General features: G+C 41.3%; 5 protein-coding genes across 6 annotated transcripts; 3 read left to right on the plus strand and 2 right to left on the minus strand.

Annotated features, from left to right (window-relative positions):
* Positions 1-4,068: 4,068 nt before the first annotated feature.
* Positions 4,069-41,734, plus strand: nhsl3 (NHS like 3). Its single transcript, XM_062436011.1, has 10 exons — positions 4,069-4,090; positions 4,888-5,291; positions 35,086-35,244; positions 35,534-35,577; positions 35,733-35,871; positions 36,398-36,505; positions 36,593-36,759; positions 36,874-37,068; positions 37,199-40,688; positions 41,153-41,734. Exons 2-10 carry the CDS (start codon positions 5,057-5,059, stop codon positions 41,191-41,193), a joined length of 4,578 nt encoding a protein of 1,525 aa, XP_062291995.1. The 5' UTR covers positions 4,069-4,090; positions 4,888-5,056; the 3' UTR covers positions 41,194-41,734.
* Positions 41,735-42,570: 836 nt separating this feature from the next.
* On the minus strand, positions 42,571-49,065 carry yars1 (tyrosyl-tRNA synthetase 1). Its single transcript, XM_062436289.1, has 14 exons — positions 49,002-49,065; positions 47,638-47,711; positions 47,276-47,422; positions 46,970-47,145; positions 45,712-45,841; positions 45,304-45,384; positions 45,057-45,149; positions 44,798-44,933; positions 44,601-44,686; positions 44,335-44,470; positions 44,118-44,239; positions 43,742-43,935; positions 43,500-43,641; positions 42,571-43,382 (listed from the first exon to the last, which is right to left on the minus strand). Exons 2-14 carry the CDS (start codon positions 47,692-47,694, stop codon positions 43,272-43,274), a joined length of 1,611 nt encoding a protein of 536 aa, XP_062292273.1. The 5' UTR covers positions 47,695-47,711; positions 49,002-49,065; the 3' UTR covers positions 42,571-43,271.
* Positions 49,066-51,101: 2,036 nt separating this feature from the next.
* mfsd2ab (MFSD2 lysolipid transporter A, lysophospholipid b) lies at positions 51,102-67,501 on the minus strand. Its single transcript, XM_062436290.1, has 14 exons — positions 67,283-67,501; positions 64,076-64,201; positions 62,859-62,983; positions 58,162-58,285; positions 57,725-57,803; positions 57,459-57,628; positions 57,251-57,341; positions 56,595-56,713; positions 56,325-56,408; positions 54,352-54,435; positions 54,044-54,156; positions 53,808-53,951; positions 53,257-53,433; positions 51,102-53,165 (listed from the first exon to the last, which is right to left on the minus strand). The coding sequence occupies exons 1-14, from the start codon at positions 67,370-67,372 to the stop codon at positions 53,111-53,113; spliced, it is 1,581 nt and encodes a 526-aa protein (XP_062292274.1). The 5' UTR covers positions 67,373-67,501; the 3' UTR covers positions 51,102-53,110.
* Positions 67,502-98,267: 30,766 nt separating this feature from the next.
* Positions 98,268-104,572, plus strand: myclb (MYCL proto-oncogene, bHLH transcription factor b). Its single transcript, XM_062435897.1, has 3 exons — positions 98,268-98,482; positions 99,390-100,082; positions 101,920-104,572. The coding sequence occupies exons 2-3, from the start codon at positions 99,428-99,430 to the stop codon at positions 102,720-102,722; spliced, it is 1,458 nt and encodes a 485-aa protein (XP_062291881.1). The 5' UTR covers positions 98,268-98,482; positions 99,390-99,427; the 3' UTR covers positions 102,723-104,572.
* Positions 104,573-106,496: 1,924 nt separating this feature from the next.
* trit1 (tRNA isopentenyltransferase 1) lies at positions 106,497-142,829 on the plus strand. Of its 2 annotated transcripts, none has more exons than XM_062435565.1 (11): positions 106,497-106,655; positions 122,194-122,334; positions 125,050-125,148; positions 125,619-125,773; positions 127,583-127,725; positions 127,823-127,937; positions 132,596-132,708; positions 132,850-132,927; positions 140,592-140,701; positions 141,406-141,523; positions 142,032-142,829. In XM_062435565.1, exons 1-11 carry the CDS (start codon positions 106,497-106,499, stop codon positions 142,238-142,240), a joined length of 1,440 nt encoding a protein of 479 aa, XP_062291549.1. In that variant the 3' UTR covers positions 142,241-142,829. The 2 variants fall into 2 exon arrangements, with proteins under 2 accessions (XP_062291549.1, XP_062291550.1); XM_062435566.1 differs by having other exon boundaries at positions 140,598-140,701.
* The last annotated feature ends 1,350 nt before the right edge of the window (positions 142,830-144,179 follow it).

Genomic DNA, 144,179 nt, shown 5'->3' on the forward strand with positions numbered 1-144,179 from the left:
CTCTTTCTGTCCTTATTTCTCTTGCTCTGTCTCACCTCCCTTTCCACCCCTCCCATGCTCCCGGTTGGTGGATGTTAAAAATAGTGGGCTGTGGAATGCAATTTCGAGAGTTTTTGTCCTTTTTCAGTGTTTTCGATTACTCATTGCTTCTTAGAAAAATGCATTTCTAAAGGGCAAGCATGCACATAGCACATGTTAATGAGGTGGTGGAACAAAATAACAGTTAAGTATGTTTTGGTGGTTTCTAGTGTAGTTTCTGCATTGTGTGCTTTTGTTGGAGAAATGACCAGAGTGAAGCAGTTGGTGCAGAAAGAATGCGTCTGTCGCAGGACAAAGGCAGGTCGGGAATGATAATGCGGGTCCGAGAAAGCTGGGCTTATCCCAACCGGCAGTATGGATTTCCTGCCTGCAGCTTCCTTTCAGTCACATCTAACACACACACATAGACACACACACAGGTCATTGATAGACAGTTCATTGGTATAAATGCTGTCTGTTTATGAGACTATCATTTGACAGTCTGCAGGCCTCATATGTTTTTGAGCAAGGTGCTTATCCTTAACTACTCCAGTAGATCGCTTGATCTGTGGATCTTGCTTAATTTCTCATATCAGCTGTCATCATATTGGTGCAGATATTATAATATTACATAATGTCATTATAACAATGTCCAGTAGTCACAAAATCTGCAAAAACAGTCTGCTTTCAGGTCTGACATGGACATTATTTTACAAATATGCATTCTTTTTCACTCTTGTCGGGTTGTACTTTGGTTGCATACCATGATACAAATGTGTCCACCAGATTTGTTTTGCCAGACTGTTTATATGACGGTTGAAATTCCTTCAACTTTGGTTGCATTAGACCCTGCAAGCAATGTTGTAAATAATTCAATGAATAAGCCTGAGTTTTTCATTAATATGATGACTTTTGTTGATGTTTGAAGTACTTTATTTAACGGATCAGGCAAAATTAGATATTTCTCTATGAAGAAAAAAAAGAAAAACACTCTAAAGTTATGTTACTTCTAAACGGTTCCTAGTGTGAATTTCCATGAATTTCCAGAAACTTTGAACTCATCTTGGGGAGCGACTATGATGTTTTAAATGCACAAAGTTTTCCAGATACATTTTCTACAATATTTATTATATGTGCATAACAACGTCCTTCATATCTCTATAATCATGTGTCTATGAATAAACAGAAGTCCTGCATGACTGTGTTCCTACACTAATGATATAGAATTAAATTTGTTGCAGCTACACAGGAAAATGCTGGATCAAAAATTTGCCTGGTAGTATTCGGTTATTCCACAACTACTTCAAGTTGTTTGCATGACCATCTGCTTTCCAAGCAAAAGTGTTAACATTTTAATGATAGATGCAAATTATCTTTTCTAGCAGGAAGGCTTGGAGAAGGATATACGTCTGCATGTCAACATAGCAAGGAACAAGTTGAGCTAGAAAAGTAGAGATGAAGAAAGAGAGAAACAGAGTAGAGGAGGATTGGTGATACATTCCCCAGTAGGCTCATAGTGTTCTGGCGGTTAATCATTTTGTACCTCTTACAGCACACACACATACACATACACATACATACACACACACACACACACACATACACACTGTAGCTCCCTTGCAGACATACCGTGAGGGTGGCTGTTTTTTATTGTATCACCATGGAAACGTTAAAACATTTCAATCTGTTAGGCATGAGCAAACTAAACTATGACTCATTTTAACCCCTCCCAGAACACCAGTACGTGTATACAGTATGGATCCCCCCACCACACACACACACACACACACACACACACCACTAGACAAAACCTCATCACATAGAGAAATCATGAATCATCTCACATCCATGCTGTAACTATGCAACAGGTCACATTTCTAGGGAAAAACAATACAGTTTTTTTAATGGAGACAATTAGACTCTGATCTTAATTTTACACAGTATTTAGTGTATTAAACAAATTCTCTCTGGATGTATGAATTCACTCTTAAAGATTATTATCTTACGTTTGCACATGAGATATCTTTAAAGGCTGCCGACTATCACCGACAGTAAATTACCGGCTTGAGGAATGAAGGCCATTAAAGTTGCTGCATATGAGTACCTCATGTTGTAAGACTTTTTTTTCTAACCCTTGACTGACAGTGATATCTGCAGGTCCTGTGCCGGAATTAGCCCAGGAATCCCAACAGACAGGTAATTTATCTGCCTCATCACAGGAGTTAAATGGAGAAAGAGTCCTAGAGCTCAGTCGCTGCAGATGAAGCACACCTCGTACATAGTGACAGTACAGGAGTTAGATAACACAGGCACATATGATTTTATTCTCTCATAGACTATGGTGTGGATTACATGAATTATCAATAAGCAATACTGGCAGTGAAATGATGGTGAGGTATTTATTGATTTGAATCTCTAGACCAGCAAGAAAACAAATGTGACTGTGTAACATTCTCATCTCCCTAAACAGCTACTAAGATAAGACTATCATTGTTTTTGGTTGCAGCTATGAAAGCTAAAAATGCCAAGATCTTGAGCTAGAGGTCTTAATAACAAAACTTCTTTATCAGACCTTTATTTTGCATGGGGATGTGTTACCTTTTCAACATGTATCTACCAGATCCCTGCTCTAATTAATAAGCTTACTCCTTTGATGGTAGTTTGTGTCGGTTGCAGGCTACTGTTAGCAGAAATGTGTTATTAAAGTTCTTAGTTGTTGCTAAAACAGGTTATTAACAGCCATATGTCAGACCTTTTTAATGCTCCTTTAACCCCTGAGGAATATGTTCATCCAGGTGACTCTGAAGCAGGGCATTGCTTGAGAAGCGCATGTGTGCTTTGTCTACTTTCCTTACATATTGCAGTATTACAAGGAAATGTAGTGCTGCCTGTAGGTTAGCCTGTGATGACCCATCAGTTCCTTGAAAGCTCTTGTTGCTATTGACAAATGATATTATAGACTGTACTCACAGGTGTGTCTGAGACTGTTCCCCCAAGGCCACCACACCTCCCCCTCCTAATCCCCCTTCCTTACCCTAGTGGGTCTTCTCCACATTCAAACCAGATGATCCAGCCCCAAGATATGCACTCCCTCCACCCATTTCTGACAAGTGTCCCCCCCACCCACACACCCACACACGTTCAGTGATGTCAGCTTGTCTGCCGCAGCGCAATTTGAAACTCGCCTCAGAGATTTTAGTGACAGAGGTTTTGTATGTTGAAGTTGAGTGCAACAGGACAGGGCTTAAAGGTAACTGGCCCCTTGTGACTCAGCCCACCTGTCTGTCTAATTGTGTGTGTGTGTGTGTGTGTGTGTGTGTGTTTGTGTGTCACATTTAACAAGGAGGATCAGGTTTCGAACTGGCTGCACAGTGACAGGAAAGAGACACTCCCTCTTATCTGCAGAACATAACCTCTTCACCTTTACCAAGCCAGCATCCATCGCAGGACTGTTCAGTGTTATTTCTCAGGAAACATTGTTATCAGACTTCCAGCTTAATATCTTTTTTCTCTTGTCTGTCAAAGCTAATTTAGAGATTTCAGATTGTATTCCTGCTAAAAATGTAATTTATAAATACACTGGTCCAAGGTGTGTATTTTTTTTTTTCTTAGCTGCCATGATGCTGTGTCACCCTGGGGTTTCCCACCTGAGGGAGACTAGGATGACTGCACCTGATCCCCGCAAAGGAGGCTAGGAGCAAAGAGAAAAAGGAAAGCAGAACAAAAGAGTTGGAGGCAGATATACTGAATGCTAGAAAAAGAAGAAACTAGCAGTGACCCGTGCAGCTCTAGTGAGTCTACACTGAAGTTAAACTGCTAAATCCCAGCTGTTTGGAACGTGTGGGGAAGCGACTGGAGCTGGAATGGTGTGGCTAACTCCTAACAGCACTGTGAGAGGTGGGAGGAGAGGCTGGCCCTTCTACAGAGGGAGGGACTGACTGTTCAGAGAGCGTGATGGAGCTTCATTCACACTGCTAAACACACACACGCACACACACGCACACACACTCCGAAAGGCTGTTCACAGGCTGAGAGAAGAGAGGGAGCTGAGGAGAGGAGACATGCACGCTGAGTAAGTTGTACACGGTTACGTCCTGTCTGATTATTTTATAACTATGATTTTGCATTGCTTTGAGTTTTTGCAGCATGTACAGGATGTGTGTGTGTTTGTGTGTGTGTGTGTGTCTGCTCATCTGCATTCTTTGAAAGTGTGTTTTTATAAAGTAGAAAGTACAACACATTCCACTTCTAGTTTTATTGAATCAGGCGTCTTTCTTTGCTCTAACCCACCCATACACACATTCAGTACAACACACTCACTTTTCTGCTGATGTGAACCACATGTCACACATGCACGCACACACACACACACACACACACACACACACACACACACACACACACACACACACACACACACACACACACACACACACACACACTCATACACACACTCATACATAGACGCTGCAGAGGTCCAGCTCTCCTCCCTGGGGCTTCTCTTCTACATACACAAAAATGAGAGAATAGAAAAAGGGGAGAGTGGGGGCGGACAAATGACGAGAAAACTTTAGAAGAACAGTGTGGGAATGTTCTTGATACAATGTTAACAGTCGGGCTGGTAAATGTTCTCTTTTCATCCTCTGTTCTGCTTTAATTTTCACCATTTTTTTCCCTTTTCATTTTGTTTCAGTTTGTCTTATTCCAAAATCCTTGTTCTAATTACTAATTAGTGTGCTCTTTTTCTTCATCTTGTAATTGCTCTCTCATCTCTCTCCGCCCTCTCGCAGGCTTTTATTCTCAGCCTATTTTTCCATGTTGCCCTCTCTCTCTCTCTCTCTCATCCTGCTGATCTCATTGTTGTCCCAGGTGGTGACAGACAGGAAAAACAGAGACGCTGAGCGAGGCCTAAGAGGGACAGAGGGGTTTGTCGAACCCTGGGAAGCAGGGTGGTTTTGGATTCTGTAACCCATTCCCGACAGAAGACAACACTGATCCGGGTGGAAGTAACGGACCTTAGCTCCAAGGACCAACCTCCATGATGTCCCGGAGGAGGTCTACAGGTGATCTGGTGCCCAGGGACATCACTGAGATCTTAGCCCGGGAGGCGAGGGCTCAGCGTGGGCAGAGGAAGCCAGGAAGCTCCCTGGGACAGGCCTTCAGTTGGTTAAAGGGCAGCCGGAAGAAGAAGAGCATTGGAAATGGACTGAACCGAACTGGTACCAGTGTGACAGATGCCAAACTGGGACATCAGAACTATGACCCTGCAAAAGGTGAGTAGGTCATCTCTTTGTACTTCAGTGACAATAGGTACGATTAGATGTGGCTTTTATATCAGCAAAAACAATTCAGGCAAATATAAAGAAATATAAAAACTAAAGGCATGAGAGAGCAGCAAAATAGCTGCTAATGAGAGAAATTTAAAGCAGCTAGAATCCATATTTTTTTATAATAACAATCTATCAAATGAGTGTATTGTCAGAGGCTGGTAGTGATGAAGATGATTATCACCCCACTCTGCAGCTCTCCTTAGTTTTATGGAACTCTAGAGCAAGTTTCAGCTCATTAGTTAGCTGGCTGGCTGCAACTTTACTGTTTTGGTTCACTCACACCACTCTCATTGTGGTCTTTTTGGTCACAGCAGACAGTTTTTGGTGTCTTTGAGCTCATTGTTTTGGTTTTACGGTTTTGGCTTAGTCTCATCGCTCCCATCAACATCATAGCTGGTGAACATTTTCAAGAATTTTAGCTTCTAAAGATTCAGATAGTTCTCTTAGGTTGGTGGAGATGTACACAGAGCTAAGAGGTGAGTGAATATTGGACTTATATTCATCAGGTGGCCAGAGACACAACTCCAAATCAATGCTAACTGCACAGACACAGTTGCACCCCCCAATGTTTGAAATCAACAGGAAAATAAGGTACTATCAGTGACGGGATGTGTACATAAAAGTTGCATATAGATAAGAGCAGCACATCCAGGCGATTTGCATCATGCCCACACTTCTTTGTGGGTGAAAACTAATTTGCAGTAAATGCAAATTCTAAGGTATATGCCAGTTTAATAACATAAACTAAGAAAACCATATTGCTTCTTAGCCATTAGGAGCCTACATCCTATGGCCAGTCAGGCAAACAGTTATGTTATTTCAGTTAAAAGGTTAAAGAAACAGGCTTTGATGAGCGTCAATGCTAACTGCAAAACTAAAGTCACCACCAGATCTGAACAGCATGTTAGCTATCTGTAATTAAGCCACTGTAAGTCACTGTAATTAAGAATATAGCTCAATTTAACAGGGTTGAGATGCCAAAACACAACCAGTTACACAGAAGCTCCGGCAACTGGAAAGGAGACAATACACTTCCCGCAGCACGTTACGTCACCACTTGGGCAAAGGGTAATGCGGCATTTAGACACACTTTGGGTTTAGATTACCATAATCATAATCATGACCTAAAATCACATCAGGGAACAGGCAGGTGAAACCGTTTTACTTGGTACATATGCTTGAATTGATCAGGAGAAAAGCCAGCTTGATGCCGGCAGTGATAGCAAGCTAGCTGGTAATGGCGTTCAATTTGGATTTCCTTTGCTTTTCAGTATTTTCTATGTACTGACCTTTCATTGCAGCATCAACATTGACTACTTCGACTTTTAACAACTGTTTTTTGACTTTAACATCATCATATAAGCTGTGATTAAGTGTTTGCCACAGAGATATCCCACAATTTACCATTTTCATCATCTCTTAGGATGGCCTGAAGCCACAAATCTCTTCTTTTACTGTCCTTTGGAATTGTATAGTTTTGTCCAGTTTGGCGCCGGCGGTTTACATCAATTGTTTTCACTGAAAGGGGGGTGTGGTGGCTCTGATGACAGGGAGGTGACATGTGCCTGCTCTCACATGTAGGAGTTCTGTCAGCGTGTATATTCCTCGTCGAGGTACATGTGAGTTGAGCATCAGAGTTTTGAGGTCGTGCTGTGCTCGTTTGGCAGTCCGACTGTATAATCCTGTTTTGTGTTGTCTGTCATGATCTTAGACTGTACGGTCAACGATGTTTCTGAGTGAGAAATGTGTTGACTTTTGGATTTAGATGGAAAGTTAAGAGAGATATCGTTATCGTAAGGACATCAGTCTGTACATTTATAACCTCATCTGGTGACACGCACATACACACACGCACACGTAGACTGACACAGTGGTCTAATCCCTTTTTCTGTTTACTGATGCGTTTGCTTGGTCGGCAGCTCAGAGATTACCCACAGTCCCCACTTCCTGTTTTTGTTCAACCTCTAAAGCCATCTCTTTCTCTTCTGTCATTGACTATGTGTGTGTGAGTGTGTGCGTACATGTGTGTGTGTGTGTGTGTGTGTGTGTGTGTGTGTGTGTGTGTGTGTGTGTGTGTGTGTGTGTGTGTGTGTGTGTGTGTGTGTCACTGTAGTAACCATCCAACAACTCTTGGAAATCCAAATTCATTGTCTTTTCAGTTCTTCTTTGGTTGGGTGCCTTTGTGGTTTTTGTGCTCGTTCCGCCTAAAGGGACTTCCATGATCCCTTATTATGCCTTACATTGTGGTCTTGTAGGGTCTATGGGAACTATGAATACTGGATGGGTAACAGACAGTGACTCCATTTGAAACCAAAGATTAACTCGTAGTAGGGCTAATAATTCCCCAAAAGGGGATATGGTCTGGGCTGATGTGTGGGAACCATATTTTTCCTTTTTTGTAGTTTTGTGCCATTTCCATGGGATTTTCCTGATTTTAAAGACAGAGGAGAACCACTGTTAAGCATGTCCAAGAAGCAGATTGCAGATAGTCATGCACTCTCAACCAGGACAAAAATCGTTGCTTCAAAAGTGACCTAGACATAAAGCAAGTGTGACTCAAGTTTTTGCTCATTACTGCATTTCCTGCATCGTTTGGGTATTTTCCAGTAGATAGGTAACAGAAGATGAGGTAGGATGTTTCATTTGAAAGAGGAAAAAGTGTGAAATCAGAGAAGAGAAAGGTAGAAAGGGTGCCCTCACCTGTTCCGTTGTGGATTCTACAATGGCCAATCATGTGAATAATTGTCTGAAACTTGTCCAAATGAACCTGCTGTCAACAAACAGAGGACATCTGTAGTCTGAGCCCCACATTATTCGAACAAAAGGCACATTGATTCTGTTTGACAGAAAGATTTGTTCTTTTTTTCAATAACATGCTCATCGTGTTGCTTTCTGGCTCACCTGTGTGTGTGAGCTAATTGTTAAGTTTGGTCTGTCCTGTTTTCTTTGGCACTTTGTCTCATACAGAGAAGGTGAGAGACCTTTTTTCTCACCGGTAAATAACTGGTGTACTGTTTTTCTTTTTACTGCTGAGGTTCATTCTTCCTGAACTTGCTGGGTGACTTCACCAACCTGACAAAGACAAAGACATTAGTCTATGCAAAGATGACACAAACACATGCGCACAAATACATACAAACACACATTTTCATGCCTCACTTCTATTGCACTACTATTACTGTTATTAACATGTGTGCATTTGTGTGTGTAAGGTATCACACAAGCCGCTTTATGTTATTACCCATTTAAAAAGCAAAAGAATACATTTCTTATGTAGTGTCATATTTCATCTTACATATTCCAAAGTGAGTCACTTATAAACTATTTAATTTCATTGAAGAACTGAACAAGAACTTATTTCAGCTGCTGTTGCCTCTTTCAACAAAATTAAAATATGAAATGGAAACAAGTGGAATTACCTCCATTAACTGACATAAGCTTTGTCTAAAATCACACTATATTTAGTTTCCACCATTAGATCTAAATGTCTAGATTATCAGTGTAAAATGTTGTGTGTGTAAAAATTATCCAAAAGACACAAAAAGACTGCAAATGGTCCCATAAATCATTTCTACATATTCTAGATTAGTGATAGCCAAATTTAAGATGTTTATTTGTTGTATTGGACATTTGACACATAAGAACAATCTTGTTGAGGCTTAGAAAACAGAAATAAGTGAGCGGAAATGGTTAATTTCAGTTATTTAACCTTGTAGTCCATCTGTCCACCCATTATATAGATAACAATAAATATAAAGTGAATCCGTCCTGTTTTCATCTGTATGTATTCCCCCTGATGGTTTACATCCATGCAGCTCTCAGTGTAATCTGTCTTTGTTGGTAGATTTACATTGGCCGTATCATCCGTGCATGACTGGCTCAGATCTGCTGGTTTTTGATCCAGAGCTCTGCAGTCCATCTCTGTCTGCCGGCTATAATTTACAGAGATTCCTCTTCTATAAAAAAAATAAAAAAAATCTTTGATGTGCTGAATTCCTGGGAGCCTTGTATCAGAGCGGCGTGTAAGTGTGTGCGTTAAGGTCTGTTAGCGTGCATGTGCGCGTGCTTGGCAGCCTGGTTGCTGGATTGGGCCTAGAGTTATGCGATGGAGAGGAGAGATTACAACAAATCACAAAGCCCCATTCAGCCTTGAGAGGACTCTCAGGGAACACTCTCTCAATGCTTTTTTAATTAGAGCAACCTCTCAGCACACACACACACACACAGACACACACAAACACATATCTGTCTTTCTCTCTCAGGTTTTTTGCAGTTTCTACTCATTACTTTATATAACAGTTTTTGATTTGCTTGTCAGATTGCTTCACAGCCCCTCTTCTGCACCACTGTTGATCTTCACTGCTTATTATTGTGTAACCAGTGTGCGCGGACGTCTGCAGCGCCGTGTGTGAGGTTGTGCGACCGAGTGCAACCCTGTATCAGAGAGTATCTCTGTGTTTGTGTGTCAGCGGCATATTGCTAGGCTTAGGGCGGCGCCAACCCAGCGCCAGCACTCATTACATCACCTCCAAACACACACACACACACACACACACACACACACACACACACACACACACAAGAACGCACAGAGCCCCACGCAACTACCTGCTTTGTCCAACGTTGCCCATCTTCAGCTGCTGGCTGTTTGAGCGGTGAGGTCATTCTGCACAATCCCTGGGATTCCACGTGTGTGTCCGCCCATGTGTGTAATCATTGTTTGTCTACATGTGTGAAGCCTTGTGTGTGTGTGTGTGTGTGTGTATGTGTGTATGTGTGTGTGTGTGTGTGTGTGTGTGTGTGTGTGTGTGTGTGTGTGTGTGTGTGTGTGTGTGTGTGTGACTACTTTTTATTGTGTCACAAACACAGGCTTTGTTAATCTGTTTGTAATTAATCCCAATCTCTGCTTGATTTTTTTCTTTATCAGGGTGTTAGAAAGTGTGGATATGTTTTTGCGTGTGTGTGTGTGTGTGTGTGTGTGTGTGTGTGGCTGCCACATCACAAAACACTCAGGGTGTGTAGTTTCACAAACTATAATGCAGATTACAGACCTAGCAGAGTAATTGAAGAGCAAACATCTCATTACATGTAGAACATTGCCTTAGCTCTATTACAGGCCACAACTCAGGTCTGCTTTAATACAGTTCGACAGGCCGGAGGGAGTGGAGGGCAGAGAAAGGCGTGCGGCACAGAGGAAGGAGTGTGAAAGTTTAATGCAGCCCCACAATGTCCCCCTGCAAACATCTTTCACCGCTCACTCTCACACACACACACAGTCTTTGATGAGAGAGGTAATTTTACCTGGGTAAGCAGATACACCTCCAAACCTCATCCATCACTGCAGACCTAAAGCTACAGCAGTGAGGTAAACGTCTCCCAGGCAACGGCATTGTGAGACGTGCGTTGCTGTGGCAGCAATAGTGTAAGGGCAATAATAGGGTCCGACTGTGATGTTGGAGAGAGACATTAATCGTCTTTTCGGGGTCACGTTTAATGCGAGGATGTGCAGTATAGCGGGATGCAGAGAAGCGTAGCAGAGGAAAGAAGAGGGGATGCAGATAACATTGAAGGAATGGCAAATTACAGCAAGAATTGAGGTCCCAACTCTCCCACTCCCCGCTAATGACAACTCTGTTAATCAAGTTCCATTTCACATTGTACACTCTTCAGAAAATTACTGTGTCCTTATCAACATTTACGATAATAACATATCTTTTAATAGATTTTATATGGTTATATTAGGGTCATGCACACATTCTTTTTATGTACACTGCAGTACTGTAGACACACTGACATATACATATGTAGGAAGGGGTTACTAAAATGAGGTATTTGTTTATGGAATAAGAGCTAATGGCTTGTTTTATATGACATGGGGTGTGTTTGATGTGGTGGGGAAGCAGCTGGAAGACATCAGCGTGGGACTAAGGGAGTGGGAGTCTGATACACAAGGATATACAACTGATTTACCCTCTAGACTTTGTGTGCGTGTGTGTTTCACTATGTGTGCGTGTGTGTGGCTCCTGTTATGTAACCTGTAGTAATGGATACACCTGTTGAACACTGTTTACCTGATCCAGATGCCTACTCTCTCTTTCTAGTTTTTTCCCCCCCCTTTGCAAAGAGAAGAATAGACCAGACGATGACAGAGCAGCTGAGGAATTCAGGAAGTCTTGAGCAAAGTGATATTTAGAGCCATACATGTTGATGTTTTGAGCTGGGTAAAACATTTCGGAACATTGACCAATGTCACTTAATTTCTTCTTTGCCTCTGATTTAAGCTGAAATGCTACACTGTGATTGATCATCACAGTTTTAAAGTCACGTATTTATACTTAGCAGATTACTCACCAGAACTGTTCTGCAATTTCATCCACATGCCATCACTAAAAGGAAATTATAGAGAAGCACTGAGACTTGCCGTTGTCGCCACCTACAAACAAAGATTGTAATACCTGTTTCAGTTAAATATTTGCCCCACCTGCAGGCAATGAGTGTTATAGCTGCATTAATGTATTTAGTTTATTTGTAGTAGTCATTTGTAGTAACTTTTACTTATTATATATAAATTAATTTCTGCTACATTCAAACCCTTTCCAAACAAGTTCACACAATGCTGATTAAGCGTATCACCACCAGATAAATATCTCTGTATTTGACAGTATAACAGTTTTTAATCTGGTGTCAGGTTTGACTTTCCCACGCTGGTCTGATGAATGCACACCTCTGCCGGCAGACTTGGCTAACTTCTGGTTATCTCTCTGCTAACTTGAAGAGAGGCAAAATAATTTAATCGGCCAGACTTTCCAAATGTTATCAGACCGAACAGATCAAATTCTGAAAGTGAAACGAATAATTTTGTTAGGGTTGTGTGAAGCTCAAAACAACTAAGCCACTGTTTTACAGCCGCAATGGTGGCCACGGAGTAGACTATGGCTGAGCCTATGATACATTTGTAATTACTCTCACTGCCAGAAAGCGCGTAACAAAATGGTTAAATATTTTAGGACATACACTTGCTAGCTTTCTTGCTAAGAGTTAGATGAGAACATTGACACCACTCTCATCTTTGTGCTGTAAATGTAAGATAGCAGCCAGCAAGTGGTTAGCTTAGCTTAGCATAAAGAAACAGCATATCGGTATACAGCTAGCCTAGCTCTGTCTAAAGGTAATACAATCTATCTACTAGCATCTCTAAAGCTCACTAATTAATACAATAACATTTGGACCAAGTGGGCAGAGGACACATTCAAGGAAGTGTGTGGTTTCCCAGAATTCAGTAGAAATTACACTGCAGTCAACATACACACTAAGAGAGAAAGACATTTTTAAAAACTGCATTTGTGACATGCATTGGCAGGTAATGGCAGCCTGTAGTTGACGCACATAGCGTGTCAACATGTGGCGCTAAAATGCTGCTGCTGTTTCTTTGATCTCTGATGGGCTGATGCAGGTCAAACTGGAAGTGCAGGGTCATATTTTAAATCGCTTGTGAAGTAGCTTTGCAACTAGATGATATTGGGTTGACCTAGTTTTGCTTTACATTAACGCTACTGTGTGTCTTATGTGGGGGTTTTTTTTTTGATAGCATTACCTTGCCACAAGATGGGAGTGCTGGGCTGATGTGGGCTGATTTATTGGATGTGGAGATACAGCTGTAAAGACTTCTACCAAGGAGAGTAGATCAAGGTCATATTGGCCAATCTACAATGACTGCTAGGCTTCTTCTTTTTTTCTCTCTTATTAATTCAGACCACTGTCAGCAATTTCTCAAGTCTTGGGCGCACACACACTTACACTGTGATACACACAAAAACATTCAGAAAGGTAAATTCACTAATTCTATCTCACTGCCCTGGCAATGGTCACCCTGACAACCACCTCCCCTGACGACTACTCCCTGACAACAGCATTCCTCCACACAAATGTCCTTTAATGTACAAACGTACATGCAACACACACTGTCTCACTTTGCTCTCCTTTGAGTTCCCTGCAGCTGTCAATTTCCAAAAGCTCTCTTGACAATGACACAACCTTTGATCACGCTCATATTTAAATGTATCTAGGGCATGTTTGGCATGTTGTATTGCGGCTCATAGGTGAAGGCAGAGTACAGAGCGCGCATACACTCAGACACACGCGCTAAGTGCACTCTCATTGCTGTATGACAGATGAGATAGTGAGCTCGGAGTACTCTTACCAGCACAAATGTACTGGGTGTGGTTGTGGTGGGGTTGCATTAAGAGGCAACATTTCTCTCTGAGCATTTTATTGCAGATCCTTTTACACCCTGCAATGAGGAGCTCGAGTGATGTCATACGCTGACATCTCCTGCTTTCTCTCATACATATACAGTTATACAAATACAGCACACTGTGAATGTTTATATTCATATTTGGGAAATCACAGCGACTCCTGAAGCTCTTTAGGCACCAAATTGATTCCTCCTCTTGAAAAAATTAGGGATTATAAATTCTTAAGCAGTCCAACAGCTTCTCCCCTTATTTCTCCCCCCCCCCCACACTCCGTAAATCTGCTTTTTATTGGTGGCTTTTTTATCTTCCAGCACTCCTCCACACATAAGATGGAAGGAGCGGGAGAAAACGTGATCAGGGTGACTTATGACGAGAAGTGTGTGAGGTTTAATTTTCTTGCTCTCCCTCTCTCTTCCCCTTTCCCCTCCCACTTTCTACCATTTTGCTCCTATGAAGAACCTCAGTTTCACGTGATGCGAGCAGCGTGCTTCATGCTGATATTGTTAATGTCATTTCTCTTCTTCCACGTCTCTCTCTCTGTGACCTCGTTCTGGAGGAGTTGTATTGATCTGCAGGCTCTGAGAGCAGCGTCGCATGCATCAAGTTGATGGCAAAGGTCTTCACATCATCAACGTGGGACAGACCCCCGATTAACCACAGCAACATTGCTAAGTTAACATGGTACACTTTCAGACACTATTATGCTGCATGCAAACCACCTTAAAGCGAGTACACATCTGGATGCACTGGACCACTAAACATCCAGCTGGTGGGCGGTGCTGTTTCCTCAATGGTCATGATGGAGCGCTTTCTTCTATCCAAATAAAAGACGTTGCTCACCATGGAAAAGCTGCAGCTGAATAGATAAACATCCTGCGAGTTGGGTGCTGCTTCGTTTTGGGTCGTCCATTTTCAAGCAGGAAAAATGGCAGTCTGGATAAAAACTTTCACATTTTACAGCTAAACAGTAACTAAAATATGTTTCTGAAAACATTTGTGGTGAGAAATAGGCAATACAGTGTATATATATAATCATAATTGATCAGCACTTCCTAGTTTGACAGATTGATATGAGTATCATGAGCCAAGAGCGTTGTGCCAGCCAGATTCATTTGCATAAAGTTTAGGTTGAGGCGTGTTTATGCAAATACAGATACAACCAATGGTCCGTCAACTCGCAGTGCAGAACATTAGCAATGAGGAAGATGAGAAGTTACAGTAAAGACTTGAGGAGGTGTCTTTTGCTTGCTGAACGTTGGCTCGCATCACCGTGCTCTGGTTAGTGTAAGAAATGCTGCCTCTCTGGAACTCCCCATCATTTCTGTTTCTGTAACTCACCCATCTGGATCAGCATCTGTATTTCCTCTAAGCATAGCAGGAATGTTCTCATCTCAAAACAAGCTTTGATCTCTGTGACCAGTTGACTGGCACGTACTTTGCTCTTTTTACTTTTTATGTGGGTTGGCATGTGCATGTGTATGTTACTGTGTGTGCGTTTGTGTGTATTTTGTGAGGAATTTCAAAAGGTGCCAGAGGGAGGAGCTGCACTGGTGAAGATCAACTGAATTATTGAACATCTAGTTTGCCTTTATCTTAGCATGTATTCCCTTTTTGTTAGTCATTTTGAGCCAGTAGTGTGTGTGCGTGTGTGTTTCCTCTATCACCATTGTGTTGACAGGATCTGTCAGCTATGCTCATAAAGCTTTACATTAATGACAACTGTTCACCCCTCTCTAAAGAGGGAATTAGGAGAGCTACACAGCTGAAGTGTGTCCATTATCCCACTAGAGAAAGGTGTGTGAATCATGTAATCGGCTATATGATGGAGATAAGCGTGTGTGTGTGTGTGTGTGTGTGTGTGTGTGTGTGTGTGTGTGTGTGTGTGTGTGTGTGTGTGTGTGTGTGTGTGTGTGTGTGTGTGTGTGTGTGTGTGTGTGTGTGTGTGTGACTGTATATCTGTGCATTTGTGTTGTCACTCCACTCCAGCACTGAAATTGCTCAGCTGTGTGAATGCTCAGCTTTGGGAGCACAGCGATCACAGAGGCAGAGAGTGGGAGGGGCACTTGCGCACACACACAGTCCTTCCACACATGCATGCATACACACACTTTGTAGTGAGCTTGTCAGTGTGTTGGATGCTGCCGTTGCTTCCGTGGGAATGGAAGTGTGTCAGCTCGGAGAACAGGACTGATTTGAGTGTTGTGCTTTTTTCTTCTGGATCTGTTTGTGCGCTAGTCTCAGAGCCGGAGTGTGTTTGTCTTATAGGAATGGTGTCAGTGGGTCTTTAGCACACATACTGCGGTGTGTGTGTGTGTGTGTGTGTGTGTCAGCAGGAATGATTTGACCACATGGATACAGGAGCTCTTGAGAGAAGGAATATAGATGTGATGTTACAAGACGACGAGATGGTAGACCCTCTTTAGGGGCTTGAGGACTGCCCCAAAATGGGGAATAGCATCCAGAAGAAGAAGAAGGTCCAGAGAGACTGCAACTTCTCAGCGCCTCCGTCACCATCCCTAACTCCCAGCCGGGAAAAACCGAAAGGCTTCTGGCTGTTTGGACGTCCGGACAAGACGAAAACAGGTAGGAGAAGAGCAGAATGCCAAGATGTGAGTCGTCATCACTGTTCATTTACAGTCCTGTGTTTGAAAGACTGACAGCTGGCAAAGGAGTGCTTCATTATTATTTGTAAAACCTGACTTGTTTTGAATGTTGGAAAAGGGGTGAAACTGTGTGTTTTTGTGTGGAAATGTGTGTGCGTGTGAATTAGCTCCTACAGTAAGCTTTTTAGGTGCAGGGTGACCATATTCCCATGCTGACTTCACCTTAGTCAGCTTCAAGCCTTCCTGCTTATTGCACAAGTGTGCAGAAAAGGTTGTGTGTATGTGTATGTGGGCAAGAGTTGATGAATAGGTTAACAGATGGCTTTAGATTTAAGTTTGAATACACATTTTCTTGCTGTTTTCCACACCACTACCACTGCCTGTGTGTGGGTGTGATCTTGGGGTTACGGAAGTTTATTGTTTTATGCTTCTGTGACTTATTATTGCCGGACCACTATACCTGCAGTGGAAAACTGAGTTTTGCCTGTCCCACGCTGATCATTGTCCTTGTTAACAGTCCCTGAAGCAAGAAAATGCACCAGACAAACAGGTTTTATACGAGCTCACACTGACACAGGCAGATTGTCGGATAATACTCGGCCTCTGAGATTTGTCTCTCACAAGGCCGCTGTGGATATTTTCCGTTTCTCAAGTGTTTACTGTTTTCTGTCCTCATCCAGGATAATTTTTTATTCAACTTTGTGTTAGTGTTTATCCCATCTTTCTTCTGCTAGCCTGGACACAGAACCAACTTTAGATTTTAAAAAGTACTCAAATTTTACCCATATCTAACTTTCTCTTTCACTTCTGCTGTTGTTTGACTTGTTTTGGCAAGATGGTCGTCAGTATCAAGTTTTGTAGATTCTAACCTTTATTTTAGTAGAATTTGATGACTGTATTTTTTAACATGTAACAGGTTTGACAGGATTTCCAAGTAAAAGCTGTTAAAAAGTGAGGTGCCACCCCAGTGATGACAGCCTGTTTACTCCTATATACAACCCATATTCCTCTATAAACCCATAAGAAATCTCTAAGGCTGAACTGAATCTGATGAATGTAAGCCTACACATGGTTTCATTTTGTCTTCCATCATTTTACTGGCTTGGACTCTTTTTTAATACTTCAGGCAAACAATAATGTACCAAATCTAAAAGGTTGAGTCAGCATGGCAAATATTTACTCTTCTTTTTACATCTAAAGACGTGTACCTGCAAGATCTTTGCAGCGGCTTCGTTAGACATCTGTCACGGTTATATGGCCATTAGTTGGTTAGTTGATGCATTTAGACTCTTACCAAATGCATTTATCTGCTTGGGTTATTAGGCAGCATGAAATATGAGCAACATTAGCCGGAACCAAACAACAATAACAGTCAGGCCAAGACTCATCAATTCTCAAAAGACTTCCATTCTTTTTGGTGTGTTCTCATTCCCATTCTCTTCATGGTGTGTTTGCAGTTAGAAGATTTATTTTTATTTATTCGACAGGGATGATGCTCATTAATCAAAAGAAAAAACAACTGTAAATGAGCCAGAGTTTCATACTGAAGTCCAGATTTCATTTTGGTCTGGGTGGATCAATTCAGCCATCCCGAGCCTCTATCTGGACATGTGATATGTCTCTGTCATTGGACCCAGATGCTTCTGGTTTCCAAGGTAACAGCTGACCCTGCTGAACCCAGTTTGTTAATGGTCCGGAGGTATGCATCCAGCCACCAAGCTAAAACAAGACAGGGCACTTAAGGAAGCCTCCCTCATCAAAACATCAGCGTGGTGTGAGTGTGTGTAGAGAAGTGATGGACTGCTCTCGTACTAAGTAACAACTGTGTGCCCGAACACATCTTGGTCTCATTTTCTCTCAGGGTGGCCGATGTCTGTGTGGGCGGGTGATTGTGATTGTCGTCTTCTGTTCTCCTGCGTTCACCGCCTCATTCATGGGCAGTTTATTCAGAAAGTTGGGGTGTGAATGCATTCCAACATTCCAGACGATTTCCTTACGCATGGGCACCCATCCAGCACGCAAACACCCAACTTCTCAGAATATGTTGAAATGAGGCTCAATTCCTGTTTTTTTTAGGTGATTGCAACTGCTTCTTGCTGCCCTGAAAATAAACCACGATTGAGCAAGAGAAAGAGGAAAAGAGAGCATTGTATAACTCTTCGCACACATGTTTATATGCAGCCATGTTGATGCAATATTCCTGAAAGTTGTTTGCTTTATTTATATGCCAGTAAACCATATCTAATGGATTACAGCTACAGTAAAGGCAGCAACCGTGCAGTATATGGTGTCTCAGTGCTGCAGTAACACAGTTTTTCAGTGTAGCAGGATGATGAAACATGCAGGAGATGAACTCAGTGGCTACTGTAGATCCTCACTGTGTGCTCCTGAAATATGTGTCATCTCTGTGGTTTTGGCCATTTTCCAAACCAGAAACCCTACCTTGTGCCCTTCACAACACCTGACAGGTTGTTTATGTCGCCGACTGGATGTCACACACGGAGCGTCTGGCTATTTTTGTGTTTTTGGTCAAGGTCAACCATGGGTGTAATTTTTTTTTTTTCCATCACCTTTTGCTTCCCATTGGCTTCTGCCATTCTCTGAATCACTGATCACATCACTCTACAGGAGGATGTATGAATGTGACAGCAACAAGACTTCCCAGACCTGGGTCCTCCAAGCTGCACTAATCAATATGTCTATATTAAGAATGGATCAAATGGATCACTTGAAAGAGGAGAATGAAGAATTATCACCTGACTCTGCAGCTTTCTCAGTCCTATGAGCACTTTGATCTCTTTTGGATCATTGTTTTGTTTTTTGGGCCAGCAAACTGTTCTCAACCTTGTTTTCAAGGTTACTTCTTGAACTTGAACGTAGTGTATTAAGCAACTGAAGATCCAGATATTTCCCTCAGTAGTTAATGGACACCAAAAATAGAGCTTAAGAAGAGTCAATATTGGACTTATGTATGTCAGGAGGCCAGAAACATGATTCCCAATTAATTCTAAGCTCAATGTTACTCCCAGTGTGTTGGATTTGTGAATAGGCAACTGTTGGCTAACTTCTATACTAGATTCATTAATTAATAATAGATTCATTGTTTCAGTCCTTTTTCAGGTTCTAGATTCTGAATTATGAACATTTGCTTCTTGTTTTTATCTTATATGATAGTAAACTAAATATTTTTTGGTTTTTGGACTGTTGGGCCACCCAAAACAAGGTATTTACTTTGGGCTTGTCTGGCTCCTCTTGACGTTTCATAGACTGAACAACTAATTGATCAAATGAATCAAGATAAATCCAATTAATCGCTAAGGAGCCCTACTGGTTGCAGCCCTAAATGTGATAATATGTCAGTGTTGTGTTTACAGCTTCTTCAGATGCCTCAAAGTGGAAAAGGAATCACTTCATGTAGCTTTAAACTCAAATGCTATAAAACAGTTGGTGCTAATATTACAGCCAACACTTCCATAGATTAAGGGACATATACAGTACTAAAGGACACATCATATACATGTAGTCAAAGCTGATCTGAATTATAATCTTACAAGGTTATTTTACTGTAATCAAAGATTTTTTACTCAAAAGAGAGAACATTTTATAATTGGTGACAATAAAAATGAAAATAGACACATCAGAACTTTTTGATTTGAGTTCGAACACAAACAGTTTTTCTCTGTGGTGTGCACAGCTCAGATGTTGCCAGCTGAGCTCCCCGACCACAAAGATGCCTATTCATCCATTACTAAGACAGTGGCTACAGTGGGCAAGATTAGCTCACTATGAACTCACTTTGCTACATCCACAGGTGGTCACTGACGCAGAGGGAGCCGGGCAAACACACGCAAACTCTACACACACACACACACACACACACACACACACACACACACACACACACACACACACACACACATGCTGTCTCTGCTCTGTCATCCTTTCATTCTTGAGCCCTTTTGAAGTTTTATAAAATCATGTGATGCAGCTGATGGGTCTCCAGATGTTTCATATTACCTTCTCATAACTGTCCACTGTTCGGGTTGAACCTTCAGCTGGCTTTCATCACCAGATAGACCGGCACAGTAATTCTTAGCATTAAGCTGAGATGTCAAATGATCCATTTTATTAACTGGTAAACCCGAAATATCAGGGCATATCTTGAAAATCAAACTCCTCTTCTGGCTTTTCCCTTCATCTCCCTCCTCCACGCTCCTTTCTGCTCCCTCTCCTTTACGCTGCTATCTCCTTGACATTGGATCGCTGGGTAGTGATTCATCTTCCAACATTTCAAAAGGGAAGATATTTGCATGAAGATGTACACTGACTGTGAAAAATGGGCAAAAAAATTGTGACTTAAGCTACAACGGTGACAGAATTCGGGAGGGAGAGCGGAAAGAAGGTGATTGCAGTCTAGACAATATAATGGAAAGAGAAGAAGAGAGGAACATGTTGTACACGGCTGTGTATAATTTGAGAACAAGGCTGCCAGCAGATTTCCTTCCTGCCATTTTTATTACACACTGTCTTATGGGGGTGTGATATTCCATATTCCATTATCCTGCCGGGTAAGGCTTCCCTAAGCCTTTTGATTTCTGTAAGCAGGGCTAAGACGCTCTCTTCTTGGTCCTTCTTTGAAGATCCCATTTACTGGTTGCCACTGTCAAAGTCATGGACTCCCTGCAGAGAGCTTAGGCAACACACAGTTGGATAAAGAAGAGATGACTTTTCGTCTTCTGCGATCTATTCTTCCTATGCCTCGCCCCATTTCGTCATCCAGCCCTCATCTTTTCTGCTTTGTTGCTGTTTCTATCTGCACATCTCACTGCAGCAAGTGATACATGCACACACCGTCATATCTTTAAAGTATACAAAACCTCCATTCCACCTCTTTCAAATTCATTTGCGCTCTCTTTGAAGCAGCATTTCTTACCACGAGGAGCAACACAATGGAAAGAATGAGGGAGTTATTCTTAGATGAACCTCCATCATCTTACTTTCCTTCTCCTCTCTCTCCCTTTCTTTTCTACCTGCATCTTCCTAGTTTCTGTTTTGTCCGTGCTCTAGACTAAGTACAGAGCACCCGGATTTTTAAAGACAGTAAAAAAATCCATGTCATTCATCACTGCTCTCCTCTTTCTTGTGGTTCTCACGGGGCAGCGCTGCCTGTTTTAATTGCCATCATCAATTTCTCACCTGTTAAATCATGTGCTGGCATGTTGCACCAAAGTGTCGCCACAGTGTTCTTTCGGACACGAAGGGAGATCTTTACCGTCTCCCCCTATCCTGTCCTCCCATGCCCTGTAGCAAAAAGGAAAGAAACTTTTGTTTTCTGCCACTACATGAAAGGATATTTTTGGCAGTATGCAATTGTGGTTAGTCCACATATTCTTAGATGGGAATTTTTTTTTTCTTTTAGCCTTTGGATGGCATCTCTAGAACACTTTTAAGTACAGCGAATTCCTTCTAAATGATCCACAACCCATTCGCAAGTTTCATGCATGCAAAAAGAAACTTGTAAATTTGTATGTGGAGTATTTTTGTGAAATTGCTATTTAATGAATTTACCCACATTTAAAGGGTATGTATTTTAATCTTCGGCTCTGATTATCTTTGCATGATTTAAAGTTCAAAACTCCTTATTTAACTTGTATTGACTCTTTAGTCAACCCCTTAGTTCTGCCTCTGTTTGAAAAAGGGCTTGTTAGTTCTTCAGGTCCCCCAACCCGAGGAGTCCACTCTGTACTGATGGAATAGAAGTAAGATTTCACTACTTTTTCTCATTCTTTACCAGAAAAGTCAGCCTCTCAAATCTTACATGTTCGAGTCAAAATCCAATCTGAAATATGGGAGTGGACAACACGACCCATATTAAAACCTTAGCAACAACCATAGCAACCTCGGCTACACGACTGACGTTGGCTTGTTATCAAGATAGAAAACAATAGAAAATATGACTGACTATTTTAGCATCTTTCAGCTCATTCTTTTGGTTTTACAGCCTGTAACTTTAATGTTTTACTTCTCACTAATATTGTGCCAGTCATATTCCATATAACCCACTGTACACTACCAGCCCAGCAGTAAGAGTAGACAGAGTTAGTGACTAGCTATACTTGCATTTGCCAAGGAGCCAGAAACACATCATCAACATCTACTCACTTGGTGAATTAACATTTTTGCCATTTATGTAAGGTGTGAGTATTTTTTCACAGTTTCGTTGTAAATGTAGATAAGGCAGGAAAAGCAAAGACTGTATTTTCCTTTGTTACAGTAGTATATTAGAATTCATGTTTCGAGTACTGTACACCCCACAGCACTGGATTAGACCAAGTAGAAGCTGTGCTGCTGCTCATGTCCTGTAGCTTCAGTGTGGGTCTGTCTTCAGTATAAAAGGACTCATTGTTTAGACTGCTCTGTAACGGGGCTCAGTCAAGCAGCTTCCTGCATTGGCACCTAAATTGAATTATAGCATCAGACCATACTGTTAACAGCACACACACATACACACACACACAGACACAGACCTGCATGTGACCTTGCCAGTCAAAGGTCATTATTTCAACTTTGGACATGGCTTTGATATTATCTTTATCATTTTAAATGAGAAGAAAATCGTGTTTTATTACTGACGTTAGACTTCACTTTCTCATATAACTGTGTCCAATCTGTAATTTGAAACTTGTGATGTGGTAGCTAAGCATGTCCTGCCCAGCTGATGGAGAAGAAAGTGATGTTAAACTGAAAGCAATATCAAAAGATTAAACTCGACACTTAAATTAAGTTATTCATCAATCAGAAGGGCTTTCACTGCCTATTTAGAGCTTCTCTTCTGACGCTGATAAAACCAAATCTGGTTTGGTAAGTTTTTGATGTTCTGTAACAAAATTTGACCATTACTACACTCCAAAATACTTGCAATGATTATTGTATTTTTTTTATAAAGCTTCAGTTTGGTTATTCCCCAGAAATGTTACTTTTTTCAACACTAAAAAGCCTCAGAATCAACATTTTAGACCTTCATGGGACACTTAAAGTTTCCCTTAAATAGAAGCGTGAAATTGACTGCAGTGCATAGGCAGGGTGAGGCATGTTCAAGTGCAGCTTTTACAGACTCACACATGAAGTTGAATTCAATGTTCCTCCCACAACACCCTGGAAATATTGATCTAATTAGGCATCGGAAATAACAGTAACAGTAAAATACACTCATCAGTTGTGGTCAAATAGGAACTACTGTATGGGCTCAAATAAGGGTCAGTAAGATGGTGACCTTTTAAAATGACATTCAGGTTGCTTATCGTTCATTGTAAACAGGTGAAAAAACTCAAAGATGAGAATGTTGATCAAGTTTGTGCACACATAATTTAAGCTACAAGTATGAATTTTAGGCCTGGCTTTATAGCTAACAGCTGTTACTTCATGTGTAGCTTCACTGTCAAACACAATGTGGCAAATTACTGCTGAGTTACTGAGTTTTCTGCTTTGAATCTGCACACAGATGTCCACAAAAGCAGTACTCTGAGTCTTTGTGTAACCTCAACCCACACTGATATAATTTGTGTAATTTTATTCAGACGTCCTCAGATCTCAAACTACAAATCCTTTCTGTTCATTCACAGATTTTGATATTTTTCTAAACAACATTTAAAAAGCCCCAAATGTTATTAACCCTTATTTGAGCCTGTACAAAACCTCCTTCATGTGAGAGATAACACTTGATGTAAAGCTAGTTTTGTTTTGTCTGTCTTGAAGTGTTTGTATTTACCTATTTCCTTAAATGGAAAGTAGATACTAGTTAAATCTGCTCTCTACTATTATTTGAGATTGTAGTTTATATATATTTTCATTCCATTTGACACCAGCTGTCACAAACCTCAAAAACTATGATGTCATGCTACTAACAGTTATGTCATCTTACTGGTGTCAGGAGACCTTATATTCATGTGGGTGCAGAGGTTACACTGGGGAGCTGGATATCTATGCCAAGCAGATGGCAGAGCCGGTGCCAGCCTCGGCCCTTTTTGGCAGCAGGTTTACTCAAGCACGTCGTCGTCTTTTCACGCATATTTACAAGTGTTTTCAGACCGATTCAGTCAAAATGGTTTGGACTTGTTTACGAAAAGGGAGGCTTAGTTCATTGGCCGTGCATAATGGGATTTTCGCTGAGGAAGAGCGGTGAGGAGGAGTGTGTTTCTGCGACACTAATAAAGGCTCACAATTGGCAGAATGGGGGTGTTGTTTTCTTCGGGCGGAAGGCGCACCCATGAGTTACGCACACTCACACAACACTCATTCTCCGTGAATCTCGCACTCAAACATACACACACACACACACATTGTAGCACTCATATTGCTGATAAACACATTTGTATTTTCTCTGCCTGTGCACTAATGTGTGTGTTGTATGTGTGATGTATTGGACACAGGCTGCATCTGTTCAAACATAATGTGTTCGGTGTGATTCTCATGACACACGGCCAAATGAACTTAAAGTTGAGAAACCGCTTCCTCCTCTCTCACAGCTCAGCTCTCAGCATGTCAGCAGATGTTTTTGTTCATCTAAACTCTGCTCCTTCGCTTCTCATCACCTCATCATGAATACACAGTTTTTCTATTTTCCATTGTTAAAGAGATTTTGTGTCCACTCTCCTGTGTTACAGCAATTTTTAACGGCCGAATCACATGAGATGAGTCCACTGTAATGCGGACAGAGATTCCATGTAGAGAAAAGAACAAGGGTCGATTGTCTCGAGGAAAAGTCAATGTCTGGAAGTCTTTACGGTCTCTATAACTTCCAGAGGAGAATGAGTGCATACCATGATGTAGATGACATTTTGGTTAAAGGGAAAGTCAAATCGAGACATTCTGATTCGCTAATGACTCAAACCAGACCATGACATTTGGATTTTGTGTCGTTATCTCAATTTGAAAAGGTCAAGGAGGTTGGGAGCTTTTACAGCTGCTAAACGTGAAACAAATTTTCCATCTGAAATCTGAAATCTTTATCTCATTGTAAGTTTTATGGTGATAATCGGGGCCTGGCAGGTCTTGGTCTGTGACAGTGGTGAGATCAAGACCTCCTTTGGTTTGTTATCTATCAATGCAAGTCTTGTCCCATTCCAAGAAAAAAGTTTCTTTTGAAAGCTGGATAGGTAGTAGATAGATAAATCCATGAACTTACTGACTTGTACAGTAAGTACAAGTAAATACTTACAGCACTAGATAAGAGTGACATGGATGAACTCACTTCAAGAAAAAGTGTAGTTAAGTTTTAGTTTACTGACACTTTTTGGAGCTTTGAAATCTTTGTTTTGCCTGATTTAAGGGAACAGTGTGTAGGATTTCTGTAGGAGAACCAAGCTTGTTGGAGAACATTTGGTGGCTGAGAAAAACATGCAAAAGACCCTCTCTAGTACCAGTGTTTGGTTTGTCTGTTCTGGGCTTCTGTAGAAACATGGCGGAGCAACATGGCAGGTTCTGTGTAAGAGGACCAGCTCTCGATGTAGATATAAAGGGATCATTCTAAGTTAATGAAACCACAACAATTCTTATTTCCAGGTAATTATACACAAATTAAAACATACTTGGTAATATTATATTACATTTCTTCCAAGTCTGTTCTACTAGATGCCATTAAATTCTACACACTGCACCTTTAAGGGATCAGTCTGCCTGGGATCAGTTTGATAAAAAGTATCAATTCTGACTTAACTGAAACAGCTTTACAGAAATAGTGCAAAAATCCACGTCCCTTGACATGCCAAGAGTTAGTGGCTGTCATGCTAGCTGTTTCCCCCTGTTTCAAGTCTTTATGCTAAGCTACACTAAACTGCCCTCCTATTTCACAGACATATATGAGATTGGTATCCATCTTCTCAACTAATGTTCAACAAGAAAGCGAACAAGCCTGTTCTGTTAACTCCTTTAACTGTTAGCCCACGCTGTCATTCACTGGAAAAATGAAAATGAGAATGAATGAGACATTTTATAGTAAGAAATTATTCTAACATGTGTTGGGGGTTTTCTTTTTCCATTGACTGTTTTTTATGTTTGCTTCAGTTGTAACTGATCAGAGTGATTTTAGGTCCGACACAGGAGTCAGACTCGAGGGCGTCGGGCCCGTCCTGTCCTGTCCTGCTTGGAGATGAGTCTGTTCTCCTAACTGCTGCGGAAGCTGTAGGTCCCTCTTTACCTCATCAATCACACTAAATGAGACCATTCACCATTAGGGAGACATGGCCTCAAATAACCTGGCACACCTGCACCTTTTTTTCTATTTCCAGCTGTCGTCTGTTTTCCTCGTGGACTTCTCTTTAACTTACTTTTTTCTCTAGTGAATATATCTTGCAGCACTTGACAGTACTTGACTGAGTAAAAAAAAATAAGTTGAGACATTTTCTGCAGAGTAGTTATGTCTGGAGGCCTTTGCGTCTCTCCATACCCTCTAATTTTTCAGGGGTCACCCAGAGGCCTCCTTTACTCACTCCCACACGCCAAATTGGCAACAAATAGATTTATTGTGTTGTTTTGAGACTGTAGATGAATGTAGTGAACATTGGGTCAACTGTGTCTCCGTCTCGAGGCCTCCTATCTGTATCTGTGTTAACAGAGCTTTCATTTTGGCTCACAAAAAGCTTTTAAGTCGGAGCGACAGGCAAAAAACAGCTGAACCTCCTAGAGGAAAAATACCCACAATCCCCTTATCAAGAAGAGAGAGAGAGAAAGAGTGAACAGGGGGGAGCCAACGAGAAAGGGATAATTTAAAAAAAAAAGAGTGTGACTGTTTCTATTTTTAAGCCCAGTGGGTGCTGCGGCTGCTAAGTTTAGCTCACTGTTTGTGTTTCCTCGTAGAAGGTCCTGAAGTGCAATCAGTCACCTCAGCTCAGGTTTTCATCCTGCTGCAGGTCAGGATTAAGAAGTGCAGCAAACACAGAGTCGATCTCTGCTGAGAAAATGAGCCCTACTCTGGATTTGGTATCACTTTTATTTCCTAGGCCGACACTTATTGGCCAATAAGCAATCACCAGATCCTATGGTACTGGTTCAATTTGTGCCTTGCTCAAGGGCAGCTTATTAGCTTTAATCAATAATCACTGCATGACAAATATTATGTATATATTCATAACTATACAATGACTCTCAGCATTAACACCCAATAAAAACTGCATGTTTAGAGAACATTTTTTAATTAGTTTCACATCAAAATTGGGCAATTAACATGTTGCTATTCAACTTATCCTACATTACTCACAGAAAACTAGCAGGTGTAAATAGTTAACATGGAGTTGTCCATCTAGAACATCTTTCCTGGTTTTTATAGTAAGCCTACAGTGTCGTTTTGGACCACTGGCCACCATGACCGGCTGTAATGTGTTTCTCTGACTTTCTCCCTCCCAGTCGCTCTTCCGATGCCTACAAACAGAGGTAATGAAACTGCCAGTGTGCAGGAAGAGAGGGTTAAAATGTGACCAACAATAAACCTCCAATCACACGCACACACACACTCCTATCATTATTCAGCCCCTGATTTGTATTCTATGGCCGCTGTGGTGGACTTGAGTTATGAGCCCTCCTACTTTGAGTAGTGTAGTATTAACCAGGGGGACAGAGATGCAGTCTAACCTCCATCCTCCATGTGCACATATCCACTGTAATATTTCCATGTTTTTTTGTGTATCTTGTTATGATAATATCTCGTTCAGCTGGCTCGGTCAGAATGAAATATGAACTGTGAAATAAGGCTCATTCATCACCGCATTTATCTGATGAGCGCTAATGGTTGTGAAGGGAGCGTAAAAATGAAACATACAGAAATGTAAAACTTGGGCTATAGGCAGGCAGAGAGATGAGGAAGGAGACTGAAGGAATGCGAGGAAGGGCTGAGGGGAAAGGAGAGGAGGGTACGGGGGCAAAAGAAGGACATAAATCACTGAATACAGTAACTGTCACTACCCGTGAATCACCTGCATTTCTGATTTCCTCTGGGTGGGCCACAGAGGGGATTGCGATAAAGAGGGAACCATAAAGGAAGTGAGTTGCATAAAAATGGTAAAGGGTGCAAATAGGGCAACAACTGTTACATATATAGCTAAATACACCAATACATATTATATTCTCAAGTTGTTTGATAACCTTTTACTACATTTTGTCAGTGTTGGGACTCCATAATTAACCAAGTAATTGCAAGGTTATAGTAATTATGATATAAATACATTCCTGAAAATGTATTAATTTATTTAGAGAAACTGAAAAACAGTTTCATTATCATGTCCCTCTGTCCTCTCTCCTTCTTTCTTTCTCTCTCAATCCAACCGGTCGAGGCAGATGGCCGCCCACTTAGAGCCCGGTTCTGCTCCTGGTTTCATCCCGTTAAAGGGGAGGTTCTCCTTGCTTCCCTCGCCAAGTGCTGCTCATGGGGGGAATGATGGGCCACTGTAAATTAAACAGTACAGTCCAGACCTGCTCTATATGAAAAAGTGCCCTGAGATAACTTTTGTTGTGATTTGGCGCTGTATAAATACATTTTAATAAAATGTAATCTTTTGTTGCGTGGTAAACAGTGGAAATATGACACTCAGGTTACATAATTAAAAAAAACTAGCAATGTGTTTTCACTAGATATTACGTGAATCTCCTCACTATAATCTATTATAGAAAATAAAATGTATCCACAGAGTACATATTATTATTTGAAGACATTGTCGCTTTTGAAGATCTGATGGTCATGTTATATAATTTGTGATGTTGTGCTGAGCAATCCTAGCTCTACATTGCTCCTGGCTCAGACTTGATGCAAAAATTTGAACTTTTACTCATCTTTTTCCTTCTCATTTTTGACTTTACCCTCCAGCGTGTCCCTTCAAAAAAAGGCATCTTATGAATACACAAAGATCTTGTACGCGCTGAACCGCACACATTAATAAACATACACAGTGACAATTTTCAAGCCCAGAAAGGCATGAAGTGGAAGCCCTGTTACTTCTCATGGTCCAGTGACTTGCATCCTCACCTGATACTGATGTTGAAGTAATGAGAAAGACAGCAGAGCAGCTTGCCTCTCTGTTTACCTCCTTCCTCGTCTGCACAGCAAATCAAAGGGTGAGCTGAGGACATGAGATGAGCTAATACTCACCATGTGGTCACAGTATTACATTTTCTAATAAATGTGTGTGTGTGTGTGTGTGTGTATGTGTGTGTGTGTGTGTGTGTGTGTGTGTGTGTGTGTGTGTGTGTGTGTGTGTGTGTGTGTGTGTGTGTGTGTGTGTGTGTGTGTGTGTGTGTGTGTGTTCGCGTCAGGGTTTGGGCTTGGTCGGTCCACAGGGAGTCATATTTTACATTAGCTGCTTTTTGTCTGCCAGTGGTACAAATTGGTCTGTAGCTGGTCTGTAGCTGTACAGTAAACGTCTTCATCTAATGACCTGCTGTTTTTGCAGTCTAATGCGTGCACTCACGATTTGAACTTCTTAGCGCTCTCTAGTGGAGCAAGACGCTGTATGGGTGGATACCAGAAATTACAGTGTTGAGTCAGAGCAGCTTATCTATATGATTTGTCCTCAGAGAGATGAGGTCTATGTTTTCTCCAGTAAAACTGATATATTTGACTTTTATTAAATATTGCCTATCAGTCAGTCTTATCTGTTTATATTGGAAATTATCCAGCTACATTTTTTTCATTTTTCATATAAGAGATATTACAGCCCAGATCATTATCCCAGTGTTGAATAGGCGCGGTGGCGTTTGGGTTTAAACATTTCAGTTGGGTTTACTCATCACTAAGGAGTACACTCAGCCTGTGTAAACACTTACGTGATGTCTTGGTGGCTCTGGAGGAGTTGGGGTTGAAAGAATTACCCTGATGATGTCATTTTGTAATTTTGGCTTGACAGAAGTTCTGCATTAAAAACTTGATGTGTGGGGTTTGATAGAAGTGGACATTTAGGAGGCAGGGGGCTCAAACTGGAAGATGCTGTTGGGTGGCATTATAGGAATTGTAGGATTCTGTGTTTTTGCTTAGCTTTAGGGACTAACATTCAGGATACATCTGCCTCTGCTGCATACATTTTGACAACTATTGTGAGTCCCCAAACTTTGTGGAAGTAAATACTACATTATTCACTTTTAAACTCCTCGGCGATGTCTAGCTGGGATCCAGATTGTCGCACACACTAGCATATTCAACGGGAGGCATGAATAACCTTTTTAATATGAGTTTTATGACCTTTTAGATATTAACATGCTTCTTTAATTATGAGAGCGATGATAATTATTTAAATACTGTTCCTTACTTATTTATGCTGCTTTTATCTGTTTTTGGACTGATTTGCTTGTTTGGTTGCGTGCACTGGACTGGTACTCTTCACAAAACAAGTTCCTAATGGAAAAAATGAAGTTGTCTGATAATAATAGTGGGAGCACTTCTTTAAATGGAATTGAATGAAATTAAATGTGTGTATGATTTTTCGCAGGAAAGACACAAAAACACAAAATGATTTGCCATCTAGGGTAAAAATTAATAGAGAGACCAGTGTGTCAAATCATTATAGTTATTTTGAATGTGTTTATTTGAATGTGTTTTTTGGCTTCACATATTTTAACAAGCCTGTTTTAATGACTGGCCACTGATTGTCCTCCAACAGTCTGTCTGACCGGCTAACAAGGCTAGCACATATGATTTATGATATTATTTCACGAGATAAAAAGCTATAAACAAACTAACTAGCCCATAAAAAGGCACACTACTTGATTTAGAATTGTTGAAAGGAAGTGTTTGGCTGTCTAGTGTTGAATATTTGTCGTTATGACTCGTTTTGTGGTTAAAATGCAAGTACGTAGAGTGGACATTAGCATAAAGCTAGCATATGTTACTTACTCCATTGTAATGCACTGTGCTGTTTTGCTTATGCAGTGGAATGGTGTGTTGTGTGAGTTTAATCAAAGGCATTCGAAGCCCTGTCTCCCCTCTGCCCTCTCCCCCAGGACCAGATGGTGCCTCTTTAGGCCTTCTAATGAATATTGATATGAGGGGTCTTGGTTAACAACAGGGGGGTACACAGACTGGGCAAGAGACCCCCAAAAACTGGCACATAGTAAAGGTCTGCATTAAGGGGACCGGGTGTGTACTGGATTTATATTTTGAAGAAATGGAGCATTTGGACCTTAAAGGGCCACATCACTGTATAACAAAGTCACTTTCTAATGCGCATAAGCTCCAGCATGTCCCATATTGGTTAACTGACTCGTACAAATTAATATGGATTAAGAGCTAATGAGTGTAAATTAGGCGCCCAGTGATGTCATCCAGAAGATGCGTAAAGCTTTGATGTGAAGTGAGGAAATTGGATTAAAAAAAAAAGAAGAACATGAAATGAAAGAGACTTTGACGCAAAACACTGATGGACTGAGATGGGAAATGCTGATAGTGTGAAAACAAATTGTCAGGAGTGAAGGAGTGGAAGGTGAAGAGATGGACAGGTTAAGCTACCGGCACCATTAATCCATCCTCTGGCAACGCTCCCGAGTTGAAAGCTGCTCTCTTCAAGGCCTCAGCTTGTTCCCGCCCTCACTCGCCCTGAAGCTGAAGCTCCGCCAGCGCCCCGGGGCATAGCAGTCTGACCCTGGATACTGCGGTGAAGAGTTCCTCAGTGGAAAAGCCTAAACTCAGCATGCCCACCTTTAATTTGCTAGTTCCAGGAGCCCAGTGTTGGTGTGGGTGTGAGCGGGAATGGCGGGTGTATGGATGAAGGTAATTGTGTTAATACCCTCCACCGTGTCCCTCCAGCTGGTCTGGGTGTGCAGGCCAGCTGTAGCCCCCTGCTGTGCCACTTTACTGGGAATAAACATCTATTCAGAGGGCAAGTGGATCAAAGTGGTGAGGAAATAATCCCACACTGGTTGTTTGCTCAGTACAAAATCATCTTTTTTTAGTTTTTTTTCTTCCCAGAGCCGTGTTGTATTTTGTTCCCTCTGTAGTTTGTCAGGAAACATTAGTAGGCACACAGCAACTCATCCCCACACACACACACACACGCAGCACCATTAAAGCTGCAATGATGAACCGAGGCCGTGTCAGCTATTTATAACTCAAAACTAGACTTCTGTGGCTGTAAGGCTAAAGGGCAGACAGGCAGAGCAAGGCAGAGAAAAGAGAAAGATGTGACGGAGGAGAGACAGAAGGAAGGAAAGCGGACTCCGGAGAAGATGATGCAGTGTTACAGAGGAGGACACGCGGCTCACACAGCTGGTTGTCATTTAGCTTTTCACTGTGAGGACACAACCTTTACTGTCAAATATGGCCCCTGTAGCTCTTAGATAATGAGACAGAGCGTCAGACAGCTGCATGACGCTGAGGGCATCCATTAAGGAAGGGACAAAAATATATCAACGATGATAATAATAAAGTTTTAGCTTCTTTTACTGACGCTATTGGGATATCTGACAGTGGATACAAGGGGAAATGTTTAGTTATTACATTTCTGTTTTATTTTTACTCCTACAAATGTGGAAGTTTGATGTTTTGATGATCTAGATATGAAAGTTTATCATTTAATGTTTAGTTATTATTTCAGTAATAACCGAGGTGGTATTTCACACCAAGATAAACTTTAAGCCTTCAAAGGGTCATGAGATGATTAAAGGGATAAGACATTCCTCCTGCACAAAATTGTGTATTTTAGGTAGTGTTATCTTCTCATCATAATGAGTTAGACTGAACATGGGTGGTGTGTGGGCATACACACGTGTCTGTCTATATTGAGTGAATTGAGGGTGGATGCCTCCTGCCTCCTGAAAGCCTAACTTTGACAGGCGTTTAGCTGGCGGAAGGGGGTTACTTCATTTGACAATAGAAGAGGGCATCGCTGAGAAAAATAAAGAGAGAGGGAGAGAGAGAGAGAGAGAGAGAGAGATAGAGAGCAGAGGGGGAAGGGAGGAGGGAGAGCGGTATCAGACTCAGGGATAAGGCAGCTGGGACAGGCTGCTTGGCTGGAAGCAGGTTTTATTGTGCTATTTTCCTTCCCAAGCGAGTCAGAGACACTCTGCAAGTGGAGGAAAGAGCTTCTGACACACAGCATCTACACTCCATCTATTTGAGTTCATAATATCCGGATCTTGTACTTGTCTTTTTTTACCGGTGACAGAAAAGGGGACTTGTTGGTTTCAGTTTTGTTTTCCCGCAATATTTACGAATTCATTTTATATTTGCCATGGCGCTGGTGTAGGAATGGTGGTCTACTTGAAGAAAAGCATCCGCTCTCTGCTGTCTGTCTTCAAGAAGAAGGGTGAGTGCTGAGACACATGGAGGAATTTAGCTGGCTGTAGCTCTGACTTCAGACTGTTGACACAAATGGACACTGGTTTATATGACATTAATAATCCTGTCTTTACTTTGATGGAGTTTTCTGGAGTCTGGTTGACTTTTTTCCAATATTTCATGTGCCCTAAATGTTGAAGCTATGAAGACATTGATCTGTGGTTTTACTTGAGTGGAAAGATGATAATTGCTCATTTGTTGTGTACAGCTGTCTCTTAAAGCTCAGACGCATAACCACACACAAACTGGCACACTAGAATTAGTGTTAAAGGCAATTTAGGGGTGCTCTCTAATGAGATAAAGGGCTTAACTGACTTTTTTGGTCTTAATCAACCAAGAGACCTAAACCTCCTGGTGGGGTCCAATGAATCTCAGGGCGGGCTTTTCCTCCAATTAATCCCAACTGGTATTTACAGAAGCGTTTATGTGAGTAATGCATGTGAGGAAATGCTGAAAAACAATGTCTAATGGAGGTCTTTAGACTTCAGACAGTAGCAGGTTCACAATGAACAGAGATTTCCCACAGCGAAACACAGGGGAGGGCATTGTGTCTGGGCATGACTGGCTGCCTCACCTGTGTGAATGTTAGGAAGATAGGGGTGGTGTGAGTGGTGGTGTGACTTGCTGACACACACACAAACACACAGACATGTACAGTGTGTACATTCACACAAGCAGAGGATTACCTAGCCAGGTGAAACTGAGAGCCAGTGTTGGAAGTGACAAAAGGAGGGAAAACGGACACCTCACGCCGACTTTTGTTTGGCAGAGGGACATTTTACACGAGCCATTTACTGTGCGTCATGCTCAACATGATGACTGATAAATGATTGCACGGATGAGCATGAATTCATGACACTGTTTGTACTGTTTTGACAGTTTAATTGGACTAAAGCTTGAGACATCCTTTCTATTTCAGTAGTGTGGGTCACGGGGCCAGTACGACCTTCTAGCTTTCCCTATATTGATTACAATCAAACTAGCACCCAATTTTACCTTTTTAATCTGTCTCCTTCTGTTTAGTCTCATTGTCTTTTGGCTGTCCTTTGACATTGAGCAAAGCCGTCCTGAAGGAAGCGCCTGGTCCAGTTCCCACGCAGGAGGCCAAGCAGCAGGGAGGCCCGTGGCATCTTTGCATGTGGACAATCCAGATTATCTAATCCCTCTAGAGACTAGCAAGGAAGATAGATACTGCAAGGAGATTAGCCTGGCATTGGTTTAATGTTAAGGATTGAGTCAATCTGGGATGTCTGCCCAGCAAACCGCTCAAGTGATGAGATTTGAAGAGAGTGTGCTGTGTCAAAGGTGCACCGATAAACACACACACACGTACTCATGGCCAGGTGGAAGTGCGCAGGATTCACTTTAAAGCTGATAAATGTTTTGGCAGATGGACACCTGTTGAATCTGTTTCTATGTGCGTTAGTGTTTGTAAGAGGATAAGGAAGTACTAGTGGAAAGACTTGTGGTTTGAATGAAGCTGATGAATGACTAAATACAGCATTTGGTCACTACAATCTTTCATATAAATCAACTCTATTAATCTTCTTCCCTCTCCATCCTAATAGCTGGCCCCAAAGGGAATGAAGACCAGAAGAGGCTGACGGTGCACTTCACCACCTCGCAGCACTACCAGGAGAATGTATTCATAGAGGGCAGCAGGCCTCAGTACCTGGAGGACCTGCACACTGAGGCTCAAGAGGGACTCAAGATACTACAGCAGGAAGGTCAGACATATTCAGAGGGTCTTTACAAAACGCATCAGTTCATACCGTACAGAGACTCCCATATAATTAGTTACTATACACATGCCAAGTTAATGTACACCCACCTAAAATGAAGCTTAGCCACACTTACAAGCTAGCATAATATTTCATGACTGACCCTGCTAGTATAGTAAATAATAATGAAGACTATAAACTGATTTCAGAAAAAAGAACATATGAAATACAACAAATTTTGTGTTTTTGTTACTGTTTTCTGCATGAAGATAACTTCTCCTTTTGGTTCACGCAGAACACAAGAATGGAGTGAACTTTCTTGACAATGAGAGCATTGTTGTAAGTATCCCAAAAGCTCTGTGGATAATCTATTATTTTTCCTGCACTTGCTTCACATAAAGAATACCACCTAACTAAATTCTACTGTCATTGTGTGTGTGTGTGTGTGTGTGTGTGTGTGTGTGTGTGTGTTTGTGTGTGTGTATCACCTGCAGTCCACGGACACTCTGCGTCCGGAGCAGGATACCAGCTCCAAGGACGAAGGTGGCTCTCCGGACTCGAAATCCACCACTGGGAATACTGATAGCACAGTAACGTCTGCCGTGTCAACTAGGCCTGTGCTCACCCGCCAAGGTAAACGAAAACACTGTTTGTGTGTGTAGAAAGCGAGCTCTGAAAAGGAAGCATCTGTGTCTCATTCATCCTAGAGAAATAAGGGCTAATCATAGCACTTCTGCATGTGAAAGCGCTTCGGGTTTACTGCTTTATGACGACTCATAGGCATGCACTTATTTAGCATGCACGTCTCATTCCCAGCTGCTCGGTGCCTCTGCAGTCATGGTATGATATCAAAGGAAAATGAACTTGAAACACACACTCGCACACAGCTGAAGCTTCTTTTTCGGCTATTTAAAAGTTCTAAGCATATGAAGACAGTGCTGCGGCTACCTCTGCATATCACAGCTGGAAGGCAAAGCCTGCATTGCTGTGTGTGTGCATGAGTGGGTGTGAGTGCACTTTGTATTCTGCTCCCAATTTCAAGCAACACTTTTGAAACGTTACTGTATTTCAACACATTATAGTGTTTGTTCCCCGTTATTGTCAAAAATAACCCTCCTCAAATTCAGTTAAAAAGAGAGTTTTTCCCTCTGTCCCTCAGGTTCTACATTCAAGCCTCTGAATCCAGTCAAAAGGTTGGATAAGAGCAGGAAAAGGAGCAGGAGGACCACCATCATGGGTATTCCCAACCAGGTCCAGAAAGAACTCGGTATGTCCATTATCCTTGCTGACTGTGTGGTCATCATATATCACTGGTGGTATACATGTTATTGACAGTGATCCGCCCTCTTTCCAGCATTGCACAGAAGCTCCACCTTCCAGCAGCTTGTATCTACCCAGCTCCCTAATCACAACGGACAGGTCACTGACAGCCAATCAGGTGTTGTTATAATCCCTACGGTTGATGGAGAGACTCCAGTGGCGAATAAGGAGGGTGCGAGAGTACACCTTTCAGAGCTGGAGGTAAGGTGCTCCAGAAGGAATTCATTAATTCAGAATAGTTTTATCATACAGTACAGGTGTCATGTTTGTTTCTTATCACTTATAAATGGAGCATGTCTCTATTCTCCTGAACAGGCATCCGGAGATGAGCAGCGGCTGAGGAAGCACCTCCAGGCAGTCTACCAGGATGAGCAGCTTGTCAGCCACCAGGGCTTTGGCTCCTATCTCGGCCCTTCATCCGTCCTGAGACCCAAGTCTGTCGCTGTACCTGGAATGATCACTTCTTCCTCCTTCTCTCCTTCCATGTTTAGCTTCCTCCAGGAACCCCAGGTCAGAACAAAATCAGACTGTTCGTCTTCTGAAACTTTAAACTTATAAAGAATGTGTGAATGTAATAAAGTCTTGACCATCTTGACTGTTCACATATAGCTGTAAAATCCCTGTTTGTTTTTTTTTCTAGGGCCCAGTGATGTCCATCTCTCCTCAGGCCACCTACCTGTCAACAATCATCCCTAATGCAGTGTTGCCAGCCGCAATTGACGTCATTGAGATTGACCGCAGCAGCAGCCGCACACGTGGCAACAGTGTCAACCACAGCGGGAGTGTTCGCACAATAAGCAAGAACAGCCTGGCATCCTTGGACTCATCAGTCAGTCCTTTGTTGTCCAGAAGATCAGATGGTGACGGTTCCCAGACTGACAATTCCCACAGCAACTCCACGCCGATGCCCACCTCAGTTTCAGGGTCAAACTGGAGCGAGTCATCCAAGACTGTTATTTCAAACTCTTCCCCTATCTCCTCCAAAGGTAGCACACGCAGCTATAATTCACAAAAAATGGGTCTCAGTGTGGAGGAAAGTCAGGTTGAACAGTCTGGTGGGGACCAAGACCTTGTCAGTGTCAGCATAATTAGCTGCCCCAGCAGTAAACATGAAAATATAGTTACAGGAGAAGATTTGGAGTGTGGTGCATTAGGGTCTGCGGCTGCTGGGGAGGATGCAAAGAACAAACGGAACTGCACTCGTAGTCTTTCAGTTATGAAGACAAAGCAACCCCCAGCACCTCCACAAAGAACAAACTCTCTGCATGGGAATAAGATCAGGGGCAACTTAAAGTTTCAAGTGGAGAGTAAAGGTCTCAACGGTTCTGCATCTGGAGAGGTAGCAACTGCTACAGGAAATATTCTAACAAAGGATGAGATCAAATCTGTAACTGCAAATACTGGTAAGATCCTAAACCTTGTATCGAACTCTACTGGCACCAGCTCTCAAGGTGGAGGAACAGACCCTCAGCCAGAATCAAGCACCTCCTCCCCCCAGAAAACTCCCTCAGAAGGTGGGAAATTTGAACGGACCATGTCCCCTTCCAGTGGCTACTCCAGTCAGAGTGGCACCCCAACACTTTCCCCAAAAGGGATCTCCCCAACTTCCCCAGACAAACAGAAGAAGAAACCTGTTAAACCAGAGAGATCTATGTCGCGAGCCTCCTCCTCAGCAGCTTCTCCTTCCTCCTCGCTTACTTCTCTATCGTCTGGTACGTCTGAGCCTGTCAATCCAGATGTTTCCACAAGTAGCCCTAGCTTTCCTCCCCAGGGATCTCCGCCCACTGTTGCTGCAAAAGAACTTACACCAAATAAGTCTTCAGCTTTGAGTGCAGAAGTCAAAGAGCTGTTGGACATCCCACCACCTCCGAACGTCAAAGCACCATGTCCTCCTCCTCCAGAGACGTGGGTTCACAACAGACGCACCTTTGAACTCCTGTGTGGACCTTGCCCTAATGTTAGCAAAGTAGCTCAGAAACCAGCACAGGTACAGGACAGCACAGTTAAACAAGCAGGAACCCAGACTGAAGCCAGCAAGGAGTTGCAGGTTTTAGTTGAAAAAGAGACAACTACAAAAAAAGCTGTGTCAGAATTGTCACGAAGCAAAGAAAAGGCTGAGACATTGTTAGCAGCACTTCCTGAGGGTGTCCATAAGGATCTCGAGAGTAGGGAATGTCCAGGTCCAAAACAAGAGGCGTTGTTACTCCAGGACAGGGAAGAGGCAAATGCAGTTGTTCAGAGACAACAGCAGACTAGTAGTCCTGTCGTGATGGACAAAGAGAGGCAAGGGACAACTCCAAAGAAAGATCCCCCTCCTCTCATGAAGAAGCCTCAGACAGTACTGCACAGAGAACCAAGTGTATTGACAGAGCACTCAGTTGAGAAACAGCAAAAGGAAAGTTGTAGCATTGCCACAATAGAAGTTAATTTACCAGTTGAGAACCCTACAACCTCTTCACAGAGTGGGGTTACGGTTTTAGTTGATAAGTGCGAGGATGAGGTGGACATAAGTGAAGTCCCATCCATGCAGACACTTTCTGTAGATGCCCCTAAAATAAGTAAGACCTCGCCACCACCTACCCCTCCCCCTACCTACCAACCTACACCTCCTATGTCAAGAAGGACACCTCCCTCATCAGTATCTGCTTCACCTGATGAATTACAGAGGGTACAGGAGGAAATCCACGTCATAGAGTCTTGCTGGCCACCTCCTCCGCCTCCTTTAGAAGGGGACTCAGTCTTTGATGGGGGGGATGAGATAGACTTTCCTCCTCCACCTCCACCCTTCATTGCCGACAATGTGCCAGATGTGACGAACAGTTGTACCCCAGAGATGGTTGTTCCAAACACACCGACTGTGGTGCTAGAGGAAGTTAAAGAGGCAATTAAGGACTCAAGTGAAGCTGAGATACCTTTACATGGACAAGATTCAGACTTGCCTCCTTCTGTTACACAAACAGTAGTAAAAGAAAATAAACCAGACGTTGTCATGCAAGTTTCAAAAGCTAACGCTGATGGGAGTTCTTGCAGTCCATTGCAGACATCATCTGTTTCAGACAGTGTCCTCCCTCCACCAATGGAAGGGCCTCCTTTACCATCTACGACTAGAGCAGAGAGTCCATCACCAGTCTGTGCTTTAGCATCTCCTAGCAACTTCTTGAAGCCAGAATCTCTGAAAGTTGAAGCTCAATTTCCCTCTGAGCCTCCCGTCAGCGCCCAAGTTCCCCCTCCAATTACTGTCCCAGCAGCACCTCATCTACCAGTAGAGAACTTAACCCCTGGGGTTAATTTCAGAAGGCAGCCCAGTGTAGCAAACAGAGACAACAGGAGCAAGGAGCTTCTTGCCCGCAACAAAAGTACACCCATTCCTAAAGAGGATGCAAACATACCTCTTGTCACCCCCTCCTTACTTCAGATGGTTCGCCTCAGATCAGTCAACATGGCTGAAGATCAGGTGCAAGCTCCCTCAGAAGACAAGTCAACCAACGAGGGAGCTCCAGTTCAGGAACAATGCCCAGTGTCAAGCCCAGGACCTCACAACACCCCACAAAAGCCCATCCGCAAGTCCCTGTCTCTGAAATCTCCACCTCAGACAGTTAAAGCATCATCTGTGACACTTAACACCCCTTCCATGCGCCTACAAGAAGCCATACGGATGAAAACTGCAGCCATGTCTTCAAGAGATGGTTTCCCATCCCGACTTGGTATGAGATCATCCGCATACAGCTATGCCAGTGAACCAGGGGCTTTGCCCTTGAAATCACCAGAAGGATGTGACATGCACAAGTCCCCAGCCTCTACTGCCAGCTTTATCTTCTCCAGGAGCACAAAAAAGGTTGTCATAGAGACTGCGGTTGCCTCTTCTCCTGAAGCTCAGGCAAGTCTGAAGCAAAGTTTGGCGGCTGAGCTCATGCAGTTTTCTGACCAATCAAATACTGCTGCTTTCTCCAATGGCAGTGTGAAGTCTGACAAACTTCCTCCACCAGTAGCCAAGAAACCATCCCACAGCAGCATCACTCCCTCTCAGAGTCTTCCTGCTTGTTCAACAAAGATGGATTTGAGTGTGGACGGAAATGGAACGATCGGAGCAGTACAACATACAAGGGCAGTAACACCTCCTGAGACAACAAGTAAGAGCAGCAAAATTACTTGTATTCATGATTTTCTGTCATGGTCTTTGTGAAAGTCTTGAAGGACAGCGAGTTGCTTCATGTGTTTCAGTGTACTGCTGAATACACCGAAACTTGTAAAAGGCTGATTCAGTGCTGCCACCGATCAATAACATGCAGCTCTCACCATGAAATAGCAGAATGCAAATTCTATCATTACGTTGAACAGCTAAGCTGTTTAAAGGAGCTTTAATGAGCATATTTTTGGCTCTCTATACTCAAACACAATACAGATTCTGCTGGCTTCTCTAGAGATTTGTCCAGTCAAATGTGCAAGCATGTGCTTCAATCAGCCATAAGCTAAAGCTCATGATCATGTCTCAGGAAGTGAATTAGATCAGGACAGAATATTCATTACATGTGTTCCTGTAACTGTATTACGGTGATGCCATAATGTCTACCCTCCTCTTGTCTTCCCCTTCTAGCTACAAGAGTGACAGCGGACACAATTGAAACACTGTTTTGAAAGACTTTGTGGTAATTAACAAAGGAAAAGGCTCATGCCAGAAGAAAGAGACCACAAGCAAGAAAAAGGACAACTCACTGCAAAGACTGATATTGATTAATGAGACTGAACTCAACTGTCTGAGTGTTGTGTGTTATGTCTTCTCCAAAAGCCTTAGCCTGTAATGGCCTTCCTATATATTTATGCAAAAAAACAATGCGTAGCTCCCACTTTGTAATGATAGCTTTATTCTGGAGTATTTTTCTAAGCTATAGTTTCTCTCTTATTAAGGCCCCTCAGGATGAAATGGTGTACATCAGCTGAAATGTAAATATTTGGCTTGTAACAGATCGCCTTCCAGAGGCTGAATTAGGTAGTGGTCACTGCAGCTCAGAGAAAAAGGATACGTCTTAGCAAAGCATTTCTGTACAGAGATTTATTATCCGTTAGGTCTTTTTTTCTCCCTATTGTAATATAATGCATAATTCTCATGGGGACTAATAAAGCTGTCAGCAAATACTGACAATGACATCCACTACAGGACAAATCAGCATTTTATCACTTTCTTTGCTTAGAGATCTGAGTAAAAACAAATTGTCATACTCATTTTCAGTCCTGCTTTTCACTGTGTGGATAGATATACTGTATGTGGAGTAGTAATTGAAAAAAGGGATGTCAGTTTTGTCAGTTAGGACAGAGGCACTTTTGTAAAGCTACAGATGATAAATGACTTACGAAAAGATTGCAGAAACTGTTAACATGTCAATTAGATGCTTCTGGAGAATATCTGTTTCTTGGTATAGTAAAGCTCAACCAAACACATGCCGAGAGATATTTTTTAAAAACAAATAACACGAGTATCCTATTTATTTATGTGTGGTTGTTTCCACTAGTAGCACTGTCCAGTCACCTTTTCCTACCAAATATGAAATATTTAAGAATCTATTTCATCTAAAACCACTTTTAGGGCTGTGAAGATTGGCCCTGGATGATTGATACACTGGAGTAGACTTAGTGTGAGGTCAGTTTTTTTTATTAAATGTGAATTGATCTCTTTCTCCATATCTAAAATCTTTGGCCCAAGTGTGTTTGTTGGAAATTCCAGCTCATCACTATTTGCACAAAATGCTTTCCCCAGCAAAATCATTGGTGAATGAATTATACTGACTCTTCGTGGGTCAAAAATAGACATTTTTATGATTATATAGAATTATGTATGTACAGTTATTACTTCTATAAATAAAATTTAAGTGTATAAAAAACAGTGTTCTGCATTGATTATTTTCAGATGTAGTACAGATATCAATTGAATAGAATTGTCATATCTTGTTACTTAGACCAATTATTTTACATGCCTCTAACGACCAACACAAAAAGATTTAATTCCTGCAGACCACAGACTTTATCCAGCGTTTATTTCATATTAGAGATGATTATTTGATGAAGACAGTTAATGTCTGAATATTGATTTCTGTACAACACTACTTCCCAATGCAACCGTCCTATAGTACAAGGCTTGTTGATTTTCATACACATCAGATGTCTGTCCTGGAAACCATTGTTATTAGTGGAATTTGGCACAGTGGCTACTGACATTTACCATGAAGGCAAACAACACAGTGTCATTTTAACCAGGAAGAGTACTGAAACATTCATTCCCTTTTTAGACACCTGAGATATTCCTTATCAGCTACTTCCAGGAATGTGTCAACCAGTACAGCAACATTTAAGAATGCAGACATTGGTAGAGTTAAGTGTGTCAATAGCACAGTACTATGCCTGGTAAATAAACAGTAATGAATCATAGTGGGTCACATTTCTCTTTGCAAGTACAGTTTCAATATTGATATATTTGTTGTGAATGGCTCTTGATTTTAGGAATTATGCACTTTTTTCCTAATAATGCCAAAGGAGATAAACCAATTTGTCTAAGTCAGTCCAAAGCATCTGAGACTTTTTGCAGTAATGTCCCGTCATCTGCCAAGAAACATCCCAATGAAGTTTGACAGTCATTGCCATGTCAACTTGTTGATGAAAGTATTGTTGTTGTGATGTGGCCCGCAGGAGCAGCGTCAGTGGTGAAGGTCATGTCTGAGTATTTAACTGATGTTGCCTCCTTTCAGTGTCTTACATGTGATCTGTCCTATTTTGGTCATCAGCTGCTTGTCTTGCCACTGAGCTACACACTCGTCTGATATCTTCAGGTCGACCTGGGAGAGGACAGATCAAATCATCAGTTATTACTTTACAAGATTTACTCCAATATTCATTAAATTAGAGATCTGATTTCAACAGCAGCGTAAGAGTAAAACCTGGCTGAAACATACCTGTAGTTTCTCCCACACCTTCTTCTTTGGGTTGAGTTTGTCGTCTGGTTTGCCTGTCTCATACCCCTCCACAAAGACCCGTTCCCCTGGCGATGACCCCTCCGGAGGATCGAGAGGCTCCACCCTCCTGGGCTCCCCTTCACTAGAGACCAGCCAGAACACAAAGAACAGAAGGATTAACGGAGGAAACGGAGATGTGTCGGGTGTGTATTTGCTTGTGCTAAGCTGGGAATGAAACTCACATAGAGGCACATAGCAGCATTGCTTGAGATTCAATCCCACGCATCTTCTGGGGTTTCAGATTGCACAGCACCAGCACATTTCTGTCCTGCAAGTCCTCCTGTGAGATATAGGCCACCAGTCCGCTGACTACCGTCCTTGGCTCTGCCTCTCCTACGTCAATCTTCTCCAGGTACAGAGAATCGGCGTCTGGATGCTGGAAGATTGGGCAGCAAACAAAGACGTGAACAGAGAGAAAGAGCTAGAATACACATGGGTAACAACATTTTTCAGGAGATCACATTACATTTTTCTTTAAAGAGTTCATTTTAGGGACAAATTCTATTCTGATGCAAAGAACCTGCAGCTTTACAGGTGAGTGGTATATTGAAGTCCTACCTTCTCCACACTGACGATCTTGCCCACCCGGATGTCCAGTCTGGAGGGTGCCAGCTCATCATCCTGTGCTCCTCCACCTCCTCCTCCTCCTCCTCCAGCCTTGGCACCCTTTCCTGCTCCTTCTGATCTCAAACAAACACAAATGATGGTGAGTCTCACATGAAGCTAACTGTCATCCCATTAAATGCAAACCCTGTCACAGACAATGAGGACTGACTTGTCTTTGAGGGGTCGGGGTAGGCAGAGTTGGTGAGTTTGCGGAGCTCAGGTGTCTCAAACTTCTTTCTGATTGGATCCAGCAGTTGGTTGAGTGCTTCTTCCACTGAGGCCTTCAGGTCTCCTGGGTGAATCAGCTGACAAAGAGATTCAACAATCAGAGTAGAACATGAAAAGAAAAGGAGGCCAACTATATCTTAGAGGTGAAAGGGTGTAGTTAAGGTGGCGGTTTCAATCTTGAAATAAACCAGTGTTTATATAATTTACCTCTTCAGCAAAGTCCTTCTCCACCTCTTCAAACACAGAGTAGATTTTGTCTCCTCCCCACTTGGGGTCTCTTTTGATGGAGAAATCTAAGAGAAAGAAACCACACAGTCATCTCAAATATCACCTACTTTTGCATTCTGTTTACAAGTGGTGGGAAACAGAAGATAACAGAAGGAAAGTAAAGGGTGAGTTTTTACCTCCGCGTAGAGGGAAGACGACATATTTGACAAAGGAGAGGACTCCGTTGTTCTGGATGTTGCCTGGCTCACAGAAAGCCTTCTTCAGCTTCTTCTTCACGTCTGCTTTTGAGTCCAGTAGATCGATCTTTGACTCCTGCCGCCACAAACAGATAATAAAATGAAAACTGGGCACAAGCTGCAGAGATTACATGTTAATACAAATGCAGACTGGTTTATTTTTGATTTTCTCTGACAAATAATAAATGTGAAAGCATACTTCTTCTGAGGAACTCATCTTGGCACCTGTCAGTCCTGGTACCATTGGGTTCATCAGATGGGCGCGCTTAGCATAGCCAAGAGAGGGCAGGTACTGCAGACAAATGAAATGATACAGTCACAGTTGATATCCCATTACATACCATGCTGTGGTGTCTACACGTGTACAAAAAAGAGGGAGAGAGAGAGAGGGTGAAAATAAATAAATATTAAATATGTGTGAAGACAAAGAAACAGACTGATGGTACCTTCTCTGCCAGAGTGAAAATCTTTCTCTGGTCAACTCCTCCAAACTGAGCGTCCACCTTCAGGTACTCCTCATCCAGAGCCTGAGGATGAAGACAAACTATACTTACAACTCCAATCACACATAATGGCAAGGTTCAAATATATATATATATATATATATATATATATATATATATATATATATATATATATATATATATATATATATATATATATATAAATGTCAGGTTGAACTCTGTATCACATCCCATGACAACAACAGCTTTTACTATATTTAGAGTTTTTTCTATCACTACCAATGGACATTTAGTTGGAATCATATAATTAATTTTATGCTATTTAATGTAATTAATGTTTTAGTTTGGCAGGTTGTGCATCTGCTGTTGATACTACTATAGTTTTATTACCTGTAGTCCAGGGTACAGCAGACCACTCAGCAGAGGATGCTCCACCTGTTTGACCACCTCAGCTCCAGCCTTCTTGGCGTCGTGTTCTGTCACCATGGAGGACAGGCGGTACACATCCAGAGTGTACTCTCTGACACACATGAGAAGAGGAGATTAATGCAACACTGTGCAACTATTTGACCTAAAAAAAACAGCTTTAAAAATCATTATGATGGTGCAATGACTTGAAATGGGGAGAATGGCACCTCTTTCATTCCCACTCTGCACCCACAATGCCTGTTCTTACACTGTGTAACTTGAGCTGAGCTGATGTTAGCTACTGTGAGAAATAGTAGTTACCTGGATGTAACTCTAGTTCCTGCTACTGCTGCTTTATGTTAAAAACTTTCCCCTGACACACTGACAGAAGGCTTTAATGGTGAGGAACTTGAAATGGAAATGAAATGTGTTTATCGCCGAGTTCATGGAGCTTCGTTAGCACAGCTTTGTTTGTGGTGCTATTCTTCAATAAAGACATGTTGACACAACAAGACTTGGAGATATTTGGAGCTATTTTTTCAGTGGATCAGTTATAAACACTGCAGACAGGAAGAGATCAAGTACAAACAGGCTGATCTTATTTTTGTGATCATCAACATCTGCACCCATAGCAGCTGTGTGCTAAAATGTAGTTGCTAACAGCTAGCATTATACTGCCAGATTTACATTACGATCCGCATCATCTTCACACACTGCGGAAAATATAATGTGGTGGTTGCTATAATGTATTTTGTTACATTTTGTTGAGATAACAAGTTGTTGTAATTCACTGAAGGGAGTCAGCTCAGCAGTATTACTCACTTAGTAGCTGAAGAACCATCCACACACACTCATAGAAATGTTTTCATCAGCAGTAACTGAACACAGCTCTGATACAGCTGAAAGCGATCAGTAAACAGTAAATTAAGCTGATATCTGAAAGTACAAATAGGAACAGAGCAGAGAAACTTTAGGCGCACCAGTGAGACCAAACAAAATGTTTAGTCACACTTGACAGATTTTTAGCCTCTTTGTTATAAACAGAATTAAATGTGCCAGCATCCTGTAATTCTCACTTATGGCAGCAGAGGGTGCTGTGCTGCTGCTCAGCAGATTTTGGCTTTAAAGCTTCTTTTTAAAAAAATACCGTTTAGGTATTTTCTTCAGATTAATAGTTAACTACTGTATATTATAGAATACATAAATCTGACAGTGAAGTCAGCCCAGACATACAACTGACCTGCTGAGCTGGAAATTTGTTCCTTTGACAAACTTGAGCTTATCCAGCGGAACACCGAGGCTCTCCAACATGGCCTTGATGACCTGTTCATAGTACTTCACCCTGAGCTCCAGCAGCTCCCAGGGAGCCTTCATGTTGTCTAGGTAGGCGTGCAAGTCTGCAAACAGAATAGTGACCTGAGGAAAAAGGCAAAAAAAAAACCAACATATGAGCCACTCATAAGTACAGCTTTGAGTAAATGCGAAATACAGATTAAATCAAATGTCAAACTCAAACAAGGAAAACAGAGGAACAGACAAGACTCACCTCACATCCGGCCTTGAGGAAGTCTGCAATCTTGGACATGGGGACAAAGTAAGCAACGTGGGGTTTTCCAGTGGTTGCTGTGCCCCAGTACACCTTCAGCTCCCTCTCCTGAAGAACTTGCTTCAGCTTCTCCTCTCCAAGGACCTCCTGCAATACACACAACCAGGAATTCATGAGTCCAGCCTGCAGGAGGGTTTTAGTCATTGTGTGAAAGTGTGAGTGAGTGAGTGAGTGAGTGAGTGAGTGAGTGAGTGAGTGAGTGAGTGAGTGAGTGAGTGAGTGAGTGAGTGAGTGAGTGAGTGTGTGTGTGTGTGTGTGTGTGTGTGTGTGTGTGTGTGTGTGTGTGTGTGTGTGTGTCCCACCTGGAGGTTCCTTGTGATGAGGTGTAACTTTTCATCTGGGCATAGCTGATCTGCCATGGCGCAGGGCCTTCTGACTGAGAGGACAGAAGTAAAGTTTCAAGTATTAGTTAAGAATGATGGGCAGCGACAGATTCAAGAGATTCAAGAGAGCTTTATTTTAATAATCGATGACAACAAAATTGAGGATGTGTCCCCAACCACGACAATCAGAGATACAGTCACCGGCTACACCTGTGCAATTTAATGCAATCCAATACAACAGCTCTGCTTTTAATTCTCTCTTTTTTAAAGTTTATACATTTTCAGTTTTTGTTAACACTGTCAATAAAGTGACAATTCTACTTTATGCTTTACTGAGGTCGTATTAAGTGATGTAGGCATTCTGGAGTGCATTATATTGACTGGTGTTACTAATATATGGCCCCCCTCATGTATTTTAATAGAGTGGACAAATTATATGTAACACCATACAATACAATGCAGCCTAATACACCACCATCACTCAGTATGACCTCAATAATTATCACCTTTTTGACAATGTCAACAAAAACTGAAAACGTACAAGCTTCATGAATGTAAATTATAGCAGAGCTGTTGCATTGGATTGAATTAGATTGCACAGGTGTACCTAATGAAGAAGCCAGTGAGTGTATAAAAATAAACATGTAGGAGTATCAAACAGAAACCAACTGTAAAATACGAGCTATTGAATGAGAAAGACAGAAAATACTATTAGATATAAATATCAAACTACTGCAGCTGTATATTCATATAGCGCGGTAACACGTCATCACTTAAAGCTGACTAGCCTCTTTCCTAATTTAATCTTTCCTATTAAAAACATCACTGTGGGCGTCAACAAGCAGGAATATATTCTACCATGTTACATTAGTGAAAAATTAACTTCAGCTGAGCTGAAGTTAATTACGTACATGCCGTATTTATCAGGAGACCATATCTGTTATTAAGATGTATTACTAAGCATGTTGTAACCCAGGAAGTTAACTTAAACTGGATAAACTGGTTTAGCTTCAAGTGAGTAGGCAGGGAAGCTACCAGCTAACCTTAGCTAACAGTATGTGTTTACCATATTTCCTCTATGTCAACCACAGGCTATTCAGTTATCTTAATTATACTAATACGCTCAAAAAAATAAGCTGCTCGTCATTGCCGTCACGCTGATAATGAATGAATCAGCTCAGCAGCTAGCGACAGAACCATGTGCAGCTAACAGCTATGTGAGCTCCTGAGATGTTTCAGGTTTAAACTGCGACAATATTTACTATCGACGTATTTAGCTTCATCTAACAGCAATATCAGTCTAACATAGAGTCGGGAAAGGCTTCACAAACCCACTGAATTACCTGAAAACGTGACTTGTTACAGAGAGGAGAGAGTGAGGAAAGCCGGCCTGTCAGTGTGTTGCATCAGCGGCTAGCTTCAGCTCTGCTATCGACTCAGCTAGACTCCAGAGGGGAAAGCAATCGAGTCCATAACAATGATGTTTCTGTAAGGGAGTGAAATGTGTGCCGACTGGCTATGATGTTTTCTACTGGTGGCAAGCACCGATGGCAGTATGTAGTAATTGAGTGTGACAGGTAGGTAAAATGATTTATCTTTGTTTTGTTTTTTAAGTGTCAGCAGTAATGAGTTATATGTGCTCACATGGAATTCACTTTACTTTTCATCCCAGATAGGCCTGAGGAGGGCTCCAGTGCAAAACACAATAAATGCCATTGAACCCCTTCAGACACACACACACACACACACACACACACACACACACACACACACACACACACACACACACACACACACACACACACACACACACACACACACACACTCCACCACATTGTGCATTGTGTATGTGCCCTGTTTCCATCACGTTCAATGCACACAATAGACGGTGTGATTCAATTATACACCAAGAGACTCAGACACTTCATGGTAAATTCATAAGGATTGACTTTTTTTGAATATGCATTCACTGTGTGACCACTAACTAACTATTAGTGTCTCAAATTCCATTTTAAGGAATCATTTAAATTGAGATTTGTGTAGCTAAATGAAAGACCGAAACTGCTTCGTGTCCCCAGACAGTTCACCGTCTGCCTCTCGGGCCTCTAACAACAATTATTCCATTCTGGAGGTTTATGGTCTCCCAAGATTTGTTTGTCTTTTTTGCAGTCTAGTGTAAACTGTGTCTTCCTTTCTCTTTTATTTCACAACACACCACACCAGTTCTAGTATTAAGGCTGGATTAATATTTTATTCATGATTTTATAAGTTCATACTTGCTTTTTATATTGTTTGTTTGTATAAGAGATTTTTAATCTCAATGGGATTTTCCCTAAATAACAAAATAAAATAGAACATTTAAACAAAAACTGTTTTTATTTATTATACCAATGAAGTAATTTTACATTACATGACAGAGGATACATCAGATAGAGATAATGTTCCAAAACTATGGTGCACCACTGTCAATGTTCTCCCAGTCAGGGGTAAGGTAAGGGTCACAATTTGTTTGTCTGTAGGTTTTCGAACCAGAAGTTGGGCTCCAGGCAGGGGAACCCAACTTCTGGATACAAAACCTTATATTGAGAGGAGCAATTGACAGTTTAGAGACATTCAAGATAGCACTGTGAGAGGGAGCTTAAAAGAAAAACCTCAACAACACAGTTAAACAGTAAATTGCTAAATTTCAAAATAAATTCACAAATTATCTGTGACTGAATTTGCGTCACACAACAAACCACTAAAATCCCAGCCTGAACACACACTGGATGGATGTGATGTCATCTAATTTACCATTTTTCCAAGTCAAGTGTGTCACAATTTGAAATATATTAATATATATTATATTAATTATAATTATAAGCTATAAAACAGGAACAACAGGTAGTGTAATCTTTGTCATTAACACTTTTTTAAAAATTTTAAATTTTATTAACAAACCTCAAACACCAGATGGCAGTAGTGGACCATGAATACTAACTGTCACTATGTTCAACATGTGAGCCACTGTAAGGTAATGTTTCAAAGGCAAGGTGAAACTAAGCTACATGTTAACACTTGACCTATGTATGCCTTTAAAAAAAAAACGTATTCACATGTTTATTTGTGTTTGTGTTTGGAAAATCCACTGACACAAGTGTGTTCTAATTATAATCCTGTTTCATGGTTATGTTTTCAAACCTGCTGACATTTTAAGTTTCATAGTTGCAAAAACCTTATGAGAGGAAGAAAACACATTTTAAAGAAGGTTATATATACATAAAGTGTCTTAAAACGTGAGACTTCATCCATTGTTTACTCATGTATGGCTAATTATTCACATGATGCTGTGATGTGAAGGTATGTCAGTAAACTATATAAAAATATCTATAATTGAATTGGTATTGCTTAAATTAGCTTATGCGTGTGACATATTTAAAGTAACAAATGTTCTGACGACACAATTCACAGTACACTTACCCATTAGTATTTATTAACAATATCTCTTCATTCTTAACTGTTTTCTTTAAATAACTACAGTACAGTGTACATAAGTTCATTTCACTTTTGCAGCCACAAATATCAAAGTTATTTACAAGTTTACATACAATATATACATATGCACAGGAGGCGTGTACACAAGGCGTCTGTGTGTCCCTGTGGGATTAAAGCTCACACATTTGGCTACAGCCTCAATAGATATGAGGGACGTTCACTGATAGATCCGTGAAGGACACGACAATGGCAAAATAAAACAGAATGAGATTTACAGGATGTACATTATTACAATATTACAGGTTTTAGTGGGTGAACAGGGCACAGTGGTGGCCTCTTAGTAGCGATGTGAAGAATCTCAACAATAGAACTTAACAAAAAAGAAAAATAAGATGAAACTTTTCACATCAGCATCCTAGTTGTCAGAAACAACACGTCGAAGATGTAGCAGTATGTATAACATATGACACTGACTGTACACATTTCCATATCAATGGATATGAACTATGTCAACCCTTATTCTCATGACAGGGATTGAGATGATCACAAAGCACCTCAGTTGTTCCTTCAATTTACACCCTTATGTACAAAGAAAAAGAAAAAGAAAAAAAACATTCAGGAAGACCACAACAAGTTGACTTCACCATCTTCCAGTTTGTTTGTTTTTTTAAAACGATTACAAGCTTCCCTTTTCCAATGCATATGGAGCAAAGACGTTAGCGATGACAGCATGCATTAAAAGGCGTGTGAATGTTTAAAAAATTTGACCGCCCTACCCATTTTCACCACTTGTGAAAAATGGATCATTCTTGTGGGAACAACCTTAAATAGATTTAAATACTGGAAGTAGTATGACTTTCCTGGACAACAAGAATTCAAAAGAAAAAAAAAACAACCCAGTAAAATCAAAACTAATAAATATTTAAATAATGATATCGCTAAATTAGTCCTGGCTGTAGTCACCGTTTTGCTCGGTAATGAGTGGATGAGAGCGTTTAGAGAATAGAGGCTCTTCCTGTCTACAGTAACTGTCCTATAAATAATGTAAATGATGGATAAACATTGCAGTTATCTGTGCAAACTTTTACTATTGTAGTGGTTTCAGTATAATGGTGGAAAACTTTTTTTTTTTTTTTAAAGAAAAAAAAAAAGAAAGAGCCCTTTAGAGCACTGCTGTTACCGTTTTGGCCACTTGTTCCAATATCGCTAACATTACTCCCAAGAAAAGCCAGTGGGATGTGGCAACAATCAGGCTGACTGCTTTTAGTAAACTATGAGGAGAAAATTGTAAAAAGTACAAAACACATTTAAACAATACTCAAAAATACACATCAAGTCAATGACTCGAGAGCAAGTGACTGACTCAAGCTGCGGGTTGTCAGTTTGGACATTATCAACCCCCCCCTCCAAAAAGAGGAGCTCAATTTAAGGCGTTTTTTCGCTAAGAGTTCAGGTTTCTCGCGATGTTAACGGATCTATCAGCGCAGTGCTCGTGGTCATTAACGCTCGTTGTCTGTACGAGGACGGGAACTGTTCAGCTCCAAGTGAGTAGCACCAATAAAATGGCAGTGTGGACTCAAACTCGTCCCCTACTACTCTCATCACATTTCATGGTTTTTGTGCAATTTCAACTGAGTAACAAGACCAACCTTTAAAAAACAAACACAAAAAACCTGCAGTACTCAAAAATAACATGTCCCAAAAAAGTAAGGCTTTTGAGATCTGACTTGAGCCGAACAAGGAGAGTGGTGTGTATCATGCTGGGGGGAAAAAACAACACCGATACAAAAGGCGAGGATAGAGAGTTTTCAGAAAGGCCCGTCAGGTTGTTTTTTTTTGTGTAGATGATGGACAGCAGCAATGTGATTGGACAAGGCAGTGTTTGTACGATCCGACGGGCTCAGATCCATTGGTCCCGCCCAGTGCAAAGTGCCAGTCGATTCGCTCGATTGGTCCGTGGGGGTCTGTAAAGATGTGCTTAGATCATGATGGCCAGTTCTGTAGAGTCTGTTTCAGAATCTGCCTCGCTGTCCCTGCAGGAAAGAGAAAGAAAGAGGGTCTTTAGTTGGAGTTTTGTTTCACGGACATGTAAACATAAAACATGTTCAATCTGCAGATCCTCACCTCAGTTCCTGTAGTAGTTTGCGGTTGCCTTGCCTCCTCTCCTCATCGATTGGATAAGTGTACAATATGATGAGGCCGATTATAATGAGAACAATGGGGGCGGCGGATACAAGCACTTTCAAGGTTACATGCACCGCCTCTGGTTGGGTGCAACCTCGACTGATGTAACCTGCAAAACTAAATTTTAAAAAAAAGGAAAAAAATATATATAGTTAGAAAGCTGACAACACTTGGAGAACAACATCTTTATACTATCTATACGGTAGAGGATTCAGATTTACAGATACAACCTCCCTCTGCATCACTGATCAAAGGCCAACTCTCTGCTGTAAAGTCCGTCATGTGATGCATGCACACATACTACAGCCTTACTCTATTTAATCTAATTTAAAGTGAAAGGGAAGGAATTTCCTTGCTTTGATAAGGGATTAGGGTGCTTGGAGATTTGGATTAGCCTCATTCATGACTTTTCTTTATTGTGTCTTAGTGCAGTTAAAAAATAAAAAAAATGTAAAACACTCGAAAGACCTACAGAAACTTTTTAAACTTACTCTAAACTGAGAGTGGAGATGCCGAGGGAGACTCCAGAAGCGAACTTGGTGAAGAAGACGTAGAAGGAATAGAAGAGGGCCTCGTGGCCGATGGATCCGGGGTTCAGCACTTGGAAATCGTCGACGACGTCAGGCAGCATTGACCTGAAAAGATGAAAAAGCTTCAGTCAGAAATGTTTATTTTTTTATATACAAGTATGTAAGAAAGTCCTCAGTGGGTCAAGCAGGAGTCTCACCATGGCAACAGGAAGGCCGCAGCTACTCCGACCCCAGCGGCGAAGGAGACAATGTAGGTGACAATCAGGTTGCTCTTAAAACACACCACCAGGATCATGAAGGGAACCACAGACTGTAAAAGAGCAGAAACACATTAGATCACTAATGCACACACACAACACCAGCTGTCCCTCAAGAGATTCACTTCCCCACTACAGCCTTTTTTTCTCTCCTCCCTACAAACTGACAGAGAATCACTTCATTCCTGTCAATCTTACAGGTTTCTCTTGACTTAGAAGTGGTGTGCGGATTTGACTGCGGGCCTTACCAGGGTGCCAGCGTAAACCGCCGTCTTTTTCCCAAAGCGAGTCAGAAACCACTGCCAGAAGGGGATGGCCAGAGTAGCGGAGAGCTGAGGGGAGAAAAAAAACATTCCAAGTCTGGTTAACCACCTGTTTTGTTTGGACACACAGAAAAAAACCCAACGTCCAAACAGGTGTCTTCTATTACAGGTTTACGTTATTTTATAGAAGCAACAAGAGAGGACCCTCTGTGAAACTTTATATAATAGTAAAAAATTATTAATTGCATTCTCAAAATTCTTCAGCTTCCATTTGGGGCTTTTAAAATGACTTGAACCATGGTGATGCAGAAGCACATTTGAGCTTTACTGTCCTCCAAACACAAACAGTGAAGACGGAAGACAATATGGCATCCGCTGCTCTTCTCAGAACACCCTGTGATGCAAAGATCCACAGGGGTGACACTCTGACTCTACGGGCTGAGAGAAGGGCTCGGTCAGATCATTGTGACCTCTGATCCCTCTGTGTTTGACTAAAGTAAAAGATAACACAAACAGCTATGTTGCAACAGTATTTTTCCACCTTTTTGAATGGATGAGAGTGAAATACTAAGCTTGGAGAGACAGAGCGAACCCACACATCATCACATCTGTCCTGTCTCACTGCGCAGTCATCCGTCTGTTAGTTACTCCGCTGTGTGAATTTGTGCTGTTTCATGTGGTTTCTCACTGTGAGTAATTGTGAATTTCCTTATTTGCATGCAAGTGTGTGTGTGTGCATGTGCTTGAACTGAATCTGAACTTAGTCACCAAAACCACCACTGCCAGACACAATCGTCTGTTCATTGGCCTTATCAGTCTGTTACACTGAAATCATTATCAGTCAGTACCACTTATAACCAGTTTATCTTCTTATCTGACATGATGAAACACTTTTTACACAGCTGACCTCAATGTCCACTCTTCTCACATAAAACTCTCTGGCCCAATTAGTTAATTTGCAGCACTGCAGCACAGCTAGAGTACAATGTGCCACACAGCATGCTTTTTGCAATGTGCATCACATTAGCATTAGCAAGAAGTACAGACAAGGCTCTTTTTGTCTGTTGTCATTTGATGAACTCTCGCTTGCTCTCACATGGCGTTTCATATCATCTGAACGTCACCATGCCCATCCAGTTACTGACAACCAATCAGAGTTGTTAGATTAAGATTGAGCCACTGCTCCTGTATAAAACACACATTTTCATTTGTTTGACTTCATCTCAGTGTTCTAATAAACGTCTAATAACATCTCCTCAAATTACTGGAGGTGAGGATTAGGATCGCCTCATACGGGGCAGTTTCTCTCAAAGCTTAAGGTGTTAAATCTTTAAAAAAAAAAAAAAAAAAGTCATTTCGCTAAATAAATGTACGTTTAATCAAAAGTACCTCATTGGCTCCATAATCCTTTCCATAAAGTAAAGGATCAAAGCGTGTAATCTTTTCAACCTCACTAACCTGTACTTTCTCACCCTGTACAGTTCTGCTGTACGTGCCAACTGTAGGCACATCTATGGATTAATGGGTTTGAAACCTGTCAGGACCTGATGGCTGATTGGCTCTTAGATATGGAAGTGTCTATGGATACAGGTTTATATATATTGGGGGGAAAAAAGGAGGCCAAGTGAACAGATAAACAGTTGAGATGAGGTTTCTTGTAGCCAAGTGTGGCAGTGGCGTCTTCACTGTCTGTGGGAATGGGATGGCATTCTGGGAGACAAGTAACACATCATGGAAATGGGCCACCAGGAGACATTGCTCTCTAATGGAGCGCAGACTGGCCTTGTATTTGAAGACAATTTATGTGTTCGTCCTGGGAGGGAAGCTTTTGTCTGCACTCTGAAGCTAATGGCTTAACTTATTCTACTGAAATGGGCTGCTCGGGGTTTTGTATGCATTGCTATGGCAACAGCGCACCTATCTGTGTGTCTGAAAATGCCACCTGTGCGTGTACTCACCATGATGGCCAGCAGAATATTCTGGAAGTCGTTTCTGAAGCCCAGCGTGGAGCTGCAGAACAGAGCGAAGTTTCCCTCCAGGAGCTGCGAAACAAAGAGAAAGCTCTGTGAAATGTTATGGCACACACACACACACACACACTGAAGGGGAACTCCCAACAAATGACATCACAAGAAACAAATATAAGCTGAAAGAGTTTTCTTGCCTGAAAACAGGAAACTACATTTCCTAGAAGTCTGAAATATAAGTGTGTGCGTCTCTATACGCACCATGAAACCTAGTGAGGTAAAGAGGAAGACCATGACCAGTTTGGCATAGGGTCCGTGTCCCATCACCAGCTTAATCCCCTGGCAGAAACCCATGGGTTCTGACTTGTGACGGCCAGAATCTGGAAGGATAAAAAAGGGAAAAGAAAAAATGATGCAAAATGACATCTCTTATTCCTTATTGGCCTACTGCCTTTATTCATTTTACATCAACAGCTGCCTTTCATGCTCTCGACAAACACATCTATTAGTCTCATAGCTGGTCACGAGGTCTCTGATTTAACCAAAGCCTCGCCGCATGATGTCAGCTCACTGTCAGCCCACTGTCACACCTTAACATGCAGCTATAACTCTGCGCCCCTATTGGTTTAGACTAGAAACACAGATGACACCTATGCCACATGAAAGACTTGCTCGACTCCGTCCAATCAGAAACTGAAACTTTGTCTGGGGGATGTTTGATAGTGACTAAAGTTAGGAATTTATGACTATGTAGTGTTCCCGCCAAATGCTGATTTATTTATTAATAAGTTAAAAAAATTAGATGTAAGGAGCTGTTTTTATGTGATACTAGATGACACATGAAAGGCAAAGGTTCATATTCAACAGTTTTCCCTCTGATGATGCAAATTAACCTCAATTGAGACATGGACTCTCACCTTTTTGCTCTCTCACGCCGAAGAAAAGAACGATGGCACAGAGGACATAGATTGAGCAGATGATGCCGGAGGAAATCATGTAAGCCGCTCTCTGCAGGGGGGAACGAAAGAAGAAAGGGAAAATGAGCAAAAACACTTTTATTCTGAATTCTACTTCTACTTAGTTAAAATCAGCATTTGCCTGAGTAATAAATACAAGTGTGTTTACCGTGTGTTCCAGGGAGATGACGGGCTCTGTGTCGTTGAGTTCGGTGGTATTGTTGTTCGGGTTTAGTAAGATGTCGCCGGGTCCCGGGAGGCAGGGTGCGTTGGCCATGCCCACGATCTGACCCTGGATGGCTGTACCTACCACGGTGCCCAGAACCTCCACTGTCATCCCTGATTGGAGGACAGATCAATAATGTTTCGTTAGGAGATGACGCACCTTTTTTTTCACCCCTCCCTCCCCCAGGAGACTGATGATATGATACTCACTGTATGCGGTGGCTGAATCCCTCTCTTTCTGCTCCGAGCTGATGAACATGGTGAGGGCGGAGTACGGCACATGGAAGCACTAAAACCCCCCAAAAAAAAGAAAAGAAAAGGGGTGTAAAAAATCTGACAAGAAACAGCTTTTCCCTTCACTTTTTGGGTCTTGCAGAGGCGTCTCTTTTATTGAAATGTTCTGCAACTAGTTTGCAAATATTGCTACAACATTTGTTGATCATTCAGCTTAAATAAAAAAGCTTCACAATTAAAAAGTTACTCCACACTAACACCATAATAACCTTTGTTTTCATACAATAAAGTAAAGAGGTGAAAGGGTGTAACGTTCCTCTTCGTCTGAATTTCATTGTGAAACCTCTTCCATGATCTGGTATTTCAGGTATTAATTAGGTGTGTGTGTGTTTATGGGTGTGTGTTATACTCACAGTTTGAAGAGACTGGAAGAGGCAGTAGAAGAAGAGGTACCAGATGACTTTGCCGTCCTCGAAGGGAGGCACGTACCATAAGAGGAAATAGGAAAGCACAGCCAGAGGGGTTGAGAGCACAATCCTACAGATAGACAGGATGGATGGGATAGAGGAGAGGAAGAGGAGGGGAAGGGGGGGCACAACAAAAACAAAAACATCAACAAGAGTGGACGAAAACGTGAACTCAACCAAGTGTGAACATCGTAAACACTACCAGCCTTCATGAAGAGAGAGGAGGCCGCTCATTGCTCACAGTGCCTCTTTCATTTAGTGTGTGCCAACTTCTCCTCAGCTGGGGGTTGTTTGGTGTGATACTTTGTTAACCATCTCGGGGTGACTCTCATTAACAGGGACATAGTGTTCCCTTTGTACACACACAAGAAACAGGTTGAGCTTCAAGTATAGCTGGATCTGAAGTTCACGTGGGGACCTCACTGGAGGGGGAATGTTGCCGAACAAAAGCAAATTATGTGGCTATAGAAACTGCATGTGAGTCTTTTATATTTAAATGCTAAGTGCTCAACTTGAATAACTGCATTAAAAAAAATGAATCTTGAACAATGTAATTTGAAATTGATTGTATTAGTTCGGAAGTGAATTCCAACAAACTTAAAACTCAATGTAATATTATGAAATTGAATTCAGTTGCTCTGAAACTGTATTGATACACACATTCAACTCTCACAATTCAATTTCTATAACTTAAACAATACTAAATTATGTGATTCAAGTTCTTTAAAAGTGTTTTTCTTAAAGCAATTCAATACAAATACAAATGATTCAACATTCAGTCTTCTTTCCTTATTTCTTTCCATGAAACAACCTGTTATATAATAGAGGCTCAATGAGGTGATTGTATGCGTGCCAGTGTAAGAAAAGGGAGTTCAAATGTTTTTTTGATATTGTAAACACATCAGTGCTGTCCTGCCCTCCTCCTCACATGAGTAACATCCCGTTTATTCACACCATGATGTCATTTTATAAGGAAAATCACTGCAGAATTCCAGCAAGAGTGCTTCCTTTGGTCGCTTCCTGCCTCTGTTTGTATTCTTCCTATGGTCAGATCAAAACTCTCCAATCAGATATCAGACAGTGAGTTAAACCACACCTCTGGAAACAGCAGTGTGGCTTGTGTGTACATCCTGCTGGTGTGTCTGTTCTGTTGCAGGAAATGCTACGCGCATTGTACATCAGGCGATTCGACATTATCAGACAGGATATGACCTCAAGCATCGCGGTGATGCAACTTCTCGCCATAGCAGTGACGAAAATATAAACAGCTGATGTCAGACTCCCCATGAGACACACTGATGCGCAGTATGGGCATGAGGGAAATGTTAAGAGGGGCAGCACATGTGATCTGATTAACTTGACTCCTGTGTGGAGTCACGGTGGGAGCATGCAGGTGCAGGTGACTTGACGCTTAAGAATGCATTGTTATGAATACACACTACAACACCTTGAAAATTAGGCGAGGCACCTTGTTATAATATTCAAACGTCCTACAATAAAAAGGTTCTGACTCTCTTGACGTTTGCTGAGTCTTTTAAAAGGAGTGTGAGCTTTACTTGAGCAGTTTGTAAGGTTAAACCAACACTCGCACGGTGCCAGTTACACAGCACACCATATAAGTAGTAGCCTGATGCCTCTCCTGGAATCAAATTTAAAATCTGAAATAGCTGTGCTGACTAAAGAGTGGTGACAAGGTAAGGTAGAAGGTGACGGTCGGTCAGTTTGACAACTGCAAAAAACGTACAGTTATATAACAGCCGTCATTGTGTTTGGTGTTTAAACAGCTGCAAAAAAGAGATAAAAACTTGCCAAATATTATGATTTTGAGTCATTCCCTTCATGTTTGGCTACTTTAGAAGCTGCTTAAGAAATTACAGAAAATTTAAAAAATATTCATATCAGTGGGGAAAAACAGAAATATCTGGATACTAAACAGTCAGAGTCTACAGAAATTCATTTAAATGCATGTTTAGGAAATAGCAGGAAGCCGGCAGCCGGTCACTTGTGACTGCTCGGTGGCTCTGCAGCAACACTGAGGCTCATTCTGCTCTCGCTTTGCTGAGTGAACTGTAGTAACCTCCCGGATTCCTCAGCGAGTCTTAAAAAAATCCTATCTGGGCTCTCACACCCTTACTGCTGCCACGCCATTGGCTCATTCTGGTGGTGTGTTGTGGGCTGGACCAATGAGGAGCCCGGCTGACTTTCCCCTCCCCTCCCCCCTGCTCTTCAAACACAGAGCTTTTAAAGATAGAGCTGCTTTGCCGCCTTTCCTCGGACCGCAGAGCTCGTCTTCTCATGTCTTTACAGCTCGGACTGAACTTAATGTGACTGAACATGGCGATCATTCCTCCATCCTCCTCTTGCTCCTACGACACCCCCTTCCTCCCTTTTCTCCCCCCATCCAACAACCACACCCTATCTCTGACAACAAATGGTTGAGATCTCTCGTGCACAGCACAAGCAGCATCCAGTGTGACCCACTTTTTTTTTATTTATTTTTTTTAAAAAGAGACTTGAAACGTCAGCAACTCGATGAAAATCACAATAATGACATGGTAACCTAACCCCCCTCTGGCACCTCCTTTCAATTAAGGTTCATTAAGATGATGTATGCATAAACAAAATGACCAAAATTGTACATGAAACACATCATTTTAACATTGGACTGTGCAGAGAATACAAAAAAAAGATAAGTTTTACAGTTGAATATATGACACTCATGTAGGAACCTTTAAAAAGCATGCTGCTATGTGGCTGTTAATATGAATGTCACTGTCCAAACTTGCTATTACAGCTAATTCTGACTGCAAATTCCACTTAATTTCCAGAGAGACTGTACGTTTAAGCCACTGCCACCAAACAGGATGATCATTCCTTTGTGTTGTAAATTAATTATGCGCATCATCTCACTGGAGGTGCACCCAAAGGAGTGTTTTAACGGAAGGAAACCCAAGAGGGGGGGGGCTGCACGACTGGGGTTCATCTCCCAGCTGTGCCCTTTCTTGAGACATTTCCTGAGTAATGTAGGATATGATTTTTTTTTTTTTGTAATCAAGCAGGCACACACACAGGGGTAAATCAGCTCCCTGTTTGAGCTCCCTGTGGTGCTCATTATGTAGCTGCCCTTTGAGATCTCTCGCCCTCATTCTGTTTCCTCAGTCACCTTTCCACCTTTTTTTCGCTGGCCCATTACGGTCCTTCCACGCACCCGCAAAAAGTACCTCATGTTCCATACTAGCGGAGGACTGTAGCTGTAAAACATCGTCAGTGTTGACAGGGGTATGGCAGCCGCATCTATAACCAGCTACCCCCCACTCCCCTGTCACCTTACACCCAATTTCACTTGCATAATACTGTCACTTATACCCCATCAGACACCCACCCACCTCCAGGAGGGTATGTGATTTCTCACAATGATGGGAAAACGTACAAGATAACTCTAGGGATGAACCCACGTAGGGTTGTTCAGATATTGAGAGGCGGGGATGTGTGTGTGTGTGTGTGTGGGGGGTGGGGGGAGGAGATGTAGCGGTTAAAAGAAAAAGAGGTCAGTAACCTTTTACGTGAATAAGGCCTGAAGAACTATAGACCTCCTGCTCGCTTGCTGCAGCTCCGCCACAAACGTGACAAGAGCTGCAGAACCAGTTCATTTCCACCCACGCCAATGAGGAAGTTGTACAGCTCATATTGAAAGTTGAACTAGAAAAACAGGCCAAGTATAATAATGTTTAATGTTTAGTGTTAAGTGTCCCTGTAAAAAAAGTCTGAGGGTCAGTTTCTACCAATAACACAAATCCAATACTTAGAGCTATCAGAGCCTATCAATCTTCTTGAGGAATTTCTCATATAAAAAAGGGGAGACGGGTTGCTGAGACTGGTGCGCTCAGTAGCAGGCAGGAGCTATATTTATCAATAACATGCCAAAAGCCATGCTGTGGGAAATGTGCAAGACCAGCACCTGCAGGACCTCCCTTGTTTAGTTTAAGAAAAAAAAAAGCCTCAGCGTCTTTACTATGTGGCTTTGGCATTTTTCACCGGAATGTCTAATGGCCAGTATGCATAGGAGCACTTGGGAGTGGGAGTGGGAGTGGGAGTAGGCGTGTGTGTGTGTGTGTGTGTGTGTGTGTGTGTGTGTGTGTGTGTGTGTGTGTGTGTGTGTGTGTGTGTGTGTGTGTGTGTGTGAGTGTGTGTGTGCGTGTTGAAGAGAGAGCAAGGGAGAGGGGAGGACGGGGGAAGGGGGAGGCTTGAATGTGCATATATACGCATGTTTAGGCAATGAGGACGTAGTACGGCAGAAATTGCATCAGCGTGACCGCTCTTGTGAAAAAAAGGAGTCCGGTGGTGATTTAAAAAACACAAAGCACCGCCTCAAAACAGTGACACGTTAACATGGTATGGTTGGAAACGCCTCACTCACACCACTGATTCATCGAGTCTGAAGTCAGCTGAGCTTCCAGTGGAAGATTTCCAGAACCAAATATGGGGATAAGTGCTTCGAGTTAATTCTGGCACTTTTATCTACTCCTATTTGGCTGAGATCTGAACAATAGAGCTGGAGGAGAAGAAAGCATATATTTACTTTAAAAAAAATTAATTTAAAAAAAAGGGATAAAGCCCAAATTCCTGCTTGGAAGTAGACCTACCATGGCAGCATGCGTCCAACACGCGTCCAGGGGCTTCGGGAGACCAGAAAGCCCACTGTGGGGTCCGTTACGGCGTCCCAGGCCCGGCCCACGAACAAGATGATGGAGGCGTAGAAGGGATCCAGCTAGGAAAAGAAGAGATGCAAAGATTAGAACAACGGCTGTGACTGAACATGTAGAGAGGTTATTAGGTTATTGCCTAATACGTTACGAGAAACAGCATTTCCTGTGCACACCTGCTACCGTAATATAACTACCACCAGCATCCACCTCAGGGTGACTCAATGTGGCTAAAGCTGACACAATGGACAAATCCTGTGGCCCAGGAGCTCTAACTGACGAAAGAGTGTGTAGCTTTAAAAATGGGACCTAACAGAGAGTAGTGATTAATTTATCTTATTTATTTATGTCTTTACTTTATTTTTTTAGAAGAACACATATACATTTATAGGGGAAATTATAACTATAATTAGTGAGTGATCTTTTCTTCCTTGTCAGCATTTCCTAAGGAATTAGTCAAGAGGCAGCATGTAGCCAGAATCAAGTCAAACAGTGAAAGTGGCGCTTGGCTGCTCAGCGCGTCTGCTCTTCATCCTGCGCCGCGCAGAGGAGGAAACGAAAGAGACGGATGCTCCTCTACTGACTGTACAATCTGCGCCATGCTGTGTCATCCAATAGACTCTTAATCAACGGCCCCGGTGGCCGCACAAAGCTAAACCCTGGGAGGCCGTTTGACTTACACGCCGTCTTGGCCTTGACCATCAGATTAGTGTCAGAGCCCATTAAAGCCATCCCCTCCTCATTGTGCTGCCCCCCTCCCCTATTTTTTTTTTTCTTCTACAGAATGAGCCCCTGTAAGCCTTTTGATGTTACAGTGTCGCCCATCGTGGACTCTCAGAAACTTTTTTCCCCCCACCTCTTCATTTTTCTACCAGGACAATCACTCTCTTTGTTGGTCAGCTTTGGCGGTCACAATGTCTTCCAATTATGAGGAGGTGCTTTTTAAAAAAGGGCACAGGAGGGGACTGTGTGCAAGTTCTTGCCCTTTAGACTATAAATGCCATTTCACATACTGTGGGGAAAGCACAGACGAGATGTTCCAATCCAATACGTAAGGTGCTCCTTAAAGTGCGTCAGGTTGTCTATATTTAGATTTGCGTAATAAAAGTAACACTGGAGAGGTCGAGACAGGCCGCTGGGTTCGTGAACTTTCTCACCTGCGCTACGTCCAGCAGATAGATCTGCAGAAAGAAGCCGAGGGCGCATCCTGTGATCTGGTAGGGCGCTCCACCGATTGCGTAGCATAGCTTGTTGCAGACGGACAACCTGTTCCTATGCTCATGCTGCGGGAACACAAGCAAAAGAAAAGGAGAGAGGGGAAAAAAAACAGTTAGTCAAGGAGCATAATTGAAACTTTTTACACATTCAGCATTAACCTACTTTTAAATAAAGTGTCCTTAAGACTAAGTTTTCACAGCTGTCCACAAAGATTTTCAGGCTCTAATTAGCCAGTGTAATTCTAGGTGGGCTCTATTCTGCCGTGTCAACAACAGCAACTTAATCCTAACAGAGATTCAGTATACACTTATAGTCCCCCTGGTTTATAAATAGGCAGCTTTATCAATTGCTTTCTCGAGAATATTCAACCCGTCATTGCTTCAATCTTCAGTCTCGCCTTCTTCCTACCTATAGTCGGATTAAAACAATGACATTTCCCAGCTACTCGAAAAGAATGTGGCCTAAATTGTTAATCGCCACTTTCGAGCCAGAGAGCTCAGCTGGCGAGAGGCTAACCATGATGTAGCGTTTTGGCAGATATCAGGCGAGGACAGCCACTGGGAAATAAGCATCCTTTGCTTTTTCTAACAAGTGGTCATTCTGCTCTGTTTTTCTGCACTGTAGATGTAATAATTTTCTCAGCCTGACATGCTCTAAAAACAGCTGACAGATTCCAACAGCAGCACAAATCTCTGTTAATTAGAGTCCAGGCATGACAACACTGTGACGTAACACACACTAAAAAAAACAGGCCAGGGTGACACTGCTTTGTCTGCAGCTTGAACTGGCTTAGCATCCACAAGGGACGGCTGCCAGTTTGACCGGTGCTCTGGCCACAGTGGGTTCGTCAGAAGGGGCAATATAACACACCCTCCTCCCTGGCCAATAGAAAAGGCTGTGTCTAATATGCCCCTCATGTCAGCCGGTCAAAGAATCTTTCATCACTGCTGCTGCATGAGGAAATGAATGTATGAGACTTTTAATATCCTCAGACAAAAAAAAACAAAAAAAACCTGCTTCAGGATCATGCCACCAGCTCTTGAAAATGACCTTCAACTGTGGGCACATTTTGGTACTCCTCCAGCCTGTCATTGATATGCATGAGAAGAAAATGAACACTGACTGCCTTGATCTTACATCAGGCCACTACACAACACAACGCAGCTTCTGTCCTGTTGATACACCCAACCTCGGCATTTGTTTAGGTGACAAAACACTGAAATGAGATACCAGCCCCTTTTAAAAACAAAGGCGCACTTATTTAAATGTTTGGGACTGAGCACAATGGCTGGCATTACAACGGCTGAGGCTACCTGGTGATTTAGGTCAGGTCTCTATGGTGCTGACCACAAGGATCAAACTTGACCATACGGTGTGATACAGAGACCGCAGTAAACTGGCCTGTATTAGTGTTGTATATGTCTGACAATGACAGGCAGTTTCTTCGATACATTTAGAGGTGACAGAGCATGGGAAGCCAATCGGATTTCTTTCTCCTATACATACATTTCTGCCACTCCTAAGTCTTAACATGACATTGCAGTGAGTGCACATACTCATGGGTTGGTGTGACAGTGTATTCATGTCACTCCTCTGACGCAATCTCACTTTAAAATGCTCTTTTTTTCGTATGCATCCTAATGACATCAGTTACAGCAGAGCAGAAATGTGTTCTCTGCACAAAAATACTTGTATGTGATGAGGAAACCCACTCAGCTATAGTGCATGGAAAACTGCCTTCTATTACTTCCTCACAGGCTACTATTTCTGCTATCAGTGCAGCCAGTAGTGATATGTCACCAGTGTGTACTGATTACATGCGTGGAGTCAAAAGGAACAAGCCAGAACAGGTGGCTTTTTTGACATATTCAAACATTGCTAAATCATTTCAATTTGCTGTTTGCAATTAATTGATGTACAACACGTTGGTGGTGCACCTCAATTACCTCTGGCAAGCAGAAAAACGTCTGGTTTTGGGTGGGATTTAGGCGAAATATCCTCTGTCTGCTTCGTCTGTTTGACACGTCGCCTCTAGTGGGGGTTTCATGCCGCATTCAAGATATCGGAAATATAGGAGCTGTCACTAAAAATGCATACAATATACCAATTTAAGGGGTATTCTTTGCTCATTTAGACGCGGTTTTGGAACAATTATCCCACGAAAAACATATTAGAAATAAAAAAAAAAGGGTATATGTTGATTCATAACGAACACGAATTAACAAGCTAGTACAAATGTTTTCCTCCCCTTTATGCTACTACAATGTAAAGCACTGTGTCACCTCGTTTCTGAAAACAGAGTCGACCTAACACTAAAAATAATCAACGTGTGTTTTTGTTGCGGGTATATCTTATTTGTTTCATTTATACACACACCGACAAGTGAAAGCGTTAAAATCACTCGCTACATCAATACGGGCTTGTGGCGGTACAGTGAACGCACCACAACTGCTACCGACTGCCACATAAAGTGATATGAGGGATGCAAACCAGGATATCTCATTTTCTTATCAATGGACAACACCCTAGCCCTTTTTTTTACGACTCTCACGTTTATAATTACACATTTTCATTGACTTTCACAGTGGAGACCTTTGTATGGATAATGAAAGCGACTTATGTCAGAGGCTTCATGACCATATATTTAGCTCAAAGAGAGAAAGGAGAGTGGCATTTTTCGGGATTTAAATTTAGCTGCAGCCGTTAAGGGTATCTAGTGCAAAGAATAGCTCCTAATATAACAGCCTAGCAAGCACTAAAATATGACTTAAACTTACTGTTTAACCGCGTCTCACACCGTTTAAAAGCCTCTTTTTTAAAAATTTGCTATTTTAAGATACTGAAGTTGAAAGGAAGTAGTTGGCTAGGGATTCAAAAGTATTATTTGTTCACTGAAATTGGTTATGTAAATGCATTTTTTCCTTAATTTTTTTCATTCATTGTGTTGAGAAACTATTGATAGGTGTGTCGCTTATCTCCTTTGTAGGTTTTATGACTCACATCCTGACACATATTTTTACCGGCGTGCTGCTCTGTTCATTCAAATGTTCAAGCTACCCTCCAGCTTCTGGTTCCTCGTTCTGTGACCACTGTGAACAGTCGATAATCATTTTAAATGTATTGTTCAATTCGTGAATGAAACTCACCTTTCTGGACAGCTTGATGCCATCCTCGCTGACCGGTTTATTCAACAAACTGGCGTTGGAGTATTGTTCGCCTCCCTCTCCTTTTGCCATAGCAGAGAAGCTGGATTCTTTAGTTCAATTCACCAAAAATATGTAGAAGAATTAAAATAGTCTTCCGATAACGTTGAAAGGAAAAGCACCCAAAAAACCACACGTCACAGTCTGTTCGTCGTATAGCCTACACCGAGAAGATGTGTTGAGAGAATGGGTGGATGTAGTAATTTGAAGACGAAAACCGCCCCCTTTTTTTTCTTCAACGTGCCATTCACGCCATTTTAAACCCCGCCCTCAAGCGCGTGAGGTTAGAGCTGCTGCGGCTGCTCGTGCTTATCACACATCATCCATTGACTTTCATCAAAGTGCTGTATGAGGAGAGATAGGATCATTTCTTAGGAAAGATGTATCCTGGATTGCGCCATTCCCAGTATAATGACCCAGTTATGTTCACGGTCACAACAAGAAGCAGCGACTATAGAAATAATGTTCATATCCTGTGAAAGGGTTTCATATCGTTACCGTTAATATAGGCGCGCAAGTCTGCTTCCGAGTCGGGCTTAAGGGGAAAGTTAAGGGGAAACATACATATTGATATTTACACCTGTGGGAAAAAGGTGTAAGACATCGTAGCCTTAACGCTATTCAAACCCACGTTAACATTTGCGAAACATTATTTTACTTATGTAATGGTAAAATAAATCCAGACAACGTTACATCAGGTCCAGATACACATTTTTTAAAAACCTACCACACTTACTTGGACATCTGCCAAGATTACAAAGGAGACCCCAGTGACTCATTTAAAGTCTGAAAATGATGAAACCTTTAGGCTATGCTATTTATGGAAAAAAAGGGGGGTTTCCACCTAACTGATCCAGACCACAATAAGACCAGGTCCAGATCAAAAACTAGCCTAGGCTATAGTTGGTCATCAGCAAGTTTAGGAGAGTGACTATTAAACAGATTCAGATTGATGTAAAACCTTTATTATCTTTGTAAAAAACAAAAACAAAAAACAAAGGTGATATTGATGTTTATGGTCAGTTTGAAAGAGCAACAATCATTTCGTATTTAAAAGGAATTTTTAGCTGCGAGATTAGTGAAATTGCACTTTGTTCATTTTTGAAGTTTGAAGTTTTTATTTTTGCCCAATAATAAGACAAAAAGATAAAGAAATAACAACAAAAGAAAGGTGCAAGGTAGCGGCAAGAAACCCAAAAGGGCTTATACAGGGCCTCTACCTATATTAAAATTCACAAGTTAAATTAAAAACAAGTAACTATGAAATAGAAGGAAAAAAAATACCATAAAAATAAAGTTGTATGTTTTAATGAGTGTCTGGAGTCTCCCTTTTAATCTAGACAAGTCTAACTATAGTAGTTTTTGATGTAAACCTGGCCTAACGGGATCTGTATGGGAGAAAAATGCAGTGAAATTGCCCTTTTTCTGTTTTTATAAGCAAAATAAAAGATTTCACACATCTGAAGGTGGGTTTAAACCGTGTTAAGAGTTTTGCTACTATGTCTAACACTTTTTCACAAGTGAAAAACAGAAAATCGGCTGCTAAATATAAATATTTATATTTCCCCTTAACTTTCTGAATCAGAAGCTAACTTTAGTGTCATAACATTAATAATGGCCTGGTCGTCTTTCGTGGGAATTGGGGCCTTAGGCAACCTGGGAGGAGGAGTTTAGATTCAAGTTTACCTTCATTTTAAAGGCTGACCCATGATATTATGATCTAAAAAATGAAAGAATGAATTCATGGAAATTAGGACCAAATGTTTAAACAAATATGTAAAATTGGAATAATAATATTTGAAAAAAGAAAGAATCTCTCTTCAGAGTCCGGTCCAAACTTTGTGGAACAGTCTTTTTACTGTGGTCCTGCCTGTGCAGAGGTCTGTGGAGTGATTTTTCATATCCCAATATACTTTTATTTGGCCTGCATGTTGTTTCCTGTCCTGCTTCTATTTTGCATACCTTAATGACACAATAACTCCTTAAATTATTAACTTTTTCACTCATTTTTTTTATTTAGTAGGTGTTGATATATCCCAGTTTTCAAATACCATAGACACTATCAAATGAGTCTTTTGTCCACCAGGTTCATTCATTTCTAAAGAAGAGGTTAATTAGAAATACATATTTTGTGATTTTGACTGATAAATTGGTTGTGAAGTGATTCATTTATGCATGACTGATATTTTCTTTATATAAAAAACTTTTTTTTATTAGATGTAATTTTACATTCTACACACATATTCACCCAAACTTTATCTCTATCTACTTCACTATAATACTCTTTATAAGAATAGCATTACCTACTATTGTAAAGTACAGTAAGGTTAATGTAAACTCAGCATTCCCCTGTATAATCGTTACAGTGTAAAGGTTAGATGTTATACAAAAAAACTGATGTTTTTTGGGTTTCTAAATTATATTTTGAAGATACTTGCTTGCAGATGTTTGGAATCTAATAATCAACACCTGCAATACATCCTCGTGCAAATAAAATTCAGGTAATGTCACATGTATAAACACCCCATTTGGATAAATAGTTTATTTCGGTGCATGGATGCCTGCAGAAAAAGTTGTTTGTGTATCTGTGTGTGTATGTCTACTATCTCTGGTCCATCATGCTCTGCTTCAACCTTCACAAATCCTGCATACCACTGTCGACTCAAAGTAACCACTGCTTTTTCTCTGTACTGACCATCAATGAAGACAGTTCAAAGTGACCGTTAAATAATCTATTTATATTGACACATACTGTACAGTATAGCCTAGCTGCTAAAAGGAAGCATACACAAGATTCCTCATGGGTGGTAGAAGAAACACCAGCTTTTCTTATGCGGCCAACTGGAATTTACCTGCTTGCAGCCTGAGGGCAAATTCTCTGACTCAGGTCTTTATTTGCAAAGCGTCTTCAGCTCTGACGAGACACTGTGCATGTATAAGTTCTCCTTTTAGCTGAGCACACATACCATTAAACATATAGTATACACATGCTGTAGCATATACATACATCACCACTGGTTTGAATACTCATCTTTGTGTCTGAATGCAGGAGATGTATGTATATTTGCTATGTTTACTCATGGCAATGTACACATGTGCTCTTTCCACCTTCACACACACTATCACACTACTCACATAGGTACGAGCACACACATCCGCAGCCGTCCTTAGCTCAAATATCAATTTACATTGCAGCTTTATCTTTGAACTATACCCCAATTTGTTTACATACTTACCCAATATCTCAAAGAGGGACTCTCCCAACTGCATCGTTAAACGCCTATTTGAACCATGACCATGCCAACTGTACAGTCAAGTTCAGACCATATGAACACGTGTGAGTTTGTAATGATACTGGCAAATCAATATGTGTCAACATCCTGCAGATAAGATAAGGCTTGGCTGAAGTTTTGTTAGTAAACTCAGATGACAGTCACGCTGTCAAAATGCAAACAGCCACAAAGTGTCTACTGCTCATGAAGACATGCAATAGAAAAAATAGTGATTCAAGATCCCATTAAGATTAAGATGTACAAATACACTCTGCTGGAACAATTATATGTGTCTGTTATTGTTTTCCCTAAAAAAAAAAAAAGTATCTTAAAATATTTGAAATGTTAGATGTTCTTTTAAAATTAAGTGTGAAAAATCTTAAAATGACATCTCCTCCTTCTCCTTCATTAAAAATATGTTCCAATAAATTTCATCTTTCATTTCAAAAGTTTAACAGCCAGGAACAAGATGTCTATTCTCAGTGTGCACTGGAGGCTTCAAGTTTCCACATCACACTTGCGTAAGTTGAATATTGGACCCTGATTACCTTCCAAACTGGTTGCGATGTCACAAATTATGTTCCAAGGCTCACCCATTAAAATTAGATTGTCAATGAGCTCATAGAAACTTTGCACCTTCAGGAGATGAATGTGGACACAAACTCTGCACGTACATCATTCTGCACCCTGACGATCAAACATCCAATAGCGACATGAAGAAAAACATATTTTTCAGTGGGTTGGTTGAGTGTAGCAATGTTCAGCACTGAAAGATGACATGCATTGATTTCCGATTCAGCAATTTACAGTGTGTTTTTGTAGCTCACTTTTGCTTTATTGCATTTACAGAATGAATTGTGCATAATGTATTTTTCAACACATTATAAACCATAGATTTTTAGCTTCCATACATTGGATTCGATAATTGCTTAAAGCTCCCCTATAGACATGCTGTTAGATACATTAAAAACAATCTGCTTGGAATAATAATGTTTCTAATATAATTTTCCACAAAAAAAACCTTAATTATCTCATTCAAATACTTAAAATGACATCCAATCTTTCTCTCTCATTTGAGAAATCCTTCATTTCAAAAGTTTACCTACGCGATATGAGATGTATCTTACTTCACTGAATCCATTGTCTGCGTTTGTTTACTGGAGGCTTCAAGTTTCCACATCACACTTGTGTAAGTTGCTTACTTAAAAACAATTAGCTTCCAAACAAGTCTGTACATCCATCATTCTGCCAATAGGAACAGGAAGAAAAACACATTAAGTGGAATTGGACTTTAAACTTAATGCTGACATTTGAACTTTCATTCATACTGTGCAAGTACTAACTCTGCAAGTATTAGACAAATATTCGGTTGACCAACAACTTCAGATCTAAAAATGTCACTGCAAGATATTTTCATCATCGCTGTCTTGAATGTCTCCACATAATGTCACTTTCAGCTCATCCCAATAAAAGGTTTTGTTGTAATCACTGTGGATTAAAGAGTTATTGCCAAAATTGAACTAATATTTCAACATGATGCATGCATGTTGAAATATTAGTTCATCCTAATATTGTCTAACAGTAAGGTTAATTTCAGCAACCATGGGGTGGGGTGGGGTGGGGTTGGATGGGGTTGGCTGGGGTTGTAAAGGATTGGGGTTGGACAACAAAAGCTACACGTTCTTCCTATTCTTGGACTTGGAACACAGCCTGCAGCTTTTCAACATCTGTGAAAAGAAATACACACAGTCTGCTTAATAGCTGAATAAATGTGCTGCTTCTTCCAAAGCTCAGCTAAACCAAGGGGGATTTGTCCTGACTGAATAAAATCTAAACTCCCTCGCATTTTAGTACAAGTCAACAAAGCATGCACTTATCACATCCTGAAAGACCTAATCCTGACCCAACAAGGTACTTTCCCATGGATCACCTTACTTGTCCCATTCATTTTACTGACTGAAAAAGCACCAGAGACAGTTTGATGTACTTCCCCAGAGAAGCTGCTGTGACCTTGTGTGCAATTTGAAATACTAATTTAAATTGTTGCAATAATACCTTGTATTTGGCCTGTGGTGATGGAAAAGTGCATGCAAGCATGGACGCTGTGGTACTGGAAAAGCTTGATCCATGCATTGGCACAACAACACTTCAGTAGTTTGGCATGGGCTTGTGTGTGCATGTGTGTGCCTGTACTTTGTGCTTCCTAAACTTATTCAGTGTCATTTGGTATTGTAAAAGTCACACCACACGTTAATAGACATCACATTAGCACTTGCGAGGACAGCACAAGCAGACAAGCAATATTTATTGTGTCCCTGTGTGTGAATGTGTATGCATGTGTGAGTTGAGCCTCATGACTGTGTGTATTTGTTGCCAAACACACCGTGTGTGGAAGTCTGAGAGTGCAGTCCTGTGCAATGCAGGGGGAGTGTCCAATATTGTGCGTCATGTCAAATAAGAAGAAGGGTATACATAGCTACAGGTCGTATGGAAACTCAGAAGGGAGGGCAACTCACGCACACACACGCACACACACACACACATGCACGCACACACACACACACACACACACACACACACACACACACACACACACACACACACATAAAACTGTGTGAGGGGATTTGTGGGGGAAAGGGGGGTTGTCATGTGCTTTGTGTCCAGGAGCTCAGGTATTTTCCCATGAGATAGGTTTCTAAGAAGACACTAAATCAGCTGGCAAGCAGTTGTTCTCCGTCTGGGTCACCCCATATCAAAAACATTTAAATCAGTTGAGAATATCTGTGATCTTAATGAGTCCCTTTTAATTACATCAATAAGAATTTTGAGGAAACACACTGGCTCAAACTGTCAAATGAGTTTGTCTTGCTGTCTTACGTTCCAATTTATATTTACTTTGAATTTACTGAAAAGGAGTCACATCTACAGTAATTGGCCTCTTAGCTAATGAAAAGCGACCATACATGAGTTCTATGGACCTGTACCAGCTTAGTGTTTCAGTTCTGATTTAACAAACTCGTTTGGCAGTGATCACAGTTAATCTTCAAGGACATACAGAAGTTCTTATGTTACTAATGACAATGGGTGAGATTCCTCTTTGATCACTCAGCCTGTTGTGACTTGCACAAGACGCTGCTCCCTTCTAACGTAGTTTGAAAACTGAGCAGTCGCCTTACACCCACATATTTATACATGACTGAGAAATGCAGATAATCCTAAAACCACTTGGGATTAGTGTGTTGATACAATGCAGCCTGCAGCTAATTTAGCCCATGGTATTGGGGTTAACTACTGCAGGAATTGTCTAGATATTGCTATTTCAAATTGACATTATTTTCAGATGTACTGCACTTCCTCTAAGACATGATATGGTTACTGATTAACTCATGGAAATATGTTTGTACATGAAGTTAACAGCTGGAAGGTGCAGTTCATTTTCCTCATTATATGTTGTGAAAGTAAGTTCAATTTGTAGGTCACATCCACCCTAAAAAAAAAAGAAAGAAGCTCAGACTTGTTTGCCATTAAACAGGTTGTGTTCTGTCTCACTGCTACATATCTGATAGTTTAATCTAGTCTGAGTGGATTCCTTCAGCTTGGCAATGCCCTCACCTGCAGGGCATGAGTGGTCTCCCTTCATTGGCAAGTGGCTGTAGAAGGTGCGGCAAGTCAGTGTTTCAAACTACATGCATCTTTATAGGCAATATAATAGAACTTAATTGTCCACAGAGAGAGGAATGTGTCTTTAGCTTTACAAGGTGCTGATTCTGCTATTACAGTGTATGGGCTCAAACTTGTTTAAAACAGACAGACTATGCATAATAATGTAAGATGCACATTTAACATGTAAGTTAGGTAAAGATCAGTGCTGTGGGGTTCTTGGCAGTTTTGGATGCTGTAAAAATAATTTGTGTAAGAGCACTGGGTTTCAAACTGTATACAATCATAGTTTGTCTAAAGCTCTGGTTGCCTTGATAGCCAGTAAGGGTTTAGTAGAAGTGTTTCAGAGCATAAAATTGAACTTTACATTGACAGTCGCTTGGATGGACTTGAGGAATCAACTCTGGCTCTGGGGATCAGTTAAAATGAATTATGGGACATGTGTAATTTATATAATTAAATGGCTTCTTAGTATGACTGGGATTTTTACTAATTTCCATCATTTCTTTTTTGTCATGTATTTCTGCAAATGCTTTTCCTGCTTACATCATGTTGCCGCCCCCTCAATCTCAGTAGATTGTTGTCTAAATATTCCCAGTGCAGAAATGAATGACACTCATAGTCAATTACAATTTGCCTTTTTTTCTTTTTTTTTCTCAAAAATTATATTTAAGCCATGCCACATCTCTGGCAGCTGATATTGTAACTGTCATGGGAGGTTTTTTGGAGGAAAATGTCTTCCTAAAAGGTTGTATTACTTTATTTATTTTTTCAGAGCTTCAAAAAAAAGTATGTGCACATCCCAACATGATATCAGGTGCCTGCTGAATCTCACTCTTATGTAATATGACCTGATATATTTTGATGAATGTTGAAACATTGCAATTGCACATATAGTTAATTCATTTAATTATATCCAGCACAAATGATGACGGTCGGACACAGGTTTCTGCAGACACAAGACCTGTAATACCTTCAATACCTTTTTCTTCTCTTAAAACATCTTGCTCCACTGTTGCTATATTGCTCCACAATGGAACCTGCAGAGAGAAGATGAAAAACACAAAGTTCACACCTCCTTTCTGTGGGCTGTTATGAATAATCACTGTCATCTATCTCTGCCGTACACTTCTACTGTTGCTGTTCTGCAGACACAACAAGCCATCACACAAATACACTATAACAGACACAGACTGAGGTGATCGTTTCAAAGTCCATATTTTCTTCCAGTGTGGCCCGGACTGACAGAACATTGAACTCTGCTGATATCAGGGTGTACTGACATCTTTTGCATAACAGCATTTCAGACAGACTGGTGATGTCACTGTTTTAAAATCATGTGATGTCATGCTTATAAAAATAATTGGTGCTTCTCGGGGCCTGTTACGAGCGATAAATAAGGACATTATAAAGGATCTTAAGTACCGGAGATAAGACACTCTTCAGTGTTGGACCCACTTTGTGATTTATGATTATATTAACCAGATGAACTTTCGCATACAATACTAAATGAGTAAAACATTGTGTATAGTAAAATTAGTAGTATTAGTAAATACTTAAATTTAAGTTACTATTTGTCGATTTGGATATTGTGGCCTTTAGATAACAAAGAATTCACAGTTAGAGTATTTAATGAAAAACTTTTGACACATAATATATTATTAAATAAGTTATAAGCTCATGATGATGTTGGTACTGAACTTGATTGGTTTAAAAGCTACCTGCTTAACAGGAAACAAAGTGTCATTTGCAAGGTTACTAACACATCATACGAACATTCAGTGGGGTGTTCCACAAGGTCTCATAATAGGTCCTCTTATTTCCTCTTAGGTCTTATTTCTTCTATAAATCACTAATTTACACGTCAGATGTGTCAGATCCACTGTAATCACACCAGATCTGTTCTTTTTTATGGTCAGTACTACAGAATTAGACTCCAGGCACAGAGGTCCAGCCATATGGAAAAGCTTTTCTGCTTCACTTCTCAGTCACTCCTAATTTCACTTTTTTTAAAATGATCTTAAACAGCTTCTCTTGAAGGAGTACAGTACTATATAAATGAGATAAGATAACAAGGTATAAAGCAGTGCAAATATACTGTATGTTATTTAAAACCTTATATTCATCTCTTTTTTCTTCATCTGTCTTTTTTTGGGGTTGTTTTTCTTGTTTGGAAACTGTATTTTCTTCACTTTTGTGCATTTTTTATTAAGAACTAAATACAAACTGTCCAAGCACCAAACAGGTTTATAGGAAAGTTCAGAAATGTCTCAAAGGGTCGAGAAAGGTTTGATTCTCATCCAGTTTCAGCAGGGAACTGTGATCTGAGAGGAGTTCATATCTTTTCAAGTATGTTCTCTGCACAGCAAGGTACATAACGTGCTCAGGAAAAGAAGAAATGATCAAGATCAGTTTTAAAAGACTATAGTGTAATAATAAATACCTCACATTAGGAGATATCTATAACACAAGATATGTTTTTATTGTCAACAGTGCAGTGTGTCTGTAGACGGCATCTTGATGAGATGATGCAGATATAAGAAGCTCCAGGGATTTTCAGCAACCTCTGAGTGGAAAGAAAGAGAACAGGAGAATTGTGAGAAAGAGAAGAAGACAATGCTGACATGCACAGACAAAACAATCTCATCCACCATCACAAAAATGTGTTGCAGTAGGTTTTGTGAGAATAACAAGGAAAGAATAACAGCAAAACACACAGGTAAATGCATGTACAGTAATTGTAGATGCACTTAACTCAATATAGTTTAATTCATATTGCTATGCCACTTTTCTACATACATACATTCCTGGTTATTGAACTCAATAGAAAACAACGCCAAGTTTGTGTGGAGGCTAAATCCGAATTATAGTAGGGGTTTAATCTGTTTTATAATAGGGATAATTTAAACCACAGATTTTAAGTCAGAATTTTGTGTGTTTGTTAGCAACTTATATGCAAATGTAGCCTAAATACATGTATCAGCCGAGAGAGCACCTGATATTATCCCACCAATGATAGTACGCTGTGAAGGCGTGATCAGACAATGAACTGAAGAGTTAGACCACAGAAACCACAAGTTCCGCTTTGCAAAGTATGAACTGAGAGTTTACTGTCTGGAGGAATAGTTCAACATTTTATGAAATGCGCATATTACTCTACCGTAAATATGAAACTGCAACTAAGAGGTTTTTAGCTTAGTTTTGTATAGAGGGGAAAACAGCTAGCCTGGATCTGTCCAAAGTTAGCAAAATCTCCTCACCATGAGGTTTCCAGGCAACCAAATGAGAAGTCACTGCTCTCTGCCAGCAAAGAGTCTGTACAATCCCCCATAAACCATTCTTAGAGGTGCACAGAGCCTGGCTAACTGTTCCCCAGCAAAAAGGGGAATCATTTATTTTCACTATAACGTCCGTCTATCAGCAACACAAAGACAGAATGTATGACTGTTTTGGTCGTGGGCCTGATACACTTTCTGTGATAAAACATCTAAAAGCAAATATCTTATCAGATAAGGAACCCTGGGTCAAAACTTATCAACTGGGGATCAGTTTTGTGTCAGCTTGGGGGTGTTTGACGTGAAAAAGTTTAAGAACCACTTGATTAAGCTATTTGGCGGCTGATTATAGTATCATATTCTAACTTTAACATCTAACCCTCAGCAAGAAAGAGGATGAGCGTATTTCTCCTAAAATGTCCTGCAAAGGAGCAGTTTCACTTTTGGGGTAATTTGTTTTCCCTCAAATCAACACTCAGATGTGTTTAGTACGACGACTGTAAGCAGGAGGAAACTACGAGCCTTTATATTTGGACATCAGCACCTAAAGTTTAGGCTAGGATGGTGTGTAGGATCAATCAAAACCGTCATGTTTCACCTCTGGGAATTGCAGTGTGTTCAATGCACAATGAGTGCAGTGTTAAATAGGTCAGATCAGTGATGTACATATGTATAAACATATGCTTCATAATTACACTCAGATATGCAAATGACTTAACCCCCCCCGACCCCAAAACACACAAATATGTAGGCGAATGCATGTATAATTACATCCCTTACACAAAAACTAACACACGTACCACAATAAAACATAAAAGCATACATGACCAAAGTCCAGCCACGTATATGGTGAATTCCACGGTGGTTTCCCATTGAAATCTATCGTATACAGTATCTCAAGAACATTATCACTTTCTGTTTTGTTACAATCATCACAGGCAATAAAAAGAAGCCTTTACAACATACATAACATAACATAACCCCCGGCAGCAGCTTAATGACATTTCAGACTACACTGTCTGTTTCAGTTGTTCTGTCTTCATTGTGGATCATGTGCTCAGGGTCACGTGGGAGTTCACTATGGTTTGACTGTGTAATAATTTAGCCAGGAGTCACCTCAGGCTGCTAAAGGTTATTTTGACTCTCAAGTACTTGACTGACTTGGTTCAAACATGGACATCAGTGTTAATATCGGTCAGTATCTTTCAGCACATTGATTTGTTGGTGAAAGAGTAGCTTGTATTGGTTTACATGTTCCATCAGACGTTGTGTTGACATCAGCTGCTGATGAACATGGCATTGAAATATTTGTCAGCACACTCGTCCACTGACACTGTGCAACATGTAGACAAGAGCAGCTGGGGTGTCATAATAGACCTCACACAGCTGACTGTGTATGGTTATGCTCTAAGGAGGTGCACAGGGTTTATTTATCTTTAGAATGGAAACTGTGACGTGTGGGTGAGTGTAATGTGTATGTTTGTGCGTGTGTGTGTGTGTGTGTGTGTGTGTGTGTGTGTGTGTGTGTGTGTGTGTGTGTGTGTGTGTGTGTGTGTGTGTGTGTGTGTGTGTGTGTGTGTGTGTGTGTGTGTGTGTGTGTGTGTATGCACTCCCACCCCATTGGCATGTCTGCCTCTGTCCCTTGGGAGAAAATAGACAAGGACGGTTCAAGGGAATTAGAGTTTGCAAGTTCAAAGACATTCAGCCAACTTGTGAGCTCTGTGCATCATCTCTGCTGCTGCTGTGTTTATTAATGCCACTACACACACTTCTCTTAATGTAGGAAAACATGTCAGTATTTACAGCAACACAAACAGTGAAAGCAGCACAAGTCCGTTTGTAGAAATCGGCTAAAATGTGGTTTAAGTAAGGTTACAAGTTCACTGAGGCAGTAGGCTAAATGATAAACCTCCCAGTAAACATTCAGATATGTTCACTCTTGGATCAGTTATCTCCCAGAGCAAATCATTATCTAAAATCATTAGCCATTATCTTTATTGCCTCCTTACTTAGAGATACCAGTTAATGTTTCCTGTTTCCTGCTCTCATACTTCTTTACATCTTCTCTCGAGTCTCTAAAGAGAGTGAGAGGAAGTTTTATTTGATCATGAGGGCAGTTGTGGTGTTGTTTAAAAATGTAATAAGTCTATAAAGTGGTATAAACGGTCAACCAGATTTATGGTCAGAATGAGCTAAAATATGTTTTAATTTCTTCTTGAAAGGAAAGTCCAACCTAAAAGAGAATGGTCAGGTTATTCTTATACCATTGTTTTTATTTACTTTTCTTTTTTTAATCTGATAAATGTCTCCTACTGCAAACATCAGAAAGGGAGCAGCTGTAGCTCCTTCATAAATGTGCAGTAACTTCAAGGTCACAATGACAGCAGCTTGAGGGATTTCATGATATATATATTATGTACATTCAGATTTACAGCTGTAACCTTCACATTCAAATACCGTTTGGTTGTGCACAGTAATACAAATCTTCTCAAACTAATTTACCAACTTCTATAAGCTCTTAACAACTGTTCAAAATGCAACATATGTTATATTACATTGAGAGGGTGAAGTTTCAGCTGGTGGTGTTTTCTGACAGGATTCTTGTAACTATGCTGCCACCTACTGGAAATTCTATATAATTACAGTGTATTTGATGCTGACACTTGATTTTGCACAGGCAAACAAAACCCCACAATAATGCACCGTAATTAAAAGCAAAAATACACTCATCATTCATGGTCATTTGTTGTGATAAGTAGCTAAAAAGAATGATGTTTAATTAAGGTGTCAGTGAAGGGGATGAGGGGTTATTGATGTGTGTGTGCAGTGTGCAGTAAAGCAACATGGCCAGCAGGGAGCAGTCAGACCCAATGTACCTGCGGTGGTGATGGGGTATGGGATCACTCAGGAAATGTTTGGTTACACAAATGTTTAAATGCTTGTACATTCATGTTTTTTTCTCTTTCATATGTGGAATGACAATGTGGACAAAACTGAGTGCATAGTCAGTGCATGGTCGCAGAAGCCCCGGGGACCCCCGACCTTTACTGAGGAAACAAAACCTGCACACAGCACATGAAACAACTGTAACACAAACAAGAGCATTGGGCATAGAGATGGGATAGAAGTCAGTAATCATCATTCTAACTCTCTCTCTCTTTCTCTGCCAGTGTTTGGATGAACACAGCCAGGAGTTTCTACTGACAATATCAGCTGTGTTTAAAGGACCTTGGCACTTGCACATAGTGTTCTCATGGTCACAAAAGAGAGTTCTTCTTCCAGGTCCTTGAGCTGAAGAGGCGCTTTGATGCCGAAGTAAAGTTGGAGAGTGAAAGCAACTCGCCAAGGTTGTGAGATATTGGCCTGTTGCTCCTGTTGAAGCAAGTGGGTTCTCATGGCCGCTTTCATTTTCATACAATTAAACTGCAGCATTCACACAAACCTTTCCGAACTGCCGCTGTCACAAATGGAAAGAAATAATTATATTCAATGTCTAACCCTTCTGAATCAGGTTTGTGTATTGATAGTCATGGTATTTGTTATTCTTGCTTTACATGTGTGAATCAATAATTATAATGGCTCATCAGTAATATAAACTTTATTAAGTCATTTTGAACAGCATATACAGTAGTCGAATCAACTAGCTACAAAAATACACCCACTCATAAAAGAAGTCTGTGAGTTGCTTATGTTGTGAATACACAGGTATGAGAGTGCCAAATGAAAGAGCGCCATCTAGAGGAGATCAGAGCCAGATCCTTATCAGGCTTCCTCCTGGAACTGAATTAAAGATAACTAGCAGAACTGTGACGAGTACAATCACACTACACAGCAATCAAAGCAGCAATGTTAATTTTAGATCAGTAATTCAATAACTTGTTGTAGAATTTTACAATCATGAATAGTAAGCTATCGCCTTTCTACTCATGTAGATGGCATTTGATCTAATTTAATGTAATTTTGATCTAACATCAACATTTTTTTGTGTGTTCGGTGTGGGATAGTATTTTTCTGTTGTCTTTATATCTGTGCTATCTTTTACACTGTCTCTCTCTCTGAAAAGCACTTAATCTTGCTGCTTGTCCTCCCTATTATCTCAGGTGTCTCTATGCTGGACCATCAGCTGTCCTGGGACTGTTCATCTTCCCTGGCTGTCTGTGCCATTCCCTGATGTTTTGGATCTCATTCAGCCTCACTTCATGTCTCTCCCTCTCCTGTGTGAATGATGTCCTGACTCTCTCTCTCTCACGTGAGTGGTTTCTTGTTTCTCTTTTTCTCTGTATGTGTGAATGGTTTGATGCAAGTTTCCACTGTAGTCTGTTCTCTGCAGGTCTCCAAGGTGATGGAGATCAAGTGACTCTGGTTCTTTTCTGTTTTTTGGTGTCACCTGGAAATTGCTTAACATCCTCCCGATCAGATTCTTCATACATGTTATAAGTCATCTACACTTTTGTTACCCTTTTTTAAATTATATATTTCTGTACTTTTACTTTCCTGGCCAATTCTACAGCATTACACGTCTGTCCGTCCTTGGAGAGGGATCTCTCCTTTGTTGCCAGTGCCATACAAAAAAATATCATTATATTACAAACTAGAATTGAATTTTGTTATTTTTCTATTGAAAATATGGAAACACTAACATTGCTGGAGATACTTTACACAGCCATGACATCAGTCACCATGGCGAGTAACAAATAATACACGCTGTGTCTACATAACATCATCAGTTGATGATATTTGATGATATTTGTACTCGATATCTGCATGCCTACAACCCACAGGTTAAACAATGTATCACACTGTTATGTTTGTCATCTTGACTGTATTGAATGTCAGGTCTGACCTGTGTGTGTGCTTGGTAGCCACAATCCTGTCTGTGATATCTACAAAAGGACGCTGAGGTCTACTGTGTAGATTAGATTACACCTCCTCAGAATCATATGGGCACGGAAATTGTATTTTTACTGCTTGACCTTCATTATTTTGAGTTTTTCGTTGTTTTGTTTTGTTTTCTTGATAAGACAATATGGAGAATGCATACAGAATACTCGTAATGTTAGAGAAATAAAGCCATTCCTAGTGCAAACGTTCCCTTTGCCACTCTTGTTACACTGTTCTGTATCAAAGTGAATGTAAGGGGATTAAAATATGATTACTACAGGGACCCAGTGGATGATTTTGTCTCATCTTCAGTCATCAAAAACCTCAGTATGTTCCTTTTTAAGAGAGGTGGGGGGGTGTTGGATGATGTCACTGCTACCTGTCTGACTGACTGAGTGATTAATCACCAGGGGGCTCAGAGTGGGAGGAAAGGGCGAGGGGGGATCGGATTGGAATGAGGAAGGGAGGGGCAGGAGACTGATCAATCACAATGATTGACATGCTTGATCTGAGGATCAGCATCTCTGGAGGATACTACATCACCACAGTCAGACATGGGCACACAAATACACAAAAAGTCAAACACACACATGCAGTGTAGCCACAGGCACAAACACGTGGACATACATGCAAAAATGCAGGCCGGGACACGTGCACGCAAACTGCCATCATAGCATAACTCATCCATTGGCGCTGGCTTTCTCCCCCCTTCCACCCTTGAAGAATGTGTCAGCATGAGAGAAATACACCTAGATACAGGTTGGATAATAACTGCCTGAGTACAGATGGATTTACTGTCTTGATTAAGACACACACACACACACACACACACACACACACACACACACACACACACACACACACACACACACACACACACACACACACACACACACACACATACACAGTCTGTGATCTTCACCATCTATTCATGTCAGCGACACATTCTCATCATGGTCACTGTATCTTGTGGGAAGGGGAGTGGGAAGAGGAAAGAGAGAGAGAGAGCCCAAAGATATACAGTGTGATGTTCGATTTAATGCTGCAGATTCTCAGAAGAGCCGTACACAGAAAAAGCCATGCATCACACTTTTTCAGGAAAATAAGATGAATATTCAAGCACTCCCCCATCTTCATTTATTTCCTCTTACATCTTTTCAACCCCCCTCCTTCTCAGTTACAGTATCATCTGTCGATTAGCGGTAAATTATTGGTGTTTCAAGAGAGAGAGAGAGACATCTGTCACCAAAGCCAGGGCTGACACATGGAGGCCTCCCCAGAGCCCCGAGGCAAGAGGCGGCCACCTGAGAGACAACAGCCTACTATAAGAGCCTCTCCCTGGGGTCTGATTACTTCACCCCCACCCAAACTCAAACCCGCAGCACAACCTCCAACATATTAAACCCCCCTCTTTAAATATACATGCATGCTTTCTCTTCATATTTCTTTCTTTTCTCCTACTCCCTTTTCTGTGTCGTCTCCCCCTTTCTCTGTTTTTCTTAGGCATACAATGGGCTTAGTTTATATAAACATTTGCATTTTCCTATCTTCATCCCACTCCCACTTTTCAACCCCCATCACCCCTCCTCCCAAGATAGTAGCATTACAATAGAAGTAGTGTGCTCATCCTTATAGTATCCATCCTTCCTCACAGTTAAGATGTTCCTCACAGATGTCTGCTCCTGATTACATCTGGCTAGTCTGTGTGTGTGTGTGTGTGTGTGTGTGTGTGTGTGTGTGTGTGTGTGTGTGTGTGTGTGTGTGTGTGTGTGTGTGTGTGTGTGTGTGTGTGTGTGTGTGTGTGTGTGTGTGTGTGTGTGTGTGTGTGTGTCAGAAATGTAATGACACACAAAAGTCACAGTCCAGTACATGCCACAATATATACAGTTTGAGGGTGATGGTTTGGTATGTTTCTCGTAAAGAAATAAAGACAAAAGACTTTCCATTTCTTCTAATCTCACTCAAACATTTACTTATAGTCAGTGAAAAGAGAAGAAGGACAAAAGGCAAGAAAAGAACAAAAGGAAACATGCCATTATCATACCAACTTAATTTCAGGATTATAAATATAATGCTCCCATAAACAGGAGATTTAAATTATACAGAAGGATGCTCGAGCTGTGGCTTCTCATTTGCTCTCACCATATTGACAGTGGTGGAGGAAGTATTTAGAATGCTTTGATTTAGTAAAATGATCTGTACCACAAGGCAAAAATGCTCCATTCATTAATTCCAGTTCCAAGTAGAAATTATTATCAGAAAAATATACAGTAATTAAATACAAAAAGTAAGAGTGTTATATACATTTTTGTATATACAGTGTATATATATATATATATATATATATATATATATATATATATATACATACATACATACAGTACATTATGTTATTGGATTATTGGACTGATTAAGGTATAAGCAGCATTTTATATTGTAGCTGCTCCAGAGTTTAATCTATTCATGAATCAAATCATACAATCCAATCAGGACACTTCAGAAATTTGCTCTTAAATCTTAATGTTTTGGAATGTAATTGTTTTAATTGGAACGTGATCTATTTCTGCTGTTTGATTCATTTTTTACACCTTTTAAATCATTATGTTTTGGAATGTATTTGCTTTAATTGGGAATTCATTTCTGTATGTCTGCTGTTTGATTTGATCTCAGCATCACTGAAAATGAGGGTCAACCCTCAATGTATCCCAGAGAAAATAAATAAAGGTTGATGATGATGGTGATTATGAATGTAAAATCTGAAACTGTGAAGTATATATAGCTGTCAAAAAATGTAGTGGAGTAAAAACTCTAAAATGTGTTTGAGTAGAAATCAAAAGTAGACGTACCTCAAAGCTTTACTTAAAACTGGAATAATCCATTTTTTTTCAAACAGTGGATGAAACATCTATGGTAATGTGATAGGCGTTGCTTGTAATGACTAATACATAGATAATTATCACTCAGCTCTGCAGTTCCGCCATGCTATTGAACATTTTAGCGTCTCGTTTTTGGTTTTTTGGTCTCAATGTGTGTTTTGTTTAAATGCCACCACAACCACCAGCTTGATTTCCAGACCAAGATGCAGCTGTTTCCAACAAAAAAGCTTTAAAAACACATGAAGTGCTTCCCATCCAGCACCAAACAGAAGACAAATTTAGTGATTTTCGTGAACACAATGAAGACATCAATATGTGTCTCTTTAGCTGCTAAACGCAGACTCACCCTCAATGACTAACACTCATCATGTGGCCATGAACACAACTCCAAATTAATGTTTTTTTGTGTGCTAGATGTGTCAATAAACCACATGCAGATTTTGCAGGTTTAAGTACAATATTAAGTTACTTTCCACCACTGAATAAAGTTGAAGTGGTAGCTGTAGACTATAATTAGACTAAATTAGGCTGAGAACATGGCAATTTCTTGGTTCATAAATGTGTATTGAACCGAAACAAGACACATACTGAACTAAGTGACCTGTATTCAATAACAAGTCTTACCATCGGGTGTGTGATAATGTGTAGGTGCATGTGTTTGAGTGTGCATGTGTGTGTTCTTTCAAGCATTAGTTCCTTTTAACTTGTTAAAGAGAAAGAAGAGACACAAAGATTCCCAGAATGACTTGAATTCCTTGAGTCAGTGACCTTCTGTCTGCTATGTCAGAAGGCCATATGCCACACAGACAATAAGAGAAGATACACACACACACACACATAGAGGCTGCTTCAGCTTGGCTACATTTGAGGAGGTGCTGGCGCTGTTAAAGTTAACCATTGTGTCTTCCTCAGCAGGGATGGTGAGAAACAATTGCTGGGTGTTTCTGTGGCTGTGGAGGGGGAGGTAAGGAGTTTGTGAGGAGTGACCGGAGAGCAGCGAGTCTTTGTAGCGAGGTGAAGACCCAAAGAGCCCCAATGAATATATGGTATTGAGTAGCAGATTGTGTGTGGGCGCTGAACACTCACAAAGTGTCATTTAGAAGACACCTTAATGAAAAGAAACCTTCTGGGCCATCCCTCACAGTTTTTATCACGCGTAACTAATCACATTTGAGGAACTACTACAAAATAACAACGTTGTCTCCCTCTTTACATGTTCTCATGCTGACTGTGGGAAAATGATCACACTCACACCACTGTTATTTTGTCTGGGAGACAGAGGAGATAAGCGTTCTGCTCTCAATGATCACCTGCCATTATGCAAAGAGAAAATTGGATTTTTCACACATTCCAAGAGATTGTGATTGGAGGTGGTCTGTCGTCATCCACCATATGAAAACACCATCTTCAACTGAGAACGCTTCGGTTATGTACTTAAAATGTGTCGGCACAAGGGTTATCATTCACAGAGAGTGTAATCATACTTTACAACAGAATTCATGAGAGTGGTATTCACACTGCTGTCTGGATTGGTTCATATTCAAAAAAATAAGATCTAAAACACGGACACTGACTAGACACCAAGTTAACCACAGTTGGAACATATGGCACGCAATGAGAAATAAAACTCATCCAAGTCCTGATGATATCATCAGTATTATCTCATCCTGTGCTCAGAGGATACAAATTTATAACAAACAGACAAACAGTGTGTGACAAACTGGGCTGTGGAGTTCAAAAAATGTCTCCATTGTCAGGCAGTGAAGATTCAATCGAGTAGCATTATGGGAAATGTAGGATCTTGTGTTTTTGAAGCTTGATCCTAACTAGGAGTTTGTGAGTCATTTAACCTTATGGGAGTGCAATACCTGATTTGTAGTTTTAAGTTATAGCTTTTGACATTCTGTTTAAGCCTGATATTAATCTTTTGTATTTACGTCAACAACGTACATCATACTAAGTTGTATCAAAGAAATGTTATTTCTTTTTGAAATTATTATGACAAAGCAATTACCAATTATTTGGAATTTGGGTTTTTTGGCACCTGGTGTAGTTACTTTTAGCTCTGTTTTTGATCTTTACCAACTCAAGGGGGAAATAACAGGTGCGTTAGCCTATAAATGCTCCAGTGTGTTTGAGCAGCAGGAATTGTGTCTGTGTAACTAAGACAGTGAGGTCAAGGAAGACCAGGAAAGAAAATTAACCTGGTGGATCACAGCTCACTACAATACAATACAATACAACACAATAAAGTATAGTCCAATCTAATTTGGTCCCAGTGAAACACTTCTCCTTCCTTATATGGTCAATAAAGAGTCCCCAGACCTTAAGAAACTTGGGGTGGGAATTAGACAAGGTGTATTGAATTTCTTCAAGATATAGACAGGAAACCATTTCATTGGTGTACAGTCTTTAGTTTTTAGAGGAGGAATGTTGCAGACTGGGAAAACTAAAACAATGAGTTTAAAGATGCTAAAACACTCCATGAAGCTGAAGGGAACTGCAGAGCTTTGTGATAATTCTCTGTGGATTTGTCACCACAAACGAACCCTTCCACTTACAAATAGTCATGTGAGCAATTTTTCATACAAAACTATTGATTATAGCTGCTTTCAATAAACTATTTTTTCCATCCATGCCATGCTCACTCTGCTGAGTGTTCTTAAGACTCATTCAGTGCTGAGATTAATGTACCAGGGTACTGAAATAAATTGGACACTGTACTGTGAGACAATGCTAACCACTGAGGCGATCTATGTTGACAGTCTTGTTTTGTTTTGAATCATCCTTGTGTGGGAAATCACACCCACAAGGCCAGTAGGAATTACCCCCGCTCTCCATGAGACAATTAATCTTAATTAGGAATAATTATGAGGCAAAGTGGTCTCTCCTGGTTCCTTTCATCTCCACTTATTCTCCTCTGCTGTGTGGGCAAGTCTGTTTATAGTTTGTGCATTTCTCACAAGAGCCTACGGAGAAAGAAAACAGATGCGGTTTTCCCATCTCATCTGCAGTTTCTGAATAACAAATAGCATGTCTCAACGCTGTCACTATGGAAATTAGACTCAGTTAAGTCAAGCCTACATGAATCAGTTATTTGTGAAAGCAGCAACAAATGTATGGGCTGGCAGCTTGTGTCACCTACAGTGTGCATTGTAGTTCTGCTGCATTCGCCTACTCTCCCACCTGTCGAGGAAACCCTGATGTTGTTTTGCATGCAGTGAGTGTGATGATAATGTGAAAGATAGTGTGCAGATCTCGCCTTCCTCTCTCAACTTCTTCCACTCTCCAACCCACACAGATGCCTCCGTCTATCAGTCTTCACTGGTGACAAGCCAAAGCAACACTCCCCCCTTTTGATCTCTCTGCAGGGCCCTTTGTGTGCGTGTGTGTGTGCCCATCTGTGTCTCCTGCCTCCAGGCTACAAGACCAGCTCAGGACCAGCATTCAGCAGCCTCTAAGCACATGTAGCACCCCCACTCTTCCTGCAAGGATTCATCTTTTTGTAAACACAACAATCCTATCAAACCTAAATCTGAAAGTAGTGCAAAGAGAAAAAAAAGAAATTCTGATGATAAAGATGCTACAAATGTGCCTGCATTGGCTTACTCATTGTTATCATTTATGCTCACTGGCTGGAAGTCCTCTATGTTGTCTCTCACCAACAAAGGCTGAGCCTGTTTACCATCTGCATCCCCCAGCTGCTTCAGCAAGTCATATTAACCTTCCACTAATAACTTATATAGCTCTCCGTGGTAACACCAAACACCTCTCACCATCACCAAACTGCAGCTGAACGTTCATATGCTTGCCAGTTAATCACTAACTATGTCTGCCTGTTGTTTGGTAATGGTAGAGAGCATGAAGTGGGTTTATCTGAGGTTTTTCCACTGAAAAGAGATGTCTGCTGCAGCTGGAAATGTGCAAATAACACTAATAAGAGAAGTGAGACTGAACCAAAACAGTAAGATTGGCAAACAAAACAATTAGCTTAAAGACACTAAAATGCTCCGAAGAGTTTGAAGGGAATTGCAGAGATGGGTGATAATTCTCTGTGGGTTTGTTGCTAAGAGTGACAATTACACATTATGTGTAGATATTTGACCCATTTTATACATGATTAGATTGATCAGGACAGCTTTAACTTTTGATTAGCACTGTCACTTCACAGCGAGAGGGATTTTCTTCAATAGTCCAAACTCATGTTGGTATGTGGAGACAAAAAGGTGGCCATAATTGAGAAGATTCTACCAAATGCTGCTTTCTTTGAAGCTGAAAACTAATTGATAGGAGTATAATCTTTTTTTAAAAATGGTGACGGCACTTTGACAAGCATGTTCTCGTTACAGCAAAGTTATCCTCACATGAAAACCTTGACAGTATTAAAACAGCTGTACATTCTGACATTAAGGTTTCAAAAATATATTGTCACTACTTTAGGAGAGTAATAATGTTATTTTAGATTGGATCCTTTGTGTAGGCTTTGGTTTGTTTGTATTCTGCTCTGCATGAAAATATTTGCTGAGATGTTGTCTGTACAAATGCCAGCTACATACATTGGCTGCTTTCTATCAGCTCTTGTCAAGGTTGCATCTTCACTGTGTTCAAAAAGCAAGTGAGGTCTTAATTCTTGTCAGCAGGCAGAGAGCAGATTCAAGGCTGCAGCTACAGTTCATACATCTCTGTAAATTCTTGTAGGAATAAGTAAAGCTCTGGTGTACATTCAAAAAAATACTTTATTTTATCATTTCTGCCTTGACAATCATTTGCCCTCTTGAGGTTTGTGCTTTGCCACATTTTGTACATCGTGTACAAAACTTAGAATAGTGGAATCTGAATGATCGTGCAGTTGAATACATGAATAAAACAATTAAAGTATGAAAAAGTGAAGACAAAACAGAATAGCTGGGCATTTTCAGATTCAAGGCTGGTGTACATGTAGTCAGGAGCGTTTTCCAGTCCAGTGTGTTAGTTCTCACCACTAGATGTCTCACTACTGAACAGTATGTTCTCATCTGCTGCAGTGAAGATAGCGGGTGAGGGATTCATGCTGTTTCCCAAAAGCTGTACAGGGACAGAGAGATGCTGCTGTCAGTTTTAAAGTGACACCAGTATGATAGCTGAAGTGAGGATGGATGTAGTGAAGAGTAAATTTCCTTTACTCACCTTGTAATGTATGAAAATAGCACTCACCCAAAACTTATATAGCATTATAAGAGGTGGGTGGGTGCTATTTTCATTCTATACCAACAATGGATCAAAAGATATATGTTTATAATGTGAAAGGAGACACTTTGTAGTAACCAACCGATGGAGAATTATCACCTGACTCTGCAGTTCCTCACAGGTTGACGGAGTCAGATGGAGTGTCTGCCAGTTCATTGTTTCGGTTTTACAGCTCCATCTTTACTTTTTTGTTTAAACTGCATATTAAACTTAGATTTACCAGGTGGCCCAAAAACTGACTCTAAATGAATGTTGCTCTGTATCTATTGGATGAGTAAAAGGGCGACTATTTGCCAACACATTTGCCACAACACCTTCATGTCAGTGCCTTGATTGCAGCATCTTTTGTCCTCCTAACCCTAACCCTAACCCTCAAAATTTAAATCAAATATTTCAAATATTAAGAAGAACAAATGTCTTTATTGTTTTTTCTATTTTTCAAACTGGTACAAGCAAATATGCTACAAAAAGGCCATTTCCATTACAAGAAAACATGGATGAATGCTTAATGAATGTTATTTGTTTTCAGTGGATTTTGACTGTCCCCAATCTGAAAGCCTGTATTACTCACCTTTTATATCTAAAACTGCATCACCAGTAACTACAAAAGTTACAGGAAGGTTGATGACTGACTCCCTTCCAGTCAGCTTGTATAGTACCACTCAAAAGTTCGGACACACTTTCCAGGGAATGGTACTGTATATGTGTTATGTGAGGAGAACAACTCATGAATCAGTGATGACCACCAGAGCAGAAGTACTTCCTCACTCTCAAGACACACTCAAAAGAATCAGCTGAGTCGCTTATAACACAAGACGCGCACACGCACACGCACACACGCACACACACACACACACACACACACACACACAGACACACACACACACACACAGATGACAGTTATGTAACATAAAGGCAAAGCAGCAGGTGATTTATCAAAGTAAATGTTAGTAGGCTAGTGTTTGCTTGCTATGCTTTGTATTCATATGTGGGATTATTTGTACTCTGTGTTGACTGAATGTATGAAAGTTTGTGTATACAGTATATCTGCCTGCATATGTGTGTGTGTGTGTGTGTGTGTGTGTGTGTGTGTGTGTGTGTGTGTGTGTGTGTGTGTATGTGTATGTGTGTGTCTCAGCATGTGCAATGCTTCAAGAATGCTCAATATCACTGCCCTGCCAAATATCAGTTATGTAATTGCATCATTTTCTTCAAGTCTGTTCCTGTGAACTGTTGTCTCTTCACCTCCCTTAATCTCCATCATGCTGTTTCTTTATTCTTACACAGTAACTCTCTCCTCCATTTCCTCTTCTTCTTCTCCTCTCCTTTTTCCTGCAGACACTTGTTATTACCTTTGCTTTCTGACACATGTACACACATATACCCCTATATTTCACACGCACAACCGCTCTCTTTACCTCTCTCTCTCCCTCTCTTTCTATGTGTCTCTCCAGGGTACAGTCTGTGCTGACAGCCTGTTCCTCCAGAATTGATTTCTACCCAGAATGCAATGGAAGTCACTGAAGAAAGAAAAGGGAGCAACAGAGTAACAACAGCTTGTCAATCAGTGCTGCTGATGGGTGTGTGATTGAAATGTGGGATGGGCTGTCCTGCACGTGTTCATGCAGAAACACAGACACATATAAGGTAGAACGTTGATTTACCTGTCTATACATCACAGAGACGTTATGTTCTTCACGTGTGTAAGGAATGAGGTTTGCTCACCCCTTACATTCAGTATTCAGTCGTACTCTCATCAGGCTTAATGGATTTCCTGCCACCTTGATGCTTATTCTATAACTACTAATCATTAGCTGTGCTGCTGTTTGATTGAAATCAATTTCTGCTTTGATTACACACAGCCGCTCCTTTTACACAGATGAGGCCATATGCAGATAGTTATGGAAACATGGCAGACACTCAGTGACTTATGCATACACACAGATTAAGAGCCACTGTACTGGGAGTGGCAGTAAAAATTGATGGTGTGCTGTACTTCCTGCTTTGATTTTCTAGTTAAATGTAAAACATTCCTCCACTCATTATTGACAAACCAATGTAGGCCTACACGTGTTCTGCTTCTTTAAAGGGTCAATTCACTCAAATTACAATCAGTTTTGGGATCTAACCACACCAAATGGCAGCAACCACTACTTGAGGCTGAAGCCAATGCAAAAGTACCTTAAAGTAGAGTCATTATGTTCTAAATTGCTAAATTCAGACCCTGTAATCAGTGTGCCAGTGGTCATTTTGGAAATTATTCCTTTGATTTGAAGATGTCGGCCATGTGGACATTGACTGACAGCTGTGATTGACAATTGGGAGCTGCTTTTCCTGGCTCCTGAGAGAAAGACTGTTGTCACAAAATTTTAATGCTTGATACCATACCTGCCCTCCTAGCACAGTTTTACTAAAGTAGCAAACATTGGCCTGCTCAGTGTTCCTAATAAGTTGGGGTAGCGGGCGTGTTTCCAAAACGTGAAAGGCAACATCCGCACTCTTTATTTAGAAGGTCCTGGCTCCAGAAAGAAAAGATGGTGCCAACCACAAGCAGCAATTCTGGGCTTCAAACTTGCTCCATTACAAACCAATGGGTAATGTCACACCTCACTCGTTCCATCTTTATATACAATCTTGGAGCCATACAGATAGTTTTGGTTTCATCTACCCAAGTTTTGAGATATTGTTATCTGAGATTCTTGAACTCACCCCAATGAAAACAACGGCTTGTTTGTGTTGCTCAAATAATTTAAAAAAAAATGAAAGACCATATGTCTTTCCAAAAACAGTGTCTCTGTTAGTCTGGTGATCCATGAAACACACAGAACACACCGTTTTCACTGAAAGTACTTTCAAACAAATAATCCCAATGAGAACAGTTCACAGTGTTCTGTGTATTACTCAGAGTAACAAGGACACTCTTTTTAAAGGGATTGAATTTTTAGAATATATTTTGACCCTGTAACACAAACATGTTTTAATTCACTTCCACTGTACTGTGGTGTTGGCAGAAGATCTCAAAACATGCATAGATGAGAAATAAAACCACAACTATCTGCATACAGATCTCACGAGAGTTAAGTGGGAGAAAAATGATTTTTGGGTGAACTAATCCTTTAAAAATTAAGCATAGTTTGGGGTTATACAGAAAAATAGACATTGTGTGTATCTGTGCTGTGATATATGTGTGTGTGTGTGTGTGTGTGTGTGTGTGTGTGTGTGTGTGTGTGTGTGTGTGTGTGTGTGTGTGTGTGTGTGTGTGTGTGTGTGTGTGTGTGTGTGTGTGTGTGTGTGTGTGGAGCTCAATGTGCAATAGCTCGATGTAATGAGCATCTGGGCTGAAACACAATCCCCTCCCTTACCGTGTGTGTGTGTGAGTGTGTGTGTGGCTAGTGTGTCAGCAGGAGGTCAACACCATCCAGTGGGTAGCAGCTGTCGCTTTTCCTCTGCGATCTCCCAGATTACATGTAGTGAACCTGTGCCCACCCAGACACACAGACGCTCTGATGGGTGGGTCCCAGACTAGGTGTTCATTGACCAGTCTGGAAGGTCAGAGTCAGGGGGAGCGGGGGCAGTCGCAGGAATGAAGGATGGAGAGGGGGGGTTAGACCTTGTCGTCTCCTCTCTCCTCCCTCTTTCCTGCACAACACTCCTCCTTCCAGTCATCCCCGTTTTTGCTCCTTACTTCTCTCCTTTTTCTTCCTCTGTGCAAAAAATCTGTTATGTAAATATTCATATATGTTAATAATAAGTTACCTGTAAAAAACTGCACATATAGATATTTAACACACACAAACAGGTGGATTCAATTAAACCCGCATTTCATTGTGTGATCACTTGTATTATCATCAGCATTCGGTATCATAAAGCCATATCCCATTCTCTGCTTCTGCTGTGACAGCCCCATGGGGATCGTTACAACTTCATTTAATCTGATCTAATGATTAGAGGCGACCATACTAGATTATAAATGAAACTCAGTTCTATCCACAGTGTGTTATATTAAAAGCTGCAGGGTAATTGGGAAAGAAAAACAGCAAATTTTATATGGGAGCGTTATGATCTGTTATAAATTTTCCGATTCCTATTTTTCACTGAAAATTTCAGCTAACCCACCTGGGGGTGTCTGTGAATTAAATATTTAATTTAAAAAAACAGAGTGAGAGAGTTGTGTGTGATGATAGAAGTTCAAACAGGACAGTTAAGTCATTAATGGTGAAGTTGTATCATATCTGCTCTCTGGTAGGAATCCTTTACTGTGAAGGAACCAGGACAGAGATTTGCATCAGCCTTTAATGCAAAATGATAAAGATGGTGATTTTCTATATTGTTCTTGTTGTCACCAAATCAGCCATCAGGCCTCTAGATGCTGCTGACAGCCATTGGCATTGGCACTGGCATTGTAACGGTTAACCATAATGTTTTGTTATTTATTCACCTATTTATGTATTATTTCTTTCTTTCTCTTTAGTTACGGCCCCTACTTGCCCATGCATGGAGACCTGTGCGTTCACTGCTTTGCTCTGGTGCTCATGCCAATCTGTTATCACTGACAGGGTTGACTGAGAGTTGATTGTGGTTGCTGTTCTTTTTGTTTGTTTGCGACTGGTAGACTGAAAACAGAATTGCCCTACGGGGATGAATAAAGTCGTTTGAATCTTGAATCTTGAAATCTCATTTGCAAAGCCAAACCAACAAGTAAAAAGTATTATGTGTGCATCCAAAGCCCAATATATCTTATTCCTCTGTGCCATAGACCTGCGTTGCTGGCCAGAAACTATTAAAAACACATCAGTGAGCCACGCTGCTGCACTGGGTAACATGTTCCTTCACCACAAAGATTACAGTCACTGTGGTTTGTATTTGTTTTTTGGTTCCATTTACAGAGCTTTGCTAGAAAATCAATACCACGTTCATATTTGGCAGTTAAAAACAAGGAGAAAGCTAGTTAGTTTAGCACATAAACTAGCAACGGGGGGAAACAGCTAGCTAACCTCACGGTCGAATCTGCCAACAAGCACCTCTAAAGCTCATAAATGAACACAGCAGGACCTCACTGCTCCCAGCCAAGAAATAGTCCGGCATACAACCTACCAGAAAACCACAGCATGTTGCCATAACCCTTTTGTTTTACGTACAGAAACAAACAACATATACTGTATATATTCATAAGCATAAAGCAAATGAACACTATCAGCTTCATTATTCTAGGAGCAGATATCACTTAATCGGGCCTCATGAGTGACAACATTTCACTAATCCTATGAGACTGCACAGTATGTATATGTATATGTATATGTATATGAGTGTTTTTATAGAGAATGAGATAGTGGGAGATATATCAGAGGTTTGGCACACATCACAAGTTACCCCTCCTCTTTTGATGCAAACAAGGTTCACTAATCCGTAGGGGAATTACTGCAAATGAGCTATTTCCCTCAAGAACATTTTCCAGATTCATATTTACATTTCCATATCAATTAAATGCTGCTTATATATGGGGAAAGTGCAAATTATTGTACATATAAATGATTCAAACAGCAGGCACTCCACTCATTTAATCTACTTACTTTATATCAAAAGACATTTCTTTGCAGATTTTAAGGATCAGGTCCTTGCACCCATGCACTTTTGATCATTAATTCAAAGCGGGGAGGCAGATTAAGCATTTCAAAGTATGAAACAAGGCAGAGGACAGAAAGGAATGAGATAAAAGCGCCAGGAGAAAGAGAGATCAGGAAAAGGATGAGCTGAGAGAGAGAGAAAGTGATGCAGGCAGGGAAACTGAAAGATTGCTGCTTCTGTTTCTCCAGTCTGTTAGTTCTGTGTCTTTGTAGGCTCTCCCCTGGGAAACGGAGGATATAACCCTCTAAAGTCTCCCTGTTTCATGTAGGGTCAAGATCTTTTTGATCAGGGGTGACTGAGGATAAAAGCGAAAGAGAGGGGCAGGGGAGGGGTAGAAAAGTAGGCAAGAGTAAAAACAGAGGAGAGAAGAATAGAGGGTGAGTGACAGAAGATGGGGTTTGAGGGGAAAGAAGAGGGGGTATAAAAGGGGGGGGGTGAGTTTGATGGGAAGAGGAGCCGGACAGACAAGGATTTCACGCTGTCTGCTTTGCTGGAGGGGTAACTTCAGAGGAGCAGTTAGAGGAAGGATGTTTCTCAATCATCATCCTCAAGAGTGAGAGTGCCAAAGTTTGTGCGGCTGAATTTCACAACTCGAAAAAAAGGACTGAGAGGGTTCCATATGGCAAGAAAAACAAGTGTCAGCAGTTGATGTTGCGGTGTGTGTGTGTGTGTGTGTGTGTGCAGCTGTCGAGGAGACACGCACGTATGACACTGCAGGCACAGAACGTTGCTCCCATATTGATTCTCTCAGAGGGAAGGCTCTACATCATAAGCTTGATATTGATTACAAAGACTGTGAGATGCATCGACGACATCAGATACTGCAGCCATATGTCCACGTGAAATTACTGTGACGGTCACGCACACACGCACACACACAGATACTTTCACACTCACCAATAACCGCCTGTCTCTTAACATTATAGAGGACAATCTCCTTATTACAACCTTTTTTATGCAACATGATTATTAAGCACAGCTGCTTATGCATTTGCATTAGTGTGTTTACAACTCTCTCTCTCTTTCTCACACACACACACACACACACACACACACACACACACACACACACACACACACACACACACACACACACACACACACACACACACACACACACACACACACACACACACACACACACACACACACACAGAGATATCAGATCATGGTCAGTTTTGGGGACATTACATACACTTACATTAATTTCTTGGTGACTTACCCTAACCCAGGAGCAGAGGCAGGGTGTGGATTTGGGGGCTGCAGCCCCATTTTTTTTGTTTTTTGTCAAAAGCCCTGAATCTATTAAAAAAAATCACAAAAGTCACTCTTTTCTTAAGAATGACTTCAACCAGCTGCTGACTGAATCGGACTGAATTTATAACAATTGTGAGAGCAAGAGTGAAACCTTTGAAGACATTTCAGTTGAGACAGTGTTAAAGAATGAAATAAAGTTAAAAATAAAAGTCATATTTTTTATTTTCCTTTTGATCTAATGACTTACTGTTATGTATTTATTTATATGTGTATTCCTTTTGGAAAATAGTGAATGAGGACCAAAGTAACTACTACTACTACTACTACTACTACTACTAATAATAATAATTGCAAAAGTCATAAAATGCACTAAAATTGAATTATGTTCATGTTGTAAAAAATTAGCCCTGGCTTTTGGTGCTCTGGGCTTAGACTCCTCAACTGCTCAACTCCTAAATCTGCCCCTAACCTTAAGCACTTACCAAAAAATCAGCTATTTCTTAATTGAGGGACACAGCTTTTGTCCCCATCTGGACAGTCCCTCCCAAATGAACCGGTCCTAAGTCTAAAATGTATCCCCAAAAGTAGCCTACAACAGGCGACTCACGTGTTGTTATGATGTTTGCATGACTATTACAAAAGTAGAGCACTTATGACAGTCTTTATGAAATCAGTGTCACATAACCCTCTGCTTCCCTGTAAAGCGCTCAGCGCATGTTTTGAGTGTGCTGCACCTTTAAACAGCAGGCGTGGCTCTGCTACTACGGCCCGCCTTTTGTGCATAACAGCCAACTCTCCTTCCCCCGGATCATATAGTGCAGTAGTCTGCAAAGAAAGTGACCACAGCCAAAACCTATCCAGCCCTCTGAGCGGCGGGACTGCGACCAGACGGACTCATTTACCTCAACGACTGTTTACAAGCTGGGAGGGGGGAGAAAAAAAAAGCAAAACGGACCCGCAACAGAGCTCCTTTTTCAAGCTGATTACTCTGTCAGGAATCATTTATAGACACTCATTTTTCACACGGAGGATCTATGAAGACGCAGGCAGGTTTTTCATCCTCAACACCAGGTAAACTCATTTTTAAAAAGAAACAAAAATTGACAGGAACTTTCTCTCATGAAGCACGCTGATAAGGAAGTGTAGGGGCGTCGGATAATAAACAAATCGCTTGAAGTTTGGGTTTATTGCGGCGCGCCTGCTGCTTAATTAACTGATCGGCGCTTTTTTAGTCGCAGCTGAATTCTTTGAGTTTGATAAGGAGCTGAACCGAGGAGGAGCCAAATAAACTACTTTACATACGGCTCCCTCCGTCTGAGCAGGTTCATTTTGACAAGGCATGAAGGGTACCTGTCTATCCAATTCATCTATTTCAATTTTAATGTAATCACTCTATTTTCTACTGAGCAGTCAGCTGAACCCCCTGGCCCCCTCCTCTCTCTCTCTCTCTCTCTCTCTCTCTCTCTCTCTCTCTCTCTCTCTCTCTCTCTCTCTCTCTCTCTTTCTCTCTCTCTCTCTCTGTCACAGTATACTACTTAAACAGTTATGTAATGATACACTGTTGCGAAACTTGGAACTTCTCAGCAACAACACAGTGTAGTTTAACTTGAACTTTTTTTGCTATTTAAGCGTAAGGCACTTTATGCCTAATGGAGGATCATTATAATGTATTATTGGCTGTTTCAGTGTGTCTGTGGCACTCGTTGAGCTTATATAGGCTCTATCGTGGTGTTTATTGGCACATTATGTTCCGATGCAGGTTTTTTAGTTTGTCTGTTACACCTTTAGTGGATGTTTTTGTCTAAATTGTGGAGGAGTATTTTGCTTTAACAAAAACTATAATCATCCAGTGTGATGCATCCAAAATAGCTGCGTTACGCATGGCAACAAAATCAACCCAGAGGGCAACATGTCTACAGACGGGGGTGTGATTATTTTGATGAGGCTCAGTTTTGATACGAGTGTGGTTCTCTCTCAGGGAACAGGGAGTGATTCACCCCGCTGCCTGCAGCCCTCATGCCGGGCATTAGCTCCACTGCGCCGCGTTATGAAAACTGGGACATGGATCACATCGACCACTACCAACATTATTTCTACGACGACTACGACCCGGACGAGGATTTCTTCAAGTCCACAGCGCCCAGCGAGGACATATGGAAGAAATTCGAGCTGGTACCGACCCCGCCCATGTCTCCTATCCGGGCGGTGGAAGGGTCGGGCAGGATCGGACTGCTGTGTCCGTCTCTCGGGGACAAACTGGAGTGGGTGTCCCAGTTCTTGGGGCAGGAGGATGAACAGCAGCAGCAGCAGCAGCAGCAACAGCAGCAGGATCTGCCCTATAAACTGACCACGGCTAATGACTCCTTCGGGAACCTGAGCTCCATCATCATCCAGGACTGCATGTGGAGCGGCTTCTCCGCGGGGCAGCAGCTGGAGAGGGTGGTAGGGGAGCGATGCGCCCCTTGTCCCGGGACGGGGACCGCTACTAAAGTGGCAGCCGGCTCCGCTGTTACATCCCCGGGAAGGACGCAGTGCGCTCCCGCAGAGGCGCCTGCTCTCAGCGGTCTGGCGGCGGACTGTGTGGACCCGGCTGCGGTGCTCACTTTCCCGCTAACCGGTGGCTGCAAGAAGCAAGTGTCCTCTGGTTCAGAGTCCCACAGCGACTCATCAGGTCAGTACAAAGTGAATATGTAACACATGACTGAATCATAGAGAGGAACATGTGACATATAATGGCTGTTCTTTGACATGTATTGAGTTTGTGGAGAGCTTTAGGGAAGATATTAGAGCAGTAGGTAGGTTATGCAAGTGTGTGTGTGTGTGTGTGTGTGTGTGTGTGCTGTGTGTGTGTGTGTGTGTGTGAGATACTCAAAAGGGAGATAGTGATCATGGTCACACTTCATAGTAGTTTCTCATTGGATGTCAAGAATATTAAAGAAGACACTTTTATAGTTTTTCTGTTGCCTTTTTCCCCTACATCCGGTCCTCATTCATTTTATTAGGATCATTTGTGTAAGCGTGACTTTAAGTTAATTAGCCCAGTTATTATATTTAAGTTTGATTAGCTATTATCTGGCATTGAGGATAGGTGGTGGCACATGATGACTGCATTGCGTTACCTTGGTGCATGCAACACATGCTTCAAGCCCAGAGTGAGACACGCCCATTGAAACATCTGCTGCTTGGCCAGGCTCCAGCAGACCAGCTGCTATACCTCTCCCTGTTCCTCCAGTCTGACTTATGATAACAAGATCCTCTCTGCAGTCCATGGCTTGACATGATTTCAATAGGGGTACTCATTATTATTGGGAACTTTATGTAACAAGGAGGGAGGGAGGGAAGGAAAATCAGCCCTCTTTGTAGTTATGTCTAGCCTAAATTTGCCTCCAGACCTACTCCCCCACCCACACACCCCCAATTTCCACTCCGTGAACCCATATGATTGAGTTTGGTATGTAGGCTGCCATGTGATGCTGAGCTCGGACCATGCATAATGGTGTGTGGAATGTCACAAAGGGAACTTGTTGCTGCATTCCTCTGCTCAACAGGCTGCAGTGCCAATTGTGTCAGTGGGTGGATTTGGTCCGAGCCAACCCGGGCTCTGAATAGAGCAGGATTAGTCGTTTTAGCAGGTCGGCTAGGCCCGCAGAATCCTTTGACGTGGAGTTTGAGGCAGCATTTCACACCGTTTCAAGAGGGATAATATGTGGTCAAAGATCATAGGAAACAAATGTAGGCTTAAGTTCCTATAAAGAGCATTATAGGGTGACTTGAGTGAATCTTTGTCTACATTTGTCATTTACTGTATGTTGTTGGAAATAATAGGGAGGCAACCCTCCATTTCTCTTTTACTGTTAGGTAATATAGAGATTACTATTTTCTGAGCAAATAGACAGAAGTGCAATTACTTTAAAAGTGTGTTTCAATTTACAAGAGCGTTAACTCCCCCCTCTCCTCCTCCTCCTCCTCCTCCCAAGAGTGCCAGTTGGCAGGAATCAAGTCGATAAGACCTTTCTTTAGATTTTTAAACCCCTGTTCCCACTCCAGTAAATAGAGCAGCAAATGATTTTAAATGTGTGCTGCTTTTGAATATTAGTTGGCTCGTTTTGACAGCTTGAAAAGTTGGTAATTTGCACCTGAGTGCTTCTTAACTTAACCTGTCGCTCCCTCTCATCTTCAGTCTGTCCTCATGAATGAAGAGAGGGAATTTCCACTTAGGGAGCTGACCTAATGCGGTGATGATTCACAGCATCACAGCGAGAGTGTGTATTCTGTGGTGTGTGTGTGTGTGTGTGTGTGAGATCATGTAGGTTACTAGGTTTCACAAGGTTGTGTGAAGTTCATTTTTTACAGAAGTGTTTAATTGGCTTGAGGAGGCAGCAGGCAGGCCAGAATACTCGCTCCCCATGTGTGCCATCTTTCTCACTTTAGTTGGCACCGGCAGTCATAACCGGTTTCTGTACAAGCTAACACATGATTTAATGTCTTCCCTTCTGCCCTTTTTTCAGATGACAAAGAGGACAAAGACGACGATGAAGAGGAGATCGACGTGGTGACGGTGGAGCACAAGCAGCAACGCAAACCTCGTCGTTTGGTCAACACCCGTAAACCTGTGACCATAACCGTGCGAGCCGACCCCCTCGACCCTGGCATGAAGCGGTTCCACATCTCCATCCACCAACAGCAGCACAACTACGCTGCCCCTTCCCCGGACACTCTCCCCCAACCAGCGGAGCCGCCCCGGAAGAGGGTACGACAGGAGGCCTCCGCTCAGGTGGCCCATCCGCACCAGAACTCTCATTACCACCAGCCCCGGCACGGCCATGCCCCCCTGAACTTGGACAGTAGAAAGTCTCATGTGACCGCGGCTGGAGTCAGGTCGGAGTCACCTAACCTCAGCGCCTCCTCTCCTACCTCCTCCACGTCGCCTTCGTCTCCCCCCTCCTCCTCCTCCTCTTCCTCCTCTTCCTCGTCCTCCCATTTCCAAAGCTCTCCCTCAAAGTCCCACTCCTTCGCCCACCTCTCCAGCCCCCAGTCCTCCGACTGCGAGGACACAGACAAACGAAAGGCCCACAACTTCCTCGAACGCAAGCGACGGAACGACCTGCGCTCGCGTTTCCTGTCGCTGCGGGATGAGATCCCGGGCTTGGCGGACTGTCCTAAGACGCCGAAGGTGGCGATCCTGACGCGAGCCACGGAGTACCTGCAGCAGCTGCACGCCGGCGAGCGGCAGAAAGCTCAAGAGAGGAAGCAGCTGAAAGCCAGGCAGCTGCAGCTGCTGCAGAGGCTGGCGCAGCTCAAACGATCCTGAGCAACCGGATCGGCTCTCACCACACACGTACACTCAACACTTTCAGATTGAATGGGACTACATGAAGGAGAAAAGACACTGACGTTCACTTTGAGTCGATCACGTTGGAATAGTGCGGGTGGATTTATTATTATTTTTTCTGTTTTTGTGGTTTGCACATTAGCTTCTGAGTGATTGACGAGGCCGTAAGCCGGTCAGGACAGCAAGCTAGGGACTGATGTTCGTGTGGCATCTTACGGGCAGATTAATATGTCCATGGTTACTCATTATAGGTTCTGTCAAACTGTTATATTCCCCCTCGCTAAAAAATGTTCAAAGTTGTTGCTTGCTACTTGAAGGCCTGCTGTGAATGAGCAGTTTCCAATTGATAAAGTGCTGTTTTAACTGCTGCATGGTCTGGTCATACGTTTCCTTGATCGTGATAGGGCATGGTGTAATGTCTCCTTCTATCAGTCTGAAGGGCTCCCTGAAGTTTTTCTAGGTTCCCTTTTTTAAATTACAACTTCTTCATGCTTCCCTGCTCCTTACCACTTCGCATACAACTTGTATGTTTTGTCAAGTTGAGCCTTTTTTTCTGCTCAGTGTTCCTTTCTCCCATTTTTCTGTCTTTTGTGTTATTCTTCATAGCATTAAATCTCCCCTATTAATTCTTTTTCCTCTTTTCACACTATTTCTCCTGTCAGCAGTTGAGGTTTCTAGCTTTCTGCCTGCTGCAGGAAGCTGTTGTCGGGCTGCACTGAGCCACAGAATGATGTTACAACTGGAAGGACACAATATGTTCTGCACCTCTGGAGTAGCTCAGGTTCAGTCCAGTTCAGTCGTCTCTTATAGTTTTCTGTGATAACTTCAGCGCTTTCTTTCTTGCATGAGGGAAGTTTAGACAGCAGCACCATGCCCACAGTAACAGCCTGTTTATGTAGCATTATTTGGAAAAAAAATAAAGAGGCAATAGCTTGAGTATATCCTGTTTATTTTTTAGCAACATCTGGAGAAAAAAAAAAACACTATGAAAATCTTCACTAAGATTGAACTATATCTTTATTATCGTTGTGCCATGGAGACCAGCCAAAAGGTGAATGTTGGCTTCAATTTATCAACCAAAAGCAACTCTTAGAGAATGGCTTAAATTAATCTGTATGTTTGAGCAACAATGCCAACTTTTGGAAATGAAGCCCACTGAGTTCCAATCGCATATTTGTTTCATCTTGCTGTTTGATTATATTTGTAAATTGTTTTTTTTGTGTTTTTTTTTTTTTTTTTTTTTTTTTTTTCATTCATTTGGTGTAATGCCTATAGAAGCCTTTCAATGTATGTAGGCTATCCTGTTGGATGTTATGTATATAATACCCTCTCTGTACAGTTCCTTCCAAACCAAAACCAGAGCTGTCTACTATACTCATCCTAGTTTCTCTTCGACCCTGCGTCCTAAACCGGGGCCAAGCTTGCTGGCTTTTCAAAGATAACTCAAAGCTTATATTTTTGTTAATAAAATGATTATGAAAAAAAAAGAGAAAATAAAACACTTACTGAACATCGATCACACTAGCCACTTTGTCACACTTTTTGCGATGCCTACACCTTTTCTTTACTGTTTTTTTTTTTTTTTTTTTTTTTCTGTCTCTGGGGTTTCTTCATTTGTACAAGTCAGAGTTGACAAAAGTTTTATACTATATTTTCCTACCGAGTTCTGTTTCAGTGTGAGCTAATGACTGTTTTTTTTGTGTTATCATAGCTGGCAGGGCTTTATTGGTGGTTATGTGCTGAATGTTAGCATGTACGGTCCTGCCCTTGCTCTCTCTCTCTGGAGTGGAAAGCACCTGAATGCTTCTCTATTCAATCCAATCACTGTAGCTGTAGCACTCTCTTAAATCTGGCGTGGGTGGGGAAGGTAGGGGGGAGGAGGGGGGGACTTAAGAGGATCTACCGATTTAAACTTCTGGCTTGGTGTAGTAGCCTTTGGTGACCTTAATGTTACTGCTTTCTCACTGCTTTTTTTCTGCAAGCCTGGTGCTCCCTATTGTCCATAAGCCATGCAACAGAAGACTGTAGCCTTGGAACTTGTACTGTAAATGACCCGATCCCGCTGAGTAGCATGCTCTGCTCCTGCCAGCACTCAGGAAACTCCAAGTAGTCCGTAGCTCTTGCGATAGAGCCATAGGCTTGAGGAAAACACACACACACACACACACACACACACCCTGCTATGATAAGCTGTACATACAACATAACCACAGAACCCTCAGAGACACAGAGAGAGAGAGAGAGAGAGCATTAGATCAGAGGAATTATCATCAATGCCCCCCCCCCCTACTTATTGGCTGTAATAATGATTATGCTAATCAATTCAGCACAAACCACCAGTAGTCCTTATTTTTTAGGTTTTCTTTTTTCAGAAGGGTGGACCCAGTGTGTGAAAAAAAGGGGGTCCTGGTGCCGTGGGCGGTACCTCTAAAACAGAACAGGCATACTTGATCCAAGTAGCATTTTTATTGCTATATTTAGTTTGTTCTGTTGTAGAAGGACTGTTTTAAAGACTCCTTTTTATTGGGCATGCTAAAGGTAGAGGTAGTAAATGTTTTGACTGCAGTATGTTTTATTGTTATTATAAAAGCGATCAGAGACTTTGACAGTTACATAAAAATAAACATTACTCTGTAGAAAAATAGAAAATAATTAGATCCATTCTTGAGAGCCCCTCTAAAATTTAATGGAGATCTTTAAAGGGTCCAAGCTGTCAATTAAAGGGTTACAGACCCTTGGAGACCCCCTGTATTTCACACACTGGATGGACTAACATCAGTTTGTTAGTTTGCCCGGTTTTTTTCTTTATTTGTTTTACTTGTATTGGTTACTGGTCTCTGCTGTTGGCATAGTCATTGTAACAGTGGACATTGCTTAATTAACTTTGGGAGTTCAATTTTGGTGACTTTTTGAGCCTTGTTTCAGCACTTTGTTTTTTTCTGTACCTCATAAGCCTCTATGTATGAAGAGTAAGTCAGATAATTAATAAATTTCATGGTTTGACATCATAAATGCTTGTCTTATATGTTTGTCTCTTTCACACACACATTATCACAGAATAATAATGATCATAAAGCAGTTTTTTTCTTCACTGTCTTACAGCTGGATATAACTACTCCAATATGTAGTATCTCATTTTGAGGTGGATGACAGTATTATTGTATCACACATATTTGTTTTGCATGAAAAAACAACAAACACCTGTATGAGTGAACACAGATCTCACCCTCTCCAACATTTATCCTGAACAGTCTCCATGGTAACTCATACTGGCATCTTTGCATCAACAAGCATCTTAGCTCACAGCTACTGAGCTCCAACAGTTTCCATAGCAACAATACCAAATATTCTGCCATCCTCTCTGTGAAGGCATTCCATCGACATTAAATGTTGCCAGAAATGTGATCTGCTCTCATGTGCAGCAACAAGCAGAAATGATTCATTCTGACATCTTACTGCTTGGTTTATTTTATAAACTGAGCTGGGTAGCACATGATTTAATGATGGTGAAAGCAGCATGCATCAATCAGAGCGTGTAATTTACACCAGGAAGGCTAAAATCTTCAAATTATCACACTTATTTAAGCCTTCGAGCATAAAGAATCCTCCCAGACGACTCCTCATAATCCTCCATCAATCAACGTTACCACAGTAACAGCTGCGTGTTGCCTGGCGACAGAACTCCACCTCTCATCTCTGCGCCCGCTGCGCATGCGCGACATCAGTCAGCTGGGCTGCCGAGGAAGTAGCATCATGGCGGCTGCCACTCGTAGCGTGCAGTGTGCTGTGAGGAGAGCGATGGTCCCTTCGTTGGTGGTGATTTTAGGAGCTACCGGCACCGGGAAGTCAAAGTTGGCGATCGAGCTCGGAAAACGGCTGCAGGGAGAAATAATCAGCGCCGACTCTATGCAGGTAGGACACGTGTTGACACGAGGAAAGAGGAGTCCTTGACATGGCAGCCATAATAATGCTCTGTCGGTACGATCGAGCAAGGAAATATAAAACATCTGCTCTCCATTTAAACTAATACACATCTGTATATTTGCAGCTATCTAAGCTCCCAGTGTAGAGTGTGTAGAATGTTAAATGTTGCTGTTCTAGTGAGCAGCAACATCGGAGGTCAGAAATGTTGAAAATGGAAGTAAACTGTCATTAAAATGAGAACTTCCTTCTATTATCAACAGCTTATAGTCTCATTAGGTCGTAGTTTGCATTATAAATCGCGTTGAATGTGTGTGTGGAGGAGAGGATTCAGGGTTTTTAACGTGTGTCTGGTGTGCAGCAGTCTCAAGGGCCTGTGGTGTCTGCAGCATAGACTACACACATCTAAAGTACATGTTTATTTACAGTCCAGGGTCTGCAGGGACACAGGCAGCAGCTGAGGTGAACAAGGCAGCACACTTACAAGCATGCAGCAGGGGTTGTTGTCTCTTTACAAGTCAGTTTAAATACAGCAAAGTCATTTAAAGGAAAGATATAGTCGTCTTCTAAGTCTTTCTGAACACACACACACACACACACACACACACACACACACACACACACACACACACACACACACACAGAGGCTGTTACTCCTATCTCTTGGTCACGGTGAAGATTTTTGCTCCCATTTTAATATCCTGAAACGAACAGATCGGGCTCATTATTCAGTATTTATTGCATTAAGTCAGGTATTAAAATGATAAACTGACATATGAAAGTCGACTGAGTGACACATGAAATGTTTAAAGTATATTACTGTTATCAGTACAGCATTATGCAACCATTAATGTGGCATTTTTCTTATGGGATCTGCATTGTAATGTAGATATTGATATGTTATCGGGAAAGAAATCCTTAAATTGATTGAATATAGGTAGGGAAATTGTTAAAGTAAAATGAAGGATAAGCCATGGTGCATAGTATAGATAAGTAATGGCTAAAAACTAGAAAACTCTATACATTATGATAATCTACTTCATGCAATATAATATATATAAGTGGTAACTACATTGTGTATTGAGACAAATGATCTCAAATAAAGTGAGAGGATCAGGAAGTTGCAATTAACCGTGTTAACGGCATGAAATACATTTATTTCTGATATATTTAGAAGGGGATATTGGCCTAACTCCCATAACATACTCCATATTAATTAACTCAGTATACTGGACACTTTGATTTAAATAGCTTTTTGCCTGAAGGATAAATGTGACAGTCATGATTATGAAATATATCAATTTAACCCAGCATATCCTTTTTTAGATGAAGGTGAAGGGTTAAAATGTGTGTGAGTCACGTGTGTACATACTGTAGTACAGCAGCATGATCCTGGGCTTAGTAAAGTACAGTAAAAGTGGATGTATGAATGGATAACATGCAGAGAAACACTGAAATGTTATAGTTAAAATAATATATTTCTGTTATTGTTAATCCAGTTACAGTACAGCGGGTAATAACTGTTATGTAAAATGGTATTCAACAGGAAACAGTGAAAGGTTTATATGATAAAAGATAAGATCTCAGTGTATGATGATGATCTCTACTCTCATTTGTGTGTGTGTGTGTGTGTTACAAAGCGGCGACATTTAAAAACTCTCACGCTGGTGTCACTTCACTCCTCTCTCTCTTTGCACCGCCCTCCCTTTCGGTTCTCAGGCTCTGTTGCCGCAGCAACCAGAGGGCGCGCACACAAAAGAAAAAGGTTGGGTACCAGTTTGAGTCTGGGTCACATCAGAACACTGCATGGATGCACACACACACACACACACACACACACACACACACACACACACACACACACACACAAACACAAACACAAACACAAACACACACACACACACACACACACAAAAACGGTCACAGTGTCCAACAGCGTTTCCTCCTCCAGCTGAATTCAACACACAGTCGTGTCGTGTTCACCGACACACTTTCGTCACCTTTCCTTTTTCTACAGCACCACCTTTTCCTCCCTCTCCTTCCTGTCTTTTGGTGTGTGCATTGTCCTCAAGAGCGTGTGTCCCTGCTGGGAGCGACTCTTCCAGAAGTCACCTGGTACTGGGTAAACTGGGTTACGCTAATAACATTTCAGCCCAGAATATCTCAACGACCAGCAGCTCTGGTGGAGAGGAACAGTGGCCTAGTTACGGCACAGCAGACCCAACCTATCTCCACAATCCCTGGCCTTGTTGCTACCCTCCTGTTGGTGCGTGTGACAGCGAGAGAAAGCGAAAAAGACGTGCAGACATGGAGCGAGTGAGAAAGAGACTGCTTATGTGAGAATGAGGCTGTGTATAGGCTAGAGCTGGGCTGTGTTGTCTTTGGGATAGGAAACAGTCTGGTCTTGTTTGGGAGAAAGCAGCATTGTGCTGAGCTGGTGCATATTCAGCGCCGTGCTACGCCGGCCCAGCAGCTGATAGTGAATGGGCACGCTGTGGCCACTGGGAAGTGTCTATTGTCCTGGGGAGAATTGGTTCCCACACTCCCTAACACTCCTATTGTGTTATCATCACCCCCTCCTGCTTCTGGCCCATACCCCTAACCCACAGTTCATTGGACATGCAGGGGGATATTATTCACTCATTAAATGAACATGCTATCTATGGCACACACACACACACACATACACACACAAGTGCTTGGCTGTACTGTCAGGACGAGGCATTGCCAGATAGTCTAAACCAGTGGTTCCCAAAGTAGGGTCCAGGGACCAGCGGGGGGTCCTTCAGTGGCTTCCAGAAAAAAATGTCAGTGTCATTTCTTTCCATAGAAGTTAGCAAAATGAGAAAATGTGTGAGCGCATGACTGTAATTTTAGGTTTCACAGTCCCTCACTGTACCTATCACCTCGCCTATGTAGCGAACGTGTCTCGCTGGGTATTTGTAGGCATGAAAAGTCTTAAATTAGCCAATTAAATAATTCTTATTATCGTTACACAGAGAATCACAGGGTGAATATTCACAATTAGATGGAAGTGGGTTAGTAGTACAGTGTATTAAACACTTGACTAAATTTAAGTGGACTCTTTTACATTGAGTTTTTTTTTCTTGTACTGCACACTTAGAGCTTTTTGTTGTTAAAATAGATTGGATTTGCCATTTTCTCTGTTTATTTAGCTGTGTACAGTTAATATAGATACAGGTAGCAGGTGGTGTGATATTTAGGCTTTGCTTGAGTGGGTGAATGAGTGTAAAGATAACATGAAAACCTCCTGAAGATATGGTCTCAAATCTTAAAGCAGTCTTGTAGAGATTGCTTGCACACAAATGAAAGAAATGGTTATATTCAGAGTTACTTAACAAAAATCACAGGAAATCTCCAAATCCATAACCAAAACAGTCAGAAAATTGTCAGACATTGCAGAACAGTAGTTTTCAAGGTGGAGAAATTGGACAACTACATTTACAGTCTGTATATGTTTGTATAAAGACATTTAATCAAGGTCATGAGTTACTGTTGTACTGATTATTTGAAATGCACAAGATGTAGGATTAATTGGATGAATCAGGCTTTTGATGAGCTGTAATGGAGAGACACTTGTTAATCAGGTTTCACCTCAGGGGAGAGAAGGATTTATCAAGGCATTACTTACTGACAGCACTTTCTGTCTTTTTTCTTTTTTTTTTTTATATAACAAATGATTGGTAATAAGAAACGGTTGACATAGATGGTGGCAGTAAAGGGACAGAGCGATTTCACTTCAGAGGTGATTAATGTTTTGAGTGCTCAGACCGAAACATTAGAGCAGCATACTCAGAGCTTTGATCATCCTTCATACACTGCCGTGTTTGTTCTGCTGCACAGTGAAATGATCCGTCTTACTTTTCATTTTAAGATTATTGGCAGCTGCGTGCCGCTGTCAGTGTGCAGACTAGACTGTTGGCTGCCTGTATTTTCTACCTTCTGTAAAACACTTTATAATGACTGTTATGACAAGGAAAGACCATACTGACAGTTTTACATGCTTTACTTATGAATGTTCAACAGCAGGGAGTTCCTGTCTCATTTCTTACAATGATGATTCAGTTTATTATTGCCTTTCTGTAATATTTTGATTCAATCTGAAGATATATTTTTAGAATTTGAGGTGTTTTCAATACCTCACTACTAAAAACTACATGAATAAGATGATTAAAATAAATAGAGGCATTGGCGTAAGTGTCATTTATCTTTAAGAAGCTCTTAAGTGTCAGGTTTTTTTTGTTTTGTAACTTTGACTGAACTTTGACAAAAAAGACTGTTGACTCAAGGAGTCAGTATACTTTAAATAACCTGGTTCACAAGGTGTGTCTTCTCACCACGCTCTTTTGAACAGCCACATTCAATAGTGTGTTGAAAAGCTGGCTGTCTTTCCTTAAAGGCATTCCTTGTGTTGAACTGACAGAAGTAATTGTGTGAACAATGGGGGAAAAAGAGTGAGAGAGAAGTTCAAAACATTCCTCCACTCGCTCTAAGAAGTGGACACGCTCGTCTGATTGTTGATTTTCTGAAATTGTTGGACACAGCTGTCCCCAGTTCTGATGTTGAAAAAGGAGTGAGGGAGTTTCAGACACAGTTTGACCATCACTCAGGTAGTTAAGTTAAAACATACTGACACCTTTACTCACTGCGATGAATCGTCTGTCTCGTAATTTTTTAAAGTTTCTTGTCACTTTAATAGTCAGATTGTCAAATGAATAGACAACAGCTGTTTTGAATGTAGGAAATGTAATGAATGAATGTGACTGAGTATTCATCTTGTCTTTAAAATGTCAGTAAATAGTGAGATATATCTGTTATAGTTCCCCACAGCCTCAGGTGATGTCTTCAGATTTCTTGTTTTGTCCGACTAACAGTCCGAAACCCAAATGTATTCAATTAAGCATCATGTACAACAAAGAAAAACATTCCATTCTTCACATTTGAGAAGCTGGAACCAGTTTTGGACTTTAAAAAATGGCTAAAACAGAGCGCCCTGGCGGTTTAGTGTTTAGAGCGCATGCCACGTAATCGCAGCCTCCCTGGTTCGAATCCGGCCATGGACCTATGCTGCAGTTCATTCCCTTCTCTCTCTCTCTCTCTCTCTCCCTTGTTCCTGACAGCTTCTCTGCCAGTTACTATATGAATAAAGGCAAAAAAGCACAAAAATAAATCTTTACAAAAAAAATGCCTTAAACAATCAATTGATTATCAAAATAGTTGGAGTTTAATTTTCTGTGGATGAACTGAATCATTGAGGCTCTATATTGAAATTACTCACACGCTCGCCAACAAAAAAATGTGTTGCCTCACATTTCATGCCTATTGTCATGCTTTTTTTGTGCACGGGCAGATTTATCACCCACACTCAGAAGCACCCGTTGAACGCATTAACTAAAAAACAGATTGGTACCACAAAATAAATAGTTTCACTCATGAAGTAAAAAGGGGGCGTGTGTGTGGGCGGGGCTGTGGGGGGCATCATACTTACTGAAGGGCCTTTAGCGGTCCTAGGGGGCAATTTAACAGGTCATGCACAAGCAAGCACCATTACTTTAGCTGTGTGTGAGCCTGTGGGACTATTGGAAGCACTGGTGGCCGCTGACCCTTTGCTTTATGCGTGTTTGAAAAGAAGCGCTGCCGTATTGTCTCAAAGATAACATGAGCGGTGAAAAATATGACAAAGAAGGACAATTTGTCAACCTTCTTCGTTTTCTGTTGAATGTGAGAAATGGGCCCAAGCGGCAGAAAAGCTGTCATGCCTCAACCTCGTCCTCATAGTCTCATAAAAGTTGAATGGCGCAACGGCCTTTCCTGCTTTTGAAGTCATAAATTTGGTTTTGTGATTGTCATGTAGCCGCACAGCTTATTCTTTCAAAGGTTATGCTTATTATTGGGCAGAGGTTGTTACACACACCAACTGCTTATCTACGTACTCAACACATCCTACGCTCAAACTGTGCAGCTATGTGTTACATGTCCCTCTGATTTGCTCTCACTCATCCGTCCTCCTTTCTCTCTTTCCCTCTATCTCTCTCTCTCTCCCCCCCTCCCACTGTCTCTCTATCAGTCTGGTGTGGCTATGACCTGTCTGGGTTTTGACGTATCTGTTTGTATTGTAACTCGGGCGATGCTGCTTCCCACATCCGATTTATGTTGCATCTTTTTAAGTTATCTAAGCCTGTGTAGGAGCGAGCTGAAAAAGAGAGCTGATTTTTTGTTGTGTGCAAATGTATGTGTGTGTGTGTGTAAACTGCAGTCTGTGGGCTTGGTGGTGTGGTCACCGCTACAGTAAAGCAGCAAGGGAGAGGAGGATGGAGGAGGAGGAGGATGAGGAAGAGGAAGAGGAAGAGGAAGGGGGTGGGGGGGGCAACGCCATGAATGATTTATTAGTCTGGCATTACTGGGCCATTCCACACAGAGAGAGAGAGGAGAGGAAGATGGAGGGATACATTGTTGAAGGATGGTGTCTGGAGGGGGGAGGAGAGAGGGAGTCAAAAGAGAAAATGGACAGATAGTGTAGGTATTCTGTTGTAAGTGCAACAGAGGGAAGGATTCAGAGAGAACAATGAAAATATAAAACCTTTCAGTTGCGTTGGTGAATGTTTGAGGCCATGTCGAGGGGTCACAATGAGGACAATTTGTACCGTCTGCCTCAAATGTCATCTGGACGAGCTTATTACAAATGACTGTTGTTTTTAATTAAAGCTTTCAATATCATTCAGGCATTTTATGGCAGTGATTTTTTTCTTCTCTAAATGGAACAATTTCGATGCAGAACATGTCAAGGACAAGTATTTGTCCTGGGGTTTTTTTCAGCTTTTGAGAGAAAAAGCCAATGAAATGTAATTCAAATCACTGCTCGCTCAAACTACCAATAACATCAAAATTCTAGCTAGGCTATTGGAGAAAAACCGAATTACAAATGTAGTCATTCATTTTTTAAGAATTATAGAGAGGCATCAATCCTACATTTTTTACCCAATACTAACTCTGATTCCCAAACTCGAGGTGTCAGACGATATCATGTACCAGTACTCTTTTTTTATTACATATAAATTATACTTACAAATAAGTATCATTTGCAAAGAATTATGAGAAAGGAGCCAATGGTACAAAATAATACATCTTTTAAATAAACTGTGTGAACTTGCTGTCTCGTTAGCAGTTGAGCTAAATAGCTCGCTGACCTGACAGTTTGTGGGATGGCAAGCTTGTTTAACTTGTAGCAATTTTTCCCTCTTTTCAATAAAAGTGTTCATTGAATGTTCTCTGGATTATCCACAGCCCTGAGAACAAAAAGCCATAGGGGAGTAAACAGCACAGTGCAGAGAAAATAGAAAGAAAGTTGGGGACTTATTATGGCGGACTAGCACCAGCGTGTCCCACCTGGCTAGCTTGTTAGCAGTTGGCTCACCAGCCACGGTAGTGTGCTAACTAGCCCCGCGAGGAGTCACTGTGTCACAAATATCCTTTATTTCGCACTCTGGGGTGCTTCACAGAGCGCAATTACAAGCTTTTGTGTCTCTTCACTAAACCATTTCACCTGTATCTACGTCTGTCTTTGTTCTTATGTAGCAAAACTAGCCTGCTAAACAACGTTGCTCCTCCATAATGCCTTTTAAACTGTAGTTGCTAACTCTTTGTTGCTCAGTATATTTAACGGCAGTCCTCATTGTTAGAGTTGTTCTCCGTCTCCAAGCTATTCATAATGTAATAAAATGTATGTTGTCAATGCAGTGTTTCAAAACGACCTTAAAACTCCATAGGGTAAATCTCTGTTGGCTAACTCTGAAAGTCATTAGTGAAACGTCCGGTTTCCCAGTTAAAGGTCTACCACAAATGCATGTATTGTGAAGCACATGCAGGAAGTGGCATATCGACAGGATCTTTACGCGTCATTTGCTCGCCGCAATAAATTAATGGCGTGGAATAAAAAACTGGCAAGCCATTACATTGGTACAGCGCTACTCTGAAAGGTCTGCTTTATCTTCCTTCATTATCTTTTGGCTTTCTCTGAATCTTGTTTTATTTCTCAATGAGCGTTTGTCCTCGCTGTCTCTCTCTCTCTTTTTCCCCCTTCACCTCTCTATGTCTCTCGCCCTCTGTCTTTTTGCCATGCTCCCCCCTTATTTATGTGGCAGAAGAACAGCTGTCTCGTGCAGGGCGTAAGGTTGGCCAGGCAGGCTGGCTGCAGGCTCTGCAGAGCTCAAACACTGAGCTCATTGTCACGCACGCACACACACACACACACACACACACACACACACACACACACACACACACACACACACACACACACACACACACACACACACACACACACACACATTCCACTCTTACTGGCACACGGTCACATCCATTCACATCCATTTAAAAGCGAGACGGGGAGGAGTAGGCAGCTGAACCCACATTGGCTGCGTTTCCATTGAAGTATATCAGCATGAATTATGAGGTTTGGAATGAGAAGAGCTGAATGTGATGAATCGTTACAATATCTCCTCCGTTACTTCCCAAAAACCCCTATTTACACTTCCTTGGGAGTAAAAAAAAAAGAAAAAGAAATTGCATAAAATGGAGAGATGGAAACATTTGTAGAAAAATATCAGACTGATTAACTTTTTAATATCCCTGCAGGTGGCTGTAAAATATATTTCCATGTATACGCTGCTGGGTGTTTGGTCTCCCAGATGGTGAGAAATATAACCAATATTACCTGAAAATCTTCATTTCTATCTCATTTGCAGCCCCCCCTCCTCCTCAAAGCATCATCTCGTCATATCTTCCACTCAGGTGGCTCTGTTCATTTTTTTCTGATTTAGACTCTGGTCTTCGTCTGCCTGCTTTTAATCTTTGGTCTGCTTGTCTTCGTTAAAGCAAAATTGAAATCATCCCTATCTGTTTTTTTTTGGCACTCTCACTTGAGAACGTGTGTGTAGATTGAGGAGTGGTTAGATAACAAGTCACTGTGTTCTCTCAGCGGCAGGTAAGAAGGACAAAATGAGAGGGATGATGAGTAGGAGGAAACTTCACATCTGTTGAAGTGAAAGAAAGGAGAGTAGGTAAAGTTGAGAATAAAGGCAGAGAGAAAGCAAGTATTAACACAAATATATTCTTTGCCTTGGAAACAGTAGTTGACATAAAAAATCTTACCACAAGGCCCATTTAGTGGGTTTTCTTCGAGCTTTCAATCACAAGTTGCTCATGAAATTTTAACTTTGAAGCATCCATCTGCTTGAAAAAAGATGGTGCGATACAGTGAAAAGCTCCAGAGCAGCTGCTTATATGGACCTCAAGGGTTGAAATTGTTTTGTCTACTTTTGAAGAGGTATTGCACACTTAAATGTGTTTTTTGAGCTATAAACTAAGTTATGACTGCACTGTAATGAAGGTATTTCATGGGTTGATAAAACTCAAGCTGTCATCTGCTGTTTGAAATCAGCCCTGAAAAGGCAGGGCCAATGCTGACATAGAGTTGACTTGGCGTTCTCTATGTTATGAAATGTGTATATATAGGTAGAAACCTTCAGATTGAGCAGCCCACCCGCAATCATTTTCAAATATGCTGTTCGAGACAGGTTTAGCTTGAGGAGCTAACAGCAGCACCGACCTGCTGGAGGAAATCTCTCCATCTGTGACTGTCCATGGGAGGAAGAGCTGCCAGCAGCCACAAAAACAACAGAAATCCTCTTTGCATTTCATCCCGTAGCTCTTCAACTTTCCAACTGTCTGTTCCTGCTGCTCCACAGCGGACAGGTTCAGTAATGGTGGAGCTCCTGTTATACCATGATTGAATGTTTTAAAACTAAATTTTACCAGCTGTTAACTGTGGGAACAGACAGCCAGAGAGTTGAAGAGGATTTCTGCTGTTTTTGTGGCTGCCAGCACTGTTTCCTCCTGCGGACAATCACAGATGGAGCCTCCAACAGGTCAGTGCTGCTGAAGCTGAAACTGTCTTCACGTGAAAATAAGTTAAACACAGACAGATTTATTTAAAAATGACTTCTGGCTCCTTTTAAATGTTGCACTGTTTGACTTCCTCTCATTATAATAATAATTATTATTATCAACTTTTCTCTGTCCACTGAGCAGCTCCTGCCCTGCCTCACACATCCACGCCCCTATCAGCCCCTAACCCAATTTGTTTTGTTCCCCTTCGAAATTATGCAGTGGGAGGAGTCAGACTCAGACCAGGACGTGAAGTTACACTTTAAAATGAGTGTCTGTGTGTTTAAAGAGAGCCTTTGTGTTCATCTTAGAGGAGCGTGCCTCAAAATGAGATACACATGACCCATACTCACTTAATTGTGTTGCTCGCTGTCACACACACACACACACACACACACACACACACACACACACACACACACACACACACACACACACACACACACACACACACACACACACACACACACACACACACACACACACACACACAAACGCCAACTTATCTCTTCTAGCATCTCTATCTGTCTCTCTTTCTCTCACCATCATTTCACCTTCCTTCTACTACCTATCATCCTGTCTACTCTTTGTATAATCCGTGTGTGTGTGTGTGTCAAAAGGAAAGATAGAGTAGTGAAGCCAAAGGAGGGGTGGTGGATGATAATGTGTGCAAATTTGTCAGGAGCATCCTGTTCTCTGTAACAAGTACACAGCGCTCTTCTGTCTCCTCTTATGTTTGTTCATCTTTTCTCTCTTCTCCTCTCCAACAATCTTGTTCTTTGTGAAAAACAAAACAAAAAATCTTTCATACTTTTTCATTTGCTCTCCATCTCCTTCATCCGTCCGTCCGTCCATCCCTTGCTTGGCTGACAGTGGTGTCGTGCAGAGAAGCCGTGAATAATTTATCAGGTTGGGTTGTTCTGCCCTGCCCTGCTCCCAAAATTTTGGCTTGCCACCGTGCTGAAGAACATTTGGTGAATGAAGTACATGCAACCCACACGCACACACGCACTGTCATCAAGGATATAATCAATAACCTGCACAAATGTATTGATTAACAAATGCATGTTTACTTAAATAGTCTGTAATATTGGTGCCTTGAAATACAACACTTACACTACTACAAAATGCTCACTGGACAAAAATCCATTTAAAAAAATGTATTTTTAACAGTTATTTTGCCATAAACTGTGAAATACAAAAACTGTTTGCTAAGCCCCACCTCTGTTAGCTACAGCTGGTACGCTCTCATATGCATCATTTCTGTTCTCATATGCAACATAATGAAATTTAGAACATTTGCATATTTATCACTTGAAATGCTTACTGGCGTTTGAAACAATGGCCCTTTGATTTCAAACAGAGGCACACAGCAAAGGGCTTCTCTTTTCTAGCCGGCAACCACTGATTTTGGCTGGTGGCTATCAGGTGTAGCTAGGCAGCTAATTTAGCTAATGTTATCCTCATTAGTTGGTTGAAAACACTGTCTTTGGCTGACTTTTTAATGTATCCAGCTGAGTATTTAAAACGTGAACCCTTCACATAATTTCATAAATAATACTGTGCTACAAAACAACCTTTTAGTTAAATTACAAATTGTATTTAGTCCTAGTATTATAAGTATGATAAGGACAAATTTAAGACTTATTTTGGTCTTACACAGTCATTTTTAGTTTATTATCTAACTAAGTTCATATTTCCAAACAGTCAGCTTTCAAATGTAATGTTAGTTATTACAAAAAAAGCTTTCAGGATGAGAATTAACCAGTTTGTTTGCCAAATTTTATGATTGAATGCATCTTTGGGTAATGTTGGCTAGAGTTGCTGAAGCATAAATTTCACATATTCATTAAAGAGTAGGATAGCTGCTAACGCTAACATTACATTAAACCCTGATAGCATAGAGTATGGACTTCCACACAGTGGGAAAGTACTACACACACATCACAATCAGTTTTCTCAGCACTCTCACACGAGAACACATGAGCGTGCATTCAGGAGTGGTTACATAAGTCGCTGTGTTCTCTCAGTGGCAGGTAAGATGGACAAAGTGAGAGGGTAGGGTAGGAGTAAGGGGAAAAGATTGAAGAGGAGACTTCACTACTGTAGCAGTGGAAAAAAAGGAGAGTACAGCTGTGAAGAAGGCTGTGAACAAGGATGAACATTAAAAAAAAAGCTTAATTAAGGATAATTGAGTAGCATTGAGCAATATTGAGTAGTTGACAGTAAATTCTCACCACAAGGTCCATTTAGCAGGTTTCCTGGAACTTTCGATCATGGCAGGATATGTAGTTGCTCATAAAATAATATAGTTGAAGTCCTTTTAAAGTAATCGAAAATTTGAAAATGTACAATTGCATGACTAGCGAACTCCAATCTGCTGAAAAAAAAGATGGTGCGATGCAGTCGGAGCTCCAGCGCAGCTACTAAATGGACCTTGGGGTGAGATTGTTTTGTCTACTTTTAAATAGTGTAATAGCTTTTTTGTGTTCATCTGGGATGAGTGTGGCTTACAATGAAAGACACATGATGACAATTGCTCACTTAATTGTGTCACTCGCTCTCATACACACAGACACAAACTATCTCTTTGAGCATCTCTATCCGTCTTTCTAACACCATCAGTTCACCATCCTTCTACTACCTATCATCCTGTCTACTCTCTGTACAATGTGTGTGTGTGTCAAAAGGAAAGATAGAGTAGTGAAGCCAAAGGAGGGGTGGGGGTGGTGGTGGTGGTGGTGGTGGTGGTGGTGGATGATAATGTGTGCAAATTTGTCAGGAGCATCCTGTTCTCTGTAACAAGTACACAGCGCTCTTCTGTCTCCTCTTATGTTTGTTCATCTTCTCTCTCTTCTCCTCTCCAACAAGCTAAAATCCCCCCTGTCAAACCTTCATACTTTTTCATTTGCTCTCCATCTCCCTCATCCATCCATCTACCGTCCGTCCATCCATCCCTTGCTTGGCTGACACTGGTGTCGTGCAGAGAAGCGGTGAATAATTTATTTGGTTGGGTTGCTCTGTCCTGCCCTGCTCCCAAAATTTTGGCTTGCCACCGTGCTGAAGAACATTGGGTGAAATACACGCAACCCACACACGAACTGTCAGCAAGGATATGATCAGTCCAAGGAGGGATGAACCAAGGGCAACTGGACTTGGTTGTAGATACTTTTACACATTTGGTCCCGAATCCAAAGGGCTTCTTCATTTCTAATTGACTAGCAGGAAATCCTAGGTATTTAACCTCTGTGTGGGGTCATTACAAAGGTCATTGATACCACTTGGTTCGTTAGTGCTCCAGGCTGTAATAACAGTTGTTGGAGTCACCTGAGGACAAGCTGTTGGATGACAGTTGTTGGAGTGGTCACATGAGGCCGGGTGTAAATGGTTGTTAAGTCTCCTGGGAAGGAATGAAAGGATGAAATTTAATCCATTCTTTATACTTGTGCTCTGGTGTTTTTGATTTTGGCAAGGTTAAATAAAAATACACATCTCTCTATTACCTGAAAAAAGAAGCCTGAAAAATGTTTGGGGTCCAGTGAGCATTGGACATCTCGGCACACGTAATCTAGTCTTAATACATCCATGCTCTAAAACTTGAGTGCCTTGCCTAGTTACGGTCTAATATCGCCATCTTTAAAACATGATTTTGACCCTCTCCTCCCCCATCTTTCCTCTTTCACTACCCACGCCTCACAAAGATTCTAGTCAGTAAAATGTAAAATATCTCAACTTTCCACAATGCATCGTTTGTGTTGAACGCTTCATCATTTTCATAGAGGGATGGTGGGTGGGAATCAGTTTAGGACAAAAGTCAAGAGTGATTTCATTCATCCATTCTTTCATGCTGTTCATGTTGAGAGCAAATTTCAGTCTCAATACCCGACTGACTTCTCATGATTTTCCTACTCTGAATTATTGAACAATAGAGTGCTTCACCAAGCTGTTTTTTTAACCCAATTCACGGATGAACCCGACCAGACGTTTCAGCCTACTGGTAAAAAGCTGAAAAAGGTTTCATAAAGTTTTCCTGGCAACACCAGGCTGATTCCCTTCTCTGAGTGACACACAGTTTTCACACAGGAATTCTGGACAATGTGTGGAGAATCAGGTTTGAGCATTGGAGATTGTCCATGTCAGATGCGTTGTCATCTACTGGAAATACTCTGTTTGTTTTAGGCGAGGGGGGCAGGAGGCAGAACATGACGCGAAAAGTATGCTGCGGTTGTAATTCAGAATTTTTAAGCTTTGCTACAGTAAATGCACCACGTTTCTGAACCTCTCTTTAACCTTTTGAACCAGGGATCCTCGACTGGTTGGGGCCCCTTTGTTCAGTTTAAACTTCCAGGTTAAAGCACAACCTTCACCTTCAATACAAGTTTGAAGTTTTAGATTCCCCAAAACTTCAACAGTGAAATGAAATATTTAAAATATCACGTCTTAATATAGATCTTGACCAGGTTTTTGTATTTTGCCGGTGGAGGTCTTTAACAGCAGATTGTTAACTCTGCAAACATGACTATGTTGCAGCTCTGACAACTCAGCAAACACGAGCAGAGTAACAAAAGTTCAAACCACGGCTCCTTGTACATTATGCAGGAGCTACAAATGTACTGAAAGCTGAACGTAGTGAGTCATCTTTCTTTCCAGTCGCTGCACATATTGAGCCAGTCAGTTCGTAGGGATGTAAACAATCTCAGTGGTGTGCCATACCATCACACCGTTCCACAAAGCTTTGCGGTGCTATGACTACACATGCACTACATGCCTGTGGAAGAAACAGCAAGTGACATAACGATAAATCCATACAATACAAACAAACACTATGAACAGCAGAGATGTGTTCTTGTCTTGTCTTCTTACATGTTTAATTTTTCTCAAGTTAGTAAATTTTCAAAGAAACATGGACAAAAGCAAGAATAGGTGTTTTTAAAGGCCTCTGGGAACAGAAACACTCCCCTCTTGACTCTCTCTCTCTCTCTCTCTCTCTCTCTCTCTCTCTCTCTCTCTCTCTCTCTCTCTCTCTCTCTCTCTCTCTCTCTCTCTCTCTCTCTCTCTCTCTCTCTCTCTCTCTCTCTCTCTCTCTCTCTCTCTCTCTCTCTCTCTCTCTCTCTGTACGTATGTGTGCGAGAATGAAAATCATGGCAGGCTTTTACACCAAGCTGTCACATTCCGAGAGGGAGCCCCCTCGCTGGGTGATGTAAAATAAACAGAGGAGGTGTCTATTATTTTGTAGAGAGATTTCAGGTGGACAGCACTCCACAACACTCCTTCCTCCTCATCCTCACCACTAGCCTACATTCCAATCCCTCGCCATATTTGTTTGATGAAAGGTATTTTTTTAGTGTTGTCCAGGCTTTTAAGCTTTCTAGGGCAAAGAACTTAGATTGAACTCCCATTGCTAGACTTTTATGTAATTGCTGTAACCTCCATATATATTCTATGACTGCAATGTATCTACTTGTAAAGCATTTATTTCTAATGATTGCTTTCACTCACTCGATTGTGATAACATCCCTTTTGCTCTGTGTTGACTGGTTCCTTTGTATCCTCCCCCCCTCAGGTGTACCATGGTCTAGACATCATAACCAATAAGGTGACTGCAGAGGAGTGCGCCCAGTGCAGACATCACATGATCAGCTTTGTGGACCCGTTAGTAAGCAGCTACACGGTGGTGGACTTCAGGAACAAAGCCCTGGCTCTAATATCCTTTCCTGAAAACATGCGGAAGCAGAGGGAACAGTATTTTCCGTAACACCTCCTCTCACACGTAGCCATCACCTCTGTCTCATCTCCTGCCTTGATTATTAAGTGGTAACTATGAGGGAAGAATTTAGTTGATTTGGCTTTTACTATTTGGTCTGAGGGTATGTGTGTGCGTGCGTGCGTGCATGTGTGTGTGAAATATGCATGTGTGTGTAGAAGACAATCTGTTATGTCCTCGTTTTGTCAATGTGTCTCTCACTGCAGATGTTGCACTGAAAATGAGAAGAGAGAGAGAGAGAGATCACTGAGATGATATTTATAGTGGAGTGTGTCTGTTGCGCCCTCACAGACACACACACACACACACACACACACACACACAAACACACACACACACTGGGCAGTCACACCCTCTCGCAGACACCGGCCATCACACAGATGTGGAGAGAGGAGGCAATAACTAGAGACGGTATTAATAGATCAGGAAGGTACACACACGTACACACTCTCTCTCTTCTCTCTCGCGCACACACACACTCACTCACCAGTGCGGCGAGGGGATGCAGTAGCTCCAAGAATAGGCTTGTTGCAGCTCGAGCCTGCTGGTGGGAAGAGGGAGAAATGGATAGAGATGAATACAGATTAGAAGGGAGGGAAGCAATGTGGAGGATTTCAAACTGTAATGCAGGAACGAGAGACGATGGAGGGGAAAGACGAGGGTGTGGGTGTGTGTGGGTGTGTGTGTTAGATGGAGAAAGCTGACATGCTTGACAAGTTCAAAGACGCAGGCGGCGGACTTAATGACGCATCAACAGCTATCAATTCTTCATTCAACATGCCATTCACATAACCTCCCTCCTTCTATACCCCTTCCCCTTTTATTGGCCTGTTATCTTTCTGTTTTCTCTCTCTCTCTCCCTCTCTATTTTTTTCCCTTGCTGCTTGTCAGTGATCATCCTCACTCTTTCCCGTCTCCTTCCTCCTTTCCTTGGCGAACACGGTGATTCAACCCTCACTGATTTGTAATTGTGTGTGTGTGTGTGAGAGAGAGAGAGAGAGAGAGGAGGTGAGTGACGATGGCTGATGGGCCTTTATCTTGTTTGAGTGGTTATTAAATTATCCCTGTGTAGAGAAGGTAGAGGCTAGTAGAGGGAGGGAGGGGGAGAGAAAAGGAAAGGTGCAAGATGGGGGGAGATGCGACAGAAAAAAAGAGAGAGAGAGAGAGGAAATAAGGTGTGGCACGCAAGCTCTGTCTGTGTGACCAGCAAGGTTCTAATATTGATATTTGAGATGAACCATATCGAGAAGCTGATATTGAGATTAAATAACATGCCAGTATTGACTCTGTGACTGCAGCTATTAATGAGTAATAAATCAATTAATTATTTGGTCTATAAAATGCTCATGTTGAGGTATTCAGATTGCTTGTTTTGTCCAGCCAACAATGCAGAATCTTGAGAGATGAAGTTTACTACAATATAAGTTTAAAAAAAAAGCAGTACATTTTCACATCTGGAAAGCAGAAACAGCTTTTTGGGCTTTTTATAACTTTAACGATTAATTAAATGTCAATATTGTTGCAGTGTAATTTTATGTTAATTATATATTGAACACTTTAAAGGGATCATTATGCTTGACACAAATTGGGTGGTTCAAATTTTGGTCTGACTGCGTCAAAATGCAAGTGTTAATGCCTCTAAATGGCCACACTCGAATGCGTCATGCAGATGGTGAGAAACGATGAATTGTAGAAATAGATGATTGGCGGAGGTTGTGTGATGAATCGGGGGGGGGGGGGGCAAGTTCAAATCCTGCCTACATTCTCACACCTGGACACATATACAGATGTTACAAAGATTATATGATCAAACTCCACTAATTCCAGCGTGAGATAGATGCAGAGGAAGGGGTTCAGACACTGTCACATGATCCGACAAGCACTTTTGTCTGAAGCATACTGAGACCTCAAGGTTGAGTATTTTACCTTATACACACAGTTCTATTAAATGTCCACAGTAAGAGTGTATCATCATATCAGCCACGAAGCACTCACAGTTACTGTAAATGCTGACAAGAAGGAGGAAACCACTAAGAGAGTCAATACTGAGTTTAATACCTCCTCTTTACAAAATGACAATGTAATATTTACCTTAAGTGGCGTCGGTCTTGTTTATTATGTATTCTGCTGAGGCATTTATTTTTTAGAGCCACAAACTGTGCTTGTAATCACAGTCCCAGCATGCCTGTTTTGACCCTTGTACGCTGTTTGCAGCACTTCTGTCACTAGATATTAGCCAATTTTTTGCCTTTTTTTTTTTAAAGTGTATTTTTCAAGGTAAATATACAGAAAGAAACTCACTCCCGCTGAGGTGTAAACTAGCAATTTAAGGCTTTATTTATTATAAAATCAGACAACAGTCATGCTTGCAGACTGGAACTTGAATTTTGTTTTTATTTCAAATCTTTCTTTGAGGTAAAAAAGGCTCTGAAAATAAAGAAGTATTAAGTAAAAGGGATGCAGTGACAGATGACAGACCAGGGTTGTTTTTATGCCATTAAACTTTGAATGCAATCTAATGAGCTCAAAGGTAATTTCGCAATAATTGTAATTGTAGCACATTTGTGTAAAAGTTTTTTTTTTTTAAACCAGGCGTAATCACACCAGAATTGTTCATGTACCTAAAATGTGTTTTTTTCCTTAACACACTGTGACATAGATGACATGCACAGCAGAAACAAACTGCCAATCGTTGTTGGAGGAACAAATTATTATATTGAGTCTCTGCTGTGGAAAGTTCTGATTGATGCAGCGGTGAGTACAAGAACAGCACAGCTCGAACATACTTCTCTCTTTGACCTCTACTCCTCTAACACATCTTCTGTTTACTTTAGTTATGCACTACTTTCTTATTTATCGGCACCCACTGTCTTATATTTGAAAATAAGCACCACTTTAGGCCAAAGTGTATGCTGCTTTCAGTGCTTAAAGTTATTCTAGTGTTAAAATTTGGGCTTTTTTCATCTCATCATTTGCCAAGATGTGACTTCTCAGGTGTTGTATCTTCGTGCTGCATAATAATTCAATTGAAACGCTATAAATAAATGATAGATAAAAAAGCCCAAGGTGCATTTTCTGATTTTGTTCCTACTTATTTTCTGCATTATTTCTGTCCCGAAGCGCTGTTGTAACACTATGTATTATTAAGGTTTTGGAGGTGGGAGGAATTTGAATGCAAGCACTGCTAAACTCTAAAACTCTAAAGTTGAAATGTCCAACAACAGGAGAACAATGAGTCAGAGGATGGAGGAGATGGGGCTAAAAACAGGAAGTTGGAGCTGGAGAAACTGGGAGGAGCCGAGTTACATAAACGCCTGATGGAGGTGGACCCAAAAATGGCTGCCATGTTGCACCCCAATGACAAACGCAAGATTGCCAGGTGATACAGCTAGCAACGTGTTTATTAGTACACATTTGATAATATATTATTCATTTTGTGTAACCAAATATGTTTTTAAAAAAACACATTTTTCAAATTTCTATGATGTGTATTTCTAGATTTTTTTAACATTTTTGCCTTTCTCCATCAAAACTACTTATCAAACAAAACTGCACAACCATTTGGAGGTCAATTCAATCAAATGAAATAATCACACTTATTCTATTTTGGCTATAAATGATAAATTAAGTTGTTCCTGCGTCACTCTTACTTGTCAGCCATGTTTTATTTAGCTAATCTGTTGCTAGCTAGTTGGAGTTAATCAACCAAGTTCCCTTTATACATCCATGGAGTTAATAGCAAAAGAAGCATATGCAACATTAGCGACAAAAGCAGCTTCAATTTTGTTTTTAATGTGTAACAATACATTGTGTTACTAAGTTAGCATAAAACAGTCCTGGCGTTTAGCAGGTAAGCTAGCCAACTAGCATTACGCTCTTGGTGTGTGATACAACTGAATGTTGAATTGTATCTTACTGCCCTCCACTCACTCCTCCAACATTTTAATATTGCTACTGGTAATAATTTATGCTAGCACGTCTACTTGAAGTCCCCCCAACTTGTGAAAAATGTGTTTTTCTTCTTGTTCCTTCAGTTGAATGTTGGAGCTTCACTGTGTAAAATGACGTATGTGCAAAGTTTGACACTTAAAGGCTGTTTTCACATTCATCTGCTGAGGGGGGAAAGTGTCTCTGTGCTCAGAAAAGAGATGACTGGTTTACTCTATAGAATATAAAACACAGATCAAAAATGTGTCGGATGCTTTTGGAAGATGGGGGAGAAAAAAACGGGGCACTTCAAACAAGAAGGCAACCCAAGCACTCCAAATATAAGAAAATATTACAGAAAGGTAGAAAGTATTAAAAAGCCTTTATTGTAATGGCTAAATCATTAAGTAAACAGGGCTTTTTCAGGGCTTTAAAACAGACAATTTAGGTGTTGTCTCACCAGCACCAGCCAATGGGAGGCAATAACATGACAGGTGAAACAAATTAAAAATAATGAAAAAATGAAAAATACATGTAGATCGTAAATGGAAAATAGATACCGTATTTGGAAAAACCATATTAGACACAAATTATTATTCAAAGCAGTAATTTTGCGTCGTAAAACATGCCTGGAGGGGATCTTTAAGTAAATTTGAGTGTGTGTGGCATGCTAACTTCTATCTGTAAATGTGTTATATATAATAAGTTCTCTCTTGTTTTGTGTGATGTCTTGAAAGGCTAATGCTTTGTCTCAGACTGACAGTCGCAGTATACAGCCTCCTCCCAAACCGTGCTGACAGGATGAGTGTCTGTTTACACACAAACGCGCGTGCACACACACCCACACAGCTTGATGAGTAGCAGTGAGCGCACTCTGCTCTTTTGTGTGAGCAGGTTAGGTTACCCTGCTCTTCTCTATGACAGGAAATGACAGGAATCATCTTTTCTTTATAACCTCAGGGCGCTGTCATGCATGGCTAAAGAGGCGGGTTCGGATTTGAATCTCAACCTCTCCATAGTTTTGTTTAGCTCAGACTGTGTCCTGGTGAGAAAATAGTTGATTTCAAACTGTCTAGATTTATTGTTGCTGGTAATTATCTTGCCTTACTGCTCTCAAACTAGACTTTAAATATGTGGCACAGAAGAGCATTGGAGGCATTGCATCAAACTTAGAAAACTTTGAAAATCATTTGTTTGGGTATGTCTATATCAGAGTTTAATTTAACCACAACACCTCTGCTTGTGCTATTGTCCTCTACAGGAGCCTGCAAATCCATGAGGAGACGGGCGTCCCCCACAGTCGCTGGCTGGAGGAGCAGAAAGGGCTGGAGGGAAGCACTGAGCTCGGAGGCCCGCTGAGATACCCAGATCCCTGCATCCTCTGGCTGCACTCTGAAGTGGATGGTGAGGAGGGAGAATTGTATGGATTTCCATTTATTCTAATGTTAAAACGGCATGAAATAAGTATTCAGGTCTTCTTTTGCTGGTGCACCTTTTCTAGCTGTCCTGGACAAGCGGCTGGATGCTCGTGTAGATGAGATGTTGTCTGCTGGACTCATAGAGGAGCTCAGAGATTTCCACGTCCGCTTCAATCAGAAGAAAGTTCAGGACGGCAGGTAAAAACATGAGCGGGGAGAAAAAGCTCAACCCCCTGAACTTATAGACTCAGTATCCTGATATCCTGAAATCATATTGCCTTAGGGCTGCCAAGTGTTATCATTGTTTCAGATTTTATCTTTAAAACTGTTGTTTTTTCGCAAGGTTTTATAATCTTGATTGGCAGTCATGTCAGAAGAAATACTACATGATGGAGGGATTATATTAAATAGATCATTTGTTGAGTCTCATGGGGAGATGTTGCATTATCCTGCCCTCATTAAGCCAAAAAATACTGGATTGCTACATGAAGCTTCTGTCTCAAGCAATTATCCCCCCCTCCTTTTCACCTCAAAGCCTATGAAAATTCAGCTTATCAAATACAGATTTTGGGTATATTTTAGCATCCAAAAACCTATGACCCCTTTTTTCCTTGTAGTCATTGCTATCAAGCTCTTAAGAGGTGGTCTTTGGGTTCAGTATCCATGCAACAAGTTCAAAATCCCATTCTCGTCCTCCCAGCTAAATTAATGATCCAGACATTCAGTCTGAGCCCAGAGTTAACTCCTCTCTTTCTTGTAACCAGGGCGACGGGAGTCTAGTAAACTCGGCCAAGCAGCCATCCAGTTATTTATTTCCTCTTCCCGGTTTGACAGGTCACTCTGTATGCTGTCGTTTCCCAAAGGCCCACAGGACCAATTTAGAAACAGCCCACACTGTTGCTAGTTTAGCTCAGATGGGGCTGATATTTCTTTAGGATGTCTAGAGATTATTAATAATTGCAGAGATAAGACCTCTCCGTACAACGTAAGCACTACCGAGGGATTGCAGTAATTGGTGCTTTTTACCTCAGCGCTGCAGAATTTTACGCCACATTGAATGAACATCCTGGCCGTTCTGGAGCAAATGAGTATTGAGTGAGGTGTCTGTTGTAATATGATTACGTTTTTCCACACATATACAAATGCATCCCCAACATTCTCTTAACAGCTATCATGTGACCCATAGCTTACTGGTCCTACATCCCTTTTTCAGTGGTATGGAGCCACTGTTTCATGTTCTGTGAGTGGTTTTGTGCGTTGGTGTCTCGGGGTTACCACGATCCACAGGCATGGTCATTTTATCTGTTTCTCACTGTGGTTTATAAAAATCCAAAAACACCCTCCTGTGCTGTTTATAGTGGCTGTTTCCTCTCTGATACTAACAAGGCTTCCACTTTTATCTGTCATATCTGGAATTTCAAAGATTTTTAGACAGTTCGAACTGGTTTTTATAAAGGGTGGCTCTTAAGTATCACTCATCGTTGTACTTTTGCCAAAACTAGCTCACTTCCTACCACGAATGCCAAAACAAGCTGAAAGAAATCTTGTGGCCGAATGCGTAAAGACACCTTCTGCCTCATTTTGATGTGGGCTGTGACAGTTTGGATTCATTTTGCTCTGTTATTTATTTACCAAATCTGCATAAATTCCATTTTTTCCCGCCACACGGTAATAGATTTAGTTGTTAGGATGGAACATGTTTGCTGTTGTCTTGTGCTTGTTTCCATGTGTATAAGCCACACCCTTGTTTCTCAATATGAGTTTGTGGTTGTGGATACACTGTCAGGATAAAATACAGATAATGATATGGGAGTTGAGAAAAATGTGTCATCGGCTACTAGATCAGAGATATTAAACTGAATTACGATCAATTATTATTATTTATTCATCAGTATTTGCTACAATTCAAACTGTATTTACTTTCTGCTGCACTTTGTGTGCAGCACCAGAGGAGGACTTGTCGGTTAACGGATCTCGGCTGTCGTCCTTGAATCACCTCTCTCGCGGTCGGGATGGAAAATGCCATGATTGACATTTCCACTTAGAAGCACACATCAATTGATTCAGCAAGCATTATTATTTTTTAAACTTTTAACAACAAGCAAATTCTTGGGCAGGAATAAACGCTCCATTATCTCTAGCAGATTTTAGTCCCAGCAGCTACCTACTCACCATATGGTGCAATATAAGAAATAAATAGCATCAGATTTAAGTAAGTGTAGAACTTTCTTCTTCTTTTTAATGGAGTGTAGTGATGTGGTATTTTTTAAATGCAGGATTTTATTATGAATAAACTGTCTCCTGTGCCCTGAAAGATGTATTAACATGTAGGTTGGTTTCACTAACAGCTGAAGCAGATATGTGAACATGTACTGCTGTGCTGTGTGTCTCCTGGCAGCAGATATTGATATTGTGTGTGTGTGTGTGTGTGTGTGTGTTGGGGTGTGGCTGCGGGGAGTTGATGCATCGGTGGAACGATGCCCAGGAAGCTGCCAATTCCCTTCTTTCGTCCCTCCTTTCTTTTATCACCCCATCACCCCATCCCTCCTTCTGAGCCGGCAGCCCCCACCTTCCCCCACTTCATCCTCTCTGTCCCTCTCTCTCTCTCTTTCTGTCTCTCTTTCTCTCTCTCTCTCTGTCTTTCTCCCTCTCCCTCCATCTCTGCCACTATTGCCCTCTCAGCAATCTGATCACCCGAGCACTTTACTCCCCCCTCCACCCATCCAACCCCCCCATCACCACCACCTCTCTCTGTCTGTCTTTCTCTCCTTTACCCTCATGTCTCCATCCCCGGCTGGCTACTGTGGCCAGACATCAAGGTCAAATCTCTCCCTCCCTCCCTTCCTCTCTTCCTCTCTTCCTCCCTCCGTATTTCTTTTTCTCCCTCCATTGACTCTACATTTCCTGTGCTCTGTCGCTACTCTCAAATTTCTGTCTCTGCCAGACTAGCCAGATTTATTTTTGTTAGTTCCTCTCCTTCTTTCTGTTACAAGTGTTTAAGTTACAAACAAATAGTTTTAATACAAATGTTTGTTTGTGCAATGTATTTAAAAAGAGAGTTAAAGAGCAAAGAGTCAAAATTGACAGCAGGAACAGTGAATTCAAGGTAAAAAAGTAAATCAGAAGACAAAAAAAACTTTTTTTTAAATAAGTGGTTTAAAAAAAAAGATATTTTTGGTTTACATGTTTAGAGTGATCTGAAAATTATTCAAAAATCATTTTAAACCATCTGCGAGAAATGCATCTCATCCATTTCTCTTTCTCGTTGGGTCTAAATAGGTTTTTTTTGCATATTTGCTCATCTGATTATGACAGAATAAAAAACCATAACAATTAAGAGCGATCATAAACTTTGCAGATCATTGAGCAGTGGTGAATTCATTAATATTCAATGGAGAAATTTTAAATAGCATGAACATATTGATATTTTCTTAGGCTGATGACAACATGGTTTAAAACTGCAGTTAAATTGTACTTTTTGTATTAAGTTTAGAAATGAATATGAATGCATTATTTGTATATAAACAGATAATGTGTTCAGACAGCATCTCAAATATTGTAGTTATATACTTGACTAAAGTTGCACATTTTTACCTCTTTTATTCAAGTGTGCCAATGTGCACATTTTGGCAGTAGACAGAAACTGTAGAGTTAGAGACCGTCTTAAAAGTGCTCACCAAGAGAGCATATGTATTTTTTGTCAATAGCTTTCTTTATTTTTTCATAAAAGCTTCAAACTAACTTTATTCTCATCAGGACCTCCTCCCATCTCATATTTAACCTACATTTCCAGAATAAATTATGCAATGTGGCTCATAATGGCCTAATGTACTATTATGTCATGTTTTTTTCCAATAGCTTTCTCATTTGTTAAATCAAAAATACCTCGGACCAACCTTACATTCATCTGGGCTTCCTCCCATTATTTTCACAACATCCTTTTTTTATTATTTGATTAATTTAGGCACATGGTTAAACATGCTGAGCTCTTATTTTGAATGCATTGTTAGCAGCTAAAGTTATACAAATTAAAAGTTAAAATTGTAGTAGAAAACAAAGAAAAATGAAAATAAAGCAGCACAGACGATCCCCAACAGCATTTGGTATACACTCACAATTCAGGTAAACATCTGAATACAGATACTTTTTGTGAAATAAACAGATACAGATGGTAGATTTGTGTTTGTGATGCTGTGTTTGGACCAAACACAAAGTGAGTTTTCACCTTTTTAAGTTTAAACGTTTGCAGACTTGATAAGATGGGGGAAAAAAATGTTTCTTGCAGTGGCAGAGAGTAAATTGCCACCACACCTGACCTCTACTATTTTTGCAGTCACGGCAGATTCTGAAAAGTTTCAGGTCATTGAACTTGGCACGCAAACCAATTGCGGAGCGATTACAAACATCTGAAAAGTTCAGCGTGGGTTTGAACAGGCAGCTCCGCTCTAACTGGGCTGATATGGTCTGATATTGACGATATCAGAGTATAATGGTCTCTCTCTGCTGTGTGGCGAGGTAACCAGCAGGCCTGTGCTTCAACCTTGTGTCACTGTGGTCGAGCTACCGAGTCTCAGCACCCGTGGATCCCTCTGCCAGTGCCATTCAGTTTTTTAATGTCATCCTGTCACTGTGTCCCCTGAAGGGCTTCACATCTGCTCGGACTGATATTCTTTGTTCAGGGAGGGAAAGAGAGATAGAGGAGGTGGAGAAGGTGAAATTACTCACCATCGGGTGTCTCGAAATGTCAAGCGGGAGACGGAAACTTTATTTTATTGATGGATAATATTTCTTTTCTTCTCCTTTCCCTTTCTTTCCTTTCCTTTCCTCCACTTTCCTCTCATCTCCTCTCCTCTCAGTCAGGACTATCAACACGGGATTTTCCAGTCGATTGGGTTTAAGGAGTTTCATGACTACCTAACCGCTCCTGAAAGCAGCACCCAGCAGGAGAAAGACATCCTTAGAGAAAAAGGTCAGAGAATCACCTGATCAGAGTCACAAAGATGGATTTCGATGCACCAGTTGACCGATCAACCAGAAGAATTGATTTAAAGATTTTTTTTTTCTTTTGTCCACCCTTCATCTTTGACAGCCTCCTTTTAACTGTCTTCAGGTATAGAAGCTTTGAAGACCGCGACGAGGCGGTACGCCCGCAAACAGAATAAATGGGTCCGTAATCGCTTCCTTAAACGTAAGTACTCTTCACCCACCTTGTGTCTGTATAAGTGTTTTTTTTTGTGTGTGTGTGTGTGTATTGGTTGGTTGTTCCTCAGCAATCGGCACTTCCTTTAACAAGATGAGATTCGCACACTCCATTAGATGCACAATAAGCCTCTCAGCCATCGCATTGTGTTGTTTATCCAGGATACAGAGTGTAGTCTAGTGTGTGTGTGTGTGTGTGTGTGTGTGGGTTCATTTATGTGAAATGTTTTTCTTCACAATTCTCCAACAAATAAAAACATCAGAACACTTTTGTCGGCAATATTTGAGGTAGTTTATTTTTTTATTGGCCGTCGCACCTTTTTTTTTTTTTTTGTTTGACAATGGAGCGGTTCATGTTTTGTTTCATCATAGGCAGCCACACTGTGCCAAACATCTAAGGCGGATTTAATATTTACATAGCTTTTTAAAGTTCGACATTTTGAGAAGTACACTCATCTGCTTTCTCGCTGAGAGTTAGATGAGAAGATTGATAGCACTCTCTTCTCTCAATCTTCTCATCTAAATCTCTGCAAAAAGCAAATCTCAAAATGTCAAAACTATTCCTTTAATGGTTCCATTTATAGCAATACAAGCTTCCACACTCGAAATGGCACGCTGCTTTAAAAGCGTGTGTACTTGTCCTTTAAAAAAAAAAAAAGCATTTGGTAGTGCTGCATATTTAAATTGTGGATATCAAATTCATTTATTCACCGGCACAAAATTGGATTGGATTTTATGCAGCGTGGGTGAGCTGCTGTGACGTAAGAAAGGGGATAAAGTTTCAAAATCTATCCCTGGTTTACACCTGCAGCTTGGACCCCCGAATGCTCCTTTTTTTTCCAGCACTAAGTCTCCCGTGGCACCAAATGCATAGAGATGAACTATAGCGGTTGGTTACCTGCCAGAGTGGCTGGCACAGCAGAATGGAGAAACACACCCACGGCAGCCAAAATCAGCCCAGGTTCGCCAGGTGGTGATTTCCCACCCTTGTCGCAACCCGTGGAAGTCAAATGTGTTTTAAAATGTTTATAAAGGCTGAGTGTATTCCTGCGTCCCAAACGGAAACCTGGCCTCTGCGTCCCACCGGCAGCATGCCCTGCAGTAACCCAGCCTCCTAATCCTGTTAGGCCCAAGTGGCTTAGGCTACGCCAGGCCCTAAACCTCAATACCCCTCTTTCTGACCGCCTGCCTGCCCGCTGCACACACCATATGGTCTTCATCACATGTGTATGTGTGTTTATCTGTGTGATTGCGCTTTTTAACATGCAGTATTTGTCCGAAGTTGTCCGCAACCTCTCTTTGGAGATTCTGTTGAGAACAATTTGCAGCATCAGTCCTCGCAGCGCAGGTTGCAGCAGATGAGATCAACTCTCCAAAGTGTTAAAAGTCTGAAACTTTATATTTCATTGCCGCCACTTCACCCAAGGTACTATGAAAGTGTCCAGTTGACTTATCTCCTCTGTTGTAGAGATTTAGAAAGGTGTACTCTGGAAAGACCAATATCAATCGGGGTAAGAAGCACAAACCTGTTACAGCTTTCCTAAGAACTCCAGTTTCACAGAAATCTTCTCAAACACTCAGAGATTGAAAGTAAACACAAGAAGTAGACGATCCCTGCAGCTACTGGAGAGTTTTTAGGACTATTTCTGTTCAATCTGACTCTTCTTTTTTTTAGAAAGCTGTAAGAGTGTATATCCCCTAAAAAAGTGAATAAAAAGTTATTGAGCACACTGAAACCAAGCTCACCCAGGATCACAGTCCCACATGTTTGTTATCTCCTCCACCCCTGGCCACGGTCTTTCCTAACCCAAGTTCTTGCTCTTTAATCCACTTCATCCCATCTTACTGTCCTGCACTGTCTCTCCTCGCCGCCCTCTCTTGCTGTGACTGCTGACCTCTTTTTCTGTTTGGTCTGAGCCCGGCACGCACACACACAGATACCAGCAGGCCTCAGCTGAGCAGGCTAATCTCTTAAAGCATTACAGAGCTGCCGGGAATTTGCCCCGACCACACAAAAACTCGGGCAGCGGGGTCAGCGGGGGCTACGCGGACCAACCCGAGCATATAAGAGACTAGTGGGTCAAAGGGAAAGAAGAATTGTGAATGACAGGCCAGGCAAACGCAATGAAGTAGGTTAGAGAAGCTGGAAAGTGACCTGAATGTTGATGTGGACATGTAAATATACAGCGAGAGGCAGAAGCACACACCTCAAAGGCATAAGTTTAACCCCATTTTTTCAGCTCACATTTGAAGCATTTAGCAGGATGTGCTATATGGAGACACTGTGAGAGTGTGAGCAGGTAGGCATAGTGTCTTAAATACTTTTTAGCAAGATACGTGCCTCTTGATCAACTCGGCTTTGGTTGCTGTGGGGATTTAAACACCAGGTCACCCAGCTCAAATTAAATTAAGCTTAATTTATTTTGCCTTTAAGCACGTATGTATGTGGGCTTACGCATATAGGGTGTGCATGTGTGTGGTTGTATGGGAATGTTTAATTAGTGGACTTAATTACCCATAAAGAAAAATGGTAGTTGGAGGTTATATTAATGTTAATAAGTGCCAACTCTTAGGCAGAAAGCCCCAATGCCCTCAGAGTTTTTGTTTTTGTTAATTCCTTGGAGACTTGCATGCGCACGCACACTCCACCTGTAACCAGGATACGCAGGTGTAGTTTTAGCGAGGCCTCGTGAGTGTTAAGTAACAGGGGTATAGGTATCTTTCAGTCCCAAGAGCGAGCGAGCGAGTAAGTAAAAGGATAGATAGAGGGAGACGTAGAGAGCGAAAGAGGGACGACACATGGAGAGTGGAGGTAATCTGATCCAGCTGGGGCAACAGCTGTGGGGCGAGTTTACACCCTTTTCTTTCTAGAGAGTACGCCGCTTTCATGTACGTGCACACACTCACACACACACACATACAAATGCCAAGCTGGGGGCTGGGGTTGTTGTCGCCGCAGAGACCTCTGTCTCACCTCCACTCTGGAGACAGACAGGAGAGAGAAGATGAGAATGACACAGAGGGTTCAAAGGAGAGAGTGGATGCATTTCCATCGCCTTGTAGTACAGCTGCTGAAACCTGGACACAGGAAGAGTGGATTTCAATATGTGTATAAAAATATACCTGAATGGAGGGACATCCTGGTGACACTGTTACTATTTAATACATACAAGAAATAATGCTGAACATATAAATAAACTTGAGTGGAAACCCCCAAGATTCAAGTCAACTTGTACTAAAATAGCTCACGACATTTTTAAGTTGCTTCCAGAATGACAGTGGCAGTTTTTAGCTTTTTAGTAATAGTAGTAGAGGTTTCAACACACTAGCAGTTGTTAGTAGAAATAAGGGTTTATTATTGTTTATATACCAGTTATAAGGTGTGCTGTATATATGTAGTCATAACCTGATGCTGGTATATAAACAGATAATGAATGACAACATTATTAAACAGCTTTAATTATGTAAAATACGTCTTCATAGGAGATAATGAGTTGATGTACATTATTAACACTTAAAAAAATGTGTTTTGCTGTCAACTACAATATAGTGTGTTATAAATTGTTTATATACTGTTATACTGAGTTTTGCTTCTCTGATTGATGCAGGCGAATTGAAACACATTTTTTTTAATGCACCTTGACATTGAATCATCTGCTTCTGCTCCTTCTCACAATCATGTCATGAGTTTTACAGGCTTCCATTTTATTAGAAAGCATTAGATAGACATGAAATTCAATGTGAATAAATATGTAAGAATATAGTAGTTAATGGTAACATGCAGTGATTTATATTTTGCTGGAATTACAAAGATTTGCTCAAAATCCTGCACATTTGATAAGGCAGTTGACATGAAAATACAGACTCTAGATCACAAAGGAGAGAGAGAGAGAGAGAGAGAGAGAGATGCCTAGCTGTAATCAAACCAGACATTGCAGATCTAGTGTGCGTCATAACCACTGGGATATAAAAAACCCACACATATGAGTGATGGAGCTGGTACAAAGGAAAAGAAACTACAGAGAAGGCGGGTGAGGAGTGACAGTACAGATAATGAATAAGGTGACCGTTGTCTTCAGTCATAACTGGCCAATTTCACTCATGTCAAAAGGTACAAGAACATTATTACAAATTCTACACCTGATTTTTTTTTTTTTTTTATCCTCTGTGGTCATATCTACATAAATATCCTCAACCAAGACTGTTAACCTGCTCTAGAAATGTCAAACATGAATCATCAACAAAGAAAGAAGGTGAGGGAGACAAAAAGAGGAAGAGGAACTGTAGCATAGAGGAAGGAGGCTGTTGAGTGAATGGAGGCAGCTGTCGCGCTCCGGTGTGGACGACGGCCAAAGGAGCACAGCTGGGTCGCTGCGCCGAGGCTGCTGGTGGAGTTTTTATAGCAAAGCACACACACACAGGCATACATCCTCACTCAGCAAACACAAGGATAACGCAACAAATGACTCCTTGCCTGTTGCAACAGGTGGACTACTGTTTCAACACAGAGACACACACACACACACACTCTCGCACTCTCTCTCAACACTGGCAAGCAGCTGCCGGGCGACAGGAGATGCTCTTTCTTGTTGGCAAAGTGAGCTCCCCTGTGTGCTGGAAAGCTTACAGTGTGTGTGTGTGTGCGTGTGTGTGTGCGTGCGTGTGTGTGTGTCAACCACCCCACTCTTTGTCCTTTCTTCATTTCTTATCAACCCTCCATTCTCTACAGAGTGGATTAGCAGAGTTAAATTTCACCAGATCCTAAACAAGAATGGTGGAGTGAGGAGTGTGTGTGTGTGTGTGTGTGTGTGTGTGTGTGTGTGTGTGTGTGTGTGTGTGAGTGAGACACAGCATCTGGCAACCCACCATACAGTATCACCCTTTTATTTACCACCCCAACACTCGTCCCAGCGGGAGGTCGGAGATCGTAAAAAAGGGAGTTGAAGAAGGGAGGGGATGTTGGAGGAGATGAAAGAGCAAAGTAAGATGAGAGTTAGCGGCAACACGAGGGCACAGCACGGCGACAAGGTGAAGTATTTTTAGAGCACTTAAGGGAGAGCTCCAACCCGGCATCTGGTATAGGTATGCCAGCTGACGCTCGCCGCAACCACCTGCCTGCTATTGTGCCACTGACACAAAATATTTCCCCTCACACACACATGCACACGCATACACACACACAGTGGCAATGCCAGTGAAACCCGAGGCTTTAATTACAAGTCACTACTGTTTTAGAAAAAAAAGAAAAAAGGACACGCACAACACACATATTGACCTACTCTGTGGCTGTATGCTAAATGGTGTACACAACAGAAAAAAAACCAAACACTATGTGAAGCCAAATGAAGCAGGTGCAGGGGTGCTTTGTACTTACCATTAAGGGTTATTGTGTTTATTTTGCTTCAGTAACAGTAAGCCCACTGTCAGCTGTTCAATTAAACACAGCTGGCCCTGATGTGAAATGGTGTTTAAGTGGCTGACGGTAAATTAAATCAACAATATGCAAATTTGTACCAGAAGGAGTTGAACTGTGGATTGGGCCAAGAATCAAACTCCCAAACTTAAAGAATTAGTTTTGGTAATACGCTTACTCGCTTTCTTGCTGAGTGTTAGGTGAGAAGATTGATGGAGGGGTATCGATCTTCTCACCTCACTCTTGGCAAGAAAGCTAATTTGTAAAGTCAGAAGAGAACCTACAGAGAATTATCATTTAACTCTGTGGCCCCCCCATGGCTTTATATAGCTTTATAGCGGGTTGTTAAGCTGTGTGGCCCTAAACTTTACTGTTTTGGTTCACTTTCAACACTCAACAAGCTCTAAAAATCAACTGCTTGCTAACTGCTTATCACCAAATGGCTAACAGACACAGTTAGCTACTAGATAGTGGAGCTTTTAGCCAGATATTTCACTTAGGAGTTGGTAGAGAACAAAAACCGAGCTAAAAGAGAGTGAATATTGGACTTTTATTCACCAAGTGGACAGAAACATGACTCAAAATGAAAGTTATTGTTGCTCTGTAACTGCAAGGCATGCAAACAGGCAACTTCTTGCTAACGAACTCGTCATATCCTTTTAAAAGTTTACGTTATGTTAGCGCTGTGTTCCTAATTTGTTTCTGCTGCACACAAGTGGCCAATAAAAATACAGTTAATGCAGGTTTATATTTGTATCTTTTCAAGCGTAGTCTGAGTGAAGACTTGTTCCTTGTCCTCGTCCTCTGACAGAGACAACACAGTTAGTTGTACAGATGACCAGTTTTACAGTAGACACTCTGTGTTCCTCTGTAATAATAGAGTCCTAGACGCTTCCCAGCAGAGTTCCTAACTCCTGTCTGTCATCATCAATGCCACAGTTCAGCCAGTGTGTGGAAAGGATTAAGTCATAATTGAGTTGGCTAACTGTGCCTTACAGGTTAATGGGATTCATTTACATGAGTGTGTGTGCGGTAACAGTAAGATATTGTATGCAAAAACTGCACCAGGCGGCAACTTTGTGCCTCCTGTGAATTTTCAAAGCACACTCTTTGTTTTTGTCCTTTAAATGATTTCATATAGATTTTATTTATATTTCACTCTTATCATTTTTATGTGTATTTTTTTATTTATAATAATGAATCTCTAAATTGAACACATGTAACATATCCAACCTGCTTAAATTGTAACTAAGTTTATGTATGGTTGCAGTTATTAAAAGTCACTTTTTCTACAAGTTGCCCACACGTTGATTTGCTGTGTATCTACATGCTTTCAATCAATGCAGGGCAGTGGCTCTGGATGCAGACAGGCAGCAGATAGACCGACAGATAGATAGACAGACCAGGGTATGGTGATGCTGTTTAGTGCTGAGGCCTGGCCCGGAGACTGCTGACTGATGCAAAATAGAAACACGGGGGTGGAACAGTTAGATAGAGAGAGAGAAAAAGAGAGCGGGTGAAAGCTGAAGCGAGACTGATGGCGAGAAAGAGAGAGAGAGGGACGGCACACAAGAGAGAAGGGTGGGAGGAAGGAAAGAAGGAAGGAGGGGAGAAACATTATCGAGCCAGTGTGAGTCAGCAGGTTGACAGAGCTTCAGGGTGTGGCTCCAGCACATCACTGATTGTGTAAATTTCCCAGTATGCACTGGATGCACCCTCGCCTCCATATCAGTCACTCAGATACACCGTCACTCACTCTGCAGCATGTTTTTTAAAATTTTTTATTACATGCAGGATAATTTGCAACGCAGTCTTTACATCAATATATCATATATACATTTATATCAGCGCCACACTCTTTTAATATTATTCATGTGCTGCAGTTTTTTTTAAATGACACTTTGAATGCAAAATCAATCAGTGTGCTGGATGTCTAATGGGATGGAAAGACCTTAACTCAAATACACTGTAAAGCAACGCTATATCCGCCTTGAAAAGCATTATGTTTATTGGCAGTTTGTGTTGGCCTTGTAAAATACATGTTTGCTAACTGTGTGTGTGTGTGTGTGTGTGTGTGTGTGTGTGTGTGTGTGTGTGTGTGTGTGTGTGTGTGTGTGTGTGTGTGTGTGTGTGTGTGTGTGTGTGTGTGTGTGTGTGTGTGTGTGTGTGTGTGTGTGTGTGTGTGTGTGTGTGTGTGTGTGTGTGTGTGTGTGTGTGTGTGTGTGTGTGTGTGTGTGTAGGAGCAGGAGACAACATGCCAGCGGTCTATGGCTTGAATGTGACAGACTTGTCGAAGTGGGAGGAGATGGTGATGAACCCTGCACTGCAGATACTGGACAGTCTCAGTAAGGTGGGGCCCCGGTCGCCTTCTTTACTCCCTTTTTATTCCTTTGCCCTTTCCGCTCGGTGACTTTTTTTAAACATAAATTACTTATTTTTATGGTGTTGTTTTCCTCCTCTTTGTTTTTCCCCCCTTCCTTCCATCACTTTAGTTGCCTCATTTGCTGTCATTTGGTCCCTTCTCCCCACATCCTAATTGGTTCCCTTCCTTATTGCATGGTTTTTTGCTGCTTATCTAGCTCCCTTACTTTTTCTTCTTCCTCTCCACATCACTTTGCATTCCTTTTCCTGTTTTCTTCCTTTCTGCTTTTGACGCTCTTTCCTTATTTTCTTTGCTCCTTTTGTCCAATTCTGTCTCATCTAGCTATCCTCTGTGTCCTTTCTCCGTTTACTTCCCCTTACTTCCTTCTTTCCTTGTCTTTAATTTCATACTTCTTTTTTCTGCATCCTGTGTTCCGCCTCCTCCTTCTTACTGTATTATTTTCACATCTATGTTTTTCTTTTTTTTTCTCCGAATTTTCTCCTCCACTATATTTACTGTCTGCTGATTTGTTTGAGTGACCAAAGTCTGAGTGTGAAATCTATGCAAAAGTCCTCTAAATGTAAATGGAAAGAATAAACTACTAATAGTTTACTACAAAGGAAATGGTGAGTGAGTGAACAACACTCAAACTTAAAGCTTTTAACTGAAAACTCTCTGGCTTAACCAATAAGGGTGAGGAGCCGGCCATTGCACCAATCAAAGTAGAGGGGGCGAAGCATGGAAACAAGCGGAGCTACAATGCGTGTGATCTGTGCGACAAAGTGATCATCGGGGATCTGGAATGGACAGGTGAGGCTGTTGATCCACATGATACAAAAACCATGTGAAATGAATGTTTCTTATAATGATTATTTTTATTTTAAAAACACACTGCTCAGAATAATAATGTCTGATTTTGAGTTTCCACAAAAAAGTCCAATTACCTTATTAAAATCCTTAAATCTGTTCTAATCTACTCCTTCTACCTTTTTATTAATAAAAATATTTTATAGAAATTCAGCATCACTCTGCACAGCTCAAACATCCAACTGTATGACATTTTATACATTTTTAATACAGTTTTGAATGGAAGAGGAATTTAAACCCTGTAAAAGTGACAGTAAACCACTTGCCTCATGTGTCCCTCAAACACAATAAAAATGTGCGCAAAAAATCTTACAAACAACTTGAGTTTACACGGCCACGCCTTATTTTCATTGATGGTCAGAGTGTCACTGAGTTCATGCAGCATGTTGTACATTGCAGACATATCCGGCATCTCAGCAGTGTCCTCTGTGATTACCCTCTTTACCCGCAGCTCATCTGAACTCCAAGAAGCATCACTTTCATGTGAGGAAAAAGAGGAAGCTTAATCCGGCCTGTGACCGGTCCCAGAGTCCCGCTGCACCTCCCGCCTCCGATGCAGAGACCGCAGAGAGCCTCTCAAAGGACGCCTGCGCTGCTCTTGCCCCGGACTGCAGCCAAACCTCTCAGGAGTCCTCACAAGACACACAAGGCAACGCGTGAGGAAGTACCTGTGACATTGTAACAGCTGCACTGACTGTGGACTACATACATCATCATTCAGGTTCCCAACACATCTCTGAATTAAGAAGTGGATATTTTGTTGCTTCCTATAGAACCATATGGAACCTTTTTGATCCTGCTGATGAATTTTTATATACAGCGAACATTTCTCAGTCTCATGGGCTCAGAGTATGGAATTCTTGAAATGGTTCATTTGGTTGGAGTAGAGATATTGATGATCTTTACAATTCCAGCAAAAGCAGCTCTAAATGACAAATTGTATATTTGGTGGTGTGTGCATCTAAAACACAGAGTGTTTTGTGTTACTCCCTGAAAAGCCAAGTTCAATTGTAAGAAAAAGGTTTATTTTTCTAATTTTTGCAGAATGTGCCTTAAATGAAGGTTTATTGTTGCTGCCTGCTGAAAATCTACAGAAGAGTAAGTAAGCATTGTAGGATTTAAGTTTCTTGTCTCCTGTTAAATCACTATGCACCTTTAACTTAAGCTGAAAATGTCTAATAAACCAAAAGATGTCAGTTTCTCAGCCAGTGGAAGAAAAATGTGCTTTTGTCCCCGAAGTAAAAACTAAAAATACACAAAATTGGAAACATGACACCAGCAGTTGTTTTATCTTTATGCTTACACAGCATTAAATATTGCTGCCACCTTCTTTTATTCTCAGTCAAATTTGTTTCCTGCTTTGTTTGACAATGACAATCCAGTTCAAAACCACGCCCACTTCCATATGATGGCAACCTTGACAGTTGTGTTCCTGTGGAAACCGCGCTCACACAAAAATGTATTACAATGTGCAAAAAACCAACTCCTACATTACTGCCATCACATCAGCATACAACAGATAAACTTTATTGTCTATACAAGTAATCATTTCTAATGCAAATCTTTCTCCAGGCTTCTCTGTCCAACTTGTTTTTACAGTCAGTCAGCTTTGTAGAATCCCAGCACAGCCCTGGTGGATTATAACACATGCCGCACAGTGTTTAGTAGAAGTACGCATTTCTAAACATTGAGGTTTTTGAAGACCTTTTCTCGTGCAGCACAATCACGATCCTGAATCCTGAAAATACAAAACATGCAAAATGGCCTGAGAAAATCCAACAAAATAGTGACAGTGATCTGAGAACAATAACAAGTTAATGATCATATTAACTTGGAATGACATGAAAACAGATTTCATAACAACCTGGCACAATGCGGTGGGATGTTGTAACAACACATCCATAAACAGTAATCATGGAGTTGATGGACTTTGAAAACTTGAACCATCGATATATTACATGAACCGTATTAAAATGTTAATCAATGAAAATTTGAAGCTCTTAAGTTAACATTACTAAAAGGCCTTTGAAGTGCCTGCATTCCACAGCTAGGAAGTAGCACACTACCCAGCTAATTCTTGTCTCATTTGGGGACTGATAACAGTGAATTGACCCATGGGACCTACGTAAACTCGGTTTCCATGGAACGCAGCCGTCGAGGCTTCCGTCATTTGGAAGTGGGCATGGTTTTTATCCAAACTGGGTTAGGAAAACAATAGATGCCAGCAGGTCAGGCTGCGAGGAGAGAGAGTGTTTTCGCAGCAGTGATTGCAGGTCTTTGTTTATCTAGTGGTGTGTTGTACCCCTTTGAAAACCAAGGTGTGCCTGCCTGCCTGCCTGCTGTAAAGCCACTTACACAATACCTGGCAACACTCCAAAGGCCTCTTTTGGCTCTCTCTTTCCCTCTCCTCATCTGACTTTTGATTTTCTCACTCACCCCTCCTTCTTACCAATCGCGCAATTGTTCCCTGCTAACACTCCATCATCTTCTTTTCTTTAAATGTTCAGCCTGAGACTAAGACATATTCACTCAACATGAGTTTGGTTCACAGGCTCCCACTGTTTGACCTCATCCACATGACTAAAAATATTTCCAGCTA

The sequence above is a fragment of the Scomber scombrus genome, chromosome 16, assembly GCF_963691925.1.
Source record: "Scomber scombrus chromosome 16, fScoSco1.1, whole genome shotgun sequence".
In the NCBI taxonomy this organism is placed as follows: domain Eukaryota; kingdom Metazoa; phylum Chordata; class Actinopteri; order Scombriformes; family Scombridae; genus Scomber; species Scomber scombrus.

What these genes read in the sequence shown, in the direction of transcription:
- nhsl3 (XM_062436011.1), top strand. Translation starts at nt 5,057, where the DNA reads ATGATGTCCCGGAGGAGGTCTACAGGTGATCTGGTGCCCAGGGACATC. An exon ending in GCCTGTGCTCACCCGCCAAG is followed by an intron (nt 35,872 to 36,397) that starts GTAAACGAAAAC and finishes TCTGTCCCTCAG; the next exon opens with GTTCTACATTCAAGCCTCTG. An exon ending in GCTTCCTCCAGGAACCCCAG is followed by an intron (nt 37,069 to 37,198) that starts GTCAGAACAAAA and finishes TTTTTTTTCTAG; the next exon opens with GGCCCAGTGATGTCCATCTC.
- yars1 (XM_062436289.1), bottom strand. Translation starts at nt 47,694, where the DNA reads ATGGCAGATCAGCTATGCCCAGATGAAAAGTTACACCTCATCACAAGG. An exon ending in CGTCTTCCCTCTACGCGGAG is followed by an intron (nt 44,687 to 44,797) that starts GTAAAAACTCAC and finishes TCTTTCTCTTAG; the next exon opens with ATTTCTCCATCAAAAGAGAC. An exon ending in AGGTGTGGGAGAAACTACAG is followed by an intron (nt 43,383 to 43,499) that starts GTATGTTTCAGC and finishes GTCCTCTCCCAG; the next exon opens with GTCGACCTGAAGATATCAGA.
- mfsd2ab (XM_062436290.1), bottom strand. Translation starts at nt 67,372, where the DNA reads ATGGCAAAAGGAGAGGGAGGCGAACAATACTCCAACGCCAGTTTGTTG. An exon ending in GCATCAAGCTGTCCAGAAAG is followed by an intron (nt 64,202 to 67,282) that starts GTGAGTTTCATT and finishes GTGTTCCCGCAG; the next exon opens with CATGAGCATAGGAACAGGTT. An exon ending in GTTGGACGCATGCTGCCATG is followed by an intron (nt 58,286 to 62,858) that starts GTAGGTCTACTT and finishes GTCTATCTGTAG; the next exon opens with GATTGTGCTCTCAACCCCTC.
- myclb (XM_062435897.1), top strand. Translation starts at nt 99,428, where the DNA reads ATGCCGGGCATTAGCTCCACTGCGCCGCGTTATGAAAACTGGGACATG. An exon ending in GTCCCACAGCGACTCATCAG is followed by an intron (nt 100,083 to 101,919) that starts GTCAGTACAAAG and finishes CCCTTTTTTCAG; the next exon opens with ATGACAAAGAGGACAAAGAC.
- trit1 (XM_062435565.1), top strand. Translation starts at nt 106,497, where the DNA reads ATGGCGGCTGCCACTCGTAGCGTGCAGTGTGCTGTGAGGAGAGCGATG. An exon ending in AGACATCCTTAGAGAAAAAG is followed by an intron (nt 132,709 to 132,849) that starts GTCAGAGAATCA and finishes AACTGTCTTCAG; the next exon opens with GTATAGAAGCTTTGAAGACC. An exon ending in CGGGGATCTGGAATGGACAG is followed by an intron (nt 141,524 to 142,031) that starts GTGAGGCTGTTG and finishes CTTTACCCGCAG; the next exon opens with CTCATCTGAACTCCAAGAAG.